Consider the following 121,896-nt stretch of genomic DNA (forward strand, 5'->3'; position numbering starts at 1 on the left):
GGTTTTCTGTGGAGACAGTGAGGGAAAGGAGATGGTGTAAACGGGGCAGAGGGTTCAGGGTGGGCCTTCTGTGCAGAATCAGCCCAGCGGTCCAGACCCTCACGGCCTCTACCCCCCTGCTCTAGCGCATTCTGCAAAAGGATCCCAGGGCAGCAGCGCCTTACAACGCGCTCAGGCCCTCGGGCTCTCTTCTTGGGAGTCGGGGAGGAGGCGGGGCTTGCCGGTGGGGCGGGTCCCGTGGGTGGGGCTGAGTCCGCGGCGGCCACTCTGTAGCCCCGAAAGGGGCGTGGCCACGCTAGGGGCGGGGTTAGGCTGGCGGCCGCCACTCAGGGAGCAGGCGAGGGGGTGGAGCTGTCTGTGGCTGTGGCTGTGGCTGCGGCTGCCTCGGGAGACGGCGGAGCGGGCGGGGTGGGCTGTCGGCTTCAGGCCTCGCGTCCACCTGCCCACCCGCTCCCACTGCGGTCGGTCGGCGGGGTGTGCGCCGGGCCGGGCCCATGGCGGCGTCGGCGGCCCTGTCTGCGGCGGCGGCAGCTGCCCTGTCGGGCCTGGCGGTGCGGCTGTCTCGCTCGGCCGCGGCCCGCGGCTCCTACGGCGCCTTCTGCAAGGGGCTCACACGCACGTTGATCACCTTCTTCGACCTGGCCTGGCGGCTGCGCGTGAACTTCCCCTACTTCTACGTCGTGGCCTCGGTGATGCTCAACGTCCGCCTGCAGGTGCGGATCGAGTGAGCGCCCGCGACCACCGCCGCCCGGCCGCGACGGCAGGGGAGCCGGCATGAGGCTCCGCGGGGCCCGGGGCCGCCAGGACGCGGCGGGGGAAGGAGGAGGGGCGGCCCGGGCCCCCGGACCCTAGACCTCGGCGGAGGCCACGGCCACCGAGCCCCAAGCCCCGGCTCTGGCCACCCACGTCGCGGCCGGTGACGAACTGCACAGAAACTGGCGAAACGGGCCCTTTCCATCGAACTCGAGAAAATGACTTGAGTGCGGCCGACCTGTTGCCTCACCTTGGCCGAAGGGGGGAGCGGAAGGAAGAAATTCTGCAGCAGGAACGTGAATGACTGGCCCTGACCAAAGAGGTAGGCGGCCAGAGGTTGGACTTCGGGCTGGAGGGAGGCGGTTGCCATGACATCTAGATGTCCAGGCCCCTCGGTGGTTTGGGGGAGCCGTGGAAGGGGCCCGAGGAAGCCAGCCCGGAAAGCTGCCGAGCCGCGAGCAGGCAAGGCAGGGCGGGCGCAGGCCCTCCGGACTCCCTTGTCATATTTCCAAGATGGGGGTGAGGGGCGGCGGCCTCGGCATCTTGGAGGGTCAGCCCATCACCTCCCGCCCACGGCCCCAGTGGTGTCACCTGAACACGGGGGAGTGGAGGGAAATGGGCTCGGGGAGGCCGAGGGGAGGCCCAGGGGAGGCCCTAGAGGAGAAAAGATGCTGCTACCCTTGTCCTCTACCCGCTGGGAGGCAGCCTGGAAGGGTGGTTGTGTTCTTGGCCAAACCCCAGGTCTGTCTCTTTCTCAGCCCTTTGCAGACCGGCCTCCTGCCTGGTCTCTGGGGCCAGGGGACTGCTCTCTGTCTGCTTCTGCTGTCCCTGTTGCTCCCCTCTCCGCTCTTCTAGGGCATCCTCCAAAGCTCCGCATCTGGGGACGGGGAAGAGCAGGAAAGATGCATTCCTCCCCGGCCCTCCCCGCATCTCAGCCACGCTCCCTCCAGCTCGTCCCAGTGCCCTCCCGGCGCCACAGCCCTGGACGGCCTCCAGCAGCCCCCGTGTCCCAAAGGATTTGGGAAAGTGGGGATCTCCTTGAGCGGAGGGCAGCTCCCAGGCTGGGGTGGAGAGCACATGGAGAAGGGGCTTGTAGAGGAGGTGACGCCTGGGGAGACAGGGACCTCTCTGGGTGGGGAGGCAGCTCGCAAGTCCCCATCTCTTTCTTTGTCTCAGGAACTGGTGTTATAGGAAGTGACCTGCCCCTTCTCTGGTCTTGTCAAGAGCGTCCCTAACCCTAACCCTAACCCTGGCCCTAGAGCTGCCTGGGGAGCAGCCTAGAGAAGGGCCTGACCCACGAGGAGAGGAAGGGACCAGGCAGAGACCCCGAGGGGTGGGGTGGCCCAGTGGTCCGGTTCTGGCGTGGGGAAGGAAGGACAGACCTAGCGACACTCTGGGGGAGCTCTGTCCTCCCCACGTACTGGGGCTCTGAGAGGGGAGAGATTTGCCCTTATCACACAGGTAGGAAGTGGTGGAGACAAATCTGCCTCTCGGCCTGCACTCCTTCTTCTTCTGGAAGACCTAGCACAGTGGGGTGGGGGAAGGGAGCAGAGGCTCCCAGGGGACCTAGAGACAGAGGGCCCCATGGTAGGGAAAGTGGAGTGTATGGGAAGTCACAGGGAAGACCGGGGGACAGTCTGAGCTGAGATGGGCGGGGGAGAGATGAGTCCCAGCACCCCCGGGCAGCAAGGTCCTCACCCACAGAGCCGGACCTCCCCACCCTGGCGCAAATCCCACCCAAGGCTGGACCAAGGGCTCCTCGGTGTTGAGTGGCGCAACCCTCTCAGTTTGGGTGGTGGGGTCGGGAGGGTGGGTGGCTCCTGAGGAGCGTGTCACCAGGAGGGGAAGGGACAGTGGTGGGTGGGATGGGGCTGAGCCCCACGCCTGACCCCATGTCTCTGTCCCCAGGCTGGCCCCTGGGCCCAGCATCGCACGGGAGAGTCTCCTCTGGATGGGCCTGCATTGGTCCTGGAGGCCTTGGCTGCGCTGCTGACTGACGCACCAGGAGCGGTGCAGAGGGGAGGCGGGAGAGGCCCCGGCCCTCGCCCCGCACCGGTCCCACATCTGCTCGGGCGGTGGTTGCTCATGGTCGATGCACTCAGAGTTCCTGGGGCTGAGGACCCCAGCAGCCTGCTTGCCCCCAGGACAGAGCGGCCGAGCCTCACACCATGTGCCCTCCTCAGCTGCCCAGCTGGAGCCGGGTCCCAGGTGAGCATCTCTGCCTGCCTCACCCCGGGGCCGGAGGCTGCGCCAAGGCCACCACGTGCCGCCCACAGATGCCCACCGACGGGGCCTGATGGCTTCCTTCCTTGTGCCAAGTCACCCGGGAGCCCTGGTCCTGGTGGCCCCTCCTCCACCCCAACTGTGTCCACTTCTGGGAGCCTGCCAGCCTGCGGACTGCATCCACGGAGCTCTGGGGACAGCCTCTGAGAGACTGTGACACGGGGCTGCACGGGAGGAGAGGAGAGACTGTGACACGGGGCTGCACGGGAGGAGAGGAGGGACTGTGACACGGGGCTGCACGGGAGGAGAGGAGAGACTGTGACACGGGGCTGCACGGGAGGAGAGGAGAGACTGTGACACGGGGCTGCACGGGAGGAGAGGAGCAGAGGGCGAGGGGCCTCCTTGGGGCTGATTCGCAGATGTGCCCCTTTCAAGCCCAGCTCTCACCCTCCGGGTGGCTCGATCCCCAGCTGCAGCCTCTTGCTGGGCCAGCCTGAGAGGGCCTGAGAGTGGCACAGGGGGGGCTCTTCGCTGACCGCGTGGGTGCCCGTGTGTGAGTGCGCGTGTATGAGTGTGGGCGGGTGTGAGCGTGTGTGTGGGTGCTCGTGCACACACACGAGTGGCTGTGCGTTGCGGCGGGCGCGGAGCTGTTGTGCAGAGTGAGGTGCGCAGGGTGCCCCGTCCTCGCTGGGCTCGGGGCTCAGCCGGAGCTGCCTGGGGCTGCTTCCCAACAGGGAGAAAGCGTGCTGGAGGCCCAGGGGCCCGGGCTCACAGACCCCCTCCCACCCGCAGAGCACCCCCCCATCGTGGAAGGGGCACGGCGGTGGCCCTGGCTGGGGCTGCCTGCGCTCTGAGGGACTGGCCGTGGGAGGGGCTGGGGACGCGTCCTTAGCATGCGCTCCTGCCGCCGCTGTTCTTACGGTTCTGGCCTTGAGTACTTAGCTGCCTCTGCTTTCCCACCTCTTCCTCGTCTCCCCCGCTGGGCCCTTGCTGCTTGACGGGCTCTCAGAGCACTTTATTTATTTGCCGTCTGTTTCTCAGGCAGTGGAGCTTCTACAAAATCAGACACCGACTTGAATAAGACAACTTTCACTTTTCTGTGTGTGATGTACTCTGCACCGGGCAGCAGCGTCTGGTCAGAGAAATGTTCTTGTTTCGGGTGTTGTCAAATCTTGTTGTCTGTCTCAGTTAAGAAGAAAGTCTTTTGAGTTCAATCACATAAAAACTGGAGGCCTCCTGTTTCTGCCGCCTCGGAGGAGAGAGGGGCCGGCAGTGAGCTCACCCAACTCTGGTGGCCGGGAGCTGGGGGAGGGGAGCACCCCGAGGGCCCTAAGGGGGCGGGGCTGAGGGCGGGGCTGGTGCCGGGTCAGAAGATGCAGGAGACCCGACCTGACCCGGACCACTGCTCCCGTGAGGGGAAGGCAGCAGCACAGGCCTGGCCCAGGAGGCGGCACTTTGTCCCATTCACAAACTTCATTTGAATAAACTAACCCCTAAGCCTTTTCTTCATCTTAGAGGCTGGTGTTAGAAGGCGCGTAATTCAGCTGAACCCCGGGGGTGGGCTGGGGTAGGTGAGGAGGAATGGACCGTCTGCAGATCATTTTGTGTCCCCGAAGGCCCTTCCGCAGCAGCAGGTGGCAGGGTCTCCATCACCTCCCAGCTGGCCAGGTGGTGCCTGAGTTTTGGAGAAGATCAACCCCCGGGACTGGAAACCTGCCTCCCTTACTCCCACCTTAGACGAAAGCTGTCCCGTCAGAGAAGCCGGGGCGGGGGCTCTGAGGCTGCTGCAGGGGGAGGGTGGGCCGAGGACAGAGGGCTGGGGGAGGGACGCCTGCAGGGGAGGGCAGCACCCGCCTAGGAGGAAGGAAGGCCCATAGGACCCAGGAGAGGGGTGTCGTGAGGACTCGGGGTGTGGTCACGCGAGGAGTGCAGCCTGGGGTAAGACACCTGTCGCCAAGAGCTCCGCAGGGGTCAAGGCACCTTGACAAGAGGGCCCCATCCAACATCCGCCACCCTCGGAGGGAGGGGTAGACCCCAGTCCCGGCCAGAGCCCCGGGCTTCCCGCCCCTTGGTCCAGATGGTCCTGTTCAGTCCCTGATGGCTCTGCACCCACTTCGGGGACCAGGTAGCCTGGCACAGCCCGATGGGAGAGAGGATCCAGCACCCAGGGGCCAAGGGACCGTGATGAGGGAGGACCGTGTTCCCCCGCGAGGGAGGAAGGCAGGCTGGCACATCACGCTCTGGTTAAGAGGGGCACCTAGGAGACCAGAGACCTGCGCGCTGAGCCCAGCTCTTCCCCTGACCACGGCGGAGCCCCAGGCCAGCCCCGGGCACTCGTGCATTTTCAGGAAGGAGGCTTCAGGGTGCTGTGGGCCTTCAGTGTGAGGATGTCTCTTCAACAAGTGTCCTCAGGTCTCAGCCGGAGCAGCCCTGTCAGCATGAGGATAGGAAACGAACCGACAGGTGACGAGAGCCTGCCGAGCTCCAGGCACCGTGCCTTAGCCTCATTATCCCCGTGGCCACCTTCTGGAGGGGGTCACCACGAGGATGTCACTGAGGTTGAACCTCGAGCTGGCCCCCGGCAGTTGGAGGCTCCTCACCCTTCCCTGTCCTTGGGATGCACATTCTGCCCACTGTTCCCACAGCCAGAGCCCTTTTGAGGACGCGGCCTTGAGAGAGTAAGGCGTCTCTGGGACCATCTGGTCTGAATATGTGACTGAATTCCATTAAGACCTCTGTACAAACTTTTAAGATTCTGGCAGGTGGGTGGGGAGATCTGCTTGTCTCGTGCAGACAAGACAAGCCTCATCTGTAAGTTCATTTGCTTATTAACCTTGCCCCCTTCCCCATCTGGAGTGGTCTGCTTCTTTCTAGGTCTCTCCTTGCCTTCTGTGTACAGGACCAGTTTGCAAACCAGACCACAGTTATCCCCATTTTTCAGAGAACCTGAGTCTTGGAGCGCAGTCTGAACGAGAAACCCAAGCAGGAGCTCCTTTCCTGAGGCCCCAGGGCCTCTTGGAGGGGCAGGGAATTAGGCTGGAGGGGTGGTGCAAGGACACAGCCTGAAGGCGACCCTGATCTTTCTGGGTAGGGGCCAGGGGTCAGATAAGAAACCCAGGGCTTGGGGGCGGAGCCGGGAGCCTTATCAGCGTGGAGCTCCGCATGGGAGCAGCTGGGGCCACGCTGAGGTGGGCCCACCTGTCTTCTCGCGGACCTCCCACCTCTGGAGACTGACTGGGATCCAAGCAGCTGAGTCAGGGGAGGGCGAAAGAGCAGCCGAGAGGGTAGTTCCAGGAGGGCTGGTCAGAACACAGCACAGTCAGAACCCGAGAGATAGACACGGCGTACAGAGTCCCAGCCCATCCCACCCCGAGGGAAACTGCCGAGTTTCGGATGAATTTTCACTTTGTGTGCATGTCCTTTATATATGTGAAATTAGGAACATATGACTTTTTTCACTTTATGACAGAAATACTTCCTGCTCATCTTCCTGTGTGATTAAGTATGCTTCTGCTTCCAAAGCCACAGAGTATCTCTGGTATGAAGGTTTCATCATGTATTTCGCACTGCCTCTTGGTTGTTTTCCTTTGTTGTTGTTTGTTTGGGGGGTTGAGTTTGAGGTTGTTGTTGGGTTTGGTTTGCTTTTGTGGTTTTTGTTGGTTTTTACTGATGACGCGGTGACAGATGTCCTTGTGGATAAATGCTGTGGTGCAGTCATGGTCAATCTCTTACCATACACTCCTGCAAGTGGGCCGGAGGGTACGCGTGCCTCAGGGGTTTGACACCCTCCAGAGCAGCGGTGCCAAGTCACTCTGCTCATGCCACTCAGGAGTGAGACTGTTTTGAGACAAGCGTGGCAATTGTGGGTCACAACACGTTTCAAAATTGGTTACTGCCTTTCCTGCCTCAAGCTGGGAGCACTTCTCTCTCCTCAAGATCAGTGTGATCTTTCATTTAACTCATCATTTCCCTAAAACTCTTCCTTTCCCATCATCCCCAATTCGCGGCTAGAATTAAATCCACTCTCAAATTGTCCTGGGATAAAGTCGTGGATCCTTTCTTTCTGTTCCTCACCTTTACCCGTACCGAAGTCTCAAGACAGGTTTTAAATCTCTCAATTGGATAAGCCAAATTGTTTATTTTGATATTTTATTTTGCATGCCTTTCAATACATATCAGGATTAAATTTTTTTCATATGTCCATTGGCCATTTGTAGTTTTCTTTTAAATTGTAGGGAGTAATTTTTTTATTGAGATATAATTGACATATAAATTGTTTACCTTTAAGGTGTACACGTGTTGGTTTGGTACATTTATATATTGCAATTTGATTACCACTGTAGTGTTAGCTAACACCTCCATCACATCACATAATTATCATTTCTTTTTTGTAGTATGAATAATTAAGATCTAGTCTCTTAGCAACTTTGAAGTTTATAATACAATATTGTTGACTATAATTACTATGCTGTGCATTAGATCTCCAGAACTTATTCATCTACTTGTTACAAGTTTGTATCCTTAAATAACTGATCCCTGATTTTCCCGCCTCCCAGCCCCTGCTAACCATCGTTCTACTCTCTGTTTGGCTTTTTTGGATTCTACATAATGTAATATCATATAGTATTTGTATTTCTCTGTTGTTCTTGTCTCACTTAGCCTAATGCCCTCAAGGTCCATCCATGTTGTCACAAATGGAAGGATTTCCTTCTTTTTCCACTACTGAATAATATTCCTTTGTGTGTGTGTGTGTGTGTGTGTGTATCTCAAATCTTCTTTATCCATTCATCCATTGATGGATAATTAACCTTTTTTTTTAATGGCCACACCACGTGGCTTGTGGGATCTCACTTCCCCAACCAGGGATTGAACCCGGGCCATGGTAGTGAAAGCCCAGAATGCTAACCACTAGGCCACCAGCGAACTCCCCACTGATGGACACTTAGATTGTTTCCATAGCTTGGCTATTGTGTATAATGCTGCAATAAACATGGGAGTGCAGATATCTTTTTGATATCCTGTTTTCATTTCCTTTAAATAGATACCCAGGAGTGGAATTGCTGGACCATATGGCAGTTCTGTTTTTAAAACCTAGAACCTAGGGACATGGGAGTTGTCCTGGTGCTGAGGCCAGCCTGCCTGTGGTTCAGGGTGAAGTCGGGTGCTCACTTCCCTCTCCTGCCAGGGCACAGGCAAGTACTCAACAAACAATAGAATTAATGCAATCAGCACGGATGCCACCTTCCCCAGCAAACTTTCTCAGTTTAATGGATTCCCACCAACAAAATGACGCTTTCTCAGTGTCCCCCAAGTCATCCCTTCAGTGCCAGACTCTGGGGCAGGTTTTTAGGGCACAAAGGTGAGCAAGTTCAACGTGGCCTCTGCCCTCCGACCGGGGACAGATCCATGGTTCTTCCACTTGGCTTCAAATACACGGGCGTTTGTGAAAAAAAAATCAACTTCACCCTTAGCTCAGGGTGATGCACCGTAGGGGAAATCTGGAAAGGCATCTGCTGCAGGAGCAGCTGGGCAAATGCAGGGCCGGGAAGCGCCCCCGTGGGCCTTCTCTGCCCCCGTCTTCCCCACTTGGGACCAATGCACACAAGACGGAGCCGCCTCTGCCGCCCAGACCAGGGGTGAGGGAGCCCCTCTGGCGAGGGTGCTGTGGGGGGACAAGGGGACTGAGAGGGTACCTGGTGGGAGCCTTGGCTGCCTGGGGCACTACCCCTCTGCGGGGTCCCCCTCCTCCGGGAGACGGGCACCGCCCTGGTCAGAGGCCTGAGCGTGGTCACCGCAGCCTGGGCACGCGCCACACGAGATGATGCACGAGGTCTGCTTCTGTCGAAGCCGCTGCCTCACAGATGCCCTCTGGTCAAAGTGACTTCTCAGGGCCTGAGCCTCCTGCTGTCGGTTCTCAGCCTCGGTGCCCCCAGGGAACCCTGCTGCCACCCTAGGAGGTGACACAGGCCCCATGCTCGAATCCCTGGATGTGCGATGCACAGGGCCCACCTCCGTGGCCGTCCAGCCGATGAGGGTGCAGCGGGTGGGCTCCTGTGGCCGCTAAGAGGAGGTGGGCGGGGACATCCTGGCTCCTCCCATCATTGGTGAGGGCGCCAATTTGGTGGCCATAGGGAAATGGGCTGGGGTCTATGCCCTGTGTGTGCTTCAGGGGGATGAGGGGCTCCTCTGTGGGGTCCTTGGGAGGATGGGAGCCTGGCATGGAAGGTGTGGCTTTTTGATCAGAGATACAGCCCTAGAAGAAGCTGGGGGATCTGCACCCTCCTCACTATGATTCTCTTTTTTCTGCTTCATGGATCACATCCTCTGTGAATGGGAAGTAGGGAGACCAGGAAAGGCCTGGTCTAAACCCCCTAGACTTATATACCATGACCAAGTGGCATTTATCCCAGGAATGCAAAGTTGGTTTAACATCAGAAAACTAATTAATGTTATGCTCCATATTAATAGGACAAAGGGGTAACACATGATCATTGAAATAAGTTTAAAAAATGGATTTGATGAAATCCAACACCCATTCATGATTTTTTTAAAATATTTATTTATTCAGGCTGCGCCGGGTCTTAGTTGCGGCCTGCGAGATCTTCGTTGCGGCATGCAGACTTCTTTGTTGCAGCAGTCATGCAGGATCTAGTTCCCCAGCCAGGGCTCGAACCCAGGCCCCCTGCATTGGGAGCGCAGAGTCTTACCCACTGGACCACCAGGGAAGTCCCCCCATTCATGATTTTAAAAACTTTTTTTTTGATAAATTTTTAACGTTTTTTATTGATTGCTGGGAAGATGTTTTACTTATTTATTTGGTTGTGCCGGGTCTTAGTTGCGGCTCGCTGGCTCCTTAGTTGTGGCAGTCGGGCTCCTTAGGTGTGGCATGTGAACTCTTAGTTGCGGCATGCATGTGGGATCTAGTTCCAGGACCAGGGATCGAACGCAGGCCCCTTGCATTGGGAGCGTGGAGTCTTAACCGCTGTCCACCAGGGAAGTCCCTAATTTTAAAAACCTTTAACAAATTTTGAATAATAGGAACTCATTCATCCTGGCAAATAGTGTCTACAAAAACCTCAGTGTGCATAATACTTAATGGTGAAAGAATGAATATTTTCCCTAATATTGGGAACAATGCAGGGTGTTCACTTTTGCCATTTCTATTCAACATTGTACTGGAGGTTCTAGCCAGTGGAATAAGCCCCCTACCTCACTGAAATAAAGCCATCCTGATTGGAAAGGAAGAAATAAAACTGTATTTATTCACAGGTGATCCTATATGGAGAAAATCCCAAGAAATGCACACACACAAAAAAGCTAGTAGACCCACAGGCAAATTTAGCAAGGCCATGGGACACAATATCAACATCAAAATATCAATTGTATTTGTATATACTAGCAACAAAAACTCCAAAAACGAAATTAAGAAAACAATTTGATTCACAATAGCCTTAAAAAAAGAATAAAACACTTAAGGATAAATCTGATAAAATATGTACAAAACCTGCATACTAAAATTTACTACAAATTATCAAACATTGCTGAGAAAATTTAAAGAAGCTCTTAATAAATAGAGATAGTTCATAGATTGGGAGACTCAATATTGTCAATATGTCAACCTTCCCTAGATTTATCTGTAGATTGAACACAATATCTATCAAAATCTCAGCTGACTTTCCTGTAGAAATTGACAAGCAGATCTTAAAATGTATGTGGAATATACATTTATATTACCTTAAACAGCCAAAACATTTTGAAAAAGGAAAACAGTTGAAGGACTTACCATACCTATTTCAAAACTTATAAAGCCACAGTAATTAAGACAGTGTGGTACTGGTAGAAAGATAAGTGTGTAGATCAGTGGAACAGATTGGAACATAAATCCTTAAATTTATGATCAATTGGGTCTTTTATTGTGGCAAAATACATATAACAAATGTTGCCATTTTAACCATTTTAAAGTATAGAATTCAGTGGCATGAAGTACCTTCACAATGTTGTGTAACCATCACCATTATCTAGTTCTAGAACATTTTCATCACCCCAAATGAGAACACCATGCCCATTAAGTGGTCAGTCTCCATTCCCTCCCTACCCCAGCCCTCGGCAAACACAAATATGCTTTCTGTCTCTATGTATATGCTTTTCATGGATATTTCAAAAAAATGGAATCATACGATATGTGACCTTTTATATCTGGCTTCTTTAACTTAGGATAATATTTTGGCAGTTCATTCACATTATTGTATTATCAGTACCTTTTTCCTTTTTATGGCTGAATAATATTCCATTTTACGGATATATGACATTTTATTTATCCATTCATATGTTGATGGACATTTGTGTTGCTTCCACCTTTTGGCCATTGTGAATAGTCCTACTATGGACATTCAAGTACAAGTTTGTTTGAACACCTGATTTCAATTTTTGGGGTCCACATCTAGGAGTGGAATTGCTGGATCACTTGGTAGTTCTATGTTTAACTTATTGAGAAACCACCAAACTGTTTTACATAGAGGCTGCACCATTTACAGTCTCACTCAGTAATGTATGATGGTTCCATATGCTCTCTAACAGTTGTTATTTTTCTTTTTTTAATTTATGGCTATCCTAACATATGTGAAGTAGTATCTCATAGTAATTCTCATTTGCATTTCCCTAGGGCTAATGATGTGGAGCATCTGTTCATTTGCTTGGTGGCCATTTATATGTCTTCTCTGCAGAAATATTAAGTACATAGGGATAAATTTGACAGAAGGTCTGCAAGACCTGTACACTGAAAACTACAGAAGAAATTAAATAATACATACATAAATAAATGGAGTGATATACCATGCTCACAGATTTGAAAACTCAGTGTTGCTGGATGTCAGCTCTACCAAACTGATCTATAGATTCAATGCATTCCCAATAAAATCACAGTAGGACTTTTAAAAGAAATTGACAAAGTGATTCCAACATTTCTATAGAAATGCAAAAGGCTAAGGACAGCCAAAAATTTTTGAAAAAGAACAAAGATGCAGGATTTACACTACATTTCAGGACTTAGTATAGAACAACAATAATCCAGGCAGTGTGGTATTGGCATTAAGATAGATTGAGAGATCAATGGAACAGAACAGAGAGTTCAGAATATACTCACAACTATATGGACAACTGACTTTTGACTGAGGTGCCAAGGCAATACAATGGAGAAAAGATAATATTTTCAACAAAGTACTGGAAACATTGGAAAAACACATCTTTAAAACCAAACTTGACTTAAAAAAATTTTTTAAAATTTATTTATGTATTTATTTATTTATTTGGCTGTGCTGGGTCTTAGTTGCAGCACGTGGGATCTTCGCTGCCACGTGCAAAACTTGACTCTTAACTCACATCATATACAAAAACTAACTCGATATCATGACATACATATGAGATAAAACCATAATACATGCCACCTGCGAATTACTGCAGTTCAATATTGCACTGCTGGGTGCCCTTTCCCCGATGCCAATTTAATAAAAAGTCAGATTCTATCACCCTGGGGATCACAGCGGAATGGCTAAAGCAGAGGCTCTACAACCTCACATTGACACCCACTCCCCCCACTCCCTTCCTGTGCCCCAAAACCTCTCTTCTCTTTCTTCTCTTCCCCTTATCAAAACTGGCTGTGCACGGGTGCTGTCCCTGTGTCTGAAGGCCTTGGCAACACAACACCCTCCAGCGGTTTCTGATGTAGTTCACGGAATCCACCAGGAGATGGCGCTGCTCCACTAGCGCCGGCCAGCCTCGGGCTGGAGCGTGGAGCTTTCACCCAGCTTTGGCAGAATTCGCTTTCTGTAAATGAACAAACCATGAGGACGAGATATATAGGTTTTCGAGTTATACGAGGTGCAAGATCTTGGGCAAATAAGAACCTATGAACTGATTACGTGCTTCCGATTTCCATGCACGCTACAACAAGACTTGCAGATGCATCCGGCGGGCAGGGCATCCCAGTAAGTCACCAGGGACTTTTCAGAACACCATCAGTACTGGAGATGGGCGGTCCCATCTTTAAACCAGGCGCACGGCGGTTGGAGCAGGCTTGGGAAGGGGAAACCAGCTGGGCTCGAACCCGGCGTCTTCAGGTTACGAGCGGAGTCATTTTGGCCAGGTCCTTCAGGCTCTCTGCGCTTCGCTTCCTTCATCTGCGAGATGATGAGTAATTCCCAGCTTCTCTGAGGAATCGGTGAACTAACGCACATCAGTCAGTGAACACTGAGCGCGGTGGCAGACACGTGGGAGCGGTTCGTACACGAGGACTCGCCTTTATTAGTGATCAGCCTGATTCGGAGCTGGTCGGACGAGCTGCTCAGTCTCAGGACGTCAAAAGGCAGCAGTGCGTCAGGGTCGAGGGCGCAAACTGTCGTTGGACACAGCAGCTCTACCACTTAATCAGGGCGACGGGATGGCCCCGGCCTCTCTGAGCCGCAGCGCCGTGACCGGTCCAATTGGCGTGGGCAGCACGCAGCTGGCGGGCTGTCGCGGGGTCCTAGGCGGCCGCGAGCGTGGGGAGGGCCTGGCTCGTGGGAAGGGCTGGGTGGGTGGCGGCTGCCGTGGGAACCCGGCCGCAGGGGCGGCGGCGCCGCGCACCGCCCGGAACCAAAGGTCTCCCGCCCGGTTCGCGCCTCGTTCCCCCAGTTCTCGTCTGCTCGCCCTCAGCTGCACAGAGGGGGCAGCCGAGCTCCAAAGGGAGAAAGAGAAAACAGGAAACACAGGCGATTCTATCCATCAACATTTCCCCGGATTTGGAAAAATGAAAGCCACCCTGTGACTTTGATGGCGGTACTACCGCTGAAATCCGCGGTGAGCCTCCCTCAAGCTCACAGCCTGCCTCTGCTGGCTCCCAGCTTTGCTGGAAACGTCCAGAGGCCTAGTTCGCCGGAACCTTTAACCTCCCGCCGCCCCTTAGGGCTGTCTCTCCTCGCCAGTGCCTCTGGGAGGACAACTGAAGGACAAGAGCCCGGCCACATTCCTGTCCCCACTCCGTCCTTCCTGTGACTTCACCGTGTCAGGGAGAAGCCGGCCTTGTAATGCTTTGTGCAGTTCCGTGTCCCTGCTTCCCGAGGTCGCTGCAAACCCGGCCCGCTTATTCCCCACTTTTCCATTCAGTCCAGCCAGTGAGGCTGCGGAGCTTGTTGGTAGTGCGAAGAATTTTGAACCCCAGCATTTCAGAAACCAAAGATAGTCTTCAGGTTCCCCTGTTGTTGCTTTCAACAGAAGGCAACAAACAAATCAACCAAACAGGTTTAACAAAAAGTCTGGTTTGGTTTCATCGTCATCGCTAATAGTATTGTGACCACCTGGAGGGGTGGGATAGGGAGGGTGGGAGGGAGGGAGACGCAAGAGGGAGGGGATATGGGGATATATGTATATGTATAGCTGATTCACTTTGTTATACAGCAGAGACTAACACACCATTGTAAAGCAATTATACTCCAATAAAGATGTTAAAAAAATAATAAGAATATTTATTGGACCCTGAAGAGGAACAAGGTTCTGGCCTAGACACCTCATAGTACTGGATTCTACAATGCTCTTTATAGACAACATAGATGAAACAGAGCAGCTTGTGTCAGATAAACATAAGGCATTCAAGGAACAACCAAGTTTTTTTTTAATCTTGAAAGCTTTTCCCCCCCAATCTTTTAAATCTGGCTTCAAGCAGAACAATAGAATAAATGCATTAAAATTATGCCAGAAAAATGGTAGTTGGAGGGGAGGAAGTAGGTTAGACAAGGAGAGGCATCTTATAGCCACCTCCTCAACCATTTTCCGGGTCCAAGCTGTCCTCATGTCTTGCCTGGATGATGGCGAGAGCCTCCTCCTACCTGAAAGCATTTTGCCCCTCTACACAGCAGCAAGGTTGAGTTTTTTAAAACATGAATCACGTTTCTTCCCTGCCTAAAGCCCTAGGATTCCACACTTAAACTACGCAGCAAACACCATCCTGTGTTCTCTCGTGCTCCCCCAATGCTCCTGCTGCATGTGCCTTGGGAAGAGCTGTCCCTTTTGAACCCCGATCATCTCATGGGACCTCCTTCTTGTCATTCAGACCTCAGCTTCACGTGACCTCTCAAAGAGGCCCTTCCTGACTACCCTCTGCTTCGTTTGGTCAGTTCTTTGTCACACAGGACTTACTTGAGATGAGTTATTGATCATCTGGCTCTCACTAGAGAGCGTGAATCCCAGGAGGGCAGCGTCCTTGTCTGTCCTGCCCCCCAGCTGTCCCCAACACTTAAATGGTGCCTGAGAAGCACTGGTTTAATGATGATCAAGATAATCCCACCACCTTTTCCCCTTTCCCTAAACATATAGTGATTTTCCACCTGGTTTTGTGACACTTCACGGTGACTTTACGCTTGCAAGTGGAAAAGGGAGCCGGATGTGAACTCTTGTACTTGAGAAACCGTAGATAAGCGCTTTGACTTTTTGAAACTTCAACTTGACTTACACTCTACTTACCCTGTGGGCTGTGAGGATTAGATAATAAATGTGAAAGCTCTTATGAACTGCAAAGCACTGTACTAGGCCACCATAGTCGAACTGCTCCCTCTTTTTTTTTTATTGAAGTAGAGTTGATTTCCAATATTGTGTTAGTTTCAAGTGTACAACATAGTGATTCAGGGTGGTTTTTTTTTTGCAGATTCTTTTCCATTATAGGTTATTACCAGGTATTGAATATTGTTCCCTGTGTTATACAGTAAATCCTTGTGGCTTATCTATTTTATGTATAGTAGTTTGTTAATCCCAAAGTCCTAGTTCATTCCGCCCCCAGCTGCTTTCCCCTTTGGTAGCCATAAGTTTGTTTTCTATGTCTGTGGGGAAAGGAAGCCAAGAAAAAAAATTCTTTTAAGTGATAGCAAGTCAACAGAGGTCTGCCTACTGCACCCAGCTATAAAGCACAAATATTAAACAATATGTAAATGCATTGATTTTAAGGAGACAAAATTCCAATATGCTTTTTTTTTTTCCAATATGCTTTTAGGAGAGGGAATAGGTGTTGAACAGTGTTGAAAAACTTCTTTCAGTGGATATTTTCCTTTTTAAAATTGTTCTCTCCTGTTTGTCAAATTGCTGGGCCTTGAGAATTTAAAATGAGCTTGTAGCGGCCTTCTTGCCGTGTTTTTCAGTCCTTCCCCTTCCCTAGAGTCTACACTACATGAACTGCCTTCAAACAGACAATAGTATTGCTTATCATCTTTGTCTTCTGTAGTTTTTTTAAACCTGGGATAGAATTTTCTGAAATTCTATTCACATCATCAATGACCCCAATTATTTTAAATTTCGATAGTGACTGCAGAATTATGTTATAATGTAATGGAAATGTCTTGATTCTTTTAGGCATTTGCGGGTTTTCATAGAGACAGCCTAGTGGTTCCAGCACTGTGAGCTCTGGGGTGAGGTGCCCTAGGTTGGAATTCCAACTCTCATGTTGGGAGGATTCAGTGAAAATCGTATATGTGCAATGCCTCAGACACAGTAAATGCTCAGTCATAACTATTCTATGGAATTTTGCCTCATCTTAGAATCTTAGATCAATAAAATGTTTAATGTTCTCCCAGATACATTCTACATGTGTCATTCAGTAGTTTAAACAACTTATTAGAAGCATAAAAAAAACAAACACATAACTAGTTTTTACTGCATAATAATGTTAAAGTGTACTTAAGAGTTTTGAAGGACACTGTCCCGCATATGAGAAAAATCAAGTTTACCATGAAACCTGAATTATATGACATTGCAAACTGAAAAAAGAACTATCCCCAAACCACCACTCACTCATCTGTTTAACTTGCCATTATATTCCATTTCAGTGAGAATAATCTTTATTTCAAAATATCATTTTAATTATACAAAACTATAAAAATCTAGCAAAACCAGAGATATGGATATATTTTCCTGGAGGTTCACATGTCAATTTTTATTCACAATCTCTTTTTCAATACAATTTACAACCTCATCCCCATTTCCAGTCTGATTATACAAATGCTAAGTGGCAGAAAGGTCTGGAATAAATCTATCAAAAAAAAGTGGGGTGGGAGGGAGCTGTGAAACCAAGTTGCATTCAACAGGTTCTATGAGGGTGGGGTTAAGTGTCTGGGAAATAAAAAAGAGCAAGACACATAAAATAAGCTACAAGGATATATGTAACAATACAGGGAATATAGCAAATATTTTATAACAGTAAATGGAGTATAACCTTTAAAACTTGTAAATCACTATATTGTACACCTGTAACATATAATATTGTATATCAACTATACTTCAATTTAAAAAAAGAGTAAGACAAACTACTATATATAAAATAGATAAACAACAAGATCCTACTGTATAGCACAGGGAACTATATTCAATATCTTGTAATAAAGTGTAATGGAAAAGAATATGAAAAAGAATAAATATATGTATATTTATACATATATACATATATGTATAACTGAATCACTTTGCTGTACACCAGAAACTAACACAACATTGTAAATTAACTATACTCTAATAAAAACATTTTTTTAAAAAGTAAGATATAGTAAGTAGAAGTTGTTTTTTTGTTTTTTAAAGATTTTTTTGATGTGGACCATTTTTAAAGTCTTTTATGGAATTTGTTACAACATTGCTTCTGTTTTATGTTTTTTTTGGTTTTGTGGTCCCAAGACATGTAGGATCTTAGCTCCCTAACCAGGGATCAAACATGTACCCCCTGCATCGGAAGGCGAAGTCTGAACCCCTGGACTGCAAGGGAAGTCCCTGGAAGATTTTTGGTTTTTTGTTTTTTAATTTTTTAAAACCATTTATTTATTTAGGCTGCTCTGGGTCTTCGTTGTGGCATGGAGGATCTTAGTTGCGGCATGAGGGCTTCTTAGTTGCGACATGCGGGATCTAGTTCCCTGACCAGGGATCGAACCCGGGCTCCCTGCTTTGGGAGCACGGAGTCTTACCCACTGGACTACCAGGGAAGTCCCAGTAGTTGGAAGTTTTTAGCTAAAGTTCTTTCAATGTCTTCTTTGCCTTTTGCTCCAAGTTTAAGAATGCACGTGAACTCAGTTAAATGAAAGTTTCCCTTTTTGTCAGTTGTCTCTGTACAGCTCATCCACTTCCTCATCTACAAACTGATCTCCCATTGTCGTCAGATCTCTCTTGGATAATCCTCCTGAATGGTGCCTACTGCTTCTTTATCAAAGCAAGCAAGAGCATTTCTGATGACATCTTCTGGATCTGCACCATTTAACTTCTCACCAAACACCGGGAGGAGCGAGGTGAAATTTATGGGCCCTGGGACCTCGTTCATCACGGCGTTGAGGTATGCATCAGCCGGATTCTTCCCTGGAGAAACAAGCACATCACGCAAAATTTCCTTGATGAAACCATCTCTGTTCTGATCAATTACATTGGAGTCCTCTTTGAACTCTTGAATCTGTCGTTGGTCAAATATGGCAAACACATTGGAGGTGGTGAATTGAGGACATTTCTTGGTGGTCTTAGTCTTTGCCATTTTGCTCTATGTGGTGGCTGTTTAATTCTGGGAATCGGTCCTTCAGAAGTTGCAGTTAATCTTGTCCAAATTCAGTCCCATTAAAGCATGAATGAATATCCCAGTCAGCCGCTGTAGAAGTCTCTTCAACAGAGCCCAAGGCCAGACACAAGAGCTGCCCTGTGCCCTGGTTTCTTAAGTTCCTATCAGTTGGATATGAAACGAGATTGACAAATTGTGGTACTTGTTGAATCTTAGTAATGGGTACTTGCGAGTTTGTTAGACTTTTCTTTTGAATTTGTTGTATGTTTGAAATCTTCCATAATAAAAATAGGTTAAATTATCCTATCCCCCCAAAGGGCTGCAATTCAATGGTTGTCAAGCTCTTAAAAAAATAAACAAAATGACTCCTTTTATTTTTCAAATAAAATCTTAGGTGGAACCCTAATATGTAAAACAAATCAAAGGCGAGGTGCTCTGGCTGAAGCTGGGGTGGGGGGTGACTAGAGTCCTGCGTCTGGCCTTCCATCCACACCAGCAGTGAGAGCCCTTGAGCCACTTCTGTAGTCTATGCTTACTTACTACTCAAAGTGTGGGTCACGGACCAGCAGCATCAGCACCACCTGGAGGCTTGTGACTCTGAGGCCTCCACCCCAGACCAGCTGAATGAGGACTTGCACTTTCATAACGTGCCCAGTGATTCCAGTGCACATTAGAGTTTGAGAAGCACAACTCCGTGGTAGCTTGAGGCTGGAGAGGCTGACATAAGTGAACTGTATTTCACAAATGAACTAAGGAAGGCTCACAACGATGTGCACAAAGCCACACAGCTAGTGGGTGGGAGAGCCAAGGTTAGCAGCCAGGTGGCCTGACTTTCAGCTCAGCCATTTCTGCACTATTCTTGTCAATTGCACCCTATGGCAGATTCCCCTCTGGTCCCAGGGGACAAGTTCACGCTTTGTTTCTGGGACCAAGCCCCTGTCTCATGTCCTTGCATCTAAATCCGTGACTTGCTTCCTTACCTAACATCAAGGTGCTCCAGAACTGGGGTCAAGGGGCTTCCCTGGTGGCGCAGTGGATAAGAACCTGCCTGCCAATGCAGGGGACACGGGTTCGAGCCCTGGCCCAGGAAGATCCCACATGCTGCGGAGCAACTAAGCCCACGAGCCACAACTACTGAGCCCACACGCCACAACTATTGAAGCCCACGTGCCTAGAGCCCATGCTCCGCAACAAAAGAAGCCACCGCAATGAGAAGCCCACGCACCGCAACGAAGAGTAGCCCCCGCTTGCCTCAACTAGAGAAAAGCCCATGCGCAGCAACAAAGACCCAACGCAACCAAAAATAAATAAATAAATAAATAAATAAATAAATAAATAAACAAACAAACAAATAAATAGATTAAAGAACTGGGGTCAAACCTGGTCCCCACTATTCCCCTCTCCTGACACATTCCTCACCCTCGTCCCTGCTAGAAACTGTCTTTGGAGTCTGACAGCCTGATAGGAAAAGGTCTAGGAGGGTAGGCCTTTGGCACTGTGATGTCCCTAAGCTGGTGGGAATTCAAGGCTAGGATTCCAGTTTCTGGCAAGGACTGGGATGAACAATATGGGGACCACTGTCCACTTCTTTGGACATGTGATCACCAATTGCTTCTGCTTCTGCTGTCAGGCTGGGCAGCTGCCACATTCAATAAACATTTCAGCCTTGTTCCTTCTAAAGACCATTTTAAAATATAACGGATGCACCGAAATACTCTTTTTAAAAATTACACCTAATAAAATAATTTTATTTTTAATTTTTTAAATTTAAGTATTGTTGATTTACAGTATTAGTTTCAGATATACAACATAGTGATTCAATATTTTTATAGATTATACTCCATCTAGCATTATTATAAAATATTGGCTATATTCCTTGTGCTGTATAATATATCCTTGTTGCTTATTTACTTTATACATAGTAGTTTGGACCTCTTAATCCCCTACCCCTATCTTGCCTCTTCCCTGCCCCTCCCCACTGGTAATTCCCCGCCCCTCCCCACTGGTAACCACTAGTTTGTTCTCTATATCTGGATACACCAGAACATTCTTAAATAGAAAGCCTTAGTTTCTTTTTTTTTTTTTCATGGCTTGCGCGATCTTAGTTCCCTGACCAGGGATTGAACCCGGGACCATGGTAGTGAGAACACGGAGTCCTAACCACTGGACCACCAGGGAAGTCCCAAGCCTTAGTTTCTTGATTCCTGATCCCAAAACCACTCTCACTGAGGCTGGGAATGCTTGATGTAGCCCTTGTCCTCGGCCACCCTGGCCTGGGTAAAACAAGGAGTAGGGTTTCATGGTGCTTGTGGTGTGTCCTGGCCCAGGACTGCAGGAATGGATTCCTCTGCAGAGCCTTGGCACCTTGTGGCCAGCAGTAGGTAGGCTGGCACTATTTATTTAATTGGACTCTGCATACACATCTGAAATGCAACAATCTACCAGCAGATGGCGATGAGGAGGGAAGAAAACAAATCCCAGGACTTCTTCCTTCCTCCTGGGCTTTATTCAATGAAAACTAAACATCTGAGTAATGATGGCTTTGCCCACCGAGTAGAAGGAAAGGCTGGGAGGGCAGGGGAGCCTTCTGCCTAGTACTAAGGTATATTTTTCTCAGCATGAATAGGATGTGGGTATGGATCAGGGGAGAAGCACCCTACATTCTGAAATGACTTAGAGGTTTTCTGGACATGACTTGCTGAAAATGAAAGATTTGCTGATATGTTAAAGAACTGCTGTGGACATTTCCAAAGCTCAAGTCCATGCATGTGTCCAGTTGTGGGAGTAAGAAAAAAGGCTGGAAAACTGGAATGTTCATGGGTTCTTTTTCTATACCTTTCCTGGCCAGCCTGATGCTGTCTCGTGTACAGTACCCATGAATGTAAAATGCATGGCTTGGGCTTCCCCGGTGGCGCAGCGGTTAAAAATCCACCTGCCAATGCATGGTACACGGGTTCGAACCCTGGTCTGGGAAGATCCCACATCCTGTGGAGCAACTAAGTCCATGCGCCACAACTACTGAGCCTGCGCTCTAGAGCCCGTGAGCCACAACTACTGAGCCCACGAGCCACAACTACTGAAGCCTGAGCGCCTAGAACCCGTGCTCCACAACAAGAGAAGCCACCGCAATGAGAAGCCCGCGCACAGCAACAAAGACCCAATGCAGCCAAAAACAATAAATGAAAATAAAATAAGTAAATTTAAAAAAATAAAACATTAAAAATAAATTATTTCCTCACCACCTGGCCACTTTCCAACAACTACCAGGAATGAAAGACTTCTGGTTTCTGTGGATCCTAGAAGATATTTGTGAAAACTAACTCCATTAGTGCAAGCCCCTTAATTGTCCTAGAGGAAGGGTGTCCACTCTGAACTGGGGCCTTGGCAGGGGAAGGGGCAGGCCGAGGAGAAGTAGGGCAAGAGTCAGGAGTCTGGGAACAGGTTAGCTGCGTCCTCTGCTCTGGGTTGAAACCATGTTGCAATTTTCATCTGAGGCTCAGAGTCCTCTTCCAGGATCCCTGGTTATTAATAGAATTCCTTTCTTTGTGGTTTTATGACTTTTTTGTTGGCTGTCAGCTGGGGGTCGCTCTCAGGTTCTAGAGGCTGCCCACAGTTCCTTGCCAAGTGGCCTCCATATTTTTTTAAAAAGAGAGAAATTAAAAAGGCTTGGATAGTGATGGGAAGTCCGGAATGGCAGGGTGAGGACGTCCATAAACCTGCTCCCCCATAAAAGCAAAGAAACGCGGGCAGAAATTGTCAGTATCCGCCTGTTCAGAACTCTGGAAATTAACCAAAGGCTTGCAACACTCTGAGATGCTTTTATCCAAGCAAAACTGCTGAATCTCATAAGAACAGTGAGAACAGCAGGCTTTATGGCTTTTTAACTTGGACTATTCCCATCCCCTTCTCCCCAGCTTCACGGGACCCTTAAAATCCAGCAGTCTCAACCATCAACCTGAAAAATGAACCCAAAAAAGCCCAAATGGAAACAGCCCAAATGTCCTTCCATTAATAGTGATTATCTATGACTAGGGAGTGAGATTTGAGAGACTTTTGCTTTTTTACTTTATAGCACTTCTATACAATTAAATTGTTATAAGAGTGCTACTTTAAAAATAAACAACAGTAATAAAGATAAAACAGAGGAAGAGAGGGCTCCTAAAAATGCTGTAATGATTAAGGAATGGTAGATGGAAATGGTACAGAACTCTTCATGGCTCTTTCTAAATTAAAACCTATATAAAACATTGACGTTCTTTTTATTTGATGTGCCATCTTTAACATTTCATTTTAGTGAAAGCCAAAAAAATGTTTCTAAGAGCTTTTATAGACACAGATTTGACTTTCGGTTCCTGATTCTACTTTCCCTGTAAGGTTCTAAGTTCATCAACTGTAAATTCTCTTACCATGATGGTTTTCAGGCACATAACCATAGCAAGTGGGGAGAGACTATGGTCAAGGACTTTATCTGGCAAGCTTACTTTACTACTCTGCAAAAATAACTGTGCGTTACCTCGGCTATAATCTTAAAAGCTAACCAAAAGCAGTTATAAGCAGCTTTTTGTTCCCAATGTTAAAGTCCCTCCTGGAGACTGAAACTATTTTTGACAGTCAGTGCAGGATAATGTATCCCGCGCCCAAGAGGTACATTAATTAGCAGGAAGACTTCGGGTAGCCACCTACTGTGATAACATCCCTACGGTTCTCTAGGCGGCCATCCGTGTGAATGAGCCTAGGAAGAAAACCTGCCACGGAAAAAATCCCCCACCTTCCACTCCAGACACAACAATTATCCATGTTCTGTTTGACACAAGGAAGTAACCTGCAGGGTTCAAATTCTCCCCATGATTATTAGAAAGTATCTCTGCTGAAGACTAGGATGTAACCACTGTGATCGAATCTCTTACCATTACCCGTTGACCTTGGATGGGATTCAGATGGTCTTTGATGGCCCTGAAATTGTAGGTATAATTTTGTGCTAATGTGAATTTGAGAGAGTGTCTGTTGCTTTCATCAGTTTCCTAAGGTGGCCTGTGGCCAAAAGAAATATAAGATCCACTGATCTAAGGGTTTCCTGGATTGAGACTAGAAGTAACAGACTGATGAAAGACATTCCTTCACCCCCACTTCCCCCCACCCCTCTGATTCTTCAAAGACAGCTCTGAGCCTGGGGTTATCCCTGTACCTGCAGTTTCCTTGACACTATATCCGGGCAGAGGATGGAAGCCCTGAGGGGAGGGCTGGAGGCGGGAAAACATGACAATGCCAGAATGGTATTTGCAAGCTCCTGAACTGAAAGGGTCTTCAGGGAGAAAGATCTGTCCCAGCTTTGAGAGTAGCCCCAGTCTTAGACAGGCTGTGGAGCCTAGAGGAGAGGGAAGCTGGATGTTTCCGGATGTGAGGACCAGGCAATGAGTAATGACTGCCATGTTAAGAACCACCATAGTTCCAGTTTCTAGTGGCATCACAAGTCCAGAAATCTCAGTCCTGGGCTAACTGTGTGCCCTTGGGCAAGACCCTTAAACTTTGGAGATCGTATTTTCTTCTCTGCAGACTGTGAATTTTGGACTAATGACACTCACAAGCACGTATCATTTTGAGTTTCGGGTTTAAAATTTTGTTTATGTTTCCAAAACTTGGAAAAGCCTGACTTAGAAGCTAATTTGAACCAAATAAGATGTGACTAAGGTGATCACCTATATAGAGTACCTACCTGGGACCCTGAGATGCCTCACACCACACTAGAGTAGATTTTGATGTCTCAATTGCTATCTTAGAGTGTTTGGATTTGAATGAGATGCCAGGAGGAAAAGGCAGGAAGTGGAATGATGCTCTGAGCTGCAGCCAGAAAATCGCTGTCCGAAGAGGAGAACTACGTGCATTAATCCCTCTGGTGGCAGCAGAATTGATCAGAGGGAAACTAGGAGAAGATTCTCTTTGGGGGTGCAGCTTTATCACATGGATCACAAATAAACTTGGAGGGATGATTCTTAGTCAATCTATGTAGAGGATAACCATAGAGGCTTGCCTGTTCCCTCAAAGCTGAAGGCTATATCTGTGGAGCATTAAACTTCAGAAGTAGTTGATGAAATATATAGGAACACTCTCCTATATTACTGGTAGGAATGTCAATTGCTCTAACTCTTTTTGGAAGCAGTTTTCAAATATTTAGTAAGAGCCATGAAACTATTTGTACCTTCTGAAATTCCAATGTTGGACACTATCCTAAATAAATGATCCAAATGATTGGAAATTCGTCGTGCACAGATTGTCAGCAAGGTGCCATTGATCCTACTAGAATATGGGAAAATGATGCATAAAGTATGTAAAACAACTGATGTTCACTGTCGCCTAACCTCTCCCCGCTTCCCCAGACCCCAGCAGCTGCCTAGCACCCACGTGCACACTCTTCTTTTCATTCATTTACTTGCAAAAATGCTCCTTATCATAATGTCACTATGTCACATGCGTTATGCCAAAGGCACTCACCCCCCTCCCAAAGGAGACAACCCAAAGTCTCATCCTTGCTTTACATCGAGCTTCAAGTGCAGTACCTCTGGGTGATGATCCTTCTTCTTGTTCCTTTCTGGATGTGGCACCTCATAGTTCAAAGACCTACAGTTAAAGGATAACATTAACCGTCCCTAACAGTCACAATACAAGATGAGAATAAGATAACAGAATACCTGCAATACAATATCCATTTAGAAAGGGGGAGGGGAGAAATCACCCTCGGTGGTCCACAAATTCTCACATATCTCACGTTCTGCTGGAGAAGAGAAGCAGGGCCTCCCCACTCTGACAAAGGCGTGAGTTTCTTAGGCGACCTTTCTGCTGCTCCTGGTTTCTGCTCTCTGGGAAGATCAACCATGTCCATTTTTGTCGTGGCCACATCTGAGGAAGGCATGGAGAAGCAGTCCCCTTCTGGGATGTAGCACCCACTTCCTGGTGGTAAGCTATGTGCATGGTGGGGTAAGCACTCACACGTCTTGATGGTGAAGCTAGAGGTTTCTCCAGCAAGATGACCTCTTTATCAACTGAGGAGGTTAGACATCTCTTTGCTTCTGGTCAATTCTATAGACTGATGACAAAAGAAGACAGTTACCAAACACTAGATTCCAGACTGCGTGGTTTTGTCTCTTCGCATCAATCTGTGCCGGCTAAGCCCATTCCCCTGTCTCTGAGTTTAATGACATCCTTGGTTTCTGCCTTAGGACAGTTCACAACAATACCCTGGGATGGAGAGGCCCCGTGAGGATAATTGGTATCTTTCCCAGGCGTAAGGTGTTTGGGAAAGACTGAGAAGATCAGGCTTTGGCTCCCCCGAGGTCTCTGCCTTCACTGGTCCTACTTCACCTTGGGGCAGATAATTGGGCTTTGTCCACCTTGTACAATAGTCATCACTCAGCCATCTTGGAGTGTAGGCTACAGGGCTTCTATTAGGAGAGCTGTGTTTTCTTCCCTCTCTGCTTTCAGATGGATCAGTTTCACCACCCAAAATTTGTCTCTTGCTTGTAGAACCTTTCTGAATGCCACAAGGAGCAACTAAATCAACACCAGTATCTCGATCCTCTACAAAATCCCATAAGGCCCTAGCCTTACTAGGCACACAGTTTACAAAAAATGACCACTTTGAGGCCATATAACTGGTTTGCCCATTTCCCAACTCAAGATAGAGGGCTTTTCACTGCCATTCACCCAACCTTGCCTTAGACAATTCCACATTATTTGGCTTGTTTCTTTTCCCGGCCCTACTTCTAGGGACCAATTTCTGCATAGGAACCCTTTAGTTGCCTGTGACAGCAAAACCTAATTGCTGTGTTCTTGTGATAAATTCAGCTGAATGGGTGTCAAGTAATGCTGGTTTGTGAGATGGGGATGGAGGAGTGAAAATTTTCCATACTTCATTTTTAGTCTTTCTGATGCCTATCAGTGCTTCTTATGCCCCAATATTTGGGTAACTTGAAAGTGTCAGTGCCCTTCAGGCAATGATCGCCAGGAGCACACCTGCAGTCAGACAAGTTGGGTTTATTACTCACTTTGCAGTGAGGAAGAATGAACACCATGGAGAAACAATGAGGTCTTTCAGTAAAAGAAGTGTGATGGAGTTCTTCCAAGTACATAGGACTGAAGGGTAAAGGGGGCCAGAAAGTGATATTAGCAAGAAAGTAATTGAAGGGTTGGATCTTGCAGTTCAGGCTAAATAAGAGGTCATGTGTGAAGGATAATTTTGAGGACAGGGGAGAGGAGGACAGCAATCAACAATATCCAATACTAGGGAGATGACCAGAAAGAAAAAGACCATTTTGTCAAGACCATATCAATTGAATGATGGGGGAGAAGCCAGACTGCAGTAGTTGAGGAGTACACAGGAGAGTAAGATGTGAAGGCAGAAAATATAGACAATTCTTTGGAGAAGCATGACCTTGAAGGAAGAAGAAAGGGCAATAGCTAAAGATAGGCAGAGTCGAGGGTGCTGATTATGTTGGTGTTATTTTAATGGGAAAGACTTGAATTTGTTTAAATGTTGATGAGAAACATTAAAGAGTAGAGAAGGGGTTGAAAATAGAGAGTACAAGGGAGGAATGGAGGAAAGGGGTCAGGAGAGGATTCATTCAAATGTCTGAGGGGCTACCATTTCCCTCACACTATATAGGTCCTGAAAATGCAGTAGTAATCAAAACCCAAAGCACAGGTGGAGAGGCTGGGCTCAGAAGCAGTGACCCCTCTTCCTCTGTGACAAAAAGAGAGGAGGCAAGGATGGCTGCTGAAATGAGTGGGGTTTCAGTGGCTTGAAGGTAGAAAGCTGAGGGGCTTCCTGCTTTAAAATATCCATTTTCCCTGAAGAGTAAGAAGCATCTTTTACTGACGGTTAAAAGTGGGACATGGAAAAATGTGATGGTTAATTTGATGTGTCAACTTGGGTGGGCCACACTATTGTGGTATTTGGTCAAACACTAGTCTAGATGTTGCTGGGAAGGTATTTTTCAGATGAGATTAACTTTTAAGTTAGTACACTTTGAGTAAAGTGGGTTACCCTCCATAAAATGGGTGGGCCTCATCAGTTGAAGACCTTAAGAGCAAAAGACTGAGAGCCTCTGAGGAAGAAGGAATTCTGTCAACTCAAAGGAACTGAGCCTGTGGACTCAAGCTGCAACATCAACTCTTCCCTGGGTCCCCAGCTTGCCGGCCTGCCCTGCAGAATTCAGACTTGCCAGCCCTCACAATCGTGTGAGGATTCGGAACTCCTCAGAATCCTGATAGATAGGTAGACATATGTTTACCTAGAGATATATCCTATTGGTTTTGTTCTCTGGAGAAGCCTGACTAATACAGAGAGAGACTGAGACTGCTGGCTTGGGATACAGAGAACACTGCTAGATGGCATCCAGGACTGAGTTCGGGGTGGCGACCAGGAATTTGTAGTGGCTGGCACCCATCCACATGGTGGCAGGGTTTCCTCTTGCAGCACTCAGCAGCCCTGCAGTAAGGAAGCAGAAGGAAGGCAGGTGCAGTTGGATTGATCCAGGATTGGAGTTCTTCTGGGGAAGTGGAATGAAAATATAAGAGGATACGGAGTCATTGAATTATGTACCACAGGTCTGTTCTGGATCGGGAAGGAATTGAAGACAGAGGTGAATTGACTATGAGAACATGGAAGCGTCAGGACTGAAATCTGGTGAGATTAAAAACCAAACCAAAACAACAACAACAAACACGTATGTCATGGGTTGAATTGTGTCCACTCCAAAAAAGATATGCTAGGGGCTTCCCTGGTGGCGCAGTGGTTAAGAATCCGCCTGCCAATGCAGGCGACACGGGTTCAAGCCCTGGCCTGGGGAGATCCCGCATGCCGCAGAGCAACGAAGCCCTTGCGCCACGACGACTGAGCCTGAGCTCTAGAGCTCGCGTGCCACAACTACTGAACCCACATACCACAACTACTGAAGCCCGCGCCTAGAGCCCGTGCTCCGCAACAAGAGAAGCCACTGCAATGAGAAGCCCGTGCACCACAACAAAGAGTAGCCCCCGCTCACTGCAACCAGAGAAAGCCCGCACACAGCAACGAAGACCCAACGCAGCCAAAAATTTAAAAATTAATTAATTAATTAATTAATTATTTTGAAAAAGATGCTGAAGTCCTAATCTCCAGTGCCTCAGAGTGTGACCTTATTTGGAACTAGGATCTTTATAGAGGTAATCCAGTTAAACTGAGGTCATTGGTATGGGCTCTAAACCAATATGACTTTATATGTCCTTATAAAATGGGGAAGTTTGGACACAGAGACAGGCACGTATAGAAGAAAGACAAAATGTAGACACAGGAAGAACATCATGTGACGAGAGAGGATTGGAGTGATGCATCTACAATCCAAGGAATTGCCGAAGATTGCTGGCAAGCCACCGGAAGGTAGTAAGAGGCAAGGAGGGAATCCCTTAGAGGTTTCAGAAGGAACATCACCCTGCCAACACTTGAATTTCAGATTTCTAGCTTCCAGAAGTGTGAGACAATACATTTCTGTTATTGTAAGCCACCCAGTTTGTGGTACTTGTTATAGTAGCCCTAGCAAGCTAATACTAGCTATATGGAGAGTAAGGGAGTCAAAGAGCCTGAAGAATCAGAGTTGAGTAGAGAGTAGATGCTAACTGAGTTCAGACCCCTGAAGCAGTTAGGATGTTTTGAGGGGATGTACAGAATAATCAGTTGCCCCAGAGTTTCCGAAAAACCCGGATTTACAGAGGGTGATACCAGGTAACTAGGGGGCTTCACTGGAGCCACTGGACTCTTTCTTATCTCAGCCCAAATCTTGCTGGTGGTCCTAGGGCACCCCAGAGAAAGCCAGGGGTTCAGAATGTAGCCTCCCCAAGGTAACCATTTTGGGATCAAATGATCACTCTCTTGCTTTCACCAAACATTGCTACGAGGGCATTTTGTGTGAAACTGTAATGGCAAACAGACTTTCGGTTCACCAGAGGGTGACTTCCTTTGGCCGTCACTAGGCAACAAATCAAGATGGATCCATCTGTAGCCAATTACATGCTCTCCAAAAAAAGACACTTTCTTTAGGAAGCAAACCTACAAGTCCTGTACAACACAATACCCACAGCAGAAATCCTTTACTTTGCTAAAAGCACTTTCACCTTTTGGAGTTTCTTCAAAATGAAGACCAAAACTTCACGCCATACACTGGGTTATATGTGTAGTTAAGACACTCATTACTGTATGAGGAGTGTTTGGTTTTGTTTTATAAAGCGAGGGTGGCAGGTGACCCATTTCATTGACCTACTTTCAGTATAAATCAGAAGTGCCAACTAACACCCATCTCACGTCAGTTGCAGAGATCTGTCTTTCAAAATTGATGTACTAAAGAAAAATATTACTTCAGGTTTCCTCATAATCAACAACAAATGCCTGTTGGACCTCGGCTCCAAAGATGAATAGCACACAGTTCCTGCCCTCAGTGATATGTGCTATGACCTAGTTGGGGAGACAGTATATGTAAATAGGAAGATAATAATAAAAAGTAGCATAGAGATGATCTCATTTAATCCTCAGAAGAATCTTGTGAGGGAGGTACAATTATTGTGGCCATTTTACAGATGAGGAAATCAAGGCACAGAGAGGTTAAATAAATTGCCTAAGAAAACATAACTATCACATAGTACCTCCAGTATTTGAGTCCAGGAAGTCTGGTTTCAGAGTCCACACTCTTAAAACCACACGAGAGTAAAAATGAATGACTCTTTGAATGGCGGCCTCTTAGGTGTTCTAAGTCTTGGGCTAGGACAAGAAGATGGATTATTGAGAGAGAAAAGCCTTTTGATCAAAATTTCATATTCAGGTTCACAGGAGTTTTAAAATATGCATAGCTTTTTCAAAGTACACTGAGTTGTTATAAATAGAAAGTCAGCCAGTACTAATCAATTATAAAACTCATAGGTGAGTGTGATGAAGGCTCTGGCTTCTTGCCTTAATCATTTCCATCATCGTCCTCTAACTCCGCTGTGATGGTTGGCCATCTGGCCAGTTGAGAAAATACTACCACCAATAAGGAACATGCAACCTTCCATTTGCATTTAAAGAACAATAGCTATTATGACTATGTACAATAGCCAAGACATGGAAGTAAGCCAAATGTCCATCGACAGATGAATGGATAAAGAATATGTGGAATATATATATATGTATACAATACACACACACACACACACACACACACACACACACACACAGTGGAATATTACTCAGCCATAAAAAGAATGAAATAATGCCATTTGCAGCAACATGGATGGACCTAGAGATTATCATACTAAGTGAAGTAAGTCAGACAGAGAAAGACAAATATCATGTTACATCACTTATACGTGGAATCTAAAACAATGATACAAATGGACTTATTTACAAAACGGAAATAGACTGACAGATATAGAAAACAAACTTATGGTTACCAAAGGGGAAAGAGGGAGGGATAAACTGGGAATTTGGGTTTAACAGATATACACTATTATATATAAAATAGATAAACAAGGGCCAACTGTATAGCACAGGGAACTATATTCAATATCTTGTAATAAACTACAATGGAAAAGAATCTGAAAAAGAATATATATATATGTATATATATCTGAATCACTTTGCTGCACACCTGAAACTAATACAACATTGTAAATTAACTATACTTCAAAAACAAAACAATGGCTCTTATGCATTAAGCACTATCATGTATCAGCCTGTTTGTATATATTACTTCAATCTTCATGAAAAACCTATGGAATTAGTATTATCATTACCCTATTTGATATCTGAGGAAACTGAGGCACACAGAGGTTAAAGTACACACAGCTGGTGAGTGGTGGCTGGGACATGAACCAGGTCTGACTATGGTCTGTTCTCTTAAACACTTCACCCTAATCAATTCCATACAATATTGAACGAGAAAATTATGTCTACGTGTCAATTGACTGTGCTGTTTTATATTCCTATCAATGTTTATATGTCCATTCTGGATGCCTCTTTTCAGCTTATTTTGAATATCATTGCTCTAGGACTTACAGTCATTAATTTTTGTGGAGAAACCAGAACTCCCTTATTTCTATAATGTATGGCAAACTTCTCTAATTTGGGCTAACTCATTCAATTCATCCACTCTTCCTATTTAGGGGTGCGCAGGTGCATGTGCACCAGTGTGTGTGTGTGCGTGTGTGTGTGTGAAGCAACAAGTTAGCTCAGGATAGCTATCAAATGAAGGACCGTACCTATAACAGCCTTGCATTTCTAGATGCTATTGCTGTGAGAGAGCTACTGCTACTACTGCTACACACACACACACACACACACACACACACACACACAACGTGCCTCAAGTTGCAAAATCATCCCCACCTTAAGGTCAGTTGGGGAAGTGGCCTTGGGAGCCCCCCATGCTGGAACTCATGTACAAGGAGTGCTGGGAGAAAAAAATAAGTGTCTGACATAGAAAAATCAAACTTACCTGAGGTTCCCTAAGTGAGGCTGTAAAGTGCTCAGAGACCAGCTTCTCTGGCAGCCGCTCTTGGACATCCACTGTCAATCATCCTGCTCTGTGACTCCTTTTCCCTTTAAAACAATCTTGGCGTGCATTTGAACTTGATTTTCTCTAGATTTGAAAAACAGACTGCAATGATCAGAGATTGCATTGTGAGGTGATTTTCCGAGGCTCCTGGTGATGGGGACTTAAAATGTTCTGTCACCATCTATTCTTCTCCAGTCCCACCACCTCCACCGTAGCCCGGGCTCCCATTTTCTCCTGCCTGCATGATCACTGGGTGGCCTGGATAACCACAATGACTCCCCCCTTCAATCCATCCCACATACCGGATACCCGAGTAATAATCCTTAAATATCCACACGTGACACTTACTCCTCTGAGCTAAGCTTTTCAATGGCTCCCCGGATTTCCAATAGCAGAAAGTCTAAACTTACCTGTTAGTGGGAAATCTGCTCAATGTTATGTGGCAGCCTGGATGGGAGGGGAGTCTGGGGCAGAATGGATACATGTATATGTATGACTGAGTCACTTTGCTGTGCACCTGAAACTATCACAACATTGTTAATCAGTTATACTCCAATGTAAATATATATATATATATTTGCCTTGAAAAAAAAAACTTACCTGTTAGCCTATCCAGACCTTCCCCCATCAGGCCTCATCTCGGCCTCCACCCACTCTCACTTCCCAGACTCCTAACACGCCTCTTCTACTCTGATCAGGTCTGTCCCATCAGTGTCCCATGAACCCGGCAAGCACATTCATTCACAGGTTGTCATATTACAATGAGATGCTGTATCTGTTTCATTCAAAAACATATTGGAGGCCTGCTCCATGCCAGAATCTCAATCAGCTTGCAGATCACAAAGTTGAACAAGATGGTCCCTAGCCATCTGGTGGAGGTGACAGACAGCTAACCAGGCAATCAGATTGCAGCGTGATGGGTGGTGTGATGAGGGAGGTCCAAGGAGCTGTGGGAGCCCAGAGGAGAGGACCCAAACCCAGGCTTGGGAGAGCAGGGAAGGACTCAAGTTCTGGAGACATGAAGGATGAGTAACAGCTCGCCAGGCAAGGAGCTGGAAAGGGGAAGAGGCATCCCCAGAAGAAAGAGTAGCATTGACAAAGGCCTGGAGAGAGATCCTGACCTGTTCCCAGAACTGCCAGTAAGTAGTTCAGCCTGGCTGCAGGGTTGAGAGTGAGGGCGAGGAGAAAGGGTTATGAGAGCACACAGGAGGAAGCATTCAGTTCTGTCCACTGGGTAGCCAGGGGGATGGGGACTAGGCAATCAAAGAAGACGCCAGAGGCAGTGAGAGTTTGAATATGTTTCGGACATCTTTGCACTGTGCATGCACCTAGTCCTCTCCTGGGCACACAGGAATCACTTAGGAATTAATTCTTAGTTGGACATCAGCCTCTTCGGCTGATAGGCCATATAACAGATGCATTTTGGCCAAGGGATGCTGTATTAGTTATGCCTTGGTAATGAACAACGCTAAAATCTCAGTGGCTGACGTCAATAAAATTTAAATTCTTGCCCTCACAAAGTCCATTGCCAGTCCAGGTGACACTCTGGAGCAGCTTTCCCCCATGTGGTGACTCAGTGATACCTGCTGCTCTGATTTTGTGTCTCTACCTACGCTTCCACAATCACTGTGGGAGGCAGAAGAGAAAGTGGAAGGACTCACACCGAAAATTGAAATATGTCACGAAATATGTCACTTCATCTCACAAGTCATTGGCCAGAGTGAGTGACATGGTCCCTCCCAACAGCAAAAGGGCACGGAGAAGAGGAATCTTCCAGAGTGCTCAGAAGAAGAGAACCAGCTCAACTAACACCAGCTAGGTGAGGGCGAGACTTCTCCTAAACATATTACTTAGGATTATTGTGTGCTAAGTGGGTCAGTTGGCTTATTGTTTTCAGAGAGCCAAGTACCCAAATGTTTGGGCTTAGATGGTTTTGTTACAGTTGTTACTTTTCCTAGCTGGAATCTATGCCATCATCTGTTCTTGGGTTTGAGCCAACAATGCTAGGCCATTTGGCAAAGTGATACATTACACAAGCTGCAGTATTAGTGAAGTTGTTGTCACCATTTGGAAAATGCAATTTGTCCATGGTGTGAATGAAACAAGACAAAGAGGTAAGCGGCAGACCCAGGACAGATGCACTGCACTCGCTAGGTATTTATTGCCTGATGAAGATCTTCTTCATCTATGACTTTTGACGGGCAATTCGGCTGTTTCCTTGGATCAGGCTAGTGTGTAACCTATGTTACACTTTTATCCATTTTTATCTATATTTCCTATATACAAACTCTATGAAGTAATATGTACAAGGCATATGTCTGGTGTGTGCTCCCAGAGTGGGTACCTAACATGGCAGCTCCTGGAAAATGGCCCTCAGAACTTTCTGAAGACATTTGCAACTTACATGCAAGAATGATAGAGACCAGTTAACACTAGCTTCCTAATTCACTCTAAATATGGATGCTCACCGTATATGCATTGATTGTTGGAACAATAAGATATCATTTTTTGTCCATCATAGTAGGAAAGGTTTAAAAGTTTGATAATATTAAAGAGGATGTGGAAAAGCTAGCACACTCTTGCTGAAAGTGAAAATTGGTATAATATTTTCAAAGGGCAACTTGATAGTATCTATTAAAAGATAAATTTCAGACCCAGTGATCCACCATTTCAAGTGCTAGAAATTTATCCTATAGAGACGTCACCACAAATGTGCAAAGATTTATGTACAAAGATGTTTATTGCAGTATTGTTCATAAGAGAAAACAACCCAAATGTCTATTAATAAAGGAACTGAGAAGATATACAATAGTGCATTAAAAAAAAACCTAGATAGATCTAATGTACTAATATGGAAAAGTGTTCATGTTGTACAGATCAGTGAAGAAAGAAAGTTTAAAAATAGTATGGGACTTCCCTGGTGGCGCAGTGGTTTAGAATCTGCCTACCAATGCGGGGAACACGGGATCAAGCCTTGGTCCAGAAAGATCCCACACGCCGCGGAGCAACTAAGCCCGTGCACCACAACTACTGAGCCTGAGCTCTAGAGCCGCGAGCCACAACTACTGAGCCGGCATGCTGCAACTACTGAAGCCCGTGTGCTCTAGGGCCTGCGTGCCACGAGTACTGAGCCCGTGTGCCTAGAGCCCGTGCTCCGCAACAAGAGAAGCCACCGCAATGAGAAGCCCACGCACCGCAACAAAGAGTAGCCCCGGCTCGCCGCAACTAGAGAAAGCCCGCGCACAGCAACGAAGACCCAATGCAGCCAAAAATAAATAAATAAATAAAATTTTAAAAATAGTATGAATAGGCTGTTTAAAAAATTGTTTTGTCTTAATAAATGCTATTATACATACAAGAAAAATGTTTGGAAGAATAGATACCAACTCAACAGTCATAATCTTTGTAGTGCTGGGACTATGGGATACTTTCGCTTTCTAGAATACTTGCATGGCTCTGTAATGATTTTGGAATCAGGAAATGACATTAATTTTTTTTCTAATTAAAAAACAATGTAAAAACTTCTTCTGAGAAAACATATAACAGCATTCTTTGAATAAAACCTAACTTCTGAGAAAATCCTGGTTTACTCTATAGCTCAGGGAGTAGATTTGACAGCACTTAACTTGACCAGTCATGTGTAACAGAGTAGAGTTTAGCAAAAGGCTCTGAGCAATTAAAGCTGCAGCATAATTACCAGGCATCAGAGCTTCTGATGGAACCCAGGCCTTTGCACTGCTGTCTTTGATCTGCTCTCAGGGCCTAATGTTCTAAGCACTTAACACTTTGGGGGATGAGAGCACAGTTCACATGAGACTACCTTCCTTAAAACCTTCCATGGCTACCAGTTGCCTACAGACTAAATCCAAATCATTTAACATGGCATTCAAAGCCCTACACCATTTCCCAACCCTAAATTCCCAACCCAGTCAAAGGGCTTATACAGCATAATGTTTAAGAGTTTAGGCTTTAGATCTCCAGCCAGATCTAGGATTGAATTTTCTGCCTCATCTCCCTTTCAACAAACCCTAAACTATTTGTAGCTCGAAGCCAAGTTCACCCATCCTTTCTCCATACGCTGCCCTTCCCAGATCCCCATCAGAAAGCATCAAACTGTTTTCCCCCTAAACTCTTGCATAGCTGTATCTGCACTGCTTTCATGGTATGCACTTACACTATCTTACAGAGTGGTTTTTTTGTGATGACCTCCCTTAAAAAGGTCAGCCCGATGAAGTTAAACCCCATAGTGCACAGCATATTGCTTGCACATGCCAGGCTGATAGCAAATATTTATGGAATTGAATGAACAAACGAATGAATTTCCCTTTTAATAACCACCCGGCCAATTCATTCCTGCTGCCAGCAGGTGGCGGTATTCTCCGTTGGCTCGTACCATTCAGCACACTGCTGTTCACCAGAGCCTAAAATCATTCTGCAAGTCGAGCAAATCCCAGTTTAAGATAGTTTGGCAGAGATGAAAGTTCTGAACTCAGGGTCAGGTAACCTGGCCTTCTAGCTCCAGATCTGCCACTAACTACATATGTGACATTCAAATCTGTTCCTTCACTTCCTGGATCTGTTTCCGTGTCTCCAAAATGAAGTAGTAGGATGGGATCATTTGCATAGCTTGACATTCTGTGATTTTCATACTCTGCAAACTCAAGATAACTAGAGGTATGAGATCCTTGGATAGTTGCCACCATTATTTCTCATGTATTCTAGAATGTTCTTGTGATAACAATATGGTCAGAGGCATTTCCTTAGAAGTCCTCTCCAAATACTCTTGCCTTGTTTGGATATAATGGGCTACACCAGAGCCTGATCATCCTGAGTCTCTGACTAGTGTTGACTCTCAGGAAGAAACTGGGTAATGATCTTTAGAAGTGGGGGAAAGAGGTGGATGAGGGGAGGAAACTCAGTTCAAGAACTGTGGAGTCAGCCAAAGCCTCTAACAGTGGGAAGAAACTCTGTTGTATGTATTTTGAAACTGCTTTTCTTCTGTATAAATGTGTTTCAAAAGTCAGATTTTGGGGGAAAGGAGTAGTTACTTCTTATCATTACTATTATAATTCAGCTGTTTAAATTTTTTAAAAACCACAGTTCTACATCAATTAAGCACTGTCCCTGCCTTCCCAGTTGGGGAGTAGACAGGAGGCCTAGGGAAGTACAGGTAGGACTAAGGAGAAGAGAAATTCTTCTTGTCCAGGTCAGGTTTTAAAGGCAAGAAAGGACAAAGGGCTGCCAAGTTACTTTAAAAAAAATGTACATAAATAGGGTTTTATATTTGGTTACCAGAGTTAATGGGCATTGCATTTAAAGTTTTGGTACTTATACGCTTGTCATAAAGAGATATATTCTTTTGATAAAAAGCTGAACTTAGTGGGCTTCCCTGGTGGCACAGTGGTTGAGAATCTGCCTGCCAATGCAGGGGACACGGGTTCGAGCCCTGGTCTGGGAAGATCCCACATGCCGCGGAGCAACTAGGCCCGTGAGCCACAACTACTGAGCCTGCGTGTCTGGAGCCTGTGCTCCGCAACAAGAGAGGCCACAATAGTGAGAGGCCCGCGCACCGCGATGAAGAGTGGCCCCCGCTTGCCACAACTAGAGAAAAGCCCTCGCACAGAAACAAAGACCCAACACAGCCATAAATAAATAAATAAATAAATAAATAAATAAATAAATAAAGTTGAACTTAGTGTAGAAGTCCGATTCTAGCTCCAAGGGAGAATCTTCACCCTTGATGAAATTTGGAATAAGGACCTCCTCTGAGAGGGAAACTAACAGGTAGGGGAAAAAATGCTTCCTAATTACAAAGAAAAACTGCTTAAACTTTAGCTGAATCAATGATCTTAATGCATCTAAAGAAATAATGTCTTTATAGATGACAGCAGGAGAGAGAAAGAGAGAGAGAGAGTTTTTTTGGTACATGTGCAGCATTAAGGGACAGAGAGACTGAATCTCATAATATTAAGTGAAAAAAAACTAGATTTCAGCCTCTGTAGACAATATGATCCATTGTCTTTCATTGTAGTGTATACACATAGAAAATGAATGGCAGAAAATATAAAAGATGTTCATAGCAATTATGATGCAATGACAGGTGATAAGCAATTTTTGTTTTCTTCTGTAAAATTTTCTGTATCTTCTCAATTCTCTGTGGAACTTGTAGAATCTTTACAACGTGAAAAGCGAAACGAATGTCAAGTCCTATTATGTTAAGAGTGGAAAAGGCAGGTAAGGTTAAAGTTCTGTGGATCCTCGAAGCCCATCTTACTGCCCAGCCCCACAGATTCCCAAGGGTAAGATATAGTCACAAAGATGGTCCAGGAAAGAGCCCACTTAGTACTGAATCACTAAGTAGTTACGTATCCTGCTAAACTGACCTGCATTATGTGTGAGGTGAAAAGAGCCCTTTTGCCCCTTGAGCTTAAGGAACTTAGGCCAGAAGCAGGCCTCAGCAGAACTAAGGTAGGCCTACTTTTTTCTCCTCGGTCCACCCTGCTTTCCTCTTTGGGCAAGGTCAAACGTGCCTGCTCGTAACAGGAGGTGACCCTGGTCTGTCATGTCATAACAGCCCAGAAGATGCAGGGGTTAGGGCAGTGGTCCCCAACCATTTTGGCACCAGTGACCTGTTTTGTGGAAGACAGCTTTTCCACGGACCGGGGGTGGGGGGATGGTTTCGGGATGATTCAAGCGCATTACGTTTATTGTGCACTTTATTTCTATTATTATTACATTGTAATGCATAATGAAATAATTATACAACTCACCGTAATGCAGAATCAGTGGGAGCCCTGAGCTTGTTTTCACTTACTACTCACTGATACGGTTTTGATATGAGTCTGCTAGCAATGGATTTATTATGGTCTCTGTGCAGTCAAACCTCTCTGCTAATGATAATCTGTATTTGCAGCCGCTCCCCAGCGCTAGCATCACCGCCTCAGCTCCACCTCAGATCATCAGGCATTAGATTCTCATAAGGAGCGCACAACCTAGATCCCTCGCATGCGCAGTTCACAGTAGGTTCCTATGAGAATCTAATGCTGCTGCTGATCTGACAGGAGGCGGAGCTCAGGCGGTAATGTGAGTGATGGGGAGCGGCTGTAAATACAGACGGAGCTTCACTCACTCGCCTGCCGCTCACCTCCTGCTGTGCAACCCGGTTCCTAACAGGCCACAGACTGGCACCAGTCTGTGGCCCGGGGGATGGGAACACCCCTGGGTTGAGGGATAACGTGGAGAGAACTTGCTCCACACTGAAGAGCAGGTCCCAGTCCTCTTCCAACTAAAAGAAGTTACCACACGCCCCCTGAAAAATCTCCAGCCCTTAGTAGAGGAGGGGAAGGGGAAAAGCAGGGGCTCTCAAACTTTGATGACAATCCCAGTACACACATAGCACACGCTCATTCACACACCTGGAATAAAATATCCAAAGACAATACCTCCTTTTTTTTGACTTTTTTTTTGAAGTATAGTTGATTTACAATGTCGTGTTAGTTTCAGGTGTACAGCAAAGTGATTCAGCTATACATATACATATACCCACTCTTTTTCAGATTCTTTTCCCATGTAGGTTATTACAGAATACTGAGTAGAGTTCCCTGTGCTATACAGTAGGTCCTGTTCCTTATCTATTTTATATATAGTAGTGTGTATATGTTAATCCCAAGCTCCTAATTTATATCCTCCTTCCCCTTTGGTCACCATAAGTTTGTTTTCTATGCACAGACAATACCTCATGATCAGGGCCGGCTGTCTAGGCATGTGACCTCTAAGGTAGCACAGGATTCCGTGCTTGGGCCCACATTTGGTTTAATGTCCTGTTGTCATTGTCTTGAAATTCTGAATAATTTGATTTTTGAACTTGTGCTTTGCAAGTGAAGTCAAGTGGAAGAGTAGAGCGTGGCTGTGAGCAGACGCCATTCGGGCAGTATGTGTGGGGGCTGCCACCGCTTGCTGGCCCGCTGGCACGTAGTGTTTTTGATGCCCCGTAATCAGGGAACTGCCCTGGGCCTGTGCCGCGTGGGAGTCCAGCAAGGCTGAAAGCAAGGACAAGGTCAGTGTGCTGAGGAAGGCGGGGCTGGGGTGGGGGAGTAGTGGTGGTGACAAACCAAAGAGGCCCTCCTTTCCTCTCACTGGAGAGGAAACTTGTTTCCAGCGCAGAAGGCATGCAATTGAGTTCTGAGAAACATGAAGGCCGAGGAACCGTATCACATCCTATTGTGTTACTTTCCTATATTAGCTAACCTCTTATGCTGGAAATGATGACAGAGAAGGAAAGGGGACGATAAGCCAAGGCTTTCCCTCTCATCGTCCCTTACTCATCAGTCAGCTGAAGGGAGGGTGTGGGTAGAAGTCTTGTGTGCGAAGCAGTGCAGGATGAAGTAAGTCAGAAAGAGAAAAACAAATACCGTATGCTAACACATATATATGGAATCTAAAAAAAAAATGGTCATGAAGAACCTAGGGGCAAGACGGGAATAAAGACACAGACCTACTAGAAAATGGACTTGAGGACACGGGGAGGGGGAAGGGTAAGCTGGGACGAAGTGAGAGAGTGGCATGGACATATATACACTACCAAATGTAGAATAGATAGCTAGTGGGAAGCAACCGCATAGCACAGGGAGATCAGCTAGGTGTTTTGTGACCACCTAGAGGTGTGGGATAGGGAGGGTGGGAGGGAGGGAGATGCAAGAGGGAAGAGATATGGGGACATATGTATATGTATAGCTGATTCACTTTGTTATAAAGCAGAAACTAACACACCATTGTAAAGCAATTATACTCCAATAAAGATGTTAAAAAAAAACACAACAGTTGAATTAGTTTTGTGCAGCCAGCCCATTGTCCTGGTAAGTACGACCTACATAATATATATGCATGTATGAGCTGTAGAATTATGTAATTTTGGTGATTTTGCATATAAGTTAGATGCTCTTACATTTGCGTTTATTTTATTTTTTAATTTTTATTGGAGTACAGTTGATTTAAAATGTTGTGTTAGTTTCAGGTGTACAGCAAAGTGAATCAGTTATACATATATGTATATCCACACTTTAAAAAACTCTTTTCCCATATACATCATTACAGAGTATTGGCATTTGCGTTTTAAACTGGCATTGCAAGACAAAAAGATGTAAGGTAAAATTCCCGTTAATAATGAAAAACATCTTTTTTAACTTAGGATGACAATCAATAGCACATGAAAAAATACTATGACAAGTGAAGCGGGAGGTTGTGGAAGAAAGGAAAAATGCTTATATTTGAACAACTTTAACAATACTTTTTATCTGCTTTTTGATCAAGGAGTCCCACATTTCCATTTCGCTCTGCAAATTCTGTCACCAGTCCCGCTTATGGCGTGTGAGGCCTTTTGATACTCGCTACTCTGGTCTCTTCTATTTGTTTTCAAATGTTGCTCATGATCCACTGGATTGATTTCCTGACCCCGAAAGGGTTGTGACGGGCACTTGGGAGAACACTGCATTAGAGGTTAGAGTGCGTGGTCTACACTCCCCCAAACATTTTTCTCCTCAACTAAAGCAAAGGGCTTAACAGCCAGGCCTGGGGTCAATCAGAGGTGGTATTGTTCCCCCTTGAGGGAGATAATCAAAGGTATCAGAAAGAGTCCTGCCAACACCTTCACAAGACTGCTTGATTCATTATCGCCATGGCTTCTAGAACCAATGAGATGGGTAATTTGGTGCCTCGAGGCCTTATTCGCGTCTCTTTGATCTTACCTCAGAAGACTCTGTAATCCATCAAAGTAATGCTTCAATTACGTTTATCCCAAAGCTATTCCAGGTACTAGGTCAAGAAGTCACCCTCTATTCTATTTCCCATTTAAAATCATGCATGATTCTATGATCCCAGTAAGGTCATCAGACAGGATTATATAATGTGTGCCAGTATTAATATATTGCAGAGGACACTACATTTCTAAAAAAACTAATGCTATGGTGTATAGAGCATAGCTTAGGAGTCAATTAGATGAAGATACTAATCCCAGCTCTGCTCCTCTCTTAGGCATGTGACTTAACTTTTCTGAGTTTTTATTTCCTCATCTGTAAAATGGGAATATTAATACCTACCTCCTAGTGTTGCTGTGAGGATGAAATAGTTCATGTTTACAAAGCGCCTAATAGGGCTTAGTAAATGATAGTTGTTGTCATTTGTATTTTCAACCGAGAAATTTAAGTTATCTACAAATACATATTCCTTATAATACAACTTTCATCCTGAATTGTTCAGTCCAGCCAAAAAGGTTCTTTCTGGAGTGTCTGTCCAGTGGTTCTTGATCAGGGGTGACTTCGCCCCACCAGGCGATATTTGGCCATGTCTGGAGACATCTTTGGTTATCACGTGTTGGGGAAGGTGATGTCTAGTGGGTAAAGGCCAGGGAGGCTGCTAAACATCACATTGTACACAGCAAAGAATGATCCAGTGCAAAATATCAAGAGAGGCGAGGCTGAGAAACCCTGCTCTGGTTGAAGCCTGAACTAGCACCTGTAGGAAGGTACAGAGCTCCTTCAACGCCTCCACAATTGGATTACGGCAGCCCCACCACCCCAATCTTCCAAAGTTCCCAGAGCTATCAGAATACATGGCACGTGATGTAGTATCAAAGAATATCCATAATTATCTGAGAAAGTTATTAACACCCTCCTTTTTTTTTCCAGCTTTGTATCTATATAAGTCCTGATTCTTTTCACATACTGTAACCAAAACAACATATGACAACCGACTCAACACAGAAGCAGATTATGTGAATCTAGCTGTCTTTTATTATACCAGACATTAAAGAGATTTTTAAAAATGCAAAACAATGTCACTTTTCTCCCTCATTTTTTTTAGTTTTGGGAAATGTAAGGTTTTAAAACAATTCATTTTACCAGTTTTGAGAAATACATATACTCTCTATGAAATTAAAATCGCAAATGAGACACAGCCTTCATCACCTACCTGGATTACTATCACATCTAGGAATCATTTTTCCGGAATGAAATATATTCTAAATAAGAATCTAGCTGACTTTTATCATCTGTTTTCTAGGGATAGATACAACTGGAGTGAGAATATGAGTATTCCTGGAAAATGTGTAACTGGAATTGTTTGAGATAAAAACAGAAGGGTATTCCCATAGAAAAGGTTAAAAGATTTTATGGAAAGGAATTGATAAATAGAAGGGTAATAAGAGGTGGAATTTGAAGTAGAAAATGATGAGATAAGGCTTAAAAGTGAAAAATGAATTGAAGCTGGACCTTGGTCTACTAATGAAACTGGAGACAGACTGAAAGTTAACTAATGAGAAACCATTCAAATTTTCATTAACAGGACGATGGGTGAACAAACTGTAGTGTATTCATACGATGGAATGCTATTCAGCAACAGAAAGGATGACTCTCCACAACATTGTGATGAGAGAAAAAAGCCAGACACAAAAGAATATATACCGTACGATTCCACTTATATAAAGGTAAAGAGCGGGCAGAAATAACTGATGGGGACATGATTCAGGACAGTGGGTACCTACAAGGCAGTAGGGATTGCCTGGAAGGAGGCACAAGGGGACTTTCTGGGGTTACTTGGGTAATACTAACACGGATGCTTACATTTTTCAAAGATCATAAAACTGTACACTCAAGGTCTGTGCCTTTAACGGAATTAAATTATACCTCAATAAAAAAATAAAAATAAGGTAACCAACCAATGGATCGATAATGCTTTGAAAGAATCTGTCACTGATTTCACCTAAGATGCTGGTTTCTTTCCAACTGAAATGGTTGAAGCAAAGCTGTCACGTCTTGTGGTCTGTTTTTGTGTGTTGGCATCTCTAGCCTTACGTGCCCGTGTCCTAACATGGAGCTTTATAAGATTTCTCCTTCTTACAGTACAGAGAGGGCTAGAGTGGGGGAAAAGACTCATTTTTCCAGCAAAAACATCCCAAATCATCTATTTCTCCCCACCTCCGCTACTCCACCAGGGTACACTAAGAGCCTCCCATGGGAATCCCCTGCTTCCCATCCTGCCCTGCTACAATTTTGGTCTAGACAGCAGCTGTGTCAATCAGATCATGCACTTCCCCTGCGTCAACCTTACACTGGCTTCCCACCACATTCAGGAAGAAACCAAGCTCCTTCCTCTCTCCCACAAAGCCCTGCATGAACTGTCCCTGCCCTCCTCATTAGCTGTTCCGCCACGTGTTACTGTGTTCCAGCCTTCTTTCAGTTCAAAAGCACCACGTTCTTCCTTGACACTGGACACCCACGTTGGCTATTTCACCTGCCTAGAAAGCTCTCCTCTGTCACTCTTCAACTGACTGACTCTCAGACATTTTACAAATCTGCTGGAATGCTGCTTCCTCAGAGAGGCCTTCCCTGATTCTTCAATCTGTTAGTGTCTCCTGTTACTCATCCTTACAGCACATCACATTCTTTTCTTTCATGGAACTTCTCATGATTTATAGGTATATATTTATTAGTGTGTTCATTTGTTTGGTGTGTGTTCATTCCCTACTAGAATGCTGTTTCTTCAGGGTCGAGGGCTTATTCATCAAGAAATATTTGGTGAATGAATGAATGAAAGCTCTCATCCTGCTAACTACTTTGAAAGGATTTCATAATGGAGTACTTTGGAGGATGCTATGAAGACTGGATTAATGAAAAAGACAAGGGAACATTAGTAGAACTACTCTGGACAGAATAGAAAGAAAAGCAGTAGTGCGATAAGGCAGGGTATCTGTTGTTTCAATGAGTGATTCTGGGGTGATTCTCAGGTGATTCTGGGGCAGATGATCCTAAAATGGGACTTATTCTTTAGTTGATGATACAAACACATAATTAGCACTGGGTGCTGGGGATACAACAGAGAACAAGATAGACAGTCCCTGCCCTCACGGAGTTCACATTCTAGTGAGCAAATGACTGTCTAATACAAGGCGCTCGAGCTGTAACAGTGGCTCTCCCTACTCCATCTCCACCCCTGCAATTAGAAGCCAAGCAAGGACCAAGAAGTACCACTCTCACCTGATCACGTTGCTTCTTTCCGCCTTCTCACTATTTTAGAGTAAATCCTGACCAGGTCATTGCCCTTCCTATTTTCACTGTGTTTCCCAATCATGACTGAACAACAAAACTGTTTAGAGAGCTCTTGAAAATACTGACATCCTGGGCTCTCCTCCCTCAGACATTGTTTTAATTGTTCTGGGGTGTGGTCTGGGCATGTAGACTTTTTTAAATCCCCAAGGTGATTCTAATGTGTAGCCAAGGTTGAGATACTTCATTAGAAAGAATACTGCAAGACATAACAAGGCTTGGGTATCTGTGGTTTTTAACAAGCCTTCCGCCTTGCCTGAACACTTGAACCCTAACCAGAAGTTCTCCATGTGCAGTACTCTGAGTGCCTGAATCTGCTGGGGAGCTTGTTAAATGCAGACTTCTAGATTCTACACCCAGAGTCTGAGATGAAGCCCATGCGCCTGCATTGAAACAAGCATTCTCCTTGGCTCTTAGGCACACGACAGTCTGAGAACCTTGGGTCTTAGAGACTGACCACTCCCACCAACAGTGGGTGCAAAGCCCTGTTCTAGGTGGTGTTGTGGATTACAGAAAGAAAGAGTACATTAAGGACCTCACAACCTAGTAGAGGAGAGGAAAGCAGGGCGTGGATAGCTGAAAGTCAAGGTACAGTAACAGAGATGACATAGCAGAGATATTCAGGTAGAAAAATATTAAATTGCTGATATTCAAATATTTTAAAGGTGGGGAAAACTTTAATAGGTCAAAATAGGGCTGGAACAAGGAGGTCCAGACACCCTCACCAGCCCCCTTTTCTGGTCTGGTGCATTGGGTCTCAGTAGTGTCAGGTTTTAAGGGTGGAGTTTTCATTTCTCTGGGATAAATACCCGAGTGGCATTTATCATGGGTAATATGATGAGATTTTTTTTTAATTTTTTATTTTTTTTGGCTGTCTTGGGTCTTCGTTTCTGTGCGAGGGCTTTCTCCAGTTGTGGCGAGTGGGGGCCACTCTTCATCGCGGTGCGCGGGCCTCTCACTGTCGCGGCCTCTCTCCCGTTGCGGAGCACAGGCTCCAGATGCGCAGGCTCAGTAGTTGTGGCTCACGGGCTTAGTTGCTCCGCGGCATGTGGGATCTTCCCAGACCAGGGCTCGAACCCGTGTCCCCTGCATTGGCAGGCAGATTCTTAACCACTGCGCCACCAGGGAAGCCCAAGAGGTTTTTTTTTTAATTTTTAATTTTTGGCTGCGTTGGGTCTTTGCTGCTGTGCGCGGGCTTTCTCTGGTTGCAGCGAGCAGGGGCTACTCTTTGCTGCGGTGCGAGGGCTTCTCATTGCGGTGGCTTCTCTAGTGGCAGAGCATGGGCTCTAGGCGTGCAGGCTTCAGTAGTTGTGGCACACGGGCTCAGTAGTTGTGGCGCACAGGCTTCATTGCTCCACGGCATGTGGGATCTTCCCTGGCCAGGGCTCGAACCCGTGTCCTCTGCATTGGCAGGTGGATTCTTAACCACTGCACCACCAGGGAAGCCCTATGATGAGTCTTTAAGAAATTTCCCAACTATTTTTCAGAGTGGCTATGCCACTTCACATTCTCATCCACAATATGTAAGTGATTCAGTTTCTCTGCATCCTGGCCATCCTTTGGTATTGTTACTTTATTTTTGTTTCAATTTTAGCCATTCTGATAGGCGAGATTTCATGGTTGCTATAATTTATATTTCCCTAATGGCTAATGATATTGAGTATCTTTTTATTTGCTTATTTTCCATCTTTGTATCCTCTTCAGTGAAATGTCTGTTCATGTGTTTTGCCCATTTTCTAATTGAATTACTTGCTTTTTTACTGTTGAGTTTTGAAAGTTCTTTATATATGCTAGACACTAGTCCTTTGTCAGATGTGTGGCTTAAAAGTATTTTCTTTCAGTCTGTAGCTAGTCTTTTCATCTTCTTCCCAAGGTCTTTCACACAGCAAACTTTTTTTTGCTTTTTGATGAAGTCCAATTTACTGATTTTTTCTTTTTTAAAAAATTTATTTATTTATTTATTTATTTATGGCTGAGTTGGGTCTTTGTTGCTGCACGTGGGCTTTCTCTACTTGTGAGTGAGGGCTACTCTTCGTTGCGGTGCATGGGCTTCTCATTGCAGTGGCTTCTCTTGTTGTGGAGCACGGGCTCTAGGCGCACAGGCTCAGTAGTTGTGGCGCCCAGGCTAAGTTGCTCCGTGGCATGTGGGATCTTCCCAGACCAGAGCTTGAACCCGTGTCCCCTGCATTGGTAGGCGGATTCTTAACCACTGTGCCACCAGGGAAGCCCCCATACAAATTTTAGAATAATCTTGTTTATATTTGAAAAAAATCTTGCTAAGATTTTGAATCGTGTTAAAGCTGTACATCAATTTGAGGAGAACTGAAGTATTTGCTATGCTGAGTCTTCCAATCCATGAACACAATATTCTCTATATTTATTTAGGTAGTCTTTGATTTCTTGATCAGTCTTATGTAGTTGTCAACATACAAGTCATAGTTCTTTACATGCTTTGTTAGATTTACGCTTATTTCATTTTTGAGCAATTATAAATGGTATTGTATTTTTAATTTTGGTGCCTACGTATTCATTTCTAGTATACAGAAATGCAATTAATTTATATGTCTATCTTGTATCCTGGGAACTTGATGAACTTACTTATCAGTTCTAAGAGTTTTGTGGTAGATTCCTTGGGATTTTCTACATAGACAATTATATCATCTGCAAATAGACACAGTTTTACCTCTTCCTTTCTGATCTATATGACTTGTTTCCTTTTCTTGCCTTATTACATTGTAGAGAACTTCCAGTAGTATGTTGAATAGCCACAGTAAGAGCAGACATCCTTGCCTTGTTCCCCATCTTAGGGAGAAAGTATTTATTCTTTCCCCATGAAGCATGATGTTAGCTGAAGACTTTTGCAGATGTTCTTTATCAGGTTGAGGAAGTTACCCTCTATTTCTATTTTCCGATAGTTTTTTAAAAATCATAAATAGTTGTTGGATTTTGTCAAATTTTTTCTGCATCAATTGATATGATCATGTGATTTTCCTTCTTTAGCCAATTATTATAGTGGATTACATTGATTCATTTTTTAAAACTACTGACCCATCTCTGGAAAAAAAGTCATTTGGTTAAGGTATAAACTTGTTATATCTCTGGATTCTATTTGCTAATATTTTCTTAAGTATTTTTTCATCTAAGTTCATGAAGGCTATTGGTCTATAATTTTTGTTTTTGCTTTTGCAACCTCTTTGTCTGGTTTTGATATCAGAGTAAAACTGGCCTCATAAAATGAGTTGAAAAAGTGTTCCCCTCTTCTATTTTCTGGAAGAAGTGGTGGATTATTGGCGTTAATTGTTCATTAAATGTTTGGTAAAATTCTTGAGTGAGACTATCTGGGCCAGGAGATGTCTTTTAAGGGAGACTTAAAATTACAGAATCAATTTCCTTCATTGTTATAGTGCTATTCAAATTTTCTGTTTCATATTGGGTGAGTTTTGGCAGTTTGTGCTTTTCAAGCAATTGGTCCATTTTATCTAAATTCTCAAATTTACGTGTGTAGAGTTGTTTGTAGTATTCTGTTATTATCCTTTTAATGGCTACAGAGTCTGTAGTGATATTCCCTGTTTCATTCCTGATATTAGTCATTTGTGTCATCTCTCTTCTTTTTCATTCTTGCTAGAGGTTTTTAAATTTTAAATACTCTTTAAAAGAACCAGCTTCTCTTTTCATTGATTCTCTGTAATGTTTTTTCTATTTTCAATGTCACTGATTTGTGCTCTTTATTATTTCCATCCTTCTTGCTTTGGGTTTATTTTGGTCTTCTTTTTCTGGGTTCTTAAAATGGGAGCTTGGATTACTAATTTGATACTTTTCTTTTTTTCTAACATAAGCATTTAGTGCCATAAATTTAGTGCCCCTTTAACACTGCTTTAGCATGGTCTCAAAGATTATATGTTGTATTATCATTTTAATTCAGTTCAATGTATTTTTTAATTTCCCTTGAAACTTCTTTGATCTATGAATTTATTTAGAAGTGTGTTCTATAGTTTCCCAGTGTTTAAAAACTTTCCTGTTATCTTTCACTTATTAATTTCTAGTTTGATCCCACTGTGATCAGAAATCAAACTCTGTTTGCCTTCAGTTCTTTTACATTTGTTGACGTTTGCCTTAGGGCCCAGAGTATGGTCTATCTTGTTATTATGTTCTATGGGTGCTTGAAAAGTAGATGCATTCTGCTGTTGTTGGATGGAGCAGGCTCTAAATGTTGATTAGACCCTTTTGGTTGATAGTGTTGAGTTCTTCTGTATCTTTGCAGATTTTCTGCCTGGTGGTTCTATCAATTGTTGAGAGAGGAGTGTTGAAATTTCAACCATAACTGTGAATCTCTCTATTTTTTCCTTTCAGTTCTATTCTTTTTCTGCTTCACAAATTTCTCAGCTCTGCCATTTGGTGCATACACATTTGGGATTGGCTCTTTTATCATGTAATGATCCTCTATTCCTGCTACTTTTCTCTGTTTCATTGTTCCTGCCTTCCTGTGGTTTTAAAAACATTTATTAGAATTCTATTTTGAGTTATCGATAGTGTTTTTAGTGTATCTCTTTGTACAGCTTTTCTAGTGGCTGCTCTAGGTATTTTATTATGCATACATAGTTTATCACAGTCTACTGGTATCATCATTTTACCAGTTCAGGTGAGTGTAGAAACTTCATCTCCCTTTATGTCCCTTTCATTTCCCCCAACTATAATATAATTGTCTCAAATAATTGACAACCAGGTCAAGGTAGTGTTGTAGTTTTTGCTTCAAACATCAGACATAATTTAGAAAACTCCAAAGGAGACAAAAGTCTATTGTATTTACCATATTTTGTGTTCATTCTGTTTTTCTCCCTTCCTGATAATCTGAGACTCCTTTTATTATTTCCTGTCTGTTTATAAAAGTTTCTGTAAGCATTCTTTCCCACTGGCATCATATTCTCTTAGTTTATCTTCATCTGAGACTGTCTTGATTTCACCTTCATTCCTGGAAGATATTTTTGCTGAAAACAGAATTTTGGACTTCCAGTTCTTTTCTTTCAGCACTTGAAAATGTTGTCACTTCCTTCTGCCCTCCATGGTTTCTGATGAGAAATCTTCTGTTATTTGAATTAGTTTTCCCCTGTTGGTAAGGTGTCATTTCTCTCTGTTTGATTTCAAAATTTTCCTTTTTTATTTATTTATTTATTTATTTATTTATTTATTTTATTGATTGATTGCTGTGTTGGGTGTTCGTTTCTGTGCGAGGGCTTTCTCTAGTTGTGGCAAGCGGGGACCACTCTTCATCGCGTTGCGCGGGCCTCTCACCGTCGCGGCCTCTCTTGTTGCGGAGCACAGGCTCCAGACGCGCAGGCTCAGTAATTGTGGCTCACGGGCCCAGTTGCTCCGTGGCATGTGGGATCTTCCCAGACCAGGGCTCGAACCCGTGTCCCCTGCATTGGCAGGCAGATTCTCAACCACTGCGCCACCAGGGAAGCCCCCAAAATTTTCCTTTTGTATTTAGTTTTTATTGTGATTTATCTTGGCCTGAATTTCTTTGGATTTATCCTGTTTGGAGTTTGTGCAGCTTCTCGGAGTTGTAGGTTTGTTTCTTTTGCCAAAATTTTTTGGCATTATTTTTTAAAATATTTTTTCAGCTCCTCCCTCTTCTCTGTTGGGACTCTGTTGACATAAATGTTAGATCTTTTGTTATAGTCCACATGTCTCCATTATAAGAGTTTTTATAAAAGGATATTTTTATTGCTCTATTTTCAACTTCAATGCTTCTTTCCTCTATCCTGTCCATTCTGCTGATTGGCCATCAATTGCATTTTTTATTTTTGTATTTTTCAATTCTAAAATTTCAATTCGTTTTTTTTTTTAACTTCTTTCATTTCATTTCATTTCATTTTAACTTCTTTCATTAACTTCTTTCAAATCTTTTCTGGGATTTTCTTATTTTTGTTTCAAATGTGTCCATAATTGCTCCTTGAAGCATTTTTATGATGACTCCTTTAAAAGCTTTGTTGGCTAATTCTAACATCTCTGTCATCTTGGTGTTGGCATCCACTGATTGCCTTTTTCCATTATGGGAGACCTTCCTGTTTCTTTGTATGACAAGTGATTTTGTTTTATGGACATTTTTTTATTATGCTGTGAGACTCTGGTTCTTATTACGCCTTCCATTTTAGCTAGTTTCTTCTGACACTGCTCTGGCAGGGGAAGGGCAGACACGGCCTCTTTACCGACAGGAGAAGGTAGAAGTCCAGGTTCTCCACTTGGCCTGCATTGACACCTAGGGTGGCTCCTCATTACTGTTACACAGGGATGCTAGCTCTGCCTCTCGGACTCTTCACTAGGCTTCCTCTGACTTCACCCTAAAGGGGGGTCGGGAGCCTTGTTACAGGCTGTGGAGGGTGGAAGTCTAGGTTCCACACTAGGTCTTCACTAGCATGAGTGGGTTTGGGCCACAGTCTTTTCTGTGGGGTTTGGCTGGAGTAGAGTGTTCATTGTCTAAAAGGTTTCTGTCTTGCTAGGCTGCCCCTCTCCTTGTCCTTTGGCTGGAGAGAGCAGGCTTTCCTTGGGGATTTTCTGTCTTTGCCTTTTCTGCCTGTGTACCCAGTCTGGGATCTAGGAGGCAAAAAGAAAACCAAGACAATTCACCATTGTTTAGAGCCTTGCATCCTCCAGGTTCCTACTCCTTCTGCCTTTTTCTCTCCACCTTTCAGTGTCTTCTTGGGTTTGTTTTTATTAAAAATGTCCAGAGTTTTAAACTGTACTTCATGGGAGGAAGAGGGGAAAGCACATCTACTCCATCTTTCTGGAAATGTGTTTTGAAATTCAGAATTTGGGGGATTTTAAGATGGTAATTGGATGCACAGTGGTTCTCACACTTGAGTGTGCATCAGAATTGCCTGGAGGGCTTATTAAAGCACAGTTTTCTGCCTGCATCTCTCAGAGTATTCTGATAAGGGAGGTGTGGGGTGGGGCTTGGAAATTTGCATTTCTAACAAGTCCTAGCCAATACTGCTGGTTCAGGGACCACATTTTAAGACCACTCCCTTAGGGATATCTAGCCTGATTATTCTCCATTCTGGATGCCCATTAGAATCACCTGGTAAACTTAATTTTCAAAAAAAGAATGTCCAGTCATCACCTACCCCCCACCCCTCAGATACTTTTATTCCATTGGTCTGAGGTGAGAACTGGGAATCTGGTAGTTTTTAAAGCTTCCCAGACGTGAATGTTCACAGCAGCATTATTCATAATAGCCCCAAAGTGGAAATAACCCACATATGCATCAACAGGTAATTAAAATGTGTTATATCCATACAGTGGAATAATATTCAGCCATGAAAAGGAATGAAGTACTGATAGATGCTACAACATGGATGAATCTTGAAAATATTATGTAAAGTGAAAAAAGTCAGATACAAAGGGCCACATATTATATGATTCCATTTATAGGAAAGATCCAGAATGGGCAAATCCATAGAGCCAGAACTTAGTGGATGTCAGGGCTTGTGGGATTGGGAGAAAACGGGGAGTGACTGCTAATGGCCATGGGGTTTCCTTTTGCAGATGATGAAATGTTTTGGAATTAGTGAGTGGTGATGGTTGCACAATCTTGTGAATATGCTAACTGCCACTGAATTGTACTTTTTAAAAGGATTAATTTTATGGTATGTGAATTATATCTCAATTAAAAAACATTCTTCCTGGGTAACACCTAACACATTCCAACAATTGGCAGCATTATACTTCACATGAAGTTGCAAATGCTGACAGGAGTTACAGAGATTTTAAGTGTCCAGGTAAAGGGTTTGTATTTATTCCTGTAGATCACAAATTTAGTTTTCTGAATATGTCTGATTAGAAGAATTATCTGAGAGCTTGTTAAAACTACAGAATCCCAGACCCCTTCAATGAAGATTTAGATTCTGGGTTGTAATTAGATTCAGGTCTGGGGTGGTGCCTGAAAATCTATCAACAATACCTGGAATGATTTTGATGTTCAAACAAGTTTGGGAATTACAGTCTTAAGTGATGGGCAGCCATTAAAGGTTTTTTCTCTTTTAATTGAAAATTATGTTATTTTCTGAAATGTCTCCTTGTTTCAGCAGCTTATTTGAAGAGTGTTAATTTAATCAGAATTTTGATTTAGCACAGATGTTTGCCAAAGAGCAAGGAAGTGTTCTTATATTTGAGCTACATTAAACAATGGGAAATGGTCTGTGTATTTGTAAAGTCCATTTGATGTTAAGTCTAATTATGTCTCTGTAGTCAGTTCCCACAGTTAACAGATGTGAATTGATGTCAACCGTAGTTTTCTAACTGCTTTCTCATTGTTTCCTCCATCGTGTTCCTTTTTTCTTTTATCCATGTGTAGCACGTTTCTAACACTCACATCATTCACGCAGTGTTTTTCTAAATGAAAAAATATCTCTCTTTTCTGACAATAATAGAACAAAATTTTTAACTATAAAGAAAAAAATTAAAGTTCTCCATAGACTTGCCTACTTCACAGAAAGAATTTCTATTAAAGCTGTGGTATATGTACTTCCAGACATTTTATGCATATATATAAAGGTGGAATCATACTATACCTTCTGTCTTTTTCACTTAATTTGGTAAACAACTTTTTAAAAATTAATTAATTTATTTTTGGCTGCGTTGGGTCTTTGTTCCTGCTGGCGGGCTTTTCTCTAGTTGCAGCAAGCAGCGGCTACTCTTTGTTGCAGTGTGCGGGCTTCTCATTGTGGTGGCTTCTCTTGTTGCGGAGCACCGGCTCTAGGCGCGTGGGCTTCAGTAGTTGTGGCACGTGGGCTCAGTAGTTGTGGCGCACGGGCTTAGTTGCTCTGCCGCACGTGGGATCTTCCCAGACCAGGGCTCGAACCTATGTCCCCTGCATTGGCAGGCGGATTCTTAACCACTGTGCCACCAGGGAAGTCCTGGTAAACAACTTTTTAAGGATCTATCTACCTTATCAATCTTAATAGCTGCCCAGTATGTATGTATACACCGTAATTTGCTTAATCAGTACCATTTTGAGAGACTGAAGTTATAATCCATTTTGTTGCTAATGTGATTATTTTTTAGCCTTTGGAATGAAGATCTAAACATTTGAAAAATAAAACCATGAATGTACTAGGAGAAAATATAGAACATTTTTTATAATCATGGATTAGGGAGAGCTTCTTAAAACACAACAACAGGGGCTTCCCTGGTGGCGCAGTGGTTGAGAATCTGCCTGCCAATGCAGGGGACACGGGTTCCAGCCCTGGTCTGGGAAGATCCCACATGCCGCGGAGCAACTAGGCCCGTGAGCCACAATTACTGAGCCTGCGCGTCTGGAGCCTGTGCTCCACAACAAGAGAGGCCGTGATAGTGAGAGGCCCGCGCACCGCGATGAAGAGTGGCCCCCGCTTGCCGCAACTAGAGAAAGCCCTCGCACAGAAACGAAGACCCAACACAGCCATAAATAAATAAATAAATAAAAATTTTTAAAAAAACCACAACAAACCCAGAAGCCATAAAGAATATGTCAATCAAACTTGACAGCAGAAAAGTTAAAACTTTTAACAGACACCATGAACAAAGTTAAAACACATATCAACAGGTCGGATTAAATAGTTACAACAGAATTAAGAGGCATACTGTATGAAAAGCACATAGAAAGTATTAAGAAATATTGAAAATTCAATAGGAAAATGGATAAAGGATATGAGTCAATTCATAGAAGGGGAAATATAAGTGGCTCATAAAATTCTGAAAAAACTATTCAACTGCACCAATTAAATAAATACAAATTAAAACAACAATGCAGAAGTACGTTTTATTATTAGCTTTGCAAAAATTAAAAATGATTAATAGTAGCCTGTTTTGGCTGGAGTGTGGGAAAATGGGCACTGACACAGTGTTATGAGGGTGAAAATCGACACAACCACATGAGAAGGACAGTTTAGTGCTCCCTGTCAATCCGTAATTGTCCACACCTTATGATCCAGCGGCTGCATTTTCTAGGACTCTAATCTACGGAAATGGCACAAGTCCATAAAGATATTTGCACAATACTCATTGCAGCACTGTTTGATAGCAAAATGTAGAAACAACCAAATGTTTTTCAATAGGGAAATGGTTAAATAAATTATGGTGCAATACTGTGCAACTTTTAAAATGAAGTAGAGCTGCGTTGTGCTGTCATGAAAAGATAACCAGGAAGTAATGTTGGGTAAAAAACAAAATTGTAGAACAAGATGTGTGCTGTGATCCTATTTTTATAAACAATGTTTTTTAAATGTATCTATCATGTATGTGTATATAACACGTAGCATGCTCTTTCTCTCTCTCTCACATGCGCGCGCACACACACACACACACACACATGCCAAGAATACACACAAACACTCACATTTACCTAGAAAAATGTCTGGAATGTAACATAGCAAATGTTAACAGTAATTACCTCTGGTGAGTGAAACATTCACTTTTTTGCACACGTCTGTATGGTAATAAACCTGAATTTGTTACAAAGAACAAGCAAAGCATTATCTCTGTAAACATATGTATAGAGAGAATATATATATATTTAGAATATGTATATGCATACATATATTCCAGATGAAATTATAAAATTCATCTAGAAGGTATGTTTTTGTGAAAGTTGACAGTTTTAGAGCAGGGGTATGAAAATGATGAGAGCTGGGCTTTAGTTTAATCTGGAGAGAGACAGTACCGAGGAAAAGGATAGATGGCAGAGACACTGTAGAAAGGAAATCTATAGGACCTGACAACTAATTATATGTAAGTGGACAGACGAGGGTGAGTTAAAAATAGCTCTGTCACTGAAAGAACTTGGAGATACCATTAACCTGGGTATGGAAGCTAGAGGAGCTGATTTTGAAGGGAAAATTGTAACTTCAGAGTCTAGACAGATGTATTAGTTACCTATTTCTCCAAAACTTAGCGGCTTAAAATAACAATAATCATGCATTATCTCTATGGTTGCTGTGGGTTGGGATCTCAGGCTAGACACAGTAGGGAAAACTTGTTTCTGCCCCATGATGTCTGCTGGGAGCTGGAATCATCTGACGGCTCTTTCACTCACATGTCTGACGATTGATGCTGCTGTCAGCTGGGGGCGTAGTTGGGACTGTCTGCCAGAATACCAACATGTGGCCTCTTCATGTGGCCTGGCTTCCTCACAACATGGTGGCTGAGTTCCAAGAATAATCATCCTGACAGAGAGAGAGAGAGAGAGAGAGAGAGAATCGATCCAGGTGAAAGCCATTGCCTTTTATGACCTTGCCTTGGACATCTCCCAGTATTTCTTAATATATATATATTTATTTATTTATTTATTTGGATGTGACAGGTCTTAACTGCGGCACATGGGTTCTTCACTGCCACATGCGGGATCTTCATTGTGGCATAGGGAATCTTTAGTTGCAGCATGCAGGATCTTTAGTTGTGGCATGCGAATTCTTAGTTGGGGCATGTGGGATCCAGTTCCCTGACCAGAGATTGAACCCAGGCCTCCTGCACTGGGAGTGTGGAGTCTTAGCCACTGAACCACGAGGGAGGTCCCTGGCCATCTCCTAGCATTGCTTCCACTGCATGCCATTGGCCAGTGCATTCACAGCCCCCATCCCCAGATTCAAAGGCAGGAAGCATAGACCCCATCTCACAGTGGGAAGAATATTAGTAACATTATAAAAGCATGCAGGTGAGATAAATACATAGATGTGGCCATCTTTGGACAATACAGTCTCTCACACTCTATCATATCTTAAGGCGAATTAGACTATTAATGGCTCTAAGTAATGGATTATCACTTTCAGAGCTATTTGTATTTAACTAAGGACCGCAGTAGTCCCCCATGGCTCAACCTAAGTGAATAAGTCATTGAAGGTGAGGAGGCTACATCATTAAAAGTGGGAAGCATGATTCGAGGAAGAGTATTTTATCTTATTTTCTTTGAAAGACTTATTCTTTTTTTGTTTTTTGTTTTTAAATATTTATTTATTTATTTATTTGGCTGCACCAGGTCTTAGTTGCGGCCCACAAGATCTTTAGTTCCAGCATGCAGGCTCTTAGTTGTGGCATGTGGGATCTAGTTCCTTGACCAGGGATTGAAGCTGGGCCTCCTGCATTGGGAGCGCAGAGTCTTAACCACTGGACCACCAGGGGAATCCCCGAGGAAGAGTATTTTAGCCTTTAACATAAAAGGCTCAATATAGAAAGACTTAATATAAAATTAAAAAGTCTCAAAGTCTTTAATATGGCACACAAAGTTGTCTATGATCCGGTTCTTGCCTAATTCTTAGATTTAATCTTCCAATTATTCCTTAACTCACACCTTAAATACAAAGTGTGTCAAAATACCAGGTATGCCAAATTTTTAGAAGTTCATCAAACACACTATCTTAGGTCAGGTTCTCCAGAAGCAGAGCCTGGGACAAGGATCCGGGTCCTTGTAACTTACTGAAGGAGAGCTCTCAGGAAGAAGGACGAGAGAGAGAGAGAAGCAGGGTAGTGCAGGGAATGGAGCTAAGCAAGAATGTGGCCTCATTTGGAGTCTAGCTTTGGCCAGATCCCTAAAGCTGTAAAGCACGAGTGACACCACACGGTGATCCCATTCTGAGGCAAGGGGGCTGTGTCGCTGGCTGCAGGCTGGGGGAGGGGAGGCGGGCAGGCTGCCCACATGGCATGGAGCCTAACCTCTGGGCCCAGGCAGCTCTCCCTCCTGAGGGGAACTTTCCAGAGCAGGGGGAGCAGCGGTGAGCCTCCAGCAGCTCGTGTTCACAAAAGGGGACGTGCGCTGGGCACCAGCAGGGGCCACCACGCACAGTCACCTGTTTCAAGGCCTCAGAGCCTGGCTCATACTAGTCCTTTATCCTGGGATACAACCGCCTCTCCTTTTCTTCACTGATATCACCTCCTCCAGGACGCCTTCCCTGATAACTAGCCAGCTACAGCCTACCCTTCTGGGCTTGAATAAAACCCTGTTACAGCTATCTCTCTAGCTCAGCACTTACCACGTTGTATTGAAAGTATCTGCGTACATAACCAGCCTCCCTCGGTGGAGGAGAAGCTCAGATGCACAGGAAGTACGTCCTGCTCATCGTTTAGCCCCAGGCACTTAGCGGAGTGCCAAGCAGAGCGGGCCGAAGTACATATCCGGGTAACTGAACACCAGGTAAGTGACTTCCTAGGTGATGGTGCAAGGCCCTCCAGCTCTGCTATCAAAAGCTCTTCCATCCCCACATAGTGGGGGAGGGGGTGGGGAATGGAAAACCTGTCAATATATTTGGGACAAATTAAGTGATTTACGACAAATAAACTAGCTGTAGAGGTTCTTGCTACACCTAAGTACAAATACAGCTCTACCATTGTTACATTTTAAAAGGTATGTGCTAACATGGTTTAAATGCTGTCAATTAAAAAAAAAATAGCCTTAAGAAGGAGAGGGGGGCTTCCCTGGTGGCGCAGTGGTTGAGAATCTGCTGCCAATGCAGGGGACACGGGTTCAAGCCCTGGTCTGGGAAGATTCCACATGCCGCGGAGCAACTAGGCCCGTGAGCCACAACTACTGAGCCTGCGCGTCTGGAGCCTGTGCTCCGCAGCAGGAGAGGCCGCGATAGTGAGAGGCCCGCGCACCGCGATGAAGAGTGGCCCCTGCTCGCCGCAACTAGAGAAAGCCCTCGCACAGAAACGAAGACCCAACACAGCCATAAGCAAAACAAAACAAACAAAAAAAAATTTAAAAAAACTAATAAATAAAAAAAGGGAGAGGGAAGAATTATGAAATCTATGCCTTAGCAGGAATAGAAAACCCAGAAGTTAAAAAAGAAACTAGAGGTATGTCATTGCCGTGGGCTAACTAATATGCAAAGGGCCTAAACCAAGGGAAAAGGAGTGAGATGAATTTGAGTTATACCTACAAGGTGAAAGCTCCCCAGGACCTGATGGCCTGGTGGATGGGGGGAGGGGCGGGGGGCTCCAGTTGGCTGTGGTTACTCCCTGTGTGTGCTGTGCCCCCTGGAGCTCCACAGAAGGGGTGAGGGTGCCTTGTGAGTTCCTGACTGAAGCCCCACACCACAAGGGACATGGGGCGGTGGCCTCAGGGTGGTGAGAGAGAACGAGGGGAGCAGCACAGAAGATATGAAAGGAAAAGAGGGAGATTCCAAGATGGCCACCCAGAGGCTCCTACCCCCTGACTGGTGACAAGAGGTTAGCCAAGTGGCAAAACCCGCTGGGGAGCTTGTCTGGGGGCTGCCCTGGGCCAAGTTTCATCATCAGCTCTTTTTATTTTTAGCCTACGCCACCTCTCAGAGTAACAAGGTCTATAAATGTGCATACCACTTGCTGTGCCTGGGCCCAGGGCAGAAGGGAGCCGCTAAAAAGCCTTGTGCTAGGCCTTGTGCTGGAAAATTCGCTGCCCTCGGTTGGCAGATGCCTGGATCTCCGGTGCCCCGGGTTACCTCCTGGACCACTGCCCTCAGTTCTCTGGGCAGCCCACCAGAGCCATCACCCCTCACCAGCTCTCCTCCAATCAGGCTTCAGAAATAAGGCTCCCCGAGCACAGGCAAAATCAACAGGTGTCAGGAGGCAGATCGCAGCAAAGCCAGGTCCCACCCAATCCCACAGGGTGGGTTATCCAAGGCCAATCTGTCGGGGAATAAGAGGGCACTCTCCCAGGCCTGTGGTGCTTGCCTGGAGCTGGTGGGCTCCCTCCCACCCTCCTGTCTCTCTTCTGGCCCCTCTGCACCCTGCTGGCGAGCTGCTCCCATGCTGGGCTCCTTCAAATGCGTTCAGGCTCTCAGGCACCCCGCACACCCCTCTCATTCTGGTACTGCTCCTGCAGAGTCGGGGAGGGAAGCTTGGGCTCCGGCATCGGGAGGCTGACCACCTGAGCAAACTCAGTTTCCTCCCCTGGCAAAATGGGACGAAAAATAATAGCCCTTAACTCGCAGGAAGGCTGCCCTGGCACATAGTGCTTAACAAAGGAAGCGCTCACGACTCTAGTGTATCCCCCCAAAATCTGTCAGAGGGGGGCAGCTTCTCCCCACTCGGAGACTTACTTTTACTTTTATACTTCACTCAGCCAGCTTGTGCCCTTGCATGCAGGGCACTGGACTTTTTTTTTTTTTTTTTTTTGCCACCGCAGGGCATGTGGGATCCTTGTTCCCCAACCAGGGATGGAAGCTGCGTCCCCAGCACTGGAAGCGCTGACTCTTAACCGCTGGATCACCAGGGAAGTCCCATTGGGTCTACCTTGTTCACTGATGTATATCTGGCTCTTGGGAAAATCTCCCGGCACATAGCAGATGCTTAATAAACATTTGTTGAATGAGCCCCTCCCCCTCGCTCCAAATATGCGTCTCTTCCTTTGTCGCCTGTGTCAGCGAGTGGACCCACAGTTTCCACATTGCTGAATAAAATCCCAAGTTCTCAGCAGGGCCTAGTAGGCCTTACGTGACCTGATCCCTCTCACCCCTGCAAGCTCATCTCTAGCCACCTCTCTCCCCATCCTACTCCCCCCCCCACCCCAGCTCCCGTACACTCTAGCAATACAGAACTTTCTTTTTTCCATTGGTTTTCTTTCAATGTCTCTCACCATCTGACCACCTCACCATTGCCTGCCTAGAACATTCTCTCTCCTCGCCTGCCCCATTCCTTACCTCCACGAGCCCTCCTTCACCAGGCTACTTCCTACATTTCCTGCAAGTCATATCCTTCAGGAAACCTTCTCTGTATGTCCTCCTGACCTCTCCAGCCCTTCTAGAATATACGTTCTTTCCACTGCTCCCAGAGCACTATGCATTTCCTCTCTCATAACACTTAATAAAACATTGCATCTACACTTTTGATTATTTTCCCCACTAGAATGTAATGTATGAGGCCATGGACTATATCTATTCTTTTATTTAATGCTTACACAGAGATAACTCCGTGCTAAGCACTTCTGTAAACTCTGTAAATATTAATTCATTTAATCCTCATAACAATCCTATGAGGTACTATTGTTATCGCCATTATACAGATGATGAAGCTGAGGCAGAGTTAAGTAACTTGCCCAAGGTCACATAGCTAGTAAACGGCAGAGCTGGGATTTGAACCCCCAAATCCAAGTTCTTAACCATTATAACATGCTGTGTCCCTTGTTCACCAGTATATTCTCGTTGCCTGTCATATAGAAGGTCCACCCAAGGAATATTTGAATAAAAGAAAGAATGGCTAAATGAATAAAGATTGTGGAAATAACACAGTCCTTTGTGGGACCAGTGGGAGGAAAAGCGGTAGCCACAGACCGAGACAGAGATTAAGTTTAGGAGTCAGAGAAGTTGAAAGCAAATAGTCCAAGGGGTAAGGAAGATTCCAGGACAAGTGGCAGGTGATGAAAGGCAAGGTGGCGGGGGCAGGGGAAGCTCAGAAAGGCAAGTGACAAATGGCTCTACAGTCGACAAAGGAAAATATAGAACAGACCATTGGATTTGGCCAGGAGCTGGCCCCTGGGACCTCAGAGTAGTTTCCAAAGAGTGCTAGGGAGAAAAACCAGATTGCATGGCCTTGAGGAGGGAGTAGATGGTGGAATTTGGAGTTTGGGAGGGGGTAGTAATCAGGTTAAGTAAGGTCTTTTTGTCAAGATGCGGTGATTAGGGCCTGCTTAAAGGCAAGAAGTAACAAATCTTTGGCGAGTGAGAAATCAAACCAGCCCTCATCAAAACAAAGAGTCTATTGTATGGTGGTGGACCACCCCAAGGCCAGCCACATGAAATGGAAACATGCACAAAGTATGCTAACATTTGTTGTGAAGAGAATGAAGGCCAGGAGAGCAGTGCTTGGTAGGAATTCCTTCCTGAGAGATGTCTGGTAACCTCAGACATGAGGTACAATAGAAAGGCCTGCAATGAGGGGCCATGGTGAAGTATTAAAGTGAATTGATTTAGAGGCTATGAGTGGAAGAAAAGCAAAAAAAGAGTAGAGACACGAAGAGAAAAGAGAAAACTATTTTCAAAAGCTCAGGAGTTCAAAAAAGCAAGAGCAACCCAGAAAGAAGACAGGGGCATTGGTGTAGGTCATAGAGCTGCCGCGAAAAAAGAATTCTGTTAACTGGCCAGAGGTGGCAGCTAAAGTGGGCCTGAAAGTTGGAAGCTGCAGGGGTTCTGCCCGGGGGTGGGGGGGCAGTCAGCTCCAGGGCTTGGTCTGAAGGGGCCTACTGGGCCCCAAATCCCAAAGACCCTGCATCCACAGGGACAGGGAGCTAGGCCTCCCGCCCTGCTGGGGTGGGGTGACAGGCAGGGCTGGGCACCCCGAGGAAAGGGGCACCTGGGAAGACAATGAAAGAAGGGCAGCCACAGCACATGCAACTGTTTCTTTCAACAACCATTGATTGAGCTGGTACTTGGCACCAGGCATTGGTTATAGGCTCAGCCTGCCCTCCAGGAGTTTACATTCCAACAGCAGCAAAGCCAAAGCACAAGTCAACCTATAACAAGGGGGGCGGTGCTGATATTCTGTAGCAGAGAAAGACGTAGAAAGGGCTCTGGGGGTCTTAGTGTTGGTGTGTGTCAAAGAAACGCAATAAAAATACCCACCCCAGCATAATGCAGGGTTTACTTTCCCCTAAGAAGTGAAGAAGAGAGGCTTCAGGCTAAGGGCTTGGAATTTGGTTTAATCTGAATAAACTCGTAAATCCACCAGAAGGTTATTTTTTTTATTGGGGTATAGTTGATTTACCATGCTGTGTTCGTTTCAGGTGTACAACAAAGTGAATCAGTCATACATATACATATATCTACTCTTTTAGATTCTTTTCCCATGTAGGCCATTATAGAGTATTGAGTTCCCTGTGCTATACAGTAGGTTCTTGTTAGTTATCTATTTTATATATAGTAGTGTGTATATGTCAATCCCAATCTCCCAATTTACCCCTCCCCCCTGGTTATTTTTTGTATATTGTCAGTTTTGTAGTTTATAATGAAGACATGGATGTTGTCCCACTGGAGCGCCTGGTGACTAAGACTATTTGTGCTTCCTTAGCATTTTTTGGAAAACTGTTTCAATAGTATTCGCCTTGGAGGGTTTTTTTCTTCTTTTTTTGGTAAATTTGTAATTTGTATTTGGGATACTTTGTAATTTTTAACATAGCCTCTTTCCTGATTATAAAAGCAAAGCACGCTCATTGTAAAAAGTTAGGGGAAAATTGTAAAGATTTTTAAATGTCATCTTAAAATACTGTCTGTGAAGACATAGAGAACAGACTTGTGGTTGCCAAGGGGGAGAGGGGGGATGGGAGAGGGATGGAGTGGGAGGTTGGGGTTAGTAGATGGAAACTATTACATATAGAATGGATAAACAACAAGGTCCTACTGCAGAGCACAGGGAACTATATTCAGTATCCTAGGATAAACCATAATGGAAAAGAATAGGAAAATGAACATTTATATGTATAATTGAGTCACTTTGCTGCACAGCAGAAATTAACACAACATTGTAAATCAACTATACTTCAAAGAAATAAACAAGCAAACAAAGAGATAAATAAACACTGTGAACTGGGGCATATCACAGTCCATATACATTTATAATATATCATATACATAATACATAAATATTTATTTATATGTTTATAATTAAATATCTTGATTATATTTATTATATAAATATATGTTTGTTTATATATATTTAAGTATATAAATAAGGACTGTGATATGCCCCAGTTCACATATATATGTGTGTGTATATATATAGCTCCTAATAGGAAATCTTGTATTTCTTCACCAAAGGATAGTCTAAACAAGCAATCAACCCCATGCATGTGATCCAGTGGGCTGAAAGTGCTATATTATGACTTGGAGTTGACTTCAACAAAAACTGTGAATGAGGCAAAGTTTGTTTCCAGGTAATAATCTCATCCCCACCTAATGCGAGGCAGAATTCTTAGATGGTCCCCATGATCTCCCCTGCGTGATATTATGTCCTGTGTAATCTTCTCTCCTTGAGTGAGTGTGGGTAAGACCTGTGACTTGCTTTTAGTCAATAGAATATGGCGAAGGTGACGGATGGCACTCTCACGATTAAGTTACATTATATAAGGCTCCATCTTAGAAGACTGCAGTGAGTGATTTTCCTGCTGGCCCTGAAGAAGCAAACAGTCATACTGTGAACAACCTATGGGAGGGAGGTAAGTGCCGGTGGACCCGAGGGTGGCCTCCACCCAGCAGACAGCCACAAGGAAATGAATTCTGCCAACATCCATTCAGGATTCAGATTCACCTTGGAATCTGATTCTCTCCCAGTCACGCCTCCAGATGAAAACACAGCCTGGCTGACACCTTGATTGCGGTCTTGTGAGACTGAGCAGAGAATCCAGCTACACCGTGCCCAGACCCCTGACTCATGGCAACTGTGAGATAACAAATGTGTCTTTTTCATCCTTATTTCCCCATTAATTCCCACCAGCTGTATCCCAGATGGGCCTGAATTGTGCTATGCATGTTAGTATCTCTGGCTGAATTTTTGTTCCCACCATTCCTTTCAATCCAGAATCCCTCCCTTCCTGCTAAGTGCCTCATCTAGGAAACCTTCTGAACTTCGAGACCACTGGACCATTGCTTCCACCGCTTTTTTTTTTTTTTTTTTTTTTTTTTGCCACACCACGCGGCTTGTGGGATTTTAGTTCCCTGACCAGGGATCGAACCCGGGCCCTCGGCAGTGAGAGCATGGAATCCTAACCACCGGACCACCAGGAAATTCCCCCACTGCACTTTTTATTTGCATCACTTGTTTGTCCCTGATTCATACATTGCTATATGGCCTCTTCTGAAATCTTATTTTTATGAAAATGTTATTGAATATGGATTTTATATATATTACAAGGAACATATCAAATGAAGTTGTAAACTCACTGAAGTTCAGGATTCCACGTTGTGCACAGCATACTGCTGGGAATACACACCTCCATATTTAAAATTCGAGTTACATGAAGCAGTCAGCCAAGCGTGGTTGGTCACTCATTGAGACTCTCCGTAGAGCCAGACCTGAGAACATCCCTCAGTGTTGTCCTCATCTCCCTGAGCTGCACTTTCCTTTACTGAAAATTGAACATAATGCCACCTACCACAATTATTTCAAAGACTAAATGAGACTAACGTGGGTGGCTGACACTTCATAGGTGCTCAATAAATGTGAGATGAATCAGAATCCAGGATGGCAAAGCTTCCATGTGTAAAGGCTGCACAGACACGACAGTGGGTGGAATTATCACAGGCAGGGCAATACTTCAAAGTGCTCAATGAAACTGAAGAAGCTTGTGCGCACAAAAGGCCAGTTTAGGTAACTGTGTTTAAGTTTTAGTTTCCTTTCTAAGTAGATATACGCGGAATGCAAGGCCAGCGACCGACTCACAAACACTGATCAAGCGTGGGGAGGGATCTGAAGGAATGCGAGTAGGTCTTGCCAGGAAAGAAGTTTGCTGCTTCTGAAATGTTTTGGTCTTAGCCACTGGCAGGATTGATCGATTGCAGTTAGCAAAGCGTCTTCTATACAGCCTGTCCAAGCATCTGTTTCTGTACCTCTGCACAACTGTTGCTCAAATTCACTCTTCCTTTCGAATTATCATCTTTGAAGAGCAAGAGAAAAGTCCATCCAAACCACCCTAAGTATCCTAACAGCTTCCAAGTCCTTTAAATGAGGGTCCTTAACATTTCCCCTTACCCCCTGCCTGGGTTCAAACTTCAACTCCCAGGGTTCGCCCAAGTCCCTCCCCTTGCCCTGTCATCTAATGAATATGCAAATAACATATAATTGGCAGCCAATGGCGTGGGTTCTGGTCACATGGTGCCCATGGTAGGTGAGCGGACAGAAGTTGTGTGTTGGTTAACAGACAGCTCTCAGTCTGGGGCGAGCGCTTCAGTGAGCTTGGACCGATGCTCGGGCAATAGTCCCTGCGGCGGCAGCGGCGGCGGCGGCAGTAGTGGTGGCAGAAGAGAGGAAGGGGGAGGGTCCCGAGGGCTACACACGCTCACACTTTCAAGTTCCCTTGGAGGGAGAAGAGGTGCGGCTGCAGAAAGAGGAGGCCAGGAGCAGTTCCATCCGTCCCGTCCCGTCTCCCCCTCTTACTCTTGCTCCCTGCACCCTGGCTCTGCGAGAGTTGAGGGTTCGGGTGGCAGTACGCGGCAGTGAGGGCAAGAGGGCCAGGAGAGTGGGCACCGGAGCCAGGGGTGCGGGGGAAGATGCCCATCCTGCTGTTCCTCATAGACACGTCCGCCTCTATGAACCAGCGCACTGACCTGGGCACCACCTATTTGGACATTGCCAAAGGCGCTGTGGAGTTATTCTTGAAGGTAAAGGGAGGGGAGGGGAGAGATGGGGAGAGTTCGCTAGGGATGGGGGTGGTGGAGGATTTAGGTGCTTCTGTAACGTTGGTATCGCCCCCTCCTCCCCCTTTCCCTTCGCGGCCCCCTCCGTCATCCCTCGTCCCTCAGCTGCGCGCCCGGGACCCGGCCAGCCGCGGAGACAGGTACATGCTGGTCACCTACGACGAACCGCCGTACTGCATCAAGGTAAAGGGGCCATCCAGGGGGTGGGCCGGGCGGGAAGCGGGAGCCGGTCGGCCTGGGCAGCCGAGCCCCCCTGCCCCCGCCCGAGGCGGTCCTGCGTCGCCCGGCGGGGCGGGCGGGGCGAGGGCGGGAGTGAGTGGCGCCTCCGCGGCTTCCGAGGAGCCGCGGCGCCGGGGGTCGGGGAGGGGGCCGGGGGAAGGGCGGCCCCGGGGAGAAAGCGCAGGAGAGCCGGGCCGGTGGCGGCGACGAGCGCAGCCGCCTCGGAAGATGGCGGACATTTTGCTTTTGTATGAGCCGGAGAGGGAGACCGAGGGCGCTGCTGAGATGGAAAGGAGGGAGGGGAGGGAGGAGAGGGGAAGGAGGGCCCGAGACCCGGAGGGAGGCTGCGGGCGGGCCCGCCCCTTCGGGGCGCACCGCGCGCGGTGGAGGCCGAGGGGCCGGACGGAGCCGGCGACTCCGCCCCGAGGTGCTGCGGGCTCGCGCGCGGGTTTTCCTGGAGCCCTGGCTCCGCCCCCGGCCCCTCCTTCCCCCCCCTCCTCCCTTCCTTCGCCGCTTCTCCTCCCCCTCTTCCTCCCGCTCCCCTCCCCTTCCTGCTGAGAGCTTGGCAGAGCCGGCCGCCGGCCTTCAAAGATTAGACTACTGCTTTTGCGCTTCTGTGCTCTCTAACCCACCCCCACCCAATGGAAACTCAGTCCGCGGAGCCAGCCTCCCAACCCCCAGGCCCGGAGAAACTCTTTTCACTTCTTCTCCGGCATCGGTCCGGTTAAGCCCGGCTCTGTTACCTTAGCTACGGTTAGTGTTTCATTGGCGATTCCACCCAAGCCGCGACAGGGTGGGGCGGAGAGATGCAGAGTCTGAACCCGCGGGGACAGAGCTTTTTAGAGACCTGGCCTACCTATTGACATCATAAATTAGGTTTGTGTTAGTCACGTAGGGGTTTGTCCAGGGAAAAGAAAGGCAGGAAGGGGAGGACTCGCTGAGCGCGGTTACAATAGTCAAATGCGATGACTCGATCCACAGGGTTCTGACCTACAGGAGAGAAGTAGGGAGCACTTCACCTCCCTACCCTTGTCCTAATGGTGAGGAGATAAAGAACTGCTTTGCCTGCAATAGCCCGATAAAGTAGAACTCAGACTATTAAAGCAACCTGCATAAGAGTCCTGCTTGCATATTGAAAATTTTAAAATACATCACCATAATCCTTGACGTCTTTCGCTAGATACCCTCTTTTTCTCAGAATTCTCTTAACAGGGTCGGGGAGGCACTGGATGTGTTGTAATCCGTTTTAGCCGAGTGAGGTGTTTGAAAGAATGGAACCTACCAAACTGAATAGTTGGCTATAGAGAGCGTTCCTTCAGAAATAAAACCAGAGAGGCTTTACTTTTGTAACTCGTAGCTTCGGTTAACAGTTTGATTAGTAGGGTCCCCTGAAGACCGGTCTGGTTTTGATGCTTTGTTTTCCGTTTTTGATTTATCTATTTAGAAAAATGGAGCAAGTAGACATCTTTAAGAATGCCATAAGCTTTTTAAACATGTCAGTTTCCTACAAGGGTGTGACCATTTTTTCCACATAGAAAAGCAGATGTTTGTCCATCCTAAGTATGAAAGTCTACACCCTTTGAGTACTCATACAGATAAGAACCCACCGTTTGTAGTGTGGCCATTTGAAATCCTCCTTAATTTGAAGTAGTAAAAAGGATAAACTACAAAGCAGTGTGCCTTTTTTTTTTTCTTGAAAGGAATAACTTATTTAACATTTTCCTGAATGCCAAGACTCATAGTTTAAACATGATTTTTGATCTATAAAACTTTTATGGCAATATTTACAGAATCTTTGTAAAGGAAAAAGAAAGTCTGGCCCCCTTCTTAACAACCATCATTACAGCTTTTTACCTAGCATTGTAATCATAGTGTACATATTACTTTGAGTTCTGCCTTTTCCACCTATTTTGTCCTAGGAATTATTCCCGGTTGCCACATAGTCTTCATACTTAAAATTTTTAGTGGCTATGTAACTTATCCATGGTATTTTAGAGGCTCCAGATAGTTCTGTGAACAGAGGGGAAAAGTTGAATTCTGTTTTTAGTGGAAATTTCATCTGTCAGCTCGTTTTATCTCGCCATCTTCTACACTACATTTTTTCCTAAAGTAAAAAACCTTCTTCCAAGTTGACATTGATCTTTCTTTTCTTATGCAGGGCAGGTATGGGAAGATACTTTGTATAATACTTTCAATTGCTGATCATGAGTTATCTTCTTTAGTCTTTAGGCTTCTCTAAAGTCATTCGGGTTTTTTCATTTTAATCTTACATGATAACTACATGTGCTAGGGAATGGTTCATGATCTTAATGATGTTCTTGTCATTTTGCTGTCTATACCTGAATTTCTAATGATATGCCGTATTTTGGTAGCATTTTCTTTCTGTGAGTCCCTTTCAGTCACTCCCTGCTGCCCGCCCCCATCCCTCCCCTCAGCATGTGGTAACTATTTGTTCTTCTGCTTTTAGGATCTAGCCATTTTGGAAGGTCTGAAATTTTAGAACACTTGGTGAATTTTTCTTAAAATTTAGTCTAATCTTTCACTTGCTAATAGCTGGGAGCCATAAATGTTCTGTTTTCTGTCACACTGATTATCAAATAGGTCTTTATTTGACTGTCAGCAGGCGTCTTAGTTGCTACTTAAAACTGCACTCTTCGCTGGGAGCCTGAGGTCCTTTCAGCAAAGTGATGTTAGATAGGGTTTTATTTGTTAACTTGTTTTTCTGCAGAATAATGTGAAGTGTATTTTTGGATTTCTGTACAGTTGGAGGGCCATTGTATATCTCTTGTCAAAGTAACTGCCTACTTATTTCTCAGGTCTTGGTTATATCCAACTCTAAACACTGCAAAACCGATTTTTTTTCCTAGTAGAAGATTCAGTTCTGCTGGTGGTGTAACAGGCGTGAGTTGTGCATTTGGTTGGAAGGTTTTTTTCCTAATAGGCGTGGAACTATTCCCAGTATATCCACTTACAAGCTCTGACAATAAATCTTGTTGTGAAAAGTTACTGTGACTGGAATTCTTCACTAAAGTATACTGTTGAGCATGTGAATATAGTATTTCACCCAGGACTTAGTAGCTTCTTACTGCATACCCCTTAGGACATGGCTATGTGCTCTTTTAAAATTAGTCATACCTGTTACTTGCAGTCAGCTGGGCATGGATGGAATTAAGTTTGATTTGGGGAACCATATAAAAAGCATATGAAATGCAAGTATTTTGTGCTACATCTGTTTCAAGTGTTGCTTTGTAGACAGGTTTTATACATAGTGTCACAAATGTTAACACTACATTTATACAATGGTATCTTTAGTGTACACAGCTGGGATGAAGCCTTTTAATATTTTTAAATTTCCAGTGTATCCTTATAAGACTAATACATGGTTTTAAGAAGTGGGGTGGGTTTTTTTTTCTTTTTCTTTTTTTGGTATAATAGTTCTTAATAGTTTTGGCTGAGGTTCTGCTGTCTTGTATGTTTTGTTTTGCTATGAGTCATAATTTCCTTTTATTCAGTGAATAGCAGAGGTAAGCTTGTCGCTACTACTAACTCTGAGCAAATTGAGGGCACCAAGAAGAAAGTGAGCCATGAGACTGAAGTAGATAATAAGTATTCAAAATGGTTTGATGTTTGAAGCTACTTTCTTAAAGCGATTTCTTTTTTATTGAAGGAAATGCTTTTTTTTCTAAACATAAAACTGAGTCATTTTTCTAGAAATAGCTGAAACACATGTATAAATCATGTACAGACTTTTTTTTTAATAAATAGGGAGAGTTGTTTCAGAGAAATATCCCAAGTCTGTAATTTGAAACAGAGAGCATTTGAAAAAGTGCAATTTTCCCTTGAGTGTTGCTTTTTCACATCCTGTAGCCAGCCTTGCTTACTGGTATCTGTGTGCCTTCGTCAACATGTATCAGCAAAAGGCAGTATTTTGGCTTACAGATTTAAGAAGTAAACCTATGCTTTTTAAAGGATCTGTGTTCCAAGCATTTAGTGGTATTTTTAACTAAGGCTTAACTTTTTCATATGCCCATGAGTATATTTTATGGGGCTTATTTGGAAAAGGAGTGACTTTTAGGGGAGCCTTTCATTGTGGTTGGAAGCTAAGGAAGTGGTTTTGGGTGAAACAGTGGCAACGTGGCCTGTGAGAACAACCGGAGGCAATGGAAGGTGCATTGAAAACTCAAAATGCCACAAAAGTGGGGCATTGACTTTTATAATTAGTTGTTCCTCCCCTGATCTTGCTTCCTTTTCACCTTCCTCATTGGCCATTTGAAGCGTGTGATGATAGTTATTTTGAGACGAAAAAGTGGGAAAGAAATCATCAACAAAATGAAAAGGCAACCTGCTGAATGGGAGAAAATCTTGTCAAATTATATACCTGATAAGGCGTTAACATCCAAAATATGTAAAGAACTCATATAACTCAATAGCAAAAAAACTAAACAATCTGATTAAAAAATGGGCAGAGGATCTGAATAGACATTTTTTCAAGGAAGATATACAGATGGACAGCAGGTACATGAAAAGATGCTTAACATCACTAATCATCAGGGAAATGTAAATAAAACCACAGTAATATCACCACAGGCCTGTTAGAATAGCTATTAACAAAAACACAAGTAACAAGTGTTGGAAAGGATGTGGAGAAAAGGGAACCCTCCTCCACTGTTGGTGGGAATGTAAATTGGTGCAGCCACTATGGAAAACAGTATGGAGATTCCTCAAAAAATTAAAGATAGAACTAACATATGATCCAGCAACTCCACTTCTGGGTACTTATCTGAAGAAAATGAAAGCATTAACTTGAAAAGATATATGTACCCCCGTGTTCATTGCAGCTTATTTATAATAACCAATATATGAAAACAACCTAAATGTCCATCGATGTATGAATAAAGAAAATGTGATATATACATACAATGGAATATTATTCAGCCATAAAAAAGAAGGAAATCTTGCTATTTGTGCCAACACAGATGGACCTTGAGGGCATTATGTCAAGGGAAATAAGTCAGACAGAGAAAGACAAATACCATGTGATCTCACTTAAATGTGGAATCTAAAACAAAACAAAATGAAAACAAAAACAAAACAAGCTCATAGATACAGAGAACAGATAGGTGGTTGCCAGAGGCAGGGGGTGGAGGGTGGGTAAAGTGGGTGAAGGGTGTCAAAAGGTACAAACTTCCAGGTATAAAATAAATAAGTCGTGGGATGTAATGTACAGCATGGTGACCATAGTTAACACTGCTGTGTGGTATATTTGAAAGCTGCTAAGAGAGTAGATCTTAAAAGTTCTCATAAGAAAAAAGAAAAAATGTTGTAACTTTGTGTGACAATGGATATTAACTAGCTTTTCTGTGGTGATCATTTTGCAGTATATACAAATATCAAATCATTATGTTGAACACCTGAAACGAATACAATGTTATATATCAATTAAACATACATACATACATACATAAAAAGTAAATGCTCCCAGACTTCTATCCAACCTGTGAATTAAATATAGTTTACTAGAAAGAATTTTAAGAATGAGGTACTCTGCCTGATAGCTCTTTTTCTTTGTGTAAGAGTAGAAGGAGGAATTAGAACTTTAGTGAAAGCTTATACAGAGAACCCTCTATCGGTCATGTGTATACTACTATGTTTATCTGCACTTTTGTTTGTTTATTGTTTTGTTTTGCAGCGAATAAAATATTTCTTGTTAAAAAAAAAAGAAAGAAAGAAAAGGGGAGATTTAGGGGTAGAAGACTAGATCCCTGGTCAAGGGAGTAAGTGCTACTTTCACATTAGGTACCAGCTGGGAGATGACTAGGGAGTGCTGAGACAATTATGGAGTCCTGTCTGTTCTGTATCCTAAACCTGTCTTGTATCCATTCTTTCTTATTTGCTCCTCCCTTGTTTCAACTTTCATCTGGACCATTGTTTCAGCAGGCACTCAGTTGGTCTCCCTCCTGGTCTTGCTTGCCACTGATTCTTCACCCTCATCGCCACTAGATTGCTGATTCTTAAAATAAAGTAAATTAAAAAGTCATTCCCCTACTAAAAATTCTTCAGGGACTCCCCATTATATTTCAGAATAAAATCCAAACTTCTTAACCTGGTTTTGCCAACAGTGTCTCTCCACACTCTTCAGAGTCACTTCTCCAGACTCACTCTGCCTCTTGCTTCTGTGCCATTGCATATGTTGTTCCCTCTGCCTGGGACACACTGGTTGGCCTGACATGCCTCACATCTTCATTCTACGTTCTCAAAAGTCATCCTGCCCCTCTGCCCACCCCTACTCCAAATAGTGTAACAACTTCCACTATGATCCCTTAACCCTCTGTCTAGAACTTAACCCAGAAAATGCTTCTTGCTTCTTCCTGCAATCCCTTCCTCCCCTGAAGGTAGCCGTTGGTCTGACTTTTACCACTATTGTGGTGATATGACCAAAATGGTGTTTCTGGAAGATAAGTCTGACATTGGATTGCTACTATAGCAATCTAGGCTTTCGTATACCATATGTTCATTCGACACCCTCTGTGGACTGTACTATACTATACTTGGGGCCAAAGGAGACACCAAGAAAGACTTGGCCCAAGGGGAAATTGGAATAGTAAAAGATATGGTCCTAGTCCTCAAGGGTCTTGAGAATAGTCATTGGAAAAAGGTGACTGGAGAATGTGGATTAAGATACGGGAGATGTCAACAACAGTGGACTCTTAACCAACAGATTGCAGGTGAGGGAGGGAGAATTGACAGGACCCAGTGATGATTCAGTTTATCCAGTCAAGATTGCAACTAGTTAAGACTGGATCGCAAAAGGGCTTCGAAACCTACAAGCTGGAGTTTGTACATTTCTCCTGGAATGAAGAGCTATGAGGTGGATTTGAAGACAAATAGGGTAAGGCTTGTTGTCTGTGTGCTTGCATGGTTATCATGCAGAAGCGTACGTTGAGGTGGGCTGGGGAGATGAGAGAATGAGAGGTGGGGGAGATCTAAAATATGTAGTTGAAATTGCCTAGTTTTGCATTAGTGCTGGCCACTTGAGAGCTTTTGACTTTGAGGTTAGGATGGGGGTAGGAGGGGTGGCAGAAGGGCAGGGCACACATAAGGAAAGGGCAACTATTGTCCTTTTCAGTTTGCCTTTGCTTCAGGAATATGACTAGAACTGTTCAGAAGACAGGGTTCTCAGTTTCACGGAGTGTTCCAAAATGGCAGCTGTTCCACATCTCAGGGAGAAATGTGCTTTCCAGAGACGGGCAGGATTGAAGGACCCTCTGAATGCGGGGAGGAGGGGACAGGGATGAAGAAGGGAACCAACTGACTTAATTTAAGTACTTAAATGAAAGCTCTTTGTAAACATGGCTGTCAGTTCCCTTTTACGAAGAGTGTAGATGAGAGATCCAGGCAGTCTCTTTGTGTGCCTATTGGAAGGTTGGAACACGCTATCTCCTGGATAGTGTTCTAAATGGTGATTAGGTTCCCAGACCTTCCTCCCCAGGAAAGCCTATTTAACCCTTAATGCCACTTAGCCATAGAACTATTGTGTTTGCTATTGTTTCTACTGGGAAATGGAGTTGGGTTTCCAAGGTGCTTTGTTAAAAACACATCCTTTCCCCCCCTTCTTCCTCACAACTCCAGGTGGATTAGTGGTCCCAGAGAGGGGTGGGGACACTATAAGAGCTCCAGCAAAGAGGGTGAAGGGCTGAGGTGTCCGTGAGTCATTCATGTCAGATTGGCTGTATTTGCGCCATTCAGTACAGCATCTGCTAGCCACGTGTGGTTATTGAGCCCTTGAAGAGGCGGCTAGTTTGAATCAAGATGTGCTGTAAATGTAAACTAAACACGGGATTTTGAAGATTTAGTACCAAAAGTATATAAAATATCTCATTAACAATTTTGATATTGACTACAAGTTTAGACAATATTCTTGATATATTAGATTAAATTAAATATATTATTAATCTCACCTGTTTCTATTTTTTTAATGTGGGTACATGAACATATAAAATTACATATGTGGCTTTCACTGTGTTTCTATTGGACAGCAGTGTTGGTCTCTATTTTTTCTTAACATATTTATGATGTTCATGTCCTAGAAATTGTTTCTGAAGGGGGATCCTCCCTCTCAAAGTTCTGTTTTAAGTGAGCACCTCCATAATGGAGTCATTTGTGCATGAAAGGTTATCATACAGTTCAGAGTTGATTGGGTTGATAACCCTTGGCCCTGGGGTAAAAATATGAAAGCATCCCATTCTTGTTTGTATTGAAAGCCAGTTTGGTTGCTTAGACTTTTGGATACAGTTGGTGATCCAACTGGTTGGGTTAGAAGTTTTTTTCCTGGGCTAAGTAGAAAAAAATACGTATGTGAACTCCTAATGTAACTACAGTAATTCAGAATTCTGTTTGTAATATGTGGTCACCAGTGGCACAAAATGTTCCATGCTTCTAGTGCTATTAGAAATATGTAACATATCCCTTATTAGATTTACATAGCTACTTGGCCCAAGAATTCCCAGGAACAGTATTCATCAACAGAAGGAGGATAAAGGATAAATTCTTTAGCTTGGCATAGTGTAAAACCTAAGAAACAAAGAGGGGTTTGTATCACTGCTCTTGTTGAAGGGTTTCTTGAGGTTCCCTAGCAAGGCCCTTGTCTTATATCATGGGAAGTCATCAGTAGCATTAAAAGGAGGGGGGAGGTCCAAGTGGAGCCATGGGCGGGCTCCCATGATTGTTGCTTTCTCTAAGCTCAATCCTCCTAAGGGGGATTACAGGAGTGACAATGTTATTTTTTGTTACTGTAATGGCTCCCATTTAAGGAATAAATACCAATGTCTAATTCTGAGCCTGGGTGAGAGTACAGATATGTTGATGAATAGCATGTATATGATGTGGAACCATTTTATAGCCCTAGTTTTAGATCCTCCTAAAACCTATCTTATAGTCAAAGGTGTTATCTGGCTTTTGCAGATATGATTCGACTTATATCTACTTCCTTATAATAATGAACAATAATATAATAGCTTTCTAATAATAGCAGCTGACATTTATTGAATAATGCTTATGTACAGGGCAATGTGCCAATGAATGTACAGTGCTTATTTCATTTATCTTCCCAACCAGCCTACATCACAGGTACTATTATTATCCCCACTTAACAGATAAGGAAACTGGGGGCCAGAGAGGTTAAGTAACACAACTGAATAGTAACCCAGGTCTGTCTCTATTCCGAAGTCTTAAGTAACGAGCCACTTCACTTTCCCTATCAACTATGGTAGAATATTCCTTTTAATAATTTCTCAGTGGTATTTTCTCATTATGGTATATGTCCTGGAATCATGTTTTTTAGACAGAATTGTCATGCTATTATTTATTGTTGCTTTTGATATAACAGTGTTTGATACTAGAGCAAGCACTCGATGAATGAAAATGACAACTGCTAGTGTTACCATTTTTATTATTTCTCTGATTCTTTGTAGGTGAACAGCATGGTGCATTTGTTTGTGAACCACTTTGGTCTTTGATATCACAGTTATGCCCCTACTCAGGGAAAGAGATGGAGTTGTTGGGACTCTCAGTTGATGGCACTTGAGATAGTTGGGGAGTAGAGGTTGAGCACTGGGGCCTAGGCCGAGTAGGCCCCGTGGGAAGAACGGTAGGCTTGAGAAAGCAACAGGGTGGTTTTTGGCGATCTAATGGCCTCCAGAAATTGATACATCATCTTCACCCTGTCACTCTCCTGATAAATGTTTCTCTTGTAGGGAAAAGAAAGACAGTCAGTGTACTCCACAGTAGCCATTTAGTTTCCTTTAATCCACAACCTGTGGGAGAGGCAGAAACCATTTTGTAAAAGGCCGAGTTTTATCTATCAGCCTGTGCCGGATCTAATGGTCCGCTCCTCATTTCAGCCAGATCTCCCACTCTCCTCAAGCCACACCCCTGCCATAGGCAGATAGCTTTTTCCCCCGCTTCCTGCTCAGTTACGTTGGTAAGGGATGAATTTCAGAGGATTGGAGGTGCTGCCAACTTAGCCACTGGGGTCTTAACCAGAGAAACGTTACACGAAGGCTTTTGTGCCAGATGTGCCAGATGTTCATAGAAAAAATAGAATTCTGTATCTTAAACCATATGTGCGTGATTATCTTAATATATATGTGCCTGTATCTTCAGCCATATGCACCTGCTCTTTCGTTAGTTATATCCTGCCCTGTTAAGTCGAATAGTTCACTAAACTTAGTACTAAGAACCAAACTCTGGACTTGAATGCTATTGAACGAAAGGCTCAAAACATTTGTTTGTGTGAGTAGGGAGTAGTATTACTGAGGAAAGTAAATATAGTTTATTAAGGTCTTAGGATTTACTATATAGCTACTTGGGCTAATTTACTAATGTTTATTCTTTTTGTCCTTGCCTATATTTGAAACTGTTAATGCTTCTTCCTTCCAGAAACTTATCACCTCCTTCATTCTGTTTCTCCACCCCTCTCTCTGATAATTCTTTCCCTATCTGCCAAATTCTTTCCCTTGCTGAATGCATCCTACCTCATTCATGATTTCAAATATGCCTTCTACTCCCCAACTTCAGCTTCTCACCCGGGCATCGCTAGCTGACGACGGGACATCTCTCCACTTGCCTGTCTACCCTGCCATCAGCTCACAGTTAGCATGTCAAACAGACCTCCTTATGGCTCTAAAACTATCCCCTCTTCTATATTCCCCATCTTTTAGTCACTCAGGATTGCAAGGTGGACATTATTCAGCTTTGATCCTGTCCTTCCATCTTTTTCTGAGGCCTGTCCCTTTGCGATGTCCCTTACATATGTTCCTTCAACTCAATGTCTGCTGCCAACACTTCAGTCCAGGTCCTGACTTCTATGCTTTGGCCACTATAACAACCTTCTTATGTAGTCTTCCAAGTGCTTCCCAAATTCCTACTCTCTACCCATACCAACTGCTAACTTTCTTAAAAAAGATGGTTTCATCGTATCACTCCCCCACTCATAAGCCTTCAGAGACTCCCCAGTGCCTATGGAATCAAGTCAAAATTGCTCAGTCTGCCATTCTGAGCTCTCTAGGACCTGCTCCATGTGTCTGTATAAACGTATTTCCCATCATTTCCCCACAGGAGCCCTGCCCTTCAGCCAGACCTCTCTCTTCCACCCCCTGAGTTTGTCTCCCCACTCCTGATGCCAGCTCTTAGACCATCAGTTAACCAAAGGGAGAAGAGAGAGAGAGCCAGAGGAGCCGGAGGCCTGGGGGAGGAGAGAAAATGAACCGAAAGCATGCCAGCAAGGGTGTGACTTGAGGGGGAGGATGTGACAGAAGGTGCTTTAAATGCTGTTATAATGATGAGAAGTTGCAGGAGGAAGGGGGAGAGAGCTGGACTCTGACCTTTAGTGGTTGATTAGCCTGAACCAGACCAAGATGTTTTGATTTAAATTGGCCTCAAGATGCCGGGAAGCCCTGCCGTTTATCTAACCAGTCCCTCTCTGCCTTTGTCTCTGTGGAAGGGAGCCCACGCAGCTAGACAGTGGATAATGGGATTCCAGGGAGAATATCTAGTCTTTAATACAGCCGTGACATTGGAAAGTTGGGGGTCCCTCCTGTTGTATGTCTCGTAGGAGAACGTGCAAGATGTTTGGAGCAAAGCGCTCCTTTTTCTTAAAAGCTTACGTGTGTATAGACATTGTAAATTCCATTTCATAGTGAAGTTTTTGAGCTATATGTTAGAAGTCTATTTAAAGTCTTCCTAGGTACTTTCATAAAAATTAGATTTGAAAAAGTGGTCATAGGATAGCCTGTCTGGTAGCTACTGATTAGACACATGACCCTGGGCAAGTCACATAACCTTCTACGTGTCAGTTTTCTTATCTGTAAAACGAAGGGATTAGACTAGATTATTTCCACTATTCCTTCTGAAAAAAGTCAGGAGAGAATTGTATAACTGAAAGGCAGGAAGTGGAATAATTCTGGCTGGGACGTCAGGGGTATTTCAGAATTGCTCTAATTTTTTTGGGGGGGGGGCGCTGCGCCGCATGCCATGCGGAATCTTAGTTCCCTAGCCAGGGATTGAACCTGCGCCCCCTGAAGTGGAAGCACGGAGTCTTAACCACTGGACCTGCAGGGAAGTCCCAAAATTGCTTTAAATTTTAGAAAACAGTTTCTGTAAGTGGTTAAAGTGCTGTATCACGTACCTACTGGTTAAATCGGTCACTCCATCTTATTGGTAAATGTCACTTCATCTTATTGGAGTCATTTCTGCTTGCTGCCAACAGTTTAACGTTCAGGACAGATTCCTAGCAATGGTTACCTCTGAATAGTGGAACTGACAATTTGGTGAAGAGATAGACTAACTTTGTATTTCTGTTGGGATTTTTAACAATGAATGTGCGTTACTTTTATAATGTAAAAAACAGCTCATAAAAATTTTTTGAGAGAATTTTTTAAAAAGAATTAGTCTGGAGGAAAGAGATGCCATAAGATCTTTAGAAAGTAAGGAATGGCCATTCTGCGCTCTCCTCTCTTCAACTCTTTCTGTAATGTTTGGGTGGCTTAGTCTCACTCCTGTCCTTGTGTATTTTCCAAGGCCACTTTTGTTGATTTTTATCTTGTGTATGTGTTCATAAAAATATCTCCTATCAGAACCCCAAACCTAAGCAATTGAACATGTGCTCTGCATGATAGCGTTATTTTGTTTGTTTGGTTGGTTGGTTGATTTTTGTTTTTGTTTTTGTTTTTCTAATAATGAGTATTGGTCAGTAGCTACAGTTGAAATGAACTCGGAGTGAGAGAGGAAACTTAACATTTATATCTGACCGAGTTGTTTGGTAAATTCTTTGCAACTCTATGGTATTTTTCTTTCAGTAACAGTTCAGTTGCCTCTTGGACAGAGGAGAAAATTTGGTTTCTACATGTTAGCGTCCTCTGGTGAAGATCAAATTTCTTTTGATCTTATGCTTTCACATGAACTCTGAGAGGTGTGCTACTTCATAATTTTATCTTAATTCCCTTGGGTAAGAATTGAAAAGTCATAAATGAATTTTGCAGATATTTTAGACTAATCCTTATGATTGTTAATCCACTAAAAAAAAAAACCCCTCATCCTAGGTATCTTAAAGAGACCAGTAACACAAAATGGTGAACTTTGTGAGGGTGGAATCAAACTGAATCATGTCTTTGCCTGGTTTACTTAAAAATATGTGGTTATGAGAGTCTTTAACCATCTGCTGAAAAAACAATTCAGCAGGCCACAGACTGTCAAATAAGTTTCTGCAATATATTAGGGGGTCAATTTCTAAGAATTTTTTTAAAAAGTAGAAGACTCAAGTAAGCTAGATTTCTTTTTTGTGGTCTTGGCTGGTAGTATTTCCTGAAGCTTATGGATGAAAATTGGTGGACTCAACCACAGAATGATAACATTCAGAGTTCTCTGGAAGAGAACTGATGTAATCAAATAAAATGGGCTTCGAGTATCTTAGCAAGTTCAGGACACTAAGAAGTGCCCCTGGGGAAGTAAATTTGACAAAAAGGAATCCAAGAGAACTGGATATTCTGTTTTGTTTTTTTTTTTTAACATCTTTATTGGAGTATAATTGTTTTACAATGGTGTGTTAGTTTCTGCTGTATAACAAAGTGAATCAGCTATACATATACATATAGCCCCATATCTCCTCCCTCTTGCCACTCCCTCCCACCCTCCCTATCCCACGCCTCTAGGTGGTCACAAAGCACCGAGCTGATCTCCCTGTGCTATGCGGCTGCTTCCCACTAGCTATCTATTTTACATTTGGTAGTGTATATATGTCCATGCCATTCTCTCACTTCGTCCCAGCTTACCTTTCCCCTTCCCCGTGTCCTCAAGTCCATTCTCTACGTCTGCGTCTTTATTCCTGTCCTGAGAACTGGATAGTCTTAAAACAAGTAATTTTACAAGAGAAAGCTTTATTAGTACACATAAAACACAGAATAATAGAATGTCTCCTTTGAACCTAGAACTGTATCAGTACCTTGAGTCAAGTGAGAAAACCACAAAAAAAAGTGAAATCAGACCAAATTGCTAGAGTAGTAAGGGAAAAATATTGCGTCAGATAGGGTCAGAAGATATAGTGCAAGAAGAGTTTTCAAAGTTGATACAAGAAGCGAGACAATCCTATTCTTTCAATGATATAGCGTCTGCCTAATGTGTATTTCATGGTTTTAACAACCTCCTTTAAAGTGCTCTAGCTGTAAACACAATTTAAAAAGACGTTTTATATGGAGACACACACAAAAAATAAAATAAAATAAAATACTGAAAAAAAAGACATTTGAACATATTAAAGTGATTTCAGCTGTTACAGTGTTCTGTTTACGTAAAAGGGCAAGTAAACCTCATCTTATATGTATCAGAATTGGAGTCCATTTTAGTTGTGAGAAGAAAATTCTCGAAGTTGAAAACTTTTAACTCGCACAAATATTCCATATAAAGCTAAGGGCAAAGACCAAGGGAAAAGTCATTTGTCTTCTCAGGAGAGAGAGTTGATTGGAAAAGCAGGGCTTCTTATTTTTCATGTCATCCTGTCCCACTGGTCACTTTACCAACACAAGAACAGTTTGTGATGACAAAGATGATAGAATGTTAAATTGGAGAAGAAAGTTAAGTTAGTTGAAAAATGCCGTTGAAGTTGATTTATTCAAATTGTCTGGGTTGTTGCAGAGCAAGTTTCCCCCAACTTGTGGAGAGCAGATGGAAAAAGGAAAATAGTTTATCTTTCAACAAGAGAAATGATGGCCCTGCTAAATTTAGACTCTTTGGCTTTAACTTGCAACATCTGGGAAAATACTTAAATCCGTTAATCATCTTGTTTGTAAGCACCTAGAAGAGCCCAAGGTTCGGGATAGCCCTCTATATGAGTTTATGAAGGGCAAATATTACCAGGCTGATTTCATTTCCTTTAATAGAAGTTAAAAAGTCTTGTCAAGGAGAGGGAAACAACATGTATTTTCTCTCTGCAATCCAGTGAGGCTTTTTATTCATTGTGAAGAGCTTGCTAACAAGCTAGGAAGCCTTGGATTGAATTGAACTGCTCTTCAGGCTAAGGTCCAAAGAGGCTTTCGGGTGCATTTGTCCAAAATGGGTTAGTGCAGTGGCTCAGCACCCAGTCAGAGGGACAGAGCAAGTGATGCCCTTCCAGTGAGAGGTTCTCTCGCTGCATGTGAGAGCCTGGCTTGTGACAATCTGTAATAGAGAAGGATTATTTTTGCTGTTTGAAAAGATTCACTGCCATTCTCTTTCAGGAGCTGTCACCCTAGAGGATTTTAACTATTCAACTGTTTTTTTATTTATACATATTCCATTTATATGGTCTTTTAAGGGGCACTTCTTCTGTGGAAAGCTAGATGCAGCTGCCCTAAAAAATGTTTTTCAGTTACCTTGGATGGAGAAGTTAATACCGTGTTCATTAAATCTGCACTATATACTGAGTCTAACACGATCATTTATATTTTGGAAAAGGATTGCAAGTGACCTTCAGAGATAGAGCAGGCGTTTACAGAAAGGGCCCTAACACCACTGCCACATGGCCCTCTGGCTCCCGAGTGCTCCTGCCACATCCTCTTCAAGGACAGTTGATCTGTTTTTATCTCTTTTACTTGTTTATACTTCCTGGCAAGATTTCCTTGGAGGAAAGGGTTCTTCATTTTAAAAAATAAAAATAAAATAAAAATCAATGAATCAGAGAAATGGTCCTGCCGAAATGGGATGAAGTTCAGGAAGGACAAGTGTTCGGATGCTGAGGTTTGGGGGAGCCATTAGTAACACCCCTACCTTTCCCTCCTCCATTGACACCAATGGAGAAATAAGACACAGGAGCCAGCCAGAATTCTAAGTAACAGCGTTATTCCTGAGAAAAGCTAGACTGGAGGGTATAACTTAGATGTGTGTTCATAAAAAGCTTCCAAATAGTTTGCATGTTGACAGACCTCCACTACAGTTCTGTCATAGGGGCAAAACCTACCCTTTAAACACCATATGGCAGAGAACATACCAGATAAGGACATGGAAATAGGGGTGCAGAGAGTAGTAGAAAATATTTCTTTTAGGCTTTGCCCTTCTGAGGAAAGGAGTACAGACTCTCTCCTTTTTGTGGTGGTATGAGTAGGGAATAAAAGGCTAGTGGGCTAGTCCGTAGAGCTGCGGGGAGAACCCAAGTCATTGACAGACTGAAAGGCCCATACTCTTCCTGCTGATATTCAAAGATGTCTTTAGTTGGCTATACAAATTTAAACCAGACCTGAATTAGCATATTTATTAAGATATGAGGCATTTTCTTTCTGTAAGTCAGATTTATATAAAGGATGGATACAAGGTATGGAATGCTAGGATATGAAAACTGGAAGGGACCTTAGAGTTGGTTTTCAGTTTTTTCATTGCTTAGGTGAGGAAACAGCCCCAGTAAGGGGAAACGACTTACTCTGGACCACTTGTTTTGCTAGTTAGTTACAGCCAGGATTAGACCAGGGTCTTCCAAGTCCTAATTCACTGCTCCCCACACCGAACTGGTCTGCGTTCTGACATCAGGGAAAGTAGGCTTAAATTAATGAAATTTGGAAATTCCATTAAACTTATGAACCTTTAAGCTAGTATAATGAGACATGTCTATGAGGTGAATATGTAGAATAGGTAGAACAATCTCTAGTATAGTGGTTTACATTGGTGGGTTCTAAAGTTAGGCTACCTGGGTTCAAATCCTGGCTGTGTCATTTATTAGTTGTTTTGACCTGGACAAGTTGCTTATCCTCTCTGAGCCTCAGTGTGCTAATCTATAAATGGACATAATAATAGCACCTAATTCATGGGGTGGTTATGAGGCTCAGATGAGAAGGATAGATATAAAATGCTCTGCTTAGCATAAGTGAGTTCCTGACACATAGGCACTGATTAATATTACCTATGATTATTATTTATCATCATCATCATTATTCTCACTTTACTTCTGGGAGGCTTGAAAAACTTGACCTGTGAAGACAGTAAACTCTTAGTTTAGGATTTCATTCACCCCAGGTTTTTCCTTTGTCCTAAACCTCTATTCTTTAGTCGTCTCAGGTTAGAAGTTTTGTAATCATCTGTTACTCTGTCTCATTTAGGCCTATGGTCTGTCTGTCACCAAGTCCTATCTTGGTGGTTCAGAATGTTTCTCAGTTAACCCCTTCCTCAGGCCTAGATGCCTATTCTAACCTCCTAGCTTATTTTTCCTGACTACAGCTTCTCCTTCTCCAGTCTATCCTATAATTCACTGCCAGACTGACCTTCCTGAGACACTGTTTGATCCTGTTTCTCCCAGCCTTGGAATCTGTAATGAGTCTATTTTCTGCTGAAGCAAGGCCAAGTTCTGCCTGACCTTCAGTTCCCTCTAGATGATCTCTGTCCAATAGATATATAATGCCAGCCATACACAGCATTTCAAATTTTCTAGTAGCCACAGGTGACACTTTTAGTAATATACTTTATTTACCTAAAAGCATTCAAAACATTATCACTTCAACATGCAATCAATCGAAAAGTAAATAATGAGATATCTTCATTCTTCTTTGTTGTTGTTCTAAGTCCTCAACATCCCATGTGTATTTTACATTTATATCGCATCTCAAGTCAGACTAGCCATGTTTCAAGTTCTCAGTGGCTGGGGGGCTACTGGATCAGATAGTGCAGCTCCAGACTGTGCCTCTCTGACTATTCACTATCCCCCCAACAAACAAGACATACTCAAGTCTTACTTCCTCCTGGTCTGTTAAAACAAAATAAGGATGGTAATACCATGCCTATTTTATAGGATTGTCTTGGGCAAATGTGAAGTATGAAAATGCTTTGTAAGCTGTAAAGCTCCATAAAAATGTATGGAAGTTATTATCAGGAGTAAAGGTTTTACTGACATGAGAGTAGGATATCTTTGGAGTTACTTGAAAGAAAAGACTGTATTAAGGTCAACGGGCTGTCCTGAATTCATTTATGAAAAAATCAACTGCAAGCAATGAATGAAGAATATAAACATATACTTTCTCCCACTAGAACTAATAATTATCTTTTTGGAAGAATTTTTCACATTAATAAGGTTCTCTAGATATTTAAATTACTCTGTAGGCCTTTTTTCCCCTTCAGCATTCTGAGGACTGGATTTAGGGGCATTAATTCTTCTCTTGAAGGAGCTAAACTGCTACCAAGAAGTTTATTGCTTTGGGTTGTAAATGTAGCCCATGCACTGTGTAGTACTGAGATAGGAATAGCATTCAAATTTCAAGTATTGTCTAATTCATTGCAAAGGATTGGAATTGACCTAAAAATTGAATGCCAGTGATTCAGGTGCAGAAACAATTTGTAAAATGTTTTCAATTCATATTAGAAAGGAAATTTTAAAGAGCAATCATTCTGACAGATTGATTAGTGACAATTAGGACACATTATTTTAAACACAGATGAGTTATAGGGTGCTTGCTTAGGTGGTACTCAAACCTTATCCCAACCCTTTACCAGATCAAGTAGTTCACTGATTTTTCTTTAGTCATGCCTTGAACTATCTTGTGGCTCTCAGGAGTTCAACACTCGCTGCAGATATAACTCTGAGTGTACAGTGTAGAAGTTAGATTGCTAAATGAAGCCGTTCTGAAAAAAAAAAAAAAAGTCAGCTTTGTAAAGTGGCTTCTGGGTGAAAGACCCCACCATTCACAGGCTTGCCCAAGCAAGAGAACTCAACCTAATGTATGACCCTTTTTCTCCCTCACCCATGCCCCTAATTAGCTACTAAATCCTTCTGACTCCACCTCTGAAATACTTCTTTAATCTGCAGCCTCCTCTCCATCCCCGCTGCCCTCGCTCAGGCTTTCATCACTTTTCTCATAAGCTATTGCAACATTCTCCAAACCAGTTTCCCTGCCTCAAGCTTCAGCTTCCCCTGCACCCCACAATTTATTCTCCAACTCCCAGCAGAACGATCTTGCTAAAATACAGATCTGATCATGCCACGCCCCTAATTAAAAACCTCAAGTCATTCCCAGGGCCAACAGATAAAATCCAGACTACTGAGCACAATGTACACAGCACGTTATAGTCAGAGCCCAGCTTATCAGCTCTGCCTCCTGCTGCGTACTCAGAGTGATGATAATCAAATTACTTGCGGTTCCCCAGGAAGCCCCGTCCTTTTATAAACTCTGTTCTCTTCCTTTGCCCTGCCCCCTCCACTCCTCACATCAGTGTGGGGATCCCATGATCTTCTCCTCATGCCATTAGACTTCTTCAAATGCCCCGTCTTCTGTGACAAGCCTTCCCTAACTCCCTGGTCATTTGTTCTTTCCGTCTCCATAACTGCATTCCTTATTCCTTTGCGGCAGGAACTCCTCAAGGGCTAATTCCTCTTGATATCTCCAGCATGTAGTATTCTGCCCAGCATAGCATAGTTGGTCCATAAAAATTTGTTGGATAAATAAAGGAAAGAACTGATGCTATCCCTCTCCCTCACCTGCAGCCGTAGACCTTCTCTTCTACCCCAAATAAGAAAGCTAAGTTTTGAATTCAGTGTGATTTATAATCACCTGCTGATATTTCTAGGTATTTGATGAGGACAATTCAAATCATAATCCTTCCTTTTAACAAAAGTTTAGTTTGTCTAGTTCAGTAAGATTTTCCTTGGGCCACAAGGAATTATTCCCATCCTCTACTTTTCCCAGCTACTATAAGTCATATATACAGTCTGGCCAAAGGAATAATACATGGAAAGTTTCTACCTTTAGATCCTTTGACTTACAGGATATGTTAGGAAACACACACACACAAAGAGGAAACTCACATTTTTTAAAAATTAATTAATTAATTAATTTTATTTTTGGCTGTGTTGGGTCTTCGTTGCTGCACGCGGGCTTTCTATAGTTGTGGTGAGCCGGGGCTACTCTTCGTTGCGGTGCGCGGGCTTCTCATTGCGGTGGCTTCTTTTGTTGTGGAGCACGGGCTCTAGGCGCACAGACTCAGTAGTTGTGGTTCGCAGGCTTAGTTGCTCCACAGCAGGTGGGATCTTCCCAGACCAGGGCTTGAACCCGTGTCCCCTGCTTTGGCAGGCAGATTCTTAACCACTGCGCCACCAGGGAAGTCCCTAAAAGCACATTTTTAATTTCACAGAATCCAGACTATTGGCCTGGAAAGGATCTTAACCAGGATCACCTTCACCTTGTATGGTTATGGACGTGGCAAACTGTTCAAGCCTAGGGGGCGCCATTCTCATGGGTCACAATGTGAATGGCTCTCCAGGGTTGTAACATGCACAGCCTTACACAGTATCCCTGTTTATCTAATCCTCTTCATTTTCAGATAATGAAACTTAGGTCCTAAGAGATGACAGGTTTGCTCAAGGTCATGCATATACTTCATAGTAGGGTACAGGCAATGGGCCCCTTTTCTGCCTTTCAGTCACTCTGACCCAGATTGCTTTAGGAGGCTATGAAACTAGAAAAGATAGCGTTTGCTCTAGTTGTGTGGATAATGGTCTTTAGCTGAACATGAAACTTCAGTCATTTCGTTTAGCTCTGCATTATTTGCGCTAGCTTTCCACCTCTAGCTCTACTGGTCTGGTTGGCATGACTTGAACCTTCAACATATTACACTACTGCCCGCAGGGCTACCAAGACTCAGGTGGCCGTTCATCCCACAAAGTTGCCAGGCTGTGCTGTCTACTGTCTCCTTTGCTGGCCTATTCCTCTGTGACCTACTGTTAGCTGCCATCTTCTTTTGGCTTCTCTTCTTGGCGTTTTGTGCTGCTTTGTCTTTATAACCACATTGCTGACCAGTCAACGTGGTCCTTTCCTTCCATTCTACAAATGATTCAATCAGAGCATGTTGGCTGTTGACCTTGGTCTTTGGTTCTTTGCTGCTGTTCATAGCTGCTGGGGGTGCCTAGGCGATGCTGCTTCTTTGTCAAAACTTTTTGTTTCTTTTCTTTCTCTCCTATTCCAGATTTGCGCCTTTCTGAATGCTTAAAGATGCCAGAAGGATTGTCTCCACATAGTTGTGGCTCCATTCCTATAATTCCACCTATACTCTTGTTTAAAGTGAAAATATTGTTTGGGAGAAAAAAATCTTGGTTAGAAAAGTTCATGTAAATCAGACACTCAATAGCTAATTGTCTCTATCAAGGACGATGCATTTAAAAAATTACTCCTTCCTCTGCCCCGTACTCTGTGCTCATCCTCAGTGCCAAACTAAGGTAAATACTGAGGTGTTTTGGTAGGTTTGATTGAGCCTGAATAGCAAACTAGACTTCTTGAGCCAAAGCCCTCCAGCCATAATGGACTGAATGCAGATCTTTCTGAACCTAATGGCCTGCTTTTGTTCCACTTCATCAGTCGAGATATAGAATAGAATTAGATTAAGGAATTATTAATTTGTTAGAGGTTTGATACTTGCTATTTGGTGGTTGTTTGCACTTTATATATCGTTCATTGTATAACTGAGAATTTCTTTGTAAATGTTTGGTTTTCAGGCTGGTTGGAAGGAAAATCACGCAACATTCATGAGTGAACTAAAAAATCTTCAGGCTTCTGGACTGACTACTCTTGGTCAGGCTCTAAGATCCTCATTTGATTTGTTAAATCTCAATAGATTAATATCTGGAATAGACAATTATGGACAGGTAAAAAAATTTTTGAGTGAGTATAGCTAATTTATTTTGGTGACTTGGGGTAAGAATTTAAGATTGGGCATGGCTACCAAGTTTTCTGCTCCTTTTTATAACGTCCAAAAGGAGGTCCATGTATCTTTTAAATACATACTTTAACAAAAATCCTTTTGGGGGAGTCTTTTATGTGGCTTGACCATAAAATAGTTAAAATTGCCTACGCATCAGATCATCAGCTATCATGGGATGAATAAATTGCTGAGAAATATTGGAACAAGACAATTGAAGAGAAACTTTCAGAGTCCTTAAGTCCCTCGTCCCTCTCAATTCAACGAAAAAGCTCTAGTATAAGAGGAAGGCAGAATAGCATTTGCTGATGCTATCATTACACTTTCCTACTGTAAAAGCTCTGCTCACAATAACCAGTCCCTGGCCAGCTTGCAGAGCATAAGTCACTAATGTCCCCCTCACTGTGCCAGGATTCTGAATGATACACGGGTGTGGGGGATGCTGCCATTATAATCCCTTTAATATCTTTCTTTCATGATTACTTGGAAAGCAGAGGGAGAGGGGGATTTGGATGTTATAGTTTGGGGTGGTTCCTGAATTATAAGAATTCCTCCGTTTATTCTGAATGTTACCTCTGCAGGGATTGTTATTTTGATTCCCACCCACTTCAGTCCCTAATCTTTTCCTTCTTATTGATCCAGGCAAATTTGATCACACACTTGAAAGATCACAGGCGAGGCAAATGTAAAAGTTGAAATACAATGTTATTACTTTACACAGCTCTAATACTTCTTAAATGTATTTTAGGGGAGAAATCCATTTTTTTTAGAACCATCTATTTTAATTACCATCACAGATGGAAACAAGTTAACAAGTACTGCTGGTGTTCAAGAAGAGGTGAGATTTCATTTTTTCAAATTTCATTTAAATGGCAGAGAACATGCAGCTCTTTCAGTTAAGAATAAGTTTGATCAAACGTTCCATCTTGGTAATCCCTGAAAGATTGCCTCATTTTATTGACGACATCAAAGAAAGGTGAACTCTATAACTCTTGAACTGTCTTCATTTTTGTATGGGTTGTTATGATGAAACTTTTCCAATTTTGCCTTATCAGCTTCATCTGCCTTTGAATTCTCCTCTGCCTGGAAGTGAACTAACCAAAGAACCTTTTCGTTGGGATCAAAGGTTATTTGCCCTGGTGTTGCGTTTGCCTGGATTGGCTTCTACTGAACCAGAGCAGCTAGGGAGTGTACCAACTGATGAATCTGCCATCACACAGATGTGTGAGGTCACAGGAGGTATTGGCAATATTTACTATTTCTAAAGGAAAAATTCAGGGCAGCAGAGCACCGTTTTTCTTAAATGCCACATCCAGTCTTTACTTCTTTTCCTTCTGAATCTTTCAACTCTGCTGCTTAAGCTCATCATCAGTGTGATGTTTGCTGCCAGTGTAGTTTTGATGATTTCAAGTTGTATTTTAGGATTTCAGATGCTTGTATTGTTAAGTAGTGTTTTATTTGATAAAACTTGTACTATTTGTTTTTCCTTCTGGTATAGGTCGCTCCTACTGTGTTAGAACACAGAGAATGTTGAATCAATGTTTAGAATCTTTAGTTCAAAAAGTTCAGAGTGGTGTAGTTATTAACTTTGAAAAAACGGGACCAGATCCACTTCCTATTGGAGAAGGTACAGTAGATAACCCTTTTTTTTTAACCTTAAAGTGTTATATAGGAGAGTGATCTGAAGTTGAGAAAACATTGAACTAATCGCAATAGACGCAGTCTTCACTAGCCACACACAATCAAGTGGTTACAAACATCCATCCAAACAACTACCATTCATTCATTGCCTGTGGATACATTTCAGGTAGCCAAATTCTAGCTTTAATTCAATGTCAAATCTTCCTCAGAAAATTCTCCCTTTTCCCTACCCATTTCATATTCCTGGTCCCAGTCTTGGGATGACACTGAATTCTTCGCTTCTCTATTCATGAAATATCTGGAGATTGACTACAGAGTGCCATTTAACCAGCCATCTGCTTTTGGTCTTGTGAGCGCCAAACGTGCCAAGCTATCTTGATGAAATCTGTGAGTGTTTAGCCAGGAACTGCTAATATTCTATAAGATCCTACACCAGTATTTTCCTGGCCACTTTTTAACTGCAGAACCTTTTCTCTTCAAATGAGATTTTATAGAAACTTCAACATCTCAAAATATGAAAGCAGAGCTACTTTTGTATTGGGAAAGGGAGTCATACCCCATTGCACGGCTTCCTCAGAGCTCTGTTCTAGGGCATCGCTTCTCCTCATTCCTACACACACATACATACATATGTGTACCTAGACTCCATCATCACCACAGTGCTTGTCTGATCTGATCCATACATTTTAATCGCTGTGCCCACAATTAGTGGTAGCTGCCTGGAGAAGCAAAGGGAGTAAGTGCAAAGGGGCAGAAAGACACACATTTCTTGCTGAAGCAGTGGATCCTTTGGTTCCTGACCTTTTTGCTATTTAGTCCCCAGAACCCTTTGAGAAGCTGTTAGAAAAAATAGAGACCCCTCTCCCCAGGAAAATGGACATGGTCAACACATACACACATAATTTTGCATTTCATTTCAGGGGTTCTTGGACTCCAATTTAAAAACACCTGCTGTAGGGACTTCCCTGGCAGTCCAGTGGTTAAGACTCCGGGCTTTCATTGCCGAGGGCTCAGGTTCTATCCCTGGTCAGGGAACTAAGATCCCACATGCCGCGTGGCCAAAAAAAAAAAAAAACACAGAAAACGAAAACCAAAAACAACAACAACAACAAAAACCACCTGCTGTAGAAGACTGAGGCTTCACAGCCCATTTTAAAGTAATTAAATTAGTTGTAAAGGAAGGACATGTTATATTGGTAACGATTGACCACTCAGGTCTATAATTTTGTGTTCATTACCTTCATGTGAACAGGGAACTTTCCTACTGAAAACCAATTTGATGGTGTCACGTAAATAGCTCAGACATTCTTTCTAGCTCCATTTCCCCTTTGTCCAGAGTTCTTAACCTTTGAGATTCTGGTGAAAGCTAAGAACTTTCTCCTCAGAAAAATGCACATCCCCAGAATTGTGAGCTCAACTTTAGGGGGGGTGTCTTGGTCCCCTGAAGCATTACATGTATTCTCTAGAGCTCCATGGGCCGCAGTAAATCCCCTGCTCTAAAGTAATTACTTGTTTAAAGTAATGCTTAAGTAAATCAAATGATATTGAAGAAAAAAATGAGACTCAAATCACTAACACATATCTTTTACAAATATAATTTAGACTAATGAATCATCCCCTTAAAGGTTATGTAACTCTGCCTTGTCCTGTTTTCCGGGGGCAAATGAAATATGCTAGTTCAAATAATTAAAATGCATTCAGGATATATTATTCAGCATTATACGATGCCCAGTTTCCATGGGATTTTAATGGTGGGATGGGCAAACTATAATGAATTAGTCCACATAAACTTGATGCATTTGCTTTGTGTTCCCTCCCCAACTATATACATAGATTGTGTTGTCAGCATTCCTTCTACCTTTTGGTGAATTTGCCTTTGTGGTCATTGGGTCTAACTGTTTAGTAAAGAATACTTTTTTTCATCTAGTTGGAAATAGAAAATCTAAATAGAATTTATGACCCATTTGTCAGATTCAAAAATGTAAAACTATACCAGGAAATGAACAATTTCATTTGCCTAATTTGGAAAAATAACTGTTGTGGTTTATTTAGTGTGTTTAATTTATGTGTCCAAATCTCAGAAAATTTAAAACTAACTTTGTAACAGTCTTCCATATAACTACATATTTTGGTTGTAATTAAGGAATTGGGGGGGGGCAGGATGTTGGATTAGAGGGGGTGGATTAGATGATGAAAAGAGTTGCTAGAGAGAACATTCAGAAATCCTAGTAGAGTCACTTTTTACTTCCATCTTTCATGAATCACTGATTTGGTTTTGTTTTGTACTTTGCTTTTAACTGAAAAATCTGTACAAGAAGATCAGAGGCTGTGAAAGGAAATTCATGCCTTAGTCTGTCTTTTGTTTAACTTTTAGATGGACTTATGGATTCATCCAGGCCAAGCAATTCATTTGCTGCTCAACCATGGCATAGCTGTCATAAGCTCATTTATGTGCGACCTAACTCTAAGACTGGTGTTCCTGTTGGACATTGGCCAATTCCAGAATCTTTTTGGCCAGATCAGAATTTACCTTCACTAGTAAGTGTCATAAAACAATAAGGTAAACATCATTCTGGATTTTCCATTAGTTGATTGCAGAGAACCTTTTAAAATAGCTTGGAAGCTTTTAAGTTGTGCCTTCTATTTCTTACTGAAAAGTCTAGCTTGTACCTAAGAGCAAGAGAGGACCTCCTTTCTGTTCTGGCATTCTTTCTTTCAGTTGCCTTTGCCACTTGACCTGCCCTCTTCAGATGTTAAAATATTGTTATTCTTGATGCTGTTGCAATCTGTGACTTGGTTGTTATTTCAGAGCCAGAGCTGCTGACTTGATTTACATGGTAAAAACAATCTCTAAAAAGGGCAGGCATTGATTTTCACGTACATCCCCTGGAAATTAGAACTTAGTTTGCACCTTGTATAGGCTCTAGAAACATATTCAAAGCAGAGGTCATTCTACTTCCTCCGAGGGAGCCATTAGACATGTAGTGGGACTTTGTGGGCCTACTTTTCAGGTTTTTGTAATCAGTGGACTTGAGTTCCTTGGCAATGCACCTTTCAACAATGGGTAATTAAGCAATATTTTTAAAATAATCTCTAAGCAAGGGTTTATCTTTTTGTTCACTGTATTTGGTGGAAGAAGGTTTGATATTGTAGTTGCTCCTAGCACCAGATGAATTGGCTTGGGAGGGGGGAAGGCGCGGTGTCTAGTAATAAGGGAAACCATATGAAACCCACTCTCCCTTTCATCTTCCTCCCTCCCCGCGGCCAATATAAAAAGGCCAGAGTAATCCTTGAGGGAGGGAGGGGGCACAAAAAGGTCACTGCTCTTCCAGCACCTTCTTGGTTCAGCTAATCTATAGTCTATCTAGGTTTTAGACATTTCTGACATGAACTGCATTTTCTCCTGGATTGCTATTTTGAGGCTCCTGCATTTTTTTCAGAGGTGGCCACGAAAGGCCTGAATGTACGACTGAAGAGCCATCTTCAACCCCTGCCGTGGGTGAGGCTCTGTCTCCTAATCCCATCCCTTGGGGCACCAAGGTGGCGCGCTTGTCAAACCTCAGGGCCCAGTTACTCTCAGCCCCTTCAAACCCCAGACTGAATGTTTTCGTTACAAATTTGCTTCATTATTGCTGGTGACAGGGTTTCACTCATGTCTTTTTTTTTTAATGAAGTTCTGTTTTTTTAAATTAATTAATTTTATTTTTGGCTGCGTTGGGTCTTTGTTGCTGCGTGTGGACTTTCTCTAGTTGCAGCGAGCGGGGGCTACTCTTCATTGCGGTGCGTGGCCTTCTCACTGCGGTGGCTTCTCTTGTTGCGGAGCACAGGCTCTAGGCATGAGGGCTTCAGTAGTTGTGGCACACGGGCTCAGTAGTTGTGGCTCACCGGCTCTAGAACGCAGGCTCAGTAGCTGTGGCTCACGGGCTTAGTTGCTCCACGGCAGGTGGGATCTTCCCGGACCAGGGCTCGAACCTGTGTCGCATGCACTGGCAGGCGGATTCTTAACCAGTGCGCCACCAGGGAAGTCCCCACTCATGTCTTTTTATAGATTTCAACCTAATAAGCCAGAAATATTTTGCAAGTTTGATTAAAATAAAAAATTTTTTAAAAACCGGAATAGAAGGAATTTCAGGAAACTCACACATAGCTCGTAGCTTCAGCTTTAAAAGCACATTGGAAGGCTATTTTTCTCAGCTTCCAAAACATCTTGTAGGCTTGTAAATCATAAAGCCAAATGGGCATGTTTTTCCCTTTTATGAAGGAAACAGGTGTTTTGTCGTATTCACATCAGCCTTACAGATCTCTCAGCCAGGGTAGGTAGAGCCACGTCTCACTCTTGACCCTGGAACTTGTCCAATCTCTTTTTCTCTCCATTTGCCCTTGCTGCCACCATTTCTGTCTCTGGTGCTCGCCATCCCCACAAGCTAAAGCCATTAATAAAATGGCTGCTCCATCAATCTGCTCTGGTACCCCAGGTACACGGGCCTTTCAGCCCAGCCAAAAGCATCCCCAGCTCTAGCTGTTCAAGGAAGTGTGTGGATGTGAAAAATGCTGTAAAAACTCAGCTGCGAAGAAAATTTCAACCAGGCTCTGGAGTTGTGATGGGCTCCTTTTCAGTCTCTGTCTTGCCGTTTCCATGCCTTTACAGTCATTCACCTTGCTTGTTAGTAGCTCCAGCTCTGTCATTACCTCATTAGAAAGCTTCATGGATTTCTTCTTCCCTAGCAGTGTCTGGCCTGTCTGAAACCTCATGGTACAGAGGAGTGAAGGGCAGGTAGTCCTTGGAGGTTGCAAAGTGGATCTGAATTTCAGAGTTCTTAATATTCAAAGCAGTTTTATTTTTTACTTCCCTGAAACCGTAGTTATGAGTGTTATAATTTACCTTTCTCAATTCATCTTTCTCAAAACAGTAGTCTGGATCTCAGCGATGGTTTAACAAAACATAAAAGGGTTGCAGAATTGTCAGAAATGTAAGCCCTCTTGATAACGGATTATATTTTCCCCTCTTGTTTTTTAGCCTCCACGAACATCTCATCCTGTTGTGAGGTTCTCCTGTGTAGATTGTGAGCCAATGGTAATAGACAAACTTCCCTTTGACAAATATGAACTTGAACCTTCACCCTTAACTCAGTACATCCTGGAACGAAAGTCTCCCCATACCTGCTGGCAGGTACTTCTCCTTTGTTGTCAGCCAAATGTCTGGAACCACTCTGAGATCTGGGAATTGTTTTAAGAAGTTTCGAAGGTTAATCTGGGAATAGTCGAGCTGAGTCTGTTGATAATGTTTCTCACAAATGCTATCAAATAAGCAACAAGTTCAAGCAAATAATTTCAGACTGATATGAATCACTAGCCTACCGTACACTGCCATTTAAGGAAGTATGATCTGATGAAGCCTATGTATTTGAGGATTTAGAGGACTCCCCTAAAGCCTATCCAGGGACCCCAGGTTAAGAATCCCTAACCTAGGGACTTCCCTGGTGGTCCAGTGGTAAAGAATCCGCCTTCCAATGCAGGGGACGCGGGTTCAATTCCTGATTGGGGAACTAAGATCCCACATGCCGTGGGGCAGCTAAGCCCGTGAGCCACAACTACTGAGCTCGTGTGCCTCAACTAGAGAGCCCGCGTGCCGCAAACTACAGAACCCATGTGCCCTGGAGCCTGTATGCCACAACTAGAGAGAGACCTGTGCACCGTAACAAAAAGATCCCGCATGCCTCAACAAAGATCTCGTGTGCCGCAACTAAGACCCGACACAGCCAAAAAACATAAGGAAAGTAAATAAATTTAAAAAAAAAATCCCTAACCTAAAGGATGTAATTCTATTCACCTATGGATTCTTCAGCTGAAGCAATGTTCTCAGTCCTTATTGTGAACTTGACAGATTGGAACTACAATATTTTTTTTTAATTAAAAAAATATTTAAAAATTTAATTTTTAAAATTGGGATGCAGGATCTTAGTTTCCTGACCAGGGATCGAACCCGTGCCCCCTGCAGTGGAAGTGCGGAGCCCTAGCCACTGGACCGCCAGGGAATTCCCAGTACAAGATATTTTTTTTTTTAAACTGGAGTTCCTTTATTTATTCTTTTTTTTCGCAGATATTCATTTTTAATTATTATGTATTTATTTATTTATTTTTGCCTGTGTTGGGTCTTCGTTTCTGTGCGAGGGCTTTCTCTAGTTGCGGCAAGCGGGGGCCACTCTTCATCGCGGTGCGCGGGCCTCTCACTATCGCGGCCTCTCTTGTTGCGGAGCACAGGCTCCAGACGCGCAGGCTCAGTAGCTGTGGCTCACGGGCCTAGTTGCTCCGCGGCATGTGGGATCCTCCCAGACCAGGGCTCGAACCCGTGTCCCCTGCATCGGCAGGCAGATTCTCAACCACTGCGCCACCAGGGAAGCCCACAAGATATTTTTGACCAAAAAATAAATAAATAAATAAGCCTGAAACTACTTTATTTGTGTAATGTAATCAAACCCTTCTTCCTGTAGTACAAACCACATTGGTGAGTGTAGTGTGGGTTTTCCTTGGATAAGGCAAATGTACAGGCAAATGCACATACACTGGCTCTTCCAAGGGTTATACTTCAGCCAGAAGGGCTTGCTGATTTGTTAATAGACTCACCTTTGGATTTTAATTTGTGAAAATCCGGACGTGGCAGTCACAGCCTTTTTATTTGAATATAATAAGGAAGCCCTACACTGTAAGGATGTTTGTTCTATTTCTAAACTACAGCACCGTATAGCAATCAGTAATTGTTAGGTTCTACTTACGCAAGGAACACTTTCAGACTGCCATCTGTTTCATCCTAAAATGTGAAATCATTGCTACTAGTTGCCTTTAAGCTACTTGAATTCTCCAAAGATGCTAAAACTGGGTAGAAAAAAAAGGAACAGGCATAAAACAAGGATGTAAAAGTGCAAGAAACAGAATGATCTCATAAATATAATATTGAGCGAAAGAAGCCAGACGTAAAAGATCACATATCATATGATTCGACTTTATATAGTTCAAAAAGAGGTAAGACTGCCTGACTCTGTTAAAAGTCGGGACAGTGATTTCTCTTGGGGGTACAGAGTAGTGACCAGAAAAAGACACGAGGGGGTTTCCGGTTAGGTTCTATTTCTTGATCTGGGTGCTGATGACACACGTGCATTCGCTTTTGAACATTCATTGAACTGTATACTTATAATTCATGCACTTTTTTGAACGTATGTTTATATTTCAATAAAATACACCAAAAATGTGCTAGAAATGTAGAGATAGGGATGATAGAATGCTAAGTTAAAATCAAGACAGAGGCTTGAATTTATGAATTGAAAAACATTTTGGAATAAAAGCAAATAAAATTATAAATTATACTTCTTCCCTAAATGAAACCCTCTTTTCTATATGGCACCTTCCTTGTAAATCTTCTCCAAAGGAACTTAAGAAATCCTTAAGATCCCTGCAGCACCCCTCAAATATGCCATATGTCTTTCTCTCGCATCTTACGTTACTTTGGTTTAGAGTAGTTTAATGCGATGAATTAGTGGGAGTGAAAAAGAATAAGATGAGCCAGGAGCTGGGAAATTTGGCAAAATCATAATGGAGACTGGATTCTAACCCTAGCTCTGCCACCAGCTATGTGGTCTTGGATCAGACACTTTCTCTAGACTAGATGGTCTCTAATGATCCCTTTGAACCCCCAAATTCTATGAATCTGCAGGTGATAAGAAATTTGGAAAAACTCAGTGGGCTTATGGGAAGGAAGGAAGGTATGAAGGTGGGAAGGGAGGGAGTAGAGACAGAAAGGGAGTGAGAAAGGAACAAAAAACAGTGCTTTTCCTTTCAGGGGAATTACAGGTCTGATCCTTGCTGGCCGTAACTTTTTTATCCTTTATGATGATTTTCCCCCTTTTCTATTATACACACTTAGGAAGCTGGAGGAAATCCAACATGTTTTATTACAATTATCTGTTTCTATTAAGGTTCAGATTAAGACATGAAATCTAGTAGGTGAGTCATGTTTTAGCACAACCCATTTTTTTGTGGAGGCATCCATTACATAGGAAGGGTTTATTCTTAGCTACAGCTAAGTATAGCAAGAATTTAGTGAGCTGGTAGGTGATATGGCTGGTACCAAGAATTAGCAAAGTAAGTGGGTTCTGTTCACCATCAGGGTTTGACTTTTGTCTTAAATAATCCTGCTGAAGGGCTTTAGAAAAGGTAAAGGTCTAGGTCCCTAAAAGTACATACTGATGCCCTGATTTGGGCCAAAGAGTGAACATGGAACACAGAGAAAACATGATAGCCAGAGGACTCCAGAATAGCATATCAGGTGTATGGGACCTGACAATATAATACATATCACATCAGGAATATCAATAAGGAATAAGATGCTAGTCATATGGAATAAAGATTAATGTTTTCATTTTTATTGAATGTTTGCTCCACCAGGATCATTTACAAGAGAAAGTGCCTTCCAGATTGAACCAAAGCATCTCCTTGCTCAATATAATTGCATCAAAATAATTATCACCAGTGCCTGGCTTGTAACAGACTGCTCAATAAATATTTATTGGATGAAAAATGAATAAATGGGTAGGGGAGTGGGGCATAAAAGGGAAGTAGAGCAAAACTTAATAGTAGTACACATGAGGAGTGTTAGCATAATCCTTTAAATGGGCTTTGTTTTTGTAATTGCATGCTTTAGGCATAGGGGCTTGTTCCATTTTCCTAAGAGTCTCCACTCTGGTCACCACTTGTTCTTTTGAGAAGTCAACTTGTTTTCATGGCTGGTATCACTTAGTGGTATTTCAGCCTTATTTTCCATCCTGCTAACCAAGTAAATATTTGGGTATTGTTGATGCAGCCTGTGGTCTCTGAATCGTTATTGCATAGTACGGTTTCATTTCTTAACGCAATTTGCAGAAGAATTGCAATCTGAACATTCTTCTTTAGTACGATATGTTTTGACATAAATATAGTGAAAGCACTATTCCCATTTTTAAATTACAATTAAATTGTGCCAGAGATGTCAGTATGGAATGTTGCTGTGTTTAGTTTTACATAAAATCCTTATTGTCGTAACGGTACATTACTTCACCATCTTCTCAGGTATTTGTTACTAGCAGTGGAAAATACAATGAACTTGGATATCCGTTTGGTTATTTAAAAGCCAGTACGACTTTAACTTGTGTAAACCTCTTTGTGATGCCGTACAACTACCCAGTTTTACTCCCTCTTTTAGGTAAGTCAAGTATGTGCCACTTAGTCATCTTTGAAATACAACAAAAAAGAAAAATCGACGATGAACTAAGCATTTTAAACGTAGTCAAAGAGTAGTGGATATCAGGATATATAAAAGTCTAAAAACTGATTTGGAAGGATAGAATTTGCATCCTGTTTTCTGTTTTGTTCATTTTCCTTTCGTTGTTTTTACATCAAACAGAAGAGACTCTTCACCTCGGGGGGCGTGATTCTTATGCTGCTCTCTGGGTTGCAAGCTCCAATGCTGTCACCCCTCTTCTCTCCAGTTTTAAGTGCACTTGGCTTTTGGTAAACTAGTTTGGGCCCCCCAAAGTTGATTGGGGTTAACACTTCAAGTATCTGATGGTTTTCTTCAGAAAATAGGGCTTCCGTGGGGCTGTTGGCCTGCACTAAGTTCCTCCACAAAAGAATATTGAATGCTCTTGAGGCATGTGTTTTAGGCAGAGTAGCAAGTTAAGGAAATAGATACAAGAGTGAATTCTGCAATAACTGCAGTTGTAGAAGCTGTGGCTTCCATGGCAAGATTCTAAAAGGAACAACTCCAGAAGCTGTTACTCAGACATCACTGAAAATGTGTGTGATTTCTTTTTCTCATTTAAAGAGCCACATCTGTTTAGAGTAATACAGTACCACACGGTATCCTTCTCTTTGTAAAGTTGTGAACATTTTTAGTTGCTGAGGTTTCTTAATTTTTGCAAAAAGGATCAAATCTTTACTAAGTTTTAATATAGTCATTGAAAGCATAAGATTTTTATTGCTATCAATATTATATGTATTAAATGTCCTGAAAAAGCAATTCTTTTGAATGTTGCAAGTTAAGAAGGTTAACATAAGAATCATGTTAGTAGGGTGGTAGGTAACCAGATTATCACAGTTGGCAAGATTATCTCTCAATCAGGAAATTAGGAAATTTTTTTTTCTATTGAGGATCAGTAACTACAGAAATTAAGGCATTTGTAGCAACTTGTCTTTTTTTTTCTTTTCTTAAGTATGCCACATTCAGTCACCTTTTTTAAAAAAAAATTAAGAACTGGGGACTTGTGTAAAAAATAAAGTTCATCTCCATATTAAGACCAGTTATTACCAGGAGGAGGGAAAGAGAATAACCGAAAGAGGATAATCTGATGTTTATTTACCACTATATATCCGCTGCTTCACAGTTTACGCTATTTATAAATTTTATGTAGTGTTTTCACGTACATAATCTAGTTCCTCAGAACAGTCCTGTGGGAAAAGGCAGTTATCATTAAACTCATTTTATGGATGAAATGGAGGCACAAAAAGGTGAAGTGATTTCTCAAAGCTCACTGAGCTAAGTACATAGTATGTGTCTGAGCTTGAACTCAAACCCCTGCCTTTTTGAAGCAGGAAATGGGGAGAAAGGAACCGGAAGAGAAAATATCTGTAGTTTTTGAGGTGTTGGCAGTGTCATTTTACTCTCGTTCCACACTCTCATCTCATCTTTCAAATGTGGATGAGCTGATTGTTGATGACATTTTTACTGTACCATCCTGGAGACTGCATGTGAATGGAAATCTAATACCATGGAAATCATTTTCTGAGCTACAAAGATAGTGACTAAAGCCGTGTCACCCTAACTGCTCTCTACCCTTGATCTAGTCTGTGGAAGATTTTCTTTTTTCCTCTCGCCCCCGTTAAAAAATAAATCCGACAAGAAGTAATTAGACTAAATTGGCTCCTGGGTGGAATCATTGCAATTGGCATTGTTAGAAATATTAAGACTATTATTGACTCTCATTGTCTAATCTATTTATATCTAAATGTCTCTTCAGTCTTGTAGTATTTACATTTGTCAGTTAGTTTCCAAAATCTGCCTAATTCCCCACAGACTTCACACAAAGACATGGTATAACAGGATATTTCCACGGTCTCTCGTTCCTTTCTGTCAAGGTATGAATGGTCTTTAAAGGACCTGCATGCTACAATGAGCCAGAAATCTCTTCAGATCTTTTTTCCTTTGTTCTTTCTACCCTGTACCAAAAGAACAAAAGACCTACATTTTATGACTTTGTAAATTCATTTAAATTAGTTTCAGCAGGAGTGAATAATTTATTATAGTAGTAAAAGGAAGAAAATATGTAGTTGCTTTTCTTAACCAAATAAATTCAGAATTTCAAAGAATAGCCCTATTTGTAGAGAAATTGTGCATATGGCATAGGGATGGTTTTGTTCCTAGAAGGAAAGCATTTGTTTTTTTGGATAAAAGCCAGTAAAACATGAAGAAACAATATAGAGAGTGAATTTATAATATCTTTGATATTTATAGTAGGTGTGGCAGGTTCATGTTGGTTGATGTCTGGGGATATCAATTTTGAATTATTATATTAAAAAATTTCTTATCCTTGGAAGGAAATAATGAGATATTTTGGGAATTTTCCATGTAGTGTATATGATGCATTTGGATTATTTAAATAATTCAATTTGAGTGTAAAAATATAGGGGATATCTCCTTTTTTAAGGAAAATATCTTTAGTTGTATTAATAATGCACCATATTCAAGAACCATATTTAGTTGTACAGAATTTTCAACTTCAACATACATCTCTACTTGCTTTTACTAGTGCCATCAGCCAATTGTTAACTAATGTTTGAGAGACCCAAAGTTTGGCTCAAAATGCCTGACCACTGAAATCAAGGAAATGAAGAGGGGGGAAATATGGATAAACAAAATATATGCTGATTAAGGAGAATCCAAAATGTAATTTAGAGCATGCCATCATTGCCCAGAAATTATTGAGGTATAATTGACATATTCTATTAGTTTCAGGTGTGCAACATAATGATTCAATATTTGTATATATTGCAAAATGATCACCACAATAAATCTAGTTAACATCCATCACCGCACATAGTTCCAATTCTTTCCTTGTGATGAGAAGTATTAAGATTTACTCTCTTAGCAGCTTTCAAATATGCACTACAGTGTAGTTAACTATAATCATCACGCTGTACATTACATCCCCATGACTTATTTATCTTATAACTGGAAGTCTGTACCATTTGACCCCCTTCACCCATTTCACCCCCCCCACCTGGCAACCACCAATCTGTTCTCTGTATCTATGAGTTCATTTTGTTGTTGTTGTTCTTGTTGTTTTAACATTCTCTATTTAAATAAAAGAAATATTCCATCCACCAGTGACCATGGATTCCTTCTCAGGTGAAAATTACTACACTAGAGTTACCAATATGTAAGGTAATATTTCACATAGATCAGAATCAGTGTTTTAATATTATATTTTATGTAGCTTCACAGATGGAAGATGAATATGTAACCTGAGAATTTATTTCATTTTCTAGAAAACTGCTATATATAATTTTGGTACATAGTACCAAAAAAAGATAATCAGATAAACTCCGATGAAATGTTCATCTAATGTAATTGAAACTGGAAATTTCTAGGAAATGATATAATAGATGTGGGTTGCTTGATTTAGATCTTGGAATTTAGGACTGGAATAGTGTAATATTTTCTTGGATTTTCTCTTGCAGATGACTTGTTTAAAGTTCACAAGCTTAAGCCAAATGTGAAGTGGCGACAGGCTTTTGACAGCTACTTAAAAACTCTGCCTCCATACTACTTATTAGTATGTATTAACTCTATCCAATGAATCAAAAACTTCACCCCTGAAATAAGATAGTTTTTTTTTTAATTTGTAAATTTGGGTCGCCATTGTCTTCTCAAATTATGTGTAAGAGCTTGGGGATGTCATGGCGGCACAAAAGAGAACTGCTTATTTTATTTCCTTTAACTGCCATGGTTATTGTTATAAAACACATCTATGTTTCTCTTATAAAAGCTAACCTTGTGAAATTATAATTTTGGAATTTAAGAAAAATAGGACTGGATTTATGTATTATATCAACTTCCCTTTTTAACTCTAGAAATTCGAACTATTGGGTTTTCCTCTGAAAAAAAAACAAACAACCTGAAGACATTATATTTACTTATGGCTTGTTAAATGTGTCCTTGACACAGCATGAAGTAGGGGCACTGGTTAGAGGGAATCCAAAAAGAGTAAAAAATCACTTGGCGTCATTTGGATTTTTACAATTTGAGAAAAATATTCGTAATTATTTTGAACTGGTCATATAATCTAAATCAAGATTATCAAAATCATTTCAGAGGTGGATGTGGTAAACTTTAAGCCAAGTTTCTAGAGGTGAAAAGGCAGAATCTTAAGTGGTACCGTTGGTGTCACTGGGAGGAGAAATTGGGGTGTGTTAGTATTTACCATGGCAGGAATGGGGTGCACAATCAAATGCAATGTGAAATGATTTTATGACTTGGGAATTAAGACTGAAAGCAATTTACCTGTTTGAATTTGCTGTTACTTGCTCTTCTTATCCCACTCTCTTCTGATTTTTTTACTTTCTGCTCCTTACTTCTCTGCTATTTTCATTGCCACTTTTTAATGTTCCATGTTTGGTTTTATGTGCAGCACCTTGACTTCTAAGAAATGAATCATGTCCCTTTGCCCCTTATAACTGAAGTTTGAGTATTTTAAGATTTATTCTATTCTTACTGTTGTGTATTTTGTTTCCTTATAGCCATTAAAGAAAGCACTAAGGATGATGGGAGCTCCAAATCTGATATCAGATAATTTAGATTGTGGACTTAGTTACAGTGTTATCTCTTACCTTAAAAAACTCAGCCAACAGGTAGTATTGGTAAAAACAAACAAACAAAAATCCTTTGCCCTCAGAAGTGCATTTCCTTATTCTTTAGTGTAACTGTAATTTTCAAATTAAATGTGTATATATTTCTACACTTTATGGATTAGTAATAATGTGATTCTCTATGGCTTCTAGCTTCACCATTAAACTGCAGTTAAGGGTCTGTCAGTATCATTTGATGCTGTGCCATTTCTCCTTTCGCTTGCCAGTTTGTTCTACCCACAAGCTGGTTGATATTTTGTGGCCTAGGAGGGGCAGAGGCTTAATAGAATTATCCATGGGTCACATTTTGTCTATCCTCAACCTAGTTTCTCCTCAAATCACGTTGGGCTAGAGCATCCCCCTTTTTAGGTCAGCACACTGAGGCATGGTGTGATTAATGACTTGCCTGAAATGCGTTTTTAGGCGATAAATATCAGTATGCTTTTTCTTGGAGAGGGGGAGGTGAGACCAGTGCTCCTCGCACTGGAGGGTGACAGGCCCTCCATCTGTTCCCCCACCTCATTTGCCATTATTCACCTTGTCCCTTGCCTGCCCCTCTCTATTAGTACCTCATCCTCCACTCACCCCTACTTATCATACTTCTCACCTCTACCTAGCCCATTCTTGCAGGGTGGAAATGTTTGAGAACTACTGAGTTAGAGCTTCACTGCCATACAGATGTGTTATGTTATATGACAAATTAATGCAGCAGCTTTACTTTCTTCTTGTGCACAAATGTATTCCCAGGTAGGGAATAGTAGTAGCATTTGCAGTGACAATAATGCTTCAAGTTGGATATGTTTCAAAGCTGGGCCTTTAGAAAACAGAGCAAATAAGTGTCAGAGCAAATAAGTGTCAGATTTCTGACACCAAAGAACCAAAATGACTCCACAATTTGGGATGCTGACACACCTTGCTAGGAACTGGCAAAAACTTAAGTATAGTCTGGAGCTTACCAGCTCCTACCAGACCAGTGTGCTCATAAATGCAAAAGAAAGTAAAGGCAAACCCAGATCTCTGATCTATCAAGTGTCCCCTTAACCCCTTTCCCTCTCTGCTAATAGATTTTTGTTGTTGTTAAATGTTTTGTTTTGGTTATTTATTTATTTATTGACCTATTGATTTATATTTTTTTATTTGATGTTTACCTTAGGCCTTTAAGGCTGTGTCAGCAGGGTATGGCCAGAAGGAAGAATAGTGAACAGAGTTGAAACTCATGCAAGTTCTGGGGCTTTCTGGGACACGTTGCTTGTATAGTTTTATCAATGACCTTTCAGGACCAATTTGTGGAAACAGACCCTTCATTTGCTCTTATCCCTTATTTCATGACTAAATTTTTAAAAAGATAATAAACATACTTAATTCCAATAATTAGGGAAAATTTATGAGTATCTCTGACCAGACCACAAGAAATTCAAAATTAATTTGGGCTTACTGGACATTGGTGGAATTCCACCTTTTAGAGAAAAAGAAAAGATTGTTACTAATTTATACTAGCTCTAATTACTAATTTAATTACTAATTTAATAACTCTATGTCACCAGTGTTCTTTGAACCATCTCAGATGTATGTAAATCACGAAATATGCCCAAATATATTGCTACAATACATTCTCAAGCAATATTTATCAATATGGTATAATAGTGTCTATTAAGAGGATTTTTTTGTTGTGAGTTAGTAAGAAACTTACTGAGTGCGTATTACTTGTTGGGGGGTGGTCTGATATTAGAAATAAACACTATAAGTTTTTTTCAGACATAATGCAATCTATGTAATCTGAATTTTAGCACTAGTGTACTTTTATAAATACAGAGTTTTACCCTTTATGTCTGGGTCCGAAATGAATATGTTGACTTAGACTAGATTTTACAGTAACAAAATGTGATTTTAAATGTCTACGAATGTAATTCTTACCCGTGGTTTTCATTCTCTCCATGATTCAATCATAATTTTGACACTAGACAAGAGAAAAAAAAGTGTATTATTTGTCTTTCTAGCCCCCTCTCTCTGTTTGCTGTGGTAGTACAGAGAAGCACAGGAAAATGTTTAATTATCCGTTTTTCTGTGATTTGCGATTGAAATTTGTTCAATGGGGTTCTTAAAGTATTATCTTTCTTAAGTAGTAAAAACAATAGTGATAATATAGATCTTTTCATAACATACTATGTACTTTCATTTTAGACCAAACTAGAGTCAGAACGAATACTAGCATCAGTGGGGAAGAAACCTCCCCAGGAAATTGGAATCAAAGTGAAAAATCATTCTGGAGGTGGAGTGTCCCTGACTCACAATAAAAATTTTAGAAAACTATTGAAAGAAATCATAGGAGAAACAGCACCGAGACTGGCAGAATTGAATACCAAAGAATTTGCCGGCTTCCAAGTAGGGCTCTTAAACAAGGTAAACTGTGACATAAATAGCTTGTTTGGGGTGGGAGGTGGTAAGGTCTGTGAAAGATAAAGGGGAGAAGGAACAAGAGTAAGCAGAGAGAGCTTTCAGATCCCTTGCAGAACATTTGGTCCTATCCAAAATGTCCATAAGACATTTGGTCCACACCAAAAGGTCCTTGAAATCTGGCTCGATCCAAAACATATCCATGAGCATATTTGGTTCATGCCAAATGGTTTTGGACAGAACCAAATATCAAGGGCCCTTCTTTGGTGTGGACCACATGTCTCCATGGACATTTTGGACAGGACCAAGTGTGACCAATTATCAAGGACCTCTGGCGTGGACCAAATGTTGTACAGACATTTTGGACAGGACCAAATGTCTGCTAACCATCAGATTACGCTGCTGAACTAACACTTGTGAGAGGACAGGGGAAGGAAGGAGAATTGGGTATGAAGAGCCTCAGACATAGGTGTGGCTTCTTGAAAGTCTTGGCCAGCCCAGAAGGGAAGCCTGGCGCCACGATTTCCCATAGAGGAGGGTCCACGTTGGGCACAACTGGCCAGGCCCTAACGTCCCCCATCATTCTCCATCACTGGCTGGGGGCAGCCTGGGGAAGAGCACAGCCTGGGCTCCAATGCTGCCCCAGATCCCGAAGGTACCGCGGCTGGAGGTGCTCAGATCACCGCAGCCCTTGTAGGATCAGCCACTGCTTCCCGGATGGACGTCCCAGCAGCTCACCTCCGTGGCTGCCGGCGGACTACCTCTAGACGACAAACAGTGGGCCTGCAAGGCTGCGCCCGGCACAAATCTCAGGATTTGATGTTTTAAATGACATACTTGTAAAAGGATATTCCCAGTGGCCTTAAAGCTGCGTGGGTGTATTAGAATCCAGAACAGAGCCAGCGAAGGCAAATTTTCCACTGGCAAAATTCTACTGTAGTTAGTTGTAATGAATATCCCTCTCTTCACTAAGATTTTAAGAGGATTAGGAATTATATTTCTATATTAAAAGCCTCAGGAGTAACTGAAATTGTTTCATTTCAAATAGGATTTGAAACCTCAGACATATAGAAATGCTTATGATATTCCACGTAGAGGTCTTTTAGACCAGTTAACCAGAATGCGATCCAATCTGCTGAAAACACACAAGTTTATTGTTGGACAAGATGAAGGTAAGTGAACAAAGAAGTACTTTTTGTTGATTAGGGAAATGTCAAGTCTGACTCTCACGAAGATGTTTATTGCATAACGAGTAAGTTATTTTGTAATACTTTATTATTTATAATGCCTCTTTTCCCTGAATCCCTTCAGCTACCCAGGCACAAGTTTATTGTTCTCGGGTTTAAGGGGAAGTGTGCATTAATCGGTGCATATATTACACTACACGTTTTAGCTCTTGTAAGTCTCAAAACAGCCCCATGAGATAGATGCTGTTTTTATGCCCATTTTTATGGACATTGGAACTGAGAGTGAGCATTTTAGTAGTTTGCCCAGGTTTAGTGAGTTGGAAAGTGGCAGAACCTAGGTCTATCAGATTCCGGAAATTGCATGCCCCGACGCTATACCGCCCAGCCTACTGTGATGAATTCAATCCAAATTCCTCATTTACAGGAAAAGAATGAACCTGATATTGTCTAGGATAATTGGTGACGGTGTGTAATTCCCCTTTACTCCATTTTGCTCGTTTTAAGCAGGGTCATTTGTCCATTAAAATGTGCAAATCTTAGCCTGGCCAACCTCCTGAAATTATATGCCATTTTGTTTTTGTTTTTGTTTTTGTTTTTTTTGGCAGGGGGGACTTTTCTAGGAAGAGAGCCTGTAGATCTAATCAAATTTTCCAAGAGGGTGAGGCCCGCTAACCAAGATTCTCTGGATGATAAGAGAAAACCATGGAACCTAGGCTCCTTTTTTTTTAAAATAAATTTATTTTTAAAATTTATTTTATTTTTGGCTGCGTTGGGTCTTCGTTGCTGCGCGCGGGCTTTTTCTAGTTGCGGCGAGCAGGGGCTACTCTTAGTTGCAGTGCGCGGGCTTTTTCTAGTTGCGGCGAGCAGGGGCTACTCTTCGTTGCGGTGCGCGGGCTTCTCATTGCGGTGGCTTCTCGTGTTGCGGAGCACAGGCTCTAGAGCACAGGCTCAGTAGTTGTGGCTCACGGGCTTAGGCTGCTCCGTGGCATGTGGGATCTTCCCGGACCAGGGCTCGAACCCATGTCCCCTGCATTGGCAGGTGGATTCTTAACCACTGCGCCACCAGAGAAGCCCCGAGCCTAGGCTCTTTAAAACACAAAATATGGGGTTTTGAGTTGGGATGGTGGTATAGGGAAAGTCAGCCCATTCTCAAACCTGGTATGAAGAGTGAGGGAGTTGTTCTTGCCCTAGGGATTTGAGCTTGTAGGCCGTAGTGATGGTAGACTGAGTGCTGAGTGGGATGAAGAGAGATGATTTTAGATCCTAGGCTGCTAGATTCGAGATTTTAGACTATCGGTTGCCGAGATACACAATGCTAAATCAGACTATGATCATGTCCTCTCAAAAGGATCACACACTTCTGCTGTATAGTATCTGTTTCTTTTCCGGTGATTTTGCAGATTCCCTTCATAGTGTTCCAGTCGCACAAATGGGTAACTATCAGGAATATCTAAAGACATTGGCTTCTCCACTTCGAGAGATTGATCCAGATCAACCAAAAAGACTACATACTTTTGGCAATCCATTTAAACAAGATAAGAAGGTGGGATATCTATTTCTATGTCTGCCTAAATTGTGATATTCTAGCAATAATTCCTTTCTTCTTGGCAACATGTACATAAATCAGAGGTTCTCCTTCTGTTTGTTTAAGAGATAAAATACGCCTCCAGGGCTCTTTGTGAATGGAAAGTGGGAGCCTCCTTATGCAAGAGTGTGTTGGTTAAAAAAAGTGATAGCTGGCATTTATTGCGTACGTAGTAGGAGCTGATGTTTTAAATGATAACATTGAATGCTCACAACTGCAGATGAGTACTACTATCTGCCCTATAATATAAAATCACAGCTCACAGTGGTCACATGGTTCACCCTGAGTGACACAACTGATAAGAGCCAGGATTTGAACCCCCGTCTTTCCAGCTCCAGAGTCTGTATTTGTTCCCATCTCCACACACTAATTCCTTTAATATTGAGATCACCATTTATTTCCTCTGTTTACATTATTCAGATCTCTAGAGCTGTATCTAGACAGTTATAAAGTATTCCTCTTGAAATATGAAGTACTAAGTGGTGTTGCCTTAATGGCTTGTTCTGTATGTGAGATGTGTGCGTGAGATGTACATGTGAGATGTGTGCGTGCGCATGCGTGTGTGTGTCTCTCTGTGTGTATAAGTGAGAGATATACTGACTTGAACATATAAGCATGAAGACAAATGGAGATTATATCTGCATTCATGGAGGAGACCATTGTTATAAAGGTGCAGACCATGCAATAATGTCTTCTGTAACAAAAATAGACTGAAAGGTATTCTGCTTCACCTGAATCTTCAATTAACTGGAGTTTTTCTTACTCTTTCTGTGTCTTGGTTTCCTCATTTGTAGCACTGGAGATAACTATGACACCTAACTAATAGAGCTCTGTGGAGTATTGTTAGTACCTGTACACCATTTAGAACATTACCTGACACGTGGTACATGCTCAGTGACTATGTTTTCCCCTTTATGTACTGTTTTGCTTTGGGAAATGCTTTGGAAAAGTCATTTATCATGATTTTATTCAAATAATGGGAGCGCGCATTCTTGGGTTATCCTTGGATGAGAACAGCTTTTAGTTAACCTTCTATACTGCTGGCTCTCATCTTTTATCTATTCCCAAGGGTGAAAAGCCCCCTCCCTCATTTCTGTCCAGCACCAAGGTGGACATATTTGAATCTCTGTGAGATTGCTGTTGGGGGAATGACATTTTCCATCTACCTGCCCATCACCATTTTCATGCAGCATTGTGTACAGTGACTATCAATATTTCTTAAGGATGCGTTTAAAGCACACAAAAGGGAATGATTTCCCTTACCAAGGGTTGATGCAAAATGGCTTGTAACTTCTTCAGAAAGGTCACTGTGGGTTTATTCCCACTTTGGAACTCTCATCGAGTTGCTCATTCCCCAAGCTTTCTGGTTAATCATGATTGTGTTATGTTTGACCTTACAACAAGTTTCCTCCTCGTTCCACTTAGACTAGATTGAAATTGAGTAGCGTTTTCTGAGAACAGTCTCTGTGGGGAATGGCAAATCTCTGGCCCATGATTAAGATCTATATTGCTGATGTAGCGTATGATTGTATATGCATGTGAAGAGTTCTTGCAGTGTTGTCTTTAATGGAATACGTTCATTGATGTTTTCTAGGGAATGATGATTGATGAAGCAGATGAGTTTGTAACAGGGCCACAAAACAAAGTGAAACGTCCTGGAGAACCCAGCAGTCCTCTGTCATCTAAGAGAAGGCGGAGTATGTCCCTGCTGTTGAGGAAACCACAAACACCACCTACTGTAACTAACCACGTGGGCGGAAAGGGACCACCCTCAGCCTCGTGGTTCCCATCTTATCCAAACCTCATAAAACCCACCCTTGTACATACAGGTATAGAGTAGTGGTTGTGATTTCCTTATGGCCCCTAGAGGACTAAGACACTAAACAATTTTCTTTTCCTTTGTATTCATTTCTTTTGTATTCAGTTTTTGTTCATTAAGTAAACCGTTATTAAACCATCTATGTGGTACGTACAAAGGGCCCCATGGGGAGTGGAGACCGTGTTTCAAGGATCTCAATAAATATGAGGGGAGGAAGATCTCTACTTACATAGTAATTAACACAAGTTGGAGAAATGGCAAGAGATACGCCTGTTTGCTTTGCCAGGGCAGGGCGGAAGGATGTGCAGCCATTTGGAGTTGCTGAGTCAGTAGGAGCAAATGGGCTCAATAAGGGATGGGTCTGCATGTGTGCTCCGTGTCCTCAATTCCTCTCTGTGCTCCAACCCAGTGCAGTCTGACGTGGCCTCCTCCATTCCACTGGATGATGCCCAATATAAATCCCGCATCCCACCACTGCTCTCCATTCCTCTGATCTGTGCTACCCTCATGTCACCAGGCTACTCCAATAGCTTCTTATCTGATTTCCCTATTTCCCATCTTCTCCACATCTGTCACTTTCTGCCCTGCAAACAAAGTGATCATGCCAACACAGAAATGAGATCACGCCACATCCATGCTGAAAACCCATCATCACCTTTCCTAGGCACTCAGAACACAACCCGAACTGCCCACGCTGGTCTACCAGCTGTGCACGACCTGGCCCCGCCATCCTCTCCTAACACGTGGCCTGTCGTCTCCTCCTTGCTCTCTGTGCCTCTGTCCTTTGCTCTGTGCTCCCTGGCCAGTCCCCTCCCCGGGTCTGTGCACGTGCCCTTGCCGCAGCCTGGAACTCTTCCTCTGCATGAGCACAGGCCGGCTCTCTCTCTCCTCCTCCAGGCTCTGCCCAAAGGACACCTACCTCCTCAGGAGGGCCTTCCCGACCCCGTGGTCCACTGGGGCTCCCCCTCCTGCTGTCTGTCCCATCCCTGCTTACTTCTTCCCTAACACGAATTCAAACTGTAATTGTTTCGTTGGATCATTGTACACTCACTGCCTGGCCTCCCCATGAGCATGGAAGTTCCATAAGGGCGGGGATTGTTTCCGCCTGTCCTGTTGGCTGCCTCTCCCCAGCTCCTGGCACGGTGCCCGGCACAGAGCAGGACGAGTCAACGGAGGAGAGGTGTCAGACCTGGAGTAAAAGGAAACTCACTTTTCTGAGACAGAAAAGATGGATGAGGAGGATCGTATACTGACAGGGATTGGGGGTGGGGTGAAGGGGGACATACAGAGCCTTCAGATCCAATGGCCACCACCTCTGTTTCCTCAGAACTTTTGAGGGAGAGAGGCGGGAGTTTGGCGGGGGGGGGGGGCGGCCATGTAGTCTGATGTCAAGCTCGGTAGAGCATGGCATTTCATAGGTAAATGACAGAAATCATGACACCAAGTGAGACTTGCTGCTTTTCAGCTTGTAAAGCACAAGCTGCAGCTAAACCCTCAGCACCAGGGACCTGAGACTGTTTAGCAGTTGTACTGTCTTACTTGGTATCCATATGTATTCATGGTGCCATGAAGAGAAGAAAGCGCGTTTGTCGTATTACCTTCCTGCGCTCAATTTGAGGGGTCTCAGGCTCCATTGCTTTATGAAACAATTTCCTCAAAACTGAGGAGCGCCGGGCTGTCCCTGTGGAGTTGCCATAATGCACCTACGTCACAGCTCCACTTGTTAATTTGGTTTCCAGATGTTACTGTCACTCGCGACGCTCATGAGGAGAAGATGGAAAATGGTCAAATCTCACCTGATGGCTTCTTGTCAAAATCTGCTGCCCCAGAGCTTATGAATATGGCAGGAGATAGTATCCCACCCGACCAAGTGGATTCTCTGTCTGATGATTTCACTAGTCTCAGGAAACATGGCCTGATGCACAATCCTGGTAGTAATGCACTCATAGGAGGAACCAAGAACTGCAATGTCTCTGTAGAGGATCGAAAAGTGTCAGTAACATCTGCTTTGGAAACTGGGCCAAATACGTTGCAAATAACTCCTGCTATGGCACAAGGAATCAATGCTGATATAAAACACCAGTTAATGAAGGAAGTTCGAAAATTTGGACGAAGTAAGTAGTGACAGAACATCTATCAGTAATATAATGGGAGGTCCCTTTCCTTTTAGGATTCAGAATAGATTCCAGGTATCTCTTGAGGTGCATTTTCGGGAAGTACTGGGTTTTCACATAATTTAAAATGATTCCTCTTGCTTTACCTAAAAAAGACCCAGTACACCTTTCTCTCTCTTTTTCCCCTTACTTGCTGTAATAGTTTCCTTTTGCTGCTGTAACAAGTTATCACAAACTTTGTGGCTGAAAACTGTAGTATCTTAGAGTTGTGGAAGTCAGATCTGAAATCATTTTCACTGGGCTAGCATGAAGGTGTTGGCAGGCCAGGGTTCCTTCTGCAGGCTCTAGGGAGAACCTGTTTCCTTGCCTCTTCCAGCTTCTACAGGCTGCCTGTGTTCCTTCGCTCGTGGGCCCTTCCTCCATCTTCAAGCCAGCAACTTAGCCCCTTCTCTCCTCTCTAACCTCTGCTCCCACCCTTCCATCTTTTCTTTCTGGCCAGCTCTACTGCCTCCCTTTTGTAAGGATATTTGTGGTTACATTGGGCAACATGTATAAGCATGGATAATCTCCCCATCTCAAGAGCCATAACTTAATCACATCTGCAAAGTAAAGTCTCTTTTGCCATATAAGGTAATATGTTCACAGGTTCTCAGAATTAGGACATGGACAACTTGGGGGGCCATTATTCAGCGGACCACATTTAATTAGTGTTTAGAGTTTCCCTAGCAGATATGTGCAGATGTCTTGATTTGACAGTTTCAAATACAAATTATACCTAACTTCCCACACACAAGGAATGATTACTGATGATGTATAACGATTGAATTTTATTTTTCATCCATATTTTTAAAAATACTAATTTTTTAAATATCTGCAGAGTATGAAAGAATTTTCATTTTGCTTGAAGGAGTGCAAGGACCTCTTGCAGTGAGGAAACAATTCGTTGAATTTACCATCAAGGAAGCTGCAAGGTGGGTGTAAAGAGGAAGTCTTCATAGTATTTTCTTTTAAGAAGGCGGGCCCAAGGCAAGACAGGCGGAGGCATTGGTGCTGCCTTGCTTTTCTTTTTTTTTTAATTAATTAATTTATTTATTTATTTTTGGCGCTGCTGGGTCTTTGTTGCTGCACGCGGGCTTTCTCTAGTTGCGGCGAGCGGGGGCTACTCTTCGTTGCGGTGCGCGGGCTTCTCATTGCGGTGGCTTCTCGTGTTGTGGAGCACGGACTCTAGGTGCACAGGCTTCAGTAGTTGTGGCACGCGGGCTCAGTAGTTGTGGCTCACGGGCTTAGTTGCTCTGTGGCATGTGGGATCTTCAGGACCAGGGCTCAAACCCGTGTCCCCTGCATTGGCAGGCGGATTCTTAACCACTGTGCCACCAGGGAAGTCCTGCCTTGCTTTCCTAAGCCCTGGCCCTCAGTCATAGTTACAGCTGTCTCCAGAGGCGTTTAGATTAATACTACCTGAGGCCAACTCATTCATCCAGGTCTGTGGAGCCTTCTGGACTCCTCACACTCTGAGGTGGGCCTGGGCTCTCAGTTGGTACTCTCGGTATTAGCTAAGCCCTATGTTTACATGAACATACATTTTCTATTTCCCATGTGAATGGCCAGTTCCACTTTGTACCCCGCACGGTACCTCACGCATCATAAATGCTTTAAGGACCTTTTGGCTAATAAAATTTCTTTTTCTTTTTTAGGTTCAAAAGACGAGTCTTAATTCAGTACCTTGAGAAGGTACTAGAAAAAATAGAATCCCATCACCTTCTCAACAACGTTAATCACATCAACAGCAGATCATGATGTTAATGCAAAGACCAAGGAGGAAAAAAGAATAAGTTTTCTGTGCTGTAGGATAGAATGAGATATTGTTGAGTATCCTACGATGTTTTAGTCAAGGGAACTGCCTTCCAGAGGCTACGAAAAAGCAGTGGAGCTTTTTGTTTTCAGATCCTCTGGTGGGAAAAGCTGGCTTTTGCCCTATGAGTTTTCTTTGAAAGTATTAATTGGTTGTTTTGTTGTTACTTTTCCCAATTGAGGAGGGTGATGTTATTAATCCAGCAGGTTAAAATCAGTAAACCCTGTCGCCCCTGCCACATGTGATAAGGGTTCACTCTTGAACTTGGCCGTCCTGGGCATTTCCAGAGTGACGAGGGGCCATGTGCAGGTGGAGCACTCCTTGGTGCTCTTACTATGTCCTTTAGAAAGAACAGGTGTTCAGAGGCCAACTGGTAATCTTGTGTGTGCTGAACAAAGTTTTCAACCATTCCGAGTTGTGCCTTTAAAACCATGCAACATTCAGGACAGTTTGGATCAAAGAGTAAGAAAGCTGCTATTTGGGTAACTTATTTCTCCGTGGGAGGGGCAGGGGAAGTCACCAAACAATCTACCTCCAACTCTGTTCTATTTTGTCTAGAGACATTACAAAGTGCACCTGAGGCTGCCTCAACCCCTGACATTTGTTCTCGCATGTGACGACAGAAAGTCTTCAGGTGGACTTGTGCATTCTGTGCTTCAGAAGCACTAAAAGAAAAAATAATGTATATATTTCCTTTAATGTTTATACAAAGGTTTATATGGAGCAGTATTGTTATGTCTGTATTAATTTGCAAAAATTTAAGTGTACAAAGAGATTTTGACTTGCATATATAAAATAAATCATTTTATTGATTTTTCACAAGGTCACTGATGCTAGAGAAATTTCTACTTTTCTCTTTCTTCTGATTTGTTATTCCTTTCAGAAAAAAAAGTGCACACTATTTTTTTTAATAGATTTATTTTATTTCTTTATTTTTTGGCTGCGTTGGGTCCTCCGTTGCTGTGCACAGGCTTTCTCTAGTTGCTGCGAACAGGGGCTACTGTTCTTTGCAGTGTGAGGGCTTCTCACTGCGGTGGCTTCTCTTGTTGCGGAGCACAGGCTCCAGACGCGCAGGCTCAGTAGTTGTGGCACACAGGCTTCAGTAGTTGTGGCTCACGGGCCTAGCTGCTCCGCGGCATGTGGGATCTTCCCGGGCCAGGGCTCGAACCCGTGTCCCCTGCCTTGGCAGGTGGATGCCCAACCACTGCGCCACCAGGGAAGCCACCACACTGTTAAATTAAGATGTTAGCAGAAGGATGTAAACTTCAAAACGTCACTCACGGAACTGAGTGAAATTGGTGAACACGGTGGAGTAGGGCACTCTGGGTAGGGTACTCCAGAAACCCTGGAAACACTAAGAAAAAATGAACAGAATCAAGTTTATTGGAACTCTGGAAGATCGTTAGAGGTTTACAGCAACCAAGCAAATGTTAAGTCAGTAGAAGAGCCATTGAAATGTGATAGGAGAATTTGCTGGCATTTAAACTTATTCTTGCCCCAGCCCTTCCCTAGTAGAGCAGCGGTCTTGAGGATGTCAGCCTGCATTCCAAGTGAGGGTTCTTGGCTCAGGAGGGAGGAGTATACCTTACTCCCAAGGAATTGTGTTTGTTTCAAGCTGTCTAGAAGTCTCCCTGAAGGACTGACGCAAGGGGATTTTTTGCTTTTCTTTTGTTTTAACTCTAAACTCTTTTAGAGTGGAGAAGCAGCTATGTGAAGGATGTTCCTCAGAAACTTTCAAAGGCAAGTGAATAAGCTGCCGATGCTTATGGCAAACAACAGTCATGCCAGAATCCCGGAAAGAAAAAGGGAGGAGTGAGATGCTTTGGAGAAGAAGGGCTTTGAAATGTTCCCATGTATATCTGGTTATGTAGAAAGCCATGTGCATGCCCAGGGCAGGACTCAGTCAGAAAAGACCAGAGAAGACCATAAGATTTTACCTCTGGCTAATCTTTAGGGTCAGCAAAATAAATGACAAGAACAACTACTTAGAAGATCAGTAAGGAGGGACTTCCCTGGTGGCACAGTGGTTAAGTATCCGCCTGCCAATGCAGGGGTCACGGGTTCAAGCCCTGGTCTGGGAAGATCCCACATGCTGTGGAGAAACTAAGCCTGCGAGCCACAACTACTGAGCCCACGTGCCACAACTACTGAAGCCTGTGCGCCTAGAGCCCATGCTCTGCAACAAAAGAAACCACCACTAGGAGACGCCTGCGCACTGCCACGAAGAGTAGTCCCCGCTCAACGCAACTAAAGAAAGCCTGGGTGCAGCAACGAAGACCCAACACAGCCAAAAATAAATAAATAAATTTATATTTTTTAAAAAAGGAGATAAGTAAGGAAATAGAGGACTTGAACAGCACTATAAACCAATTAGGTCTAATAGACACATGTACAACACCCCACACCACAACAGCAAAGTACATATTCTTCTCAAGTACTCATGGAGTATTCTCCAGGGTTGACCATATATTAAGCCACAAAGCAAGTCTCAATAAATTTTATAACATTGAAGTCATACAACAAATCTTCTTTGCCATAACGGAGTCAAACCAGAAATCAGTAACAGAAGTCGCACCCTCACCCCATACCATATACCAAAATTAATTAAAATGAATCAGTACCTACCTATAAGAGTTAAAACCACAAAATTCTAAGAAGGAAACTTTGGAGTAATAGTTTATGACCTTGGATTTGGCAATGGTTTCTTAAATAAGACACCAAACACAAGCAACAAAAGAAAAATATAGATAATTTGACTTCATTAAAATTCAAAGCTCTTGTGTGTCAAAGATCTCAATCAAGAGAGTGTGACAGGACAGCCCATAGTATAGGGGGAAATATTTGCAAAGCACATATCTGATAAGGGTCTAGTGTCCATTATATAAATAGAATTCTTTCAAGTCAACAACATAAATATAATTTAAGAAAGAAATAGGCAAAGAACTTGAAAAGACATATCTCCAAAGAGCGTATACAGATGGCCAACAAGCACATGAAAAGATGCTCAGCATCATTAGTCATTAGGGAAACGCAAATCAAAAGCACAATGAGTTAACATTTCACACCTACTAGGATGGTAATAATCAAAAGAAAGAACAAGTGCAGAGGATGCAGAGAAATTGGAATGGAGTACTGATACATGGTACAGCATGGGTGAACATTGAAAGCAGTATGCTAAGTGAAAGAAGCCAGAGGAAACAGAGCACATATTGTATGATTCCATTTATATGAAGTATCAAGAACTGGCAAATCCATAGAGATTGAAAGTAGATAACTGGTTGTGAGGGGCTGGGGAAGGGGGAAATGGGAATGACTGCTGATGGCGTTTCCTTTTAGGATAGTAGAACAGTTTTAGAACCAGATAGTTCTGTGATGGTTGCACAACGTTGTGTGAAGGTACTTTATGCCATTGAGTTGTACATTTTAAAATGGTAAATTTTACGGAATTCCCTGGCGGTCCAGTGGTTAGGATTCCGTGCTCCCACTGCCAGGGGCCTGGGTTCGATCCTTGGTCGGGAAACTAAGATCCCACAAGCCACGTGGCGTGGCCAAAAAAAAAAAATGGTGAATTTTATGTACAATTTACAGCAACAAAATGCTCCAGAGCAGCCCGGCTGCCATCTGACACCACTTGATGCCATATGGAGCAGAATGATTGCCAATCTCAGCCATGCTCAAATTCCTGACATACAAAATTATAAGATGTAATAGTGGGTTTTTTTGGTGTTTTTTTTTTTAAATCACTGACTTCTGGTTTCTGGTTCCTCATGTAAAGAGCTTGGAAGCCACCACTCTGTCCCAACAAGTAGAAGACTGAACAGACTGGATCTGTAAGAGTGGGAGACATCGGGCAAACCTCCAATATTGGTGAGACAGACAGGCAAATAACAGGGAGTCATGGCTTACTGGAGCAGAGATTCATGACTGAAAACCACTGTGAGAACCAGTGCCGGGGTAGGAAAACATGAACTATAACTGACAGATTGCTAGGTGCTCAGTGTGGACACGTCTGAGAATTAAAAACGCCAACTTTTGGTTGTCAAGATGTCAGTTCTTCCCAACTTGATCTATAGATTCAATGCAATCCCAATCCAAATCCCAGCAAGTCCTCTTGTGGATATAGATAAACTGATTCTAACGTTTATATGGAGAAGCAAACAGTATTGAAGGAAAAGAACAAAGTTGGAGGACTGATGCTACCTGACTTCAAGACTTACTGTAAAGCTACAGTGCAATCTAAATGTCCATTGACAGAGGAATGGATAAAGAAGATGTGGTACATATATACAATGGGATATTACTCAGCCATAAAAAGGAATGAAATAATGCCATTTGCAGCAACATGGATGGACTTAGAGATTGTCACACTGAGTGAAGTAAGTCAGACAGAGAAAGACAAATATGATATTGTTTATATGTGGAATCTAAAATAAGGTACAAATGAACCTATTTACAAAACAGAAATAGAGTCACAGATGTAGAAAACAAACTTATGGTTACTAGGGGAAAAGGGGGGGAGGGATAAATTGGGAGATTGGGATTGACATACACACACGACTATATATAAAATAGGTAACTAAGAAGGACCTACTGCATAGCACAGGGAACTCCACTCAATACTCTGTAATGACGTATATGGGAATAGAATCTAAAAAAGAGTGGATATATGCATATGTATAACTGATTCACTTTGCTGTACAGCAGAAACTAACACAACATTGTAAAGCAACTATACTCCAATAAAAATTAATTAAAAGAATAAATAAAGCTACAGAGGTGCGCAAGGAGAGGGGATTCAGAGCACCGTCTAAACGAGCTCCAGAGACGGGCGCGAGCCATGGCTATCAGTGCGGACCCCAGAGGCCGGCATGAGACGCTAAGGCTGCTGCTGCCGCCACCAAGAAGCCTGTGTGCGAGCACAGGTCACTCTCCACACCTCCTTCCCGGGAGCCTGTGCAGCCCGCCACGGCCAGGCTCCCGTGAGCCAGGGACAACTTCCCCGGGAGAACGCACCGCGCGCCTCGGGCTGCTGCAACGTCACGCCGGCCTCGGCCGCCGCAGGCTCGCCCCGCCTCCTCCGTACCCCTCCCTCCCCCCGGCCTGAGTGAGCCAGAGCCCCCGAAGCAGCTGCTCCTTTAACCCCGTTCTGTGTGAGCGGGGAACGGACGCCCTCAGGCGACGTACATGCAGAGGCGGGTCCAAATCCAAAGCTGAACCCCGGGAGCTGTGCGAACAAAGAAGAGAAAGGGAAATCTCTCCCAGCAGCCTCAGGAGAAGCGGATTAAATCTCCACAATCAACGTGATGTACCTGCACCTGTGGACTACCTGAATAGACAACGAATCATCCCAAATTGAGGAGGTGGACTTTGGGAGCAATGATACATATATTTTTTTCCCTTTTTCTCTTTTTGTGAGTGTGTATGTGTATGCTTCTGTGGGAGATTTTGTCTGTATAGCTTTGCTTTCACCATTTGTCCTAGGGTTCTGTCCATTTTGTTTGTTTGTTTGTTTGTTTTTAGTATAGTTTTTAGTGCTTGTTATCATTGGTGGATTTGTTTTTTGGTTTGCTTGCTCTCTTCTTTCTTTTTTTAAATTTTATTACTTTTTTATTTTTAATAATTTTTTAAATTTTTTATTTTAATAACTTTATTTATTTTATTTTATTTTATTTTTTCTTCCTTTCTTTTTTTCCCCTCCCTTTTCTTCTGAGCTGTGTGGCTGACAGGGTCTTGTTCCTCTGGCCAGTGGTCAGGTCTGAGCCTCTGAAGTGGGAGAGCCGAGTTCAGGACATTGGGCCACCAGACACCTCCCAGCTCCAAGTAATATCAAACACCATAAGATGCGGTCCTGCCCACCAGAAAGACAGGATCCAGCCTCATCCACCAGAACACAGGCACTAGTCCCCTCCACCAGGAAGCCTGCACAACCCACTGAACCAACCTTAGCCACTGGGGGCAGACACCAAGAACAACGGGAACTACAAACCTGCAGCCTGTGAAAAGGAGACCCGAAATACAGTATGTTTAGCAAAATGAGAAGACAGAAATACACACAGCAGATGAAGGAGCAAGGTAAAAACCCACCAGACCTAACAAATGAAGAGGAAATAGGCAGTCTACCTGAAAGACAATTCAGAATAATGATAGTAAAGATGATCTAAAATCTTGGAAATAGAATGGAGAAAATAGAAGAAACGTTTAACAAGGACCTAGAAGAACTAAAGAGCAAACAAACAATGATGAACAACACAGTAAATGAAATTAAAAATTCTGTAGAAGGAATCAATAGTAGAATAACTGAGGCAGAAGAACGGATAAGTGCCCTGGAAGATAAAATAGTGGAAATAACTACCGGAGAGCAGAATAAAGAAAGAAGAACAAAAAATTGAGGACAGTCTCAGAGACCTCTGGGACAACATTAAATGCACCAACTTTGTTTTTTTACAAATTTATTATTTATTTGTTTATTTTTGTCTGTGTTGGATCTTCGTTGCTGTGCGTGAGCTTTCTCTAGTTGCGGCGAGCGGGGGCTGCTCTTCATTGTGGTGCATGGGCTTCTCATTGTGGTGGCTTCTCTTGCTGTGGAGCATGGACTCTAGGCGCACGGGCTTCAGTAGTTGTGGAACGTGGGCTCAGTTGTGGCTTGCAGGCTTTAGAGCACAGGCTCAGTAGTTGTGGTGCACGGGCTTAGTTGCTCTGCGGCATGTGGGATCTTCCCGGACCAGGGCTTGAACCTGTGTCCCCTGCATTGGTAGGTGGATTCTTAACTGCTGCGCCACCAGGGAAGCCCCTAAATGCACCGACATTTGAATTATAGGGGTTCCAGAAGAAGAAGAGAAAAAAAAAAAGGGACTGAGAAAATATTTGAAGAGATTATAGTTGAAAACTTCCCTAATATGGGAAAGGAAATAGTCAATCAAGTCCAGGAAATGTAGAGAGTCCCATA

General features: G+C 43.3%; 2 protein-coding genes and 1 pseudogene across 13 annotated transcripts; 2 read left to right on the forward strand and 1 right to left on the reverse strand.

Annotated features, from left to right (window-relative positions):
* The first annotated feature begins 377 nt into the window (after nucleotides 1-377).
* On the forward strand, nucleotides 378-18,172 carry LOC118889186 (small integral membrane protein 10-like protein 2A). 4 transcript variants are annotated; one of them, XM_036840944.1, is made up of 3 exons: nucleotides 378-1,075; nucleotides 2,662-2,961; nucleotides 18,090-18,157. In XM_036840944.1, the coding sequence occupies exon 1, from the start codon at nucleotides 495-497 to the stop codon at nucleotides 726-728; it is 234 nt and encodes a 77-aa protein (XP_036696839.1). In that variant the 5' UTR covers nucleotides 378-494; the 3' UTR covers nucleotides 729-1,075; nucleotides 2,662-2,961; nucleotides 18,090-18,157. The 4 variants fall into 4 exon arrangements, with proteins under 4 accessions (XP_036696839.1, XP_036696841.1, XP_036696838.1 ...); XM_036840946.1 differs by lacking the exon at nucleotides 2,662-2,961 and having other exon boundaries at nucleotides 18,090-18,172; XM_036840943.1 differs by lacking the exon at nucleotides 18,090-18,157 and having other exon boundaries at nucleotides 2,662-3,216.
* Nucleotides 17,951-18,761, reverse strand: LOC118888368 (annotated as a pseudogene).
* A 47,237-nt stretch (nucleotides 18,762-65,998) lies between these two features.
* On the forward strand, nucleotides 65,999-115,756 carry LOC118888700 (integrator complex subunit 6-like). Of its 9 annotated transcripts, none has more exons than XM_036840061.1 (19): nucleotides 65,999-66,478; nucleotides 66,620-66,697; nucleotides 88,224-88,373; nucleotides 89,175-89,264; nucleotides 89,482-89,665; nucleotides 89,925-90,053; nucleotides 92,442-92,605; nucleotides 95,085-95,237; nucleotides 99,167-99,299; nucleotides 102,833-102,927; nucleotides 103,892-104,002; nucleotides 106,181-106,399; nucleotides 107,442-107,565; nucleotides 108,981-109,123; nucleotides 110,760-110,994; nucleotides 112,724-113,098; nucleotides 113,976-114,069; nucleotides 114,793-114,829; nucleotides 115,509-115,756. In XM_036840061.1, exons 1-19 carry the CDS (start codon nucleotides 66,368-66,370, stop codon nucleotides 115,617-115,619), a joined length of 2,736 nt encoding a protein of 911 aa, XP_036695956.1. In that variant the 5' UTR covers nucleotides 65,999-66,367; the 3' UTR covers nucleotides 115,620-115,756. The 9 variants fall into 9 exon arrangements, with proteins under 9 accessions (XP_036695956.1, XP_036695957.1, XP_036695960.1 ...); XM_036840062.1 differs by having other exon boundaries at nucleotides 114,006-114,069; XM_036840065.1 differs by having other exon boundaries at nucleotides 110,760-110,862.
* Nucleotides 115,757-121,896: the final 6,140 nt, after the last annotated feature.

This window comes from Balaenoptera musculus, chromosome X, assembly GCF_009873245.2.
Source record: "Balaenoptera musculus isolate JJ_BM4_2016_0621 chromosome X, mBalMus1.pri.v3, whole genome shotgun sequence".
Classification (NCBI taxonomy): Eukaryota; Metazoa; Chordata; class Mammalia; order Artiodactyla; family Balaenopteridae; genus Balaenoptera; species Balaenoptera musculus.

Coding starts and splice junctions, on each gene's coding strand:
- LOC118889186 (XM_036840946.1), top strand. CDS start 495: ATGGCGGCGTCGGCGGCCCTGTCTGCGGCGGCGGCAGCTGCCCTGTCG.
- LOC118888700 (XM_036840061.1), top strand. CDS start 66,368: ATGCCCATCCTGCTGTTCCTCATAGACACGTCCGCCTCTATGAACCAG. Junction 113,099..113,975: donor AGTTCGAAAATTTGGACGAA/GTAAGTAGTGAC, acceptor AAATATCTGCAG/AGTATGAAAGAATTTTCATT. Junction 114,830..115,508: donor TAATTCAGTACCTTGAGAAG/GTACTAGAAAAA, acceptor TATTTTGTCTAG/AGACATTACAAAGTGCACCT.